At 39.7% G+C, this 144,179-nt stretch overlaps 1 protein-coding gene across 6 annotated transcripts; it reads right to left on the bottom strand.

Moving 5' to 3' along the window:
* Positions 1 to 30,177: 30,177 nt before the first annotated feature.
* On the bottom strand, positions 30,178 to 99,505 carry LOC148040932 (uncharacterized). Of its 6 annotated transcripts, XR_015690324.1 has the most exons (5): positions 97,951 to 99,505; positions 97,574 to 97,717; positions 95,861 to 96,576; positions 85,907 to 86,074; positions 80,851 to 81,799 (listed from the first exon to the last, which is right to left on the bottom strand). XR_015690324.1 is itself a non-coding variant. In XM_087674709.1 (3 exons), the coding sequence occupies exons 1-3, from the start codon at positions 99,093 to 99,095 to the stop codon at positions 95,934 to 95,936; spliced, it is 1,932 nt and encodes a 643-aa protein (XP_087530835.1). In that variant the 5' UTR covers positions 99,096 to 99,505; the 3' UTR covers positions 94,505 to 95,933. The 6 variants fall into 6 exon arrangements, 1 of the variants encoding a protein (XP_087530835.1); XR_015690329.1 differs by lacking the exons at positions 80,851 to 81,799; positions 85,907 to 86,074 and adding an exon at positions 30,178 to 30,264; XR_015690325.1 differs by lacking the exon at positions 85,907 to 86,074.
* Positions 99,506 to 144,179: the final 44,674 nt, after the last annotated feature.

The following is a 144,179-nucleotide window of genomic DNA, read 5'->3' as shown; positions in this document are numbered from 1 at the left end:
GATGCCCTGTTCTCCTTGTGTCACTGCGCTCAGCTCCCTCCTTTTTACATGCCCGAGTATGGGGGAATAAAAACCTAAAAGAAGAAATGTACTAAAAGAAAATACTTCTTGATCAGGCTATAGGAGTCCTCACCTAGTAGGAGCTTTTGGGGTGTGTTGTCCTTAGTTAGGTAGGTAGTTCAGACCACCACTTAGGGCGACCTCTTTGATAGTTCTTTTTAGTTTGGCTGTGTTGGAGCAATCGGTTAGTGACTAGCTTGGGACCTTCTATCAGATTATACTAGGCCTACTCCTTGTGGATTTCATGCCTTGGTTTTGTCAGGGGGTAGGGTGAGCATTGTGCTGTGTTTTAGTATGTATCTATTTTGTATCAGCTTGATGCTTCCTTTGGTTGTTTTATGCAGATCTGTTGTGGGATTCGACGGGCTGAGTCTCCCTATCCCATGGTCGCAAAAGAGAGCATATTTTTGAGCCCGGATTGTGCCTAAAATTTGCCAAAAAATTCAGAATTTAGGGGAAAAATCTTCGACATCAAAGGCGGCGACTGCAGCTAGGACGATTTTAAACACCAAGTGAAAGACGACTTTTAAAAGGCGCTCGAGCGACACTTGTGAATTTTTGATAATTTTCTCGACTGCCGTGCGGGATGCTGGGAGTTGCCAGTCAGTGCGGGATGACGAGACGGATGCGCAGGATTTTTCAGAGGCCGAATCAGAGCTCAGACGCGAAAGTTGCCAAAAATGGGCCAAATTTGAAAAGGTGGACAAAAATTAAGACCAAAAGGGGGTGCCCTTTGGGACAGGGCATCCCCCTCTATATTCTTTTCACGCAGGTGGCAGCACGCCATCTCCATGAACGGCACAAAAAACGCCCCCCCCCCCCCCCCCCCACAAATCGAAATGGAGCATCAAAGCAATCTATCTAATAGATCATGGCCGGAAAATTCTCCTTCTTCCTTGATCCTATCGCTGCCCTTTGCGCGAGATATGGCTGACTGAATGGAGAGATCATAATCTAGTCTTTCTCTCTCCTCCCTCTCTCTCCTCTTTATGGGCTGTTCATGTGCACTATCTTTAAGGAGGAATCGGGAAGGAGATTGAAGGAAACGGTGATGGAGATTGATGGAAATGCTGAAGATTGATGTGTAGCATTGGATTGAGAGTAGTGGAGGCTCTGTCCACTGGTCATGCAGTGAATTAAGGTGTCCCGGGTTTCATAAAAACACGATATGACAATTTTTATGAAAAAAATGAAGGGTTTTTTGTATTTCATGATGGTAATGATGTTCTTATTTGATGAAAATTTGTTTGAGTGCTGGTTGCATCATGAAAATTTTTTGGTTATAAATTTTTTTAAATTTTTCAATGATTTATATGCGCTATTTGATTCCCGTAAAACCCAAAATGCAGTTTTTAAGCGGTAAAATGATAGTTTTGTCGTTTTGGGTGGGTGAAATGTGTTCCTATGGGGAGAAAATGGAAAATAAATTGAATGTTAGTACATTGAAGTGATTGGAACAAGAAAAATTAGAAAATAACATATTTTTAACAAATAAATCAAGAAAATGAAAAAAATAAGGAGAAAAAATAGAAATATGCCTCACAAAAATAAGGAAAAATATAATGAGTGTTTGTGGATGTATGGTAGTGGCAAAGCATGAGGTTTAGCCCCAGCTTGCCCTATCTCCTTGTCAAAGTTTGTGATTTATCACTTTTCATACATCAAAACATGACAAAATAAACCGCTACACCTATGCAACAAAAGCAATACCTAAACGTAGGGGGTGGGATGTTTGAATGGTGCAATTTGTGTGCTAATTGTTGCTTATTTTCTAATGCATATCATGATATAGAGTTTGTTGTATTTTAATTAAGAGGATAGTAGCACGAGTCTTGTCTCGATGCTGTCCTTACATCGCCACAACGAGTTAGTGAATGAGCATTGGAAAGCCTAGTTGTATACAACACGTTTCTGATTGAAAATTATGTTTGAGAACTTTAGGAACATCCACTTTTGCATGTGCATGTCAACCATGGTATCAGAATACAAAGGACTAGATGCATAGCACCTGTTTTCGATTATGATTACCCACGCTTGAGTGTAGAAAGGCAACCTAAGCCGTAGGATAGATGTTCGTTTCTTGGGGGAATTATTTGGTAAGGACACATGGTATCTCCTGGAATACTCTCAAAATGAAAGAGTGGAGTTTGTTCGTTTGTTCTATATGTTGAGCAGTGCATCAAGGGGCCAATCCCTGCAATGTAAGAGAGCTGCAATGGAGCCACGGTGATTCCACCCAGAGGTTGCCTCCCATGTATGTGATTATCGTGGCATTTATTGCCAATGTGTATGGGTTTTCCCTCTGTGGAGTTTATAGAAAGGGAAACGTTGGACTACAAAACTAAAAATGCATAGATTAGGCTTTAGGACAATTCGTCCTTTAGCAGCAGATAGATGCTCCTAGTCTGCGAGGTTGTGTGGGTGTGGTTGTCTGTTATGAGCATCAGGTCCGGCTAGTGCCATAGCCAGTGCCAGCCCATTTGAGGTCCCTTCAAAGACATTGAGCCTCCAAGAAAACAAAGCTACACAGGTGCAGTCTATGGATATATATGCGGATCAGATGAAGATGAAGATCTAGAGTCCACTAAACCTTATTGGGAGGTCTAAAATTCCTAGAAGCTTAATCAACATGTAACACAATTGAGAATAAATCCTACTCTTGTACCTATGGTCAATTCAAATAATATGAGTGTACTACTTCAAACATTAAGAGTACGCAGCGGATGCATGGTGGGTCTTAACCCACAGGTCATAAGCCCCATTAGTGCTTGTCTTCTCTAGTTTCTCTCGAGATGAGGATATCTCGATTCCTCTAAGGGGGAGAGGATATAACATCCCCCCCCCCTCCCCGTGCTTCCCATGAGAATCCCCCTCCCCTAAGAAAAAATTTTCAATTTTTTTTTTACTCCCTCTTTCTTCCCCTGCCGATTGCATGGTAGGGAGAGAGAGAGAGTGAGTGAGAGTAATGAAAAAAGGGGGGCATGCAGTCCCTAGATGGCAGGGAAGCGCTGTCTTTTACCCCCCATACTTCCCACCCTCCTTAAGAGGGCCATCATAGCCCCTCTCCCCCCTTGTCACCTGCATCTGTGCCCCCCTCCAGCTCTTCGTCGGCAGTAGCATCATAGCGTCTCCCTCCCTGCGTCACACACTGCACCCCCTTCTAGCCTCGTCAATCTGCCCAGTGGCCCCCTCCATTAGTGTACTCCTCCCTGTGTCACACAGTGCACCCCCCTCCAGCCTCGTCAATCTACCCAGTGGCACCCTCCATTAGCAGTACGTCCCCCCTCCCTGTGATCAATGAGAAGAGTACCTCTCGAATGACTTCAGTGATTTTTTGAGGTCTCATAGGATAAAGAGATAGTTCACATGCAGATATACCCCACAGCAAAATGGGGTTGCAGAAAGGAAAAACATGCATATTGCAGAAGTTGCACATGCCTTGATGGCTGAAAAGAATATACCTAAGCATTTTTGGTCTGAGGCTGTTCATATTGCTGTTTATATTATGAATAGAACTCCCACAGCTGCAGTTCATGGGATGGCTCCTGAAGGATGCTTTACTGGCAAGAAGCCTAATGTATCACACTTGAAGGTATTTGACTGTGTTGCATACGTTCAAGTGCTAGATGAGCTACGAAAGAAGCTTGATCCAAAGGCAAAAAAATGTATTTTTATTGGATACTCTTTAGAGTAGAAAGGGTATCGTTGTTATAACAAAAAATTCGATCCTAAGAAGGATGAGGAAGTGGTAAGAAAGAAGGCAAGAGCTAAAAAAGAAGTACCAAAGCCGCGGTCCCAAGACCAAAAGAAAGGATGGTTTGGCGAGAAAAGAGAGCTTTGGCTACCTATCATGATTTTGATTTAGCAAGTTCTCTTTGTGAAGTCAAACCTGATGTAAACCTCTTACAGTTGATTAAATTATCTCCAGGAGTACGCAAGGAATTCAGGAAGATCCTGTGTATTGGGTATATTGTAGAACCCTTGGGCATAGCACAAGTAGGGGAAGATTGGTTTGATCATGCTGAAAAGAATTGCCCTAGGATTCTAGAATACGTGGATGGAATATTAGTGGAGCATGCTATCATAGACACTGGGTCCTCCATCAATATCATGAGTTCAGAATTGATGGAGAGGTTGGGTCTAGGCATCCAAAAAGATAGCTCCACCCTTCTTAGAATGGTTGATGATAGTCTAAGACAACCAGAAGGTTGTGTTACTAAAGTCCATGTTACAGTTGCAAGTGTAGAATGCTTCTTGGACTTTAGGGTGATAAGATTTACAGGCTGTCCTAGCTATCGAGTCTTGCTAGGCAGGCCTTGGATCTTACGAATAGACTGTCAAGTCGATATACCCACCAATCGAGTGGTTCTAGGTAGAGGTGCTAATCGAGTAATAGTCGATGCTTAGCTTGAGTCTCCTCAGAGTGAGAGAGCTCCTTTATCCTCTACTAAATTAGAAACAATAGATGATGCATCTGGTAGTGAGACATCATCCAGTGATGAATCTAAAGAGGGGTCCACTGTAGAGGATATTTATCAAATAACTCTAAATGAGCCGATAGAGCCACAAGACAAGATAAGAGACGCGGATGTGATTGAGTTGGACTTTGGCACGCCGAATGATTCACGGCCAATTAAATTAGATTCCATGCTCATTTCAACAAAAAGAGAGGACTATGTGTCCTTGATTCAAGAATTCTACAAATCTTTGCTTGGAGTTATGACGAGTTGAGAGGCTTTCCTCCTAGCCTGGCTGTTCATACTATTTCTGTAAAAGAAGGCAGTCGTCCTGTGCATCAGAAAGTAAGGCGTATGCCTTTTGAGTTGAGGGACGGGTTGTTTGAGGAGTTACAGAAGTTACGAAAAGTTGGTTTAATCTTCCATGTACAGCACACAGAATGGTGTTCACCAGTTGCCATCAGGAAGAAGAAAAACAACCAGATCCGACTATGTGTAGATTTTAGAGAGCTGAATAAGCAGATGGTTAAGGATTACTACCCGTTGCCATTTATTGACTAGATTTTGGATCAATTAGTGGGTAGGAAAATATATTCGTGTATGGATTGCTTTGTAGGATACAACTAGATGGCAATTGCAGAAGAGGACAAGTTGAAAACAACTTTCATTACTGTCTTTGGTACTTTTGCATACCATGTGATGGCCTTTGGATTGTGCAATGCACCTGGATCATGGCAACGAATAGTAGACAAGACCTTTGATGGCATCTCCCTCGATGAGTTGAAAGTATCTATCGATGACTTGGGGGCAGCCACTGTAAGGAAAAGGATGTTGATTATCTTAAGAAAGTGCTTTGAGCACTGTAGACGATTTTGTATCGCTCTTAACCCATGGAAGTGTGACTTTGGAGTGTCTTATGGGCTATTGCTAGGCCATGTGGTTAGCTCAGTAGGTATCACAATCTAACCCTAAAAAGATCAAGGTTATAGTCGCTATGACTCCACCACGCACTCCAAAAGAAGTACATAGCTTTCTATCATTGATAGGGTACTATTAGAGGTTTATAAATGCCTTGGTAGAAAGGATGTTGCCATTAATGAACTTATTATCCTTTAGTTGTCTATTTGTATGGAGCGACCCTTGTGTATCTTTTGAGAATGTGAAATAGGAGCTAGTAAAAGCACTAGTTTTAAAAGCACTTAATAGAGGCGAGGTATTTTACATATTTTCAGCAGCCACCATGCATAGTATCAGCTGCTGCTGTTTAGCCCAAATCTGGGAGGAAAAGTGGTATCATCCGATAGCTTTTGCTAGTTGAAAATTGGGCATATAAGAAATTAACTACACCTAAATGGAGAAGTTGTGCCTTGCGATGGTCTATGCGACTAAAAAATTCAGGCACTACATCCTCTATGAGAAGGTAGTTTTCTATATGAAGGCAGAAGGTCTTAGATTGCTTATGAACAAGCTGCAACCGCCTGATCGTCTGGCAAAGTGGTTAATCACTTTCCAGGAGTTTGATTATGAGATTAAGAGTAAGCCCTCGAGGTTCCAGGGTATTGTGGAATGCCTTGTGGATTTCGGGGAGCCGAAAGAGACTTTGGCTGAAGGGAGTGATATTGAAGAAATGTTTAAAATTGATGCAGCTTCTATCCCATCTTGGTATGCTGCTATCACGCATTATCTATCAACGGGAGAGACTAGAACTGGTTTATCAAAATCTAAAAAGATGAAAATCAGACAACAGGCTTTGAAGTTTTCCTTGATCGCAGGAAGACTATATCAGCACGGTGTTGATGATATCTATCGCCGATGTGTGATGCTTGATGAGGTTCCTTTCAGCTTGGAAGAATGCCATGACTCTGCCTGTGGAGGGCACTTCGCTGGATGGTTGACGGCAGAGAAAGCTTTAAGAGCTGGATACTGGTAACTGCACATCTTCCAAGATTCCTTTGAGTACGTTAAGAGAAGTGATACCTATCAAAGACATGACAGCAGAGAGAATAGGAAATGCCCACTTACGCCTATCATGGCTATCCTTGCATTTGAGAAGTGGGGCATTGACTTTGTGGGTCCTATCACCCCGTCGTCTACTACTCAAAATAGGTACATTATAGTAGCAACTGATTATTTTACAAAATGGTCAGAAGCATAGGTGACGAGGCAGGACAATGCAAAAGAGACTGCAAGTTTCCTCTTAGAGCGGATTATCTGTCGTTTCGGACCATCGAAGGAACTAGTGTCGAAACGTGGAACCCACTTTTTGAATAAAGTGATCAAAAGCTTGATTGAAGCTTGGCAAATCAAGCACAACAAAATGACCCCCTATAATTCTCAAGCCAATGGGCAAGTCGAAAGTACTAATAAGCAGCTTGTGGGTATCTTGTCTAAAATAGTCTCGGAGAAGAAACAAAACTGGGATAGGAAGTTGTATGTCACAGTATGGGCGTACAATACAACGTTCAAGCGAGCTACTGGCCATACTCCATTTAAATTAGTTTATGGGGAAGAATGTGTGTTACCCCTCGAAATTGAGTTGCCAACCATACGGTTTGCAATTAACCACTCTTTGGGAGACGAGGATGCAGTCTTTGAACGTTTCACGGCCATAGCCCACCTAGATGAGCTGAAATTGCAGAGCTTATTAACCACTCTTTGAGAGATGAGGATGCACTCTTTGAATGTTTCACGACCATAGCCCACCTGGATGAGCTAAAATTGCAGAGCTTATTACACCAGGAGGTAGTTAAATGTCAGATGAAGCAGTTGCACGACCTTAAAGCAAAGAAGTATACCTTTAAAAAAGGGCAATTAATTCTGTAGTACGATGCGCGTAGGGAGTTGTTTCCAGGGAAGCTAGAACCTAGATGGAACGGCCCTTATAAGATTGTCAGGATAGGAAAAAATAGGTCTACGGCTCTACTAGCTGATCGCAGGGAGTAGAATTTAAAAATAATGTTAATCTTAATAAGATTAAACCTTATTATTTCTAAGTATGCTAACATGGAGAAATGCATTGCAAGTCCATGATGGGGCTGATTTGAGACCTGCAAAAGAGCTTAAAGCTTGTTGATGGGGCAATTAATTCCTTATTTGGAGCACCCATATCTGGAGCAGAGATACCATCAGGGGAAACTTATCTGGTGGAGCAAAGGATACAAAGTGATTGAGCAAGAAGATGGAACCTTTGTGTGGGAGATCAAAGTCTTCTGCCATCACTGCTTACGAATGTTGACAAGTATGCCTATTGAGTTTAATGAAGAAGGTGGGATGGAGCCATCAGTTCATCCTCTAAACATGCTAAATTTTGACTATCATAATTACGAATAGGGGAGTTCGCGATGACAGACTATGTAAACCCATTGTGGACGTACACATTATATTTTGATGGAGCATCCAGGGGCCCTAAGAAAAAAGGGAGTGTTGGAGTAGTAATCCGAGATCCCCGACCTAGAGTCACAATGAAGTTAGATGCTTATCTCGGGGTAGGATTCACTAACAACATGGCGGAGTATAAAGCCTTGATTATGGGACTGTCAAGATTGTGGGAGAGAAGGAAGGAGTCTCACTTGTAGCTTTCTTGCTTGCACAATGGGGGAATATACATAACGAGGGAGGCTAAAAATAGTTTTTCTCTTCTTAGTTGTGTAAGCCAAAAGAACTCAAGTACATAGAAATAGAAGAACCCTATATATGGGTCTCAAACCAAACTCAACTAACTAAGGTGGCATACTAACTGAGCCACGAACTAGAGTAGATAAGGATAGCTGTCATCTAGCTATTATTCATGGGCGGTGTACCAACCGCATCTGCAACAACTGACAAGTCGGTGACAGAATTGCACAATGGTCACCCTGGCATATCACAAGTGGAGCTCGATATCTCAACACTCCCCCTCGAGCTCAATTCCAATTCCTGCACACCAAGCACGCCTCTGAACTTGCGCAGCTTCTCTACGCCCAATGCCTTCGTAAATATGTTAGCTACCTGATCATCTGTGCTGACATAAACTAGATCAATAAGACCTAGCAAAACCCTCTCCCGCACATAGTGATAATGCACCTCAATGTGCTTTGTTCTAGCATGATAAACTAGGTTATTTTCCAAGTGTATACTACTCATGTTTTCACAATAAATGACAACTGGCCCATCTGTAGGCTGATGCATATCATAAAGTAGCTTATGCAACCAAGCTACCCAACATGCAGCCATTGCTGCGCCCCTATACTCAGCCTCTGTGCTTGACAAGGAAACTGTAGGCTGTTTTTTGCTGCTCCAAGTGACTGCAGCACTCCCAAAAGAGAACACGTATCCACTAGTAGATCGTCTATCAGAAATACTACCAGCCCAATCAACATCAGTGTATCCATGCAACTATATCTGAACCCCAGTCTCATAAAGTAGTCCATACTGCAATGTGGACTTCACATACCTGAGTATGCGTCTAGCCGCATCCAAATGCGATTTCCTTAGAGCCTGCATAAACTGACTTACCAATCCAACACCATAGCTCAAATCTGGCCTGGTAATAGTCATATAAAACAAACTTCCTACTATGCGTGTGTACATAGTAGGGTCTTCCAGAAGCTCACCTGTATCTGCGCTTAGCTTCACATTCTGCTCCAAAGGAACTGAAATAGGCTTACAGCCTATCATGCCATATTTGGATAGCATGTCCAATCCATATTGCCTCTGCAAGAGTCGTATCCCACTTGGTGATCTAATCACCTCAATGCCCAAGAAATAACGTAGCTCTCCCAAATCCTTCATCGCAAAATTCTGCTTCAATAGCATTTTCACATGAAGGATATCTTCATCACTATCACCTGTCATAATCAAATCATCAACATAAATGACAAGTAGCATAATATCTTTCTCTATTTTTCTCACATAAAGTGAAAAATCTGCCTTGGAAATCTGAAAGCCAATAGTGACAAGATACTATCCTATCTTGTCAGACCATGCTCTAGGTGCTTGCTTCAAGCCATACAAGGCTTTCTTTAACCTACAAACAAACTCAGGATGAACAGCATGCACATAACTTGGTGGCTGCTCCATATAGACCTCTTCTTGCAAATCACCATGCAAGAAGGCATTCTTTACATCCATCTGATGTAAGGACCATCCCTTTGATGCAGCCATAGCAATGATTGCTCTTACGGTTGCCATCCTTGCAACCGGACTGAATGTTTCTTCATAATCAATGCCATATGTTTGTGCATACCCCTTGACTACTAATCTTGCCTTGTATCTATTCATAGAACCATCTGCATTGTGTTTCACCTTATAAACCCACTTACAACCAATTGCCTTCTTATCTTTAGGCAAAGGTACCAATTCCCATGTAGCATTTGCTTCCAAGGCATCCATTTCTTCATCCATGGCTTTCTCCCATTTTTCTTTTCCCATGGCTTGCTCAAAAGAAGTGGGTTCTGGTTCCTGTATCATTTTGACCATATATGCATAGTGAATGGCTGTAAATCCATCATATTTTAGCCTATCCACAGGATACCTAGCTCTGGTAGACCTACACAAATTAGGTTCACTGCCAGGGGCTCTCAAAACATCCCTGGTCTTCCTTACTCCAGGTGTAACAATAGAAGGAATACCCAACTCATCATCAATGCTCTGTTCTAAGCCATTGGATTCACCATCCACATAAGAGTGACCTGCATTCACATCAAACATGGGCTGATCTACCTTCTCTTTTCCTTTTCGTGATACCTGCATACCACTATCTGGATTGCTTTGAGAAGATTCTCCTGATCTTACCACGTCCTCCTCCATAGGACTGGTTTTCTTGAGTTTGCTGCATATTTTGATTTCTACCACGGCCTCTAGATTGGCCTCCTCTACCTTTGCCTCTACCTCTTCCAGCATTTGAGTAGAAGACCACTTCTTTTGAAGTTCCTCCTGAAGAAGATGCACCACCATTCCTCTGCTCCTCAGAAATTAGAAGAGCAATCAACTCCTCAAAATCAGGAAATCTTTCAAGGACAGAAATGGATGGTCGGAACTGTGCATAATCCTTTCCTAAACCATTCAAGGTCACAGAAACTAAATCATCATCTTCCACTTGTGACCCAATGGAAGCAAGTGCATTTGCAATCTTCTTCACTTTCATGTGGTAGTCATTGATGCTCATACTTTCTCTTTGCACATTGTGTAACTCTTGCTTGAGCTGCATTTTCCTGGCTTGCATATTTATGCTATACATTTTTGACAAAGTATCCCATGCCTCCTTTGGCGTACTTGCATCTTGAATATGCACAATAATAGAGTCTGAAATGTTGATAGACAGCCAATACATAACTTTCCTGGCTCTCTCATACCATGCTTTAAATGCGTGCATTTGCTGTTGATTGGGAACATCAAGAAGAACTGGTTCTTCTTCATTTCTTGCAACGAATTCCCAATAACCTTTTCCCATAAGGAAATTCGTCATTCTAAACTTCCATGCTTGGAAGTTGTTCTTGTCAATCTTTTCAGTGACAATCTGTGCAAGAGAATCAGATGCCATTACAGAACATTGCAAAAAATTCTGTCACTGCAAAGAACACAACTTTAGCCTCACAAGGGCAAATCTAGAAAACTGACAAAAGTGGTATTTGACCACGCAGTCACTTCCTAGTGACGATTTTGCATCAACAGGCAACAAGGATGATTTTGTAACTCCCAATGTCTCTGCGCACAGGCATACGATGCAATTTCTACAATAACTTTTCACCGACCTGTAGAATAGTGGTCGCATATCATAAAATAGGGCCTTTTCTTGAGTGCGTGCAGAAAACTTCCGCCTCCAAAACAGGCCCCGAAATTGCGTCAAATTAAAAAAACAGAGCAACCAAGGGCTAAAGCCCGGTCCCGCAGCATATACTGCCCTCTTGCTACACCGCGGAGGGCGTCTCAATCTGAGATAATGCACTCTTGCACTTTCCGGCTGTGCTACTTACAGAGACTTGCTTCCAAAATAGAAAAATGAAAGCAACACTGGTCCTCTTACCAAAACACCGCAAACTTGCCTTGCTTTCTTGAGCTCCTTACCACGAACAAGGCTGTGATACCATGTCAAGATTGTGGGAGAGAAGGAAGGAGTCTCACTTGTAGCTTTCTCGCTTGCACAATGGGGGAATTCACACAAAGGTGGAGGCTGAAAACAGTTTTTCTCTTCTTAGTTATGTAAGCCAAAAGAACTCAAGTACATAGAAATAGAAGAACCCTATATATGGGTTTCAAACCAAACTCAACTAACTAAGGTGGCATACTAACTGAGCCATGAACTAGAGTAGACAAGGATAGCTGTCATCTGGCTATTATTCATGGGCGGTGTACCAACCGCATCTGCAACTTGCAAGTCGGTGACATAAATGCACAACGGTCACCCTGGCATATCACGAGTGGACCTCGATATCTCAACAGGGACTACATATTGCCAAGCAAGGTGGTATTCGGTGGTTGTTAGTAAAAGGGGATTCCCAGTTGATCTTGAATCAACTAGATGGGACATACACAGTGTGGAATCCCATCCCTTGTATGTATCATCAATCTACCATGACCCTACTTGAGGAGTTTGAGAGAGTGTCTCTTCAGCTGATTCCATGTTATTGGAATCAGTTTGCGGATTCATTGGCAAACCTTGCTTATGAAGAAGACCTTTTCTTCAACTGTGGTCCTAGTTTGGATATTTCTATCAATAATGAGACAGGACCTGGTCGCTTGTGGGGAATGTTATCAGAGCATGCAATATATAGTAGGCGATGGTTGATATGGGTGATGCAAAGAGTAGGCGAGACCCATCTATCATTGTTATCCTAGACCCATAGGTTGATTACACAACATGCTATGTGTACACCTCTTGCTATATATGTAGGAGGGATGGGTCATAATCTTATGCATTTAGCTTAGGGCTACGAGCCCTATTTTTCCTTCTTGGAAAGGAGCATATTATTGTATATCTGTACTATTTTGGGGAGGGATGTGTAGGTGCTATTCTCTTTGATCTCGTTAGGCCAGGAGGGTCAGTTTTGCGAGCTTTTAAATGTTTTATTTCATTAGGCCAAGAGGGCCGATTAGTTTGTGTAGTGAAATGCTTTATTTCATTAGGCCAAGAGGGCGAGTTGTCTGTTTAGTACGGGTGTGGTTAATGGTTTCTTGTTTTAGTCATGTGCTAGACAGGTCTAAAGAAGAGCTTGGAAGGAGCCTATGTCATGCAAAGACTTCTCGTGGCCCTATCCAGGTGATATCTCTCCTTTACGAGTACTGTGTTTTTATTTTATATGTGTCAATATACTTGTAGGGGATTTTCTTTTCTTGTTGGGGACTGGCGTCCAAGGCAATGAAGTCCCAGGTTTAGGCTAGGTATGTCTGAAGGAGGTCTGAGTAGTCGTTGCCTCTTGTAAAGACATTGCCAGGCATCAGAATACTTGTTTTAGAAGGCAGTTCTAGTGACCTTGTTCTACTAGCTTGCTAGGCAACCGTTCTTAGAGTTCTTGTTAGTTGTGAGGCAGTTGAAGAAGCCTGCCGAAGGAAAAAATGATGATGATAGAGAGGGGGAAAAAAAACCCTTGAATATCTCAACGAAAATAAATATATACAAAGGTGTGTAAAAAGGGGTTCTAACCCCTATAAAAATAGAAAAGAAAAGAAAGGAAAATTTATAAGCAATTGCTCATGGCCTTGTGAAGGCCTGGTGGGTTCCTGGGGACGAGTCAGACCTGGGGCCTATGCCTTGTCTTCCTAGGGGTGGCGTCTCGCTAGAAAAGAAGAAAGTAAGGAAGGTTGGAGTGAAAATAAAAGTGAGCATTAGAAAAGGATTAAGTGTCGCCTCGCAAGGACTTGGTAGGTTCCTGGGTACCGAGATAGGACTCGAGGCTGATGCCCTGTTCTCCTTGGGTCACTACGCTCAACTCCCTCCTTTTTACCTGCCCGAGTATGGGGGAATAAAAACCTAAAAGAAGAAATGTACTAAAAGAAAATACTTCTTGATCAGGCTATAGGAGTCCTCACCTAGTAGGAGCTTTTGGGGTGTGTTGTCCTTAGTTAGGTAGGTAGTTCAGACCACCACTTAGGGCAACCTCTTTGATGGTTCTTTTTAGTTTGGCTGTGTTGGAGCAGTCGGTTAGTGACTAGCTTGGGACCTTCTATCAGATTATACTAGGCCTACTCCTTGTGGATTTTATGCCTTGGTTTTGTCAGGGGGTAGGGTGAGCATTGTGCTGTGTTTTAGTATGTATCTATTTTGTATTAGCTTGCTTTTGTGCAGATCTATTGTGGGATTCGATGGGCTAAGTCGCCCTATCCCATGGTCGCCAATGAGAGTGGATTTTTGAGCCCGGAATGTGCCTAAAATTTGCCAAAAAATCCAGAATTTAGTGGAAAAATCTTCGACATCGAAGGCGGCGACTGCAGCTAGGACGATTTTAAGCAGTAAGTGAAAGACGACTTTTAAAAGGTACCCGAGCAACAATTGTGAATTTTTGATAATTTTCTCGACTGCCATGCGGGATGCTGGGAGCTGCCAGTCAGTGCGGGATGCCGAGACGGATGCACAGGATTTTTCAGAGGTCGAATCAGAGCCCGGACGCGAAAGTTGCCAGAAATGGGCCAATTTTTAAAAGGTGGACAAAAATTAAGACCAAAAGGGGGTGCCCTTTGGGACGGGGCATCCCCCTCCATATTTTTTTCACGTAGGCGGCAGCACGCCATCTCCATGAACGGCACAAAAAACACCCCCCCACAAATTGAAATGGAGCATCAAAGCAACCTATCTAACAGATCATGGCCAGAAAAGTGTCCTTCTTCCTTGATCCTATCGCTGCCCTTCGTGCGAGATATGGGTGACTGAATGGAGAGATCATTATCTAGTCTTTCTCTCTCCTCTCTCTCTCTCCTCTCTATGGGTTGTTCATGTGCACTATCTTGAAGGAGGAATCAGGAAGGAGATTGAAGGAAACGGTGATGGAGATTGATGGAGATGCTGAAGATTGATGTGTAGCATTGGATTGAGAGTAGTGGAGACTCTGTCCACTGGTCACGCAGTCATTTAAGGCGTCTCGGGTTTAATAAAAACACGGTATGACCATTTTTATGAAGAAAATGAAGGGTTTTTGGTATTTCATGATGGTAATGATGTTCTTATTTGATGAAAATTTGTTTGAGTGCTGGTTGCATCATGAATAATTATTGGTTATAATTTTTTTTAAATTTTTCAATGATTTATATGCGCTATTTGATTCTCGTAAAACCCGAAATGTAGTTTTTTAAGCGGTAAAATGATAGTTTTGTCGTTTCGAGTGGGTAAAATGTGTTCCTATGGTGGGGAAATGGAAAATAAATTGAATGTTAGTACATTGAAGTGATTGGAACAAGAAAATTTAGAAAATAGCATATTTATTGACAAATAAATCCAGAAAATGAAAAAAATAAGGAGAAAAATAGAAATACGCCTCACAAAAATAAGGAAAAATATAATGAGTGTTTGTGGATGTATGGTAGTGGCAAAGCATGAGGTTTAGCCCCAGTTTTTCCTATCTCCTGGTCAAAGTTTGTGATTTGTCACTTTTCATACATCAAAACATGACCAAATGAACCTCTACACCTATGCAACAAAAGCAATACCTAAACGTAGGGGGTGGGATGTTTGAATGGTGTGATTTGTGTGCTGATTGTTGCTTATTTTCTAATGCATATCGTGATATAGAGTTTGTTGTATTTTAATTAAGAGGATAGTAGCACGAGTCTTGTCTCGATGCTATCCTTACATCGCCACAATGAGTTAGTGAATGAGCATTGGAAAGCCTAGTTGTATACAACACGTTTCTGATTGAAAATTATGTTTGAACACTTTAGGAACATCCACTTTTGCATGTGCATGCCAACCATGGTATCAGAATACAAAGGACTGGATGCATAGCACCTGTTTTCGATTATGATGACCCACGCTTGAGTGTAGAAAGGCAACCTAAGCCGTAGGATAGATGTTCGTTTCTTGGGGGAATTATTTGGTAAGGACACATGGTATCTCATGGAATACTCTCAAAATGAAAGAGTGGAGTTTGTTCGTTTGTTCTATATGTTGAGCAGTGCATCAAGGGGCCAATCCCTGCAATGTAGGAGAGTTGTAGTGGCGCCGCGGTGATTCCACCCAGAGGTTGCCTCCCATGTATGTGATTATCGTGGCATTTATTGCCAATGTGTATGGGTTTTCCCTCTGTGGAGTTTATAGAAAGGGAAATGTTGGACTACAAAACTAAAAACGCATAGATTAGGCTTTAGCACAATTCATCCTTTAGCAGTAGATAGATGCTCCTGGTCTGCGAGGCCGTGTGGGTGTGGTTGTCTGTTATGAGCATGAGGTACGCTAGTGCCATAGCCAGTGCCAGCCCATTTGAGGTCCCTTCAAAGACATTAAGCCTCCAAGAAAACAAAGCTACACAGGTGCAGTCTATGGATATATATGCGGATCAGATGAAGACGAAGATCTAGAGCCCACTAAACCTTATTGGGAGGTCTAAAATTCCTAGAAGCTTAATCGACATGTAACACAATTGAGAATAAATCCTACTCTTGTACCTATGGTCAATTCAAATAATATGAGTGTACTACTTTAAACATTAAGAGTACGCAGCGGATGCATGGCGAGTCTTAACCCACAGGTCATAAGGCCCATTAGTGCTTGTCTTCTCTAGTTTCTCTCGAGATGATGACGTCTCGATTCCTCTAAGGGGGAGAGGATGTAACATCCCCCACCTCCCTGTGCTTCCCATGAGAATCCCCCTCCCCTAAGAAAAAATTTTCAAATTTTTTTTTACTCCCTCTATCTCCCCCTGCCGATTGCATGGTAGGGAGAGAGAGAGAGAGTGAGAGTAATGAAAAAAGAGGGGCATGCAACCCCCCAGATGGCAGGGAAGCGCTATCGTTTCCCCCCCATACCTCCCACCCTCCTTAAGAGGGCCATCATAGCCCCTCTCCCCCCTTGTCACCTGCATATGCGCCCCCCTCCAGCTCTTCGTTGGCAGTAGCAGCATAGCGTCTCCCTCCCTACGTCACACAGTGCACCCCCTTCCAGCCTCGTCAATCTGCCCAGTGGCCCCCACCATTAGTGTACTCCTCCCTGTGTCACACAGTGCGCCCCCCTCCAGCCTCGTCAATCTACCCAGCAGCCCCCTCCATTAGCAGTACGCCCCCCCTCCCTGTGATTAGTGAGAAGAGGAGAAGAAGAAGGAGAGAGAGAAGAAGAAGAAGAAGGAGAAGAAGAGGGAGAGAGAAGAGAAGAAGAAGAAGGAGAAGAAGAGGGAGGGAGAGGAGAAGAAGAAGGAGAAAAGAAGAGAGAGAGAAGAAGAAGAAGAAGAAGAAGAAGAAGAAGAAGAAGAAGAAGAAGAAGAAGAAGAAGAAGAAGAAGAAGAGGGGGAGAGAGGAGAAGAAGGAGAAGGAGAAGAGGGGGAGAGAGGGGAGAAGAAGAAGAAGGAGAAGAAGAGGGAGAGAGAGAAGAAGAAGAAGAAGAAGGAGAAGAGGGAGAGAGAGGAGAAGAAGAAGAAGGAGAAGAGGGAGAGAGAGAGAGGAGAAGAAGAAGAAGAAGAAGGAGAAGAGGCAGAGAGAGGAGAAGAAGAAGAAGGAGAAGAAGAGGCAGAGAGAGAAGGAGAAGAAGAAGGAGAAGAGGGAGAGAGAGGAGAAGAAGATGCAAGAGAAGAAGAGGGAGAGAGAGGAGAAGAAGAAGAAGGAGAAGAAGAGGGAGAGAGAAGGAGAGAGAGAGAAGAAGAGAAGGAGGAGAAGAGGAAGAGGAAGGGAGAGAAAGAAGGAAAACAAATTGGGAAGAGGGTGAAAGAAGAAGAAAAGTCATGCATGTTGAAGTCACATTGTTTGGCCTTAGATTCCTTGTGATCCCGCGTACCACTTCCTTCCACCAGGGCAAGAGCGATCGATTTACCTCAAGGGTTGCAAGACCGGGAACGCACAAGGATGGCACCCAAGAGACGAGTTACAAGGAGCACAAGTGCTGAAGTTGCAAACGGGGCTAGGAACATATCCAATGCAAGCGGAGACATGAATACCACCAACCCTCTAGCAACTATGGCTCATATCCAGGTTGTACCAAGATTTAGATTCTTCTCACGCATCTTGAATTCTTAAATAGAGGTAGAATTGCATGTATTCACCATTAAAGGGCTTAGGATGGGTTGATCTTCCATCCTAAATAGGTAGCCATGATTAATAAAGGTCAAGGTGAAATCACTTAGCTCATTTAAAGGATCTAGAAGGAATTTGTTAAATCGACCTTGTGAAGCCCTAACCCAAGGGGGAGAGCGAACTTTAGGGTAGTTGATTTATGCTAAGTAGGTTTCTTGGAACTGTTGAAATGCTTTTAACGAAGGTTGATCTTGTTAAAGATGGATTGTTGACCCAAGTTATGCTTGGTTGTTAGAAAAGGGTAACTCCAAGTGAATTTCGACTGGTTGTGTTGGTAAGAGGAGAGAATCTTACTAAGAATAGGTAGATCATAAGCAAGGTGATTGCTTGATGTGGTTTTGGATGCTAATCCAAGTTGTTTGTGATTGATGATTGCATGGCCAAGTCAAAGATGACTGATTACCAAGGAAACAAAAGGGATTTTTTCCCTAGTAAATGTCATTAAGTTGGTTGCTTCAGCTATGGGTGATTTCCTAAAGGGATAATTAAGGAAGGATGGCGCTAGCTACCCCCCGCAAACCGCCAAACCCTAAACAAGGGGGTTATGAATCCGTGCTGAGAATGTGGACCGAACCCGTCGCGAGAGGTCTCTTCGTGGAGATTACTTGGCATAGGATGCTTGGGTGTCAGGGGGCTCTGGCCGTATATCTCAATGCCTCCGGACCCTACACAAGTGTTCTACGTGACTCGAGATGGGATCTTGAGGCCTTCATACTAGTTGCAAGGTAGAATCTTGGTAGGATAAACCTTCGTGTTTTATTGCCAAGAGACAGAAGGATTTTTCTATGGAGGCAGAAAGGAACACTTAATTCTCCTATATGGACAGGAGACAAACATTAATCTGAAGATAAGTTAAGGAAGTGTTTGACCTTGTTTTATCTTGTCTTTGTGTCAGTGCCCTAAATTACGTAAAGGAACCTGTGATTAACGAGTTAATTAAGGAGTGTCAAACATTATGTGGTTAGGTAATTAGATAACTAAAACAACCCCTGAGGGAAGCATGGTGGATGTGACCAATGGGTCTATCCTATGGAAGGGTGGTCTCGGTTAGCCGAGAGCTTTCCTTAAAGGAAATGTTAATGAGAAATGTTGGGAAAAGTCAGACGATGACCTTAGACAATGTTGGTTAGAACCCTGATTCATATCATTTTAGGGGACCAGAATGGGACTATGCCCTATGACAAAGTGGTCGAGCGATGCATCCCTCTTGTTTCCCATTCTCTTTGAACCAAGTGCGGTATGAGTCTGCTTTGGTCCAGTTGTATCTGTGCAAAGTGGAGTAGTTGTAGACCGACGCTAGAAGGCTATTAGGAAGACCCAACTACTAGGAACCTAGACTTCAGGTCGATCCTATTGGGAATGGCCGGATAAGTTCCGTTGCAAGGCTGACTCGGGAGACCCTAATTGGCAAACCTCGTGTCATTGGGAGTGCCGGGCAACGTCTTCTAGATTGATCTCTCGATGGACTACTAAAACATATCCCTCAATTTGAGAGGCGGGCACATTACAACTGGTATCATAGCAAAATTTCATAATGATACATGATTGATTAATGTTCAGTTCATAGACATATCCTAAACAGAAATAACCTAAGTGGTATGGCTTGATTGTCAGGCACCTGCTACACCCACGAATGTTGACATGCAAGACAAGAAGTTCCTTCTCAAACAAATTAAGCCACCCGAGTTTGATGGAAAGGGAATTACTGTTCAAGCCGACGCTGAGATCTAGATTGAGTCCATGGAGGACTATTTTGAGGTAGCAGGAACTACACCTGCTAACCAAGCCATGCTCGCCAAACTTAAGCTAACAGGCGAAGCGATACTTTGGTGGAAATAGTGGTGCAGAGACCAAGTGATCTTAGGGGGGACAGTCACTTGGGATAAGCTTAAGAAAGTTGTGCGAGGGAGGTATCTGCCACTTGCCTACCGCACACAAAAGATGAATGAATTCTATGACTTGAAGCAGCTAGGATTATCCCTTGAAGCATATTATTCAAAGTTTGTTTCACTCCTAAAGTGTGCACCCCCAATGGATGTGACACAACAAGTGTTAAAATTTTGTGTTGGGTTCAATTCACCCATAAACACTCGATTGGAATCAATGCGTCCAACATACTTGCAAGATGCACTACTCCGAGTGAATCCAATCGTCCAAGAACTTAAATTGGGCAATTGTAGCAAAGATGATTATGGAGATCAGGACAAGAGATGCCATACGTGCGGAGAGATAGGGCACATCCGTAGAAGATGTCCCTACCATCAATGCTTCCACTGTAAGGAGCTAGGACACATCCAAGCAGACTGCCTTGATCTAAGTCAGAATACATTGAGCCTCTAAGAAAATGAAGCTACACAGGTGTAGTCTATAGAAATATAGGCGGATCAGATGAAAACGAAGATCTAGAGCCCACTAAACCTTATTGGGAGGACTAAAATTCCTAGACGCTTAATCGACAGTACACAATTGAGAATAAATCCTACTCTTATACCTATGGTTAATTCAAATAATATGAGTGCACTACTTGAAACATTAAGAGTAGCGTAGTAGATGCATGGTGGGCCTTAACCCATAGTTCATAAGCCCCATTAGTGCTTGTCTTCCCCAGTTTCTCTCGAGACGAGGACATCTCGATTCCTCTAAGGGGGAGAGGATGTAACATCCCCCCCCTCGGTGCTTCCCATGAGAAACCCCCTCCCCTCCCCTAAGAAAAGATTTTCAAATTTTTGTTTACTCTCTCTCTCTCCCCCTGTCGACTGCATGGCAGGGCGAGAGAGAGAGAGAGAAGAGTGAGTGAGAGTAATGAAGAAAGGGGGGAATGCAGCCCCCTAGATGGCGGGGAAGTGTCGTCTTCCCCCCCCATACCTCCCTCCCTCCTTAAGAGGGCCATCCTAGCCCCTCTCCCCCCTATCACCTGCATCGGTACCCCCCTCTCCAGCTCTCCGTCGGTAGTAGCAGCATAGCATCTCCCTCCCTGCGTCACACAGTGCACCCACTTCTAGTAGCCTCATCAATCTGCCCAGCGGCCCCTCCATTAGCATACTCCTCCTTGCATCACATAGTGCATCCCCTCCAGCCTCGTCAATCTGCCCAGCAGCCCCCTTCGTTAGCAGTACGCCCCCCCTGTGATCAGTGAGAAGAGGAGAAAAAGAAGAAGAAGGAGAAGAGGGAGAGAGAGAAGGAGAAGAAGAAGGAGAAGAAGAGGGAGAGAGAGGAGAAGAAGAAGAAGGAGAAGAAGAGGGGGGGAGAGGAGAAGAAGAGGGAGAGAGAGGAGAAGAAGAAGAAGGACAAAAGAAGAGAGAGAGAGAAGAAGAGAAGAAGGTGAAGAAGAAGAGGGAGAAGAGGGAGAGAGAGAGGAGAAGAAGAAGAAGGAGGAGAAGAGGGAGAGAGAGGAGAAGAAGAAGGAGAAGAAGAGGGAGGGAGAGAGAGGAGAAGGAGAAGAAGGAGAAGAAGAGGGAGAGAGAGGAGAAGAAGAGAAGGAGAAAAGAAGAGAGAGAGAGAGAGGGAGATAGAGAAGAAGAAGAAGAAAGAGAAGAAAAGGGAGAGAGAGAAGGAGAAGAAGGAGAAGGAGAAGAGGGAGAGAGGGGAGAAGAAGAAGAAGGAGAATAAGAGGGAGAGAGTGGAGAAGAGAAGAAGGAGAATAAGAGGGAGAGAGTGGAGAAGAAGAAGAAGGAGAATAAGAGGGAGAGAGTGGAGAAGAGAAGAAGGAGAAAAGAAGAGAGAGAGAGAAGAAGAGAAGAAGGAGGAGAAGAGGAAGAGGAAGGGAGAGAAAGAAGGAAAAAAAATTGGGGAGAGGGTGAAAGAAGAATAAAAGTCATGCACGTTGAAGTCACATTGTTTGGCTTTAGATTCCTTGTGATCCCGCGTACCACTTCCTTCCACCAAGGCAAGAGCGGTCGATTTACCTCAAGGGTTGCAAGATCGCGAACGCAAAAGGATGGCATCCAAGAGATGAGTACTGAAGTTGCAAATGAGGCTAGGATCATATCCAATGCAAGCGAAGACATGAATACCACCAACCCTCCAACAACTATAGCTCATATCCAGGCTGTACCAAGATTTAGATTCAGCTTGATGTGGTTTTGGATGCTAATCCAAGTTGTTTGTGATTGATGATTGCATGGCCAGGTTTGAGATAACTGATTGCCATGGAAACAAAAGGGATGTTTTCCCTAGTAAATGTTATTAAGCTGGTTGCTTTAGGTGTGGTTGATTTTCTAAAGGGATAATTAGGGAAGGATGGCAATAGCTAACCCCCGTGAACCGCGAAACCCTAACCAAGGGGGTTATGAATCCGCACCAGGAATGTGGAAAGAACTCGCCGTGAGAGGTCTCTCCGTGGACATTACTTGGCGTAGGAGGATGCTTGGGTGCCACGGGGGCTTTGGCCATATATCCCAATGCCTTGAGACCCTACACAAGTGTTCTACGTGACTCGATATGGGATCTCGAGGCCTTAATACTAGTTACAAGGCAGAATCTTGGTAGGATAAACCTTCGAGTTTTATTGCCGGGAGACGAAAGGATTTTTCTGCGGAGGTAGAAAGGAACACTTAATTCTCCTGTATGGGCAGGAGACAAACATTAATCTGAAGATCTGCTTTTATGTGTCAAACATAACATGGTTAGGTAATTAGATAACTAAAACAACCCTCGAGGGAAGCATGGTGTATGTTACCAATGGGTCTATCCTACGGAAGGGTGGTCTCGATTAGCTAAGAGCTCCTCAACGGAAATGTTAATGAGAAATGTTAGGAAAAGTCAGACGATGACCTTAGACAATGTTGGTTACAATCCTGATTCATACCATTTTAGGGGACTAGAATGGGACTATGCCCTACGGGAGAGAGGTTGAGCGATGCATCCCTCTTGTTTCCCATTCTTTTTGATCCAAGTGCGACATGAGTCTGCTTTGGTCCAGTTGTATCTGCACAAAGTGGAGCAATTGTAGACCGATGCTAGAAGACTGTTAGGAAGACCCGACTACTAGGAACTCGGACTTCAGGTCGATCCTAGTGGGAACGATCGAATAAGTTCCGTTGCAAGGCAGACTCGGGAGACCCTAGTTGACAAACCCCATGTCGTTCCTTGGGAGTGCCGGGCGGCATCTTCTAGATTAATCTCTCGATGGACTACTAAGATGTGTCCTGCAATTTGAGGGGCAGGCATGTTACACACTGAGAGGGAAAACTTTTCTAAAGCCAAATCTTCTAGTGCCTTGCTCAATTCACAAGTCAAGGAATCCACCTTGTCTTGCAAAGACGTAGAAACTCTTGTCTAGATAGACTATAGATAGGAAGTCAATGTTTTTTCCATTGTAGCTTGGACATTTGACATTAGCTGGAAAAACAGGGCGCTAGTAATCAATGTTTGGAGGGATGAAGGAATTTGTGAATCCAATGTACATTATCATTGTTTCTGTAATAATTGGGATACATATCGACTAGGGGTTGGACACCCAGTCACACTAACTAGGGTATATAAGGTGTAAGAGTCCCAAATTAGGGCAACCAGTTATTATCAAGAATATACTCTTCACTTTCATCTCCAACTTCTATGGCTTCCTCCTTCCTTCTCTCCTCTTTTCTATTTTTCTCTCTCTTCTAGTCTTCTTTTCTCTTCTTCTTGCTCTCCTTCTCTCTCTCTTCAGCGTTCTTCTCCTCTCTCCTCTCAGCTTCATTCATTACAAGTGGTATCAGAGCTTCACGATTTTGTCCTTTTCTTCTTTCCCCTTTCTTCCTTTTCAAATCCTAATAACCCTAGTTACTCAGCTTACATGTACAGGTACAACAAGAAGGACTATAGTTAACTTTAGCTTTTTGGAGCAAGCAGAAGCTATGGCTAGAGACTCAGACATATTTGGAGGTAAAATGATTAAAATAGCAGGTCATCACTTCTTTTCATGCAAATTTTAGGGGTTCCAAGGCAAGTTGGAGGTTCAGCAGTTTAGAGGAGGGGAAAACCACAGTTACTTTTTCTTCAAGACTTCTCTCTCTTCCCCACCAAGATTTTTTTCCTCAAGCTTCCATGGTGGACTACCCCCAAATCCCTTCTTCTTACTGCAACTATCCCTTAGCCTCAACATTCACTCACCCCACAAGCTCCCCAAGGTGATTCTCCACTAGGAAAATACCCTGTTGGCCAGCAACAACCCACGTGGGACAGCAATCAGTAGCCCGCAAAATGCAATGCATTTTGTGTTGAGCTGCTTGCTCCCCCAGTCCTCAACCATGTCCCTAATTGGGGCCTTGGTCTAGGACCCTTGGGGCATGCAAACCCCCCTTCTTTGGGCAAACTTGGCCTCACCATTCCTACTGACCCACCTCTTGATCAAACAGCCTATTGTATAGTGCCTATGGGTAGCCGTTAAATCCCAAATCAAGCTCTTCACCCAGTCAACATCTGGAACTCAGCTCTCAGGAGATCTTTCAACCCCTTTTTGCCCCTCCCTACCTGGAATGAAGACATGGAGCTCAACATGCATGGGAATTTTGTGGGTAGCCATGAAAGCTTCACTTGAAGCTTCCCATCATTGAAGTTCAAGCTAGGAATAAGCACAAGATCCTCCTCGTCAGTGGAATCATTCAAATGTTGAAGTCTTCTTCCATGGGAATGCTCAACCAATAGGGCTTGATTGATGGAGAAAACGGGCATCATGATGAGCTATGCTTCAACAGTCTCCCCAAGCATTGAAGAGGTATGTCTATCTAATCTTAATTTCTCAAAGTTAGCCATTTGCTAAGCTTAATCCCTTGTTGGAGAGATTCAAGATTGCATAGGCTTAGTAGCTCAATCCCCTTTGTATGTATGCATCATATCTAGTCCTGAAATTCATGTATTGGCTGACATTAACCCCCATCTTGTCTTGTGACTTTGGATAAGCCTCAAAGTGATTAATAACTATTGTAACTGTGTAAGTAGTAGCTAGTGAGTCACTCGACTGCCAAGTAACCCCTATCCCAAAATTTTTTCATTCCTTGCATCTCATGAAAAGGCCCAACGTCTCCTTTCCAATGCATCTCATGTTGATTTCTTAATAAAAATGTCTACCATCTATACTCTAGTTGAGGAAAAAGACCGATGCTAGGTGAGGTGGTAAGACAAAAGAGAGGTGACCCTCCCTTACTACTTAAGACCCTAAAGGGATGCACAACCCTTGGCCCAAGGGGAACTTTTCCCACCTCCCGGTGATCTGGATCCCAATACTTGTATGTAGCTATAGGTAATTTCCCATGATCTCCATCTTCCTTGATGCAATGATCCCCTTTGGACTCCTCTTCAATGCTAATGGCACCCGTATATGACACTTCAAGTGCATGCAGTCAGAAGACATGTATGGTGGTTAATGGGACCAAAAATGGGCTGGCACTGGCTATGGCACTAGACGGACCTCATGCATACAACAGAGACCTCCACCACCACTCAGCCTCATGGTCCATGAGTGCTTGTAATAAATAAATGCACACTAGATACTTCTAATATTGCATTTGAAGCTAGATAAGAGTCCAATGGCACCTTTCCCAAAACCCCTCAAAGGGGTATCCCACACTGTTAACCCCAAATCGAGATGGCCTCAGGTCGAGATGGTGGAAAAAGGAAGAAAAAAGCATTAAAAACATGGAAAAAGAGCAAAGACATGCAGACGACCTCCAAAACCAAGGCAGGGCAAAAAGCGCAATTTTAAATGAAGGGCACCTAAAAAAAACTCAAAAAACTCTTGTAAAAGAGCACCAATCTTGTTGAGATTCAGCAATCACACTCACTAAATAGCCTCTTTGTATGGAGCTTGAGGGCCAAGGACATGCAGGCTTACCTATCCCATATGCACAGTGGTGCCTACTACAGTTTCCTATTTTCCTATAAAGCATTTTACTTGCTTCCTTTTCTTAATGCAATGATAGTACTCTTTTCTTTTTAGTGAAGTGTCAGTGTCATTGTCCACATACACAAGATTGTGTTTATGAGTCCAAGTCTCAATCTTGGAACCTAATTCACTTGTGTAACAAACAGTGTCTTTGTCTTCTCCATCTTGAGTCCACACTTCTCTTTCCATCCACCATAACTCACTGCCATGTCCTAGATCCCATATCTTTAACATGGTATCAGAGCGCAATCGGGCATGGCCTAGCTCATTTCACTCCTCTCTCAGCTTCTCTTCACTCAAGTCAGCTCAAGTCCAGCTCAGTCCCAGCTAATGAGCTCATTTCTGAATTCTATCTCCACTTGACCTGTGGCAGCCATAGCCAAACCTGCACCCTGCCTCAGTGGAGCTTCTTGATCTCCCTCCACAGGCAATATTTCAACACGCCTTCTTCTGGAGAAATGTTCCTTGGCTCAGGGCGCTGCCTCCTATCACTTTAAACACCAACATTAGTGACCTACAGCTCCAGCATTGCGGAAATTCGCCATCGCTGTCCTGATTTGCGCTGCCCTTGTTCAAGCTCTCTTCGTGCACCAAGATGCCCACGATCTGGACGATTTCCATGGGGCTTTGATAGCCCTTGACATAAGCTTCCTAGACATGTAAAAAGTTTTGAAAATGATCAACTACAACTCCTGCAATCTGAAAAAAACCAGGCCTCTGTCTCAGAAACCCTAATTCCACCATAGCCAAAATCTCCCAAGCTCTTTTTTTCTCTCATTTTCTCACTCCTGACACTTTACCAAGCTAAAGCCCACTCTAATCCACTGTCCCAGCACCAAATCAAGGAGGGGAAGGACATGAGAAGATTGAAGAACGACCGAACAATTCTGAACAAGAAGAATCAAGCTCAACATCAACACAGACATAGTGTGTTTTCACATTGTCATTACTTGTGTCTCTTAACACATTGTAATTTGCTCTTCTACTAATAAAATCTCAGAATTTTGGAGTTGATTTGTTGCTGATCGTGCAACCTCAACATGGGAAAAGACTCTCCAAATGCTCGATTCAAAGGAGTCGGGTTTCACACTTGGCAAACCCACATCAAGCTCATTCTGATGAAGAAGGGTCTTTGGGCCATCACAAATGGCAAAGAGAAGAAACCTCGAGATGCGGACCTTGCAGCTACTTGGAAAAAGAATGATGACAAGGCACAAGCCATCATCAAACTGGAATTGGATGACAGCTACATCCATCATGTGGATGCCTGTGACACATCCCATGCTCTAGCAACAAACTTGCTCACAGGTTTAATGGGCCCTATAAGATCTTGAAGTGTATTGGAGACTTGGCATATCAATTGGAACTTCTCTCTTCCACTAGGATTCATAATGTATTCCTTATTAATCATCTCCAACCCTTTTATGATACCTAGGTGGAAAATGTTGATGAGTTGCCTCTTATGGATAAATGACTTATTCAATACATTCCTAAGGAGGTCATAGGTCAGCATGAAAAGAAACTTCACTCTCACTCCATCATCAAGTATTTGATTAAGTGGAAGGGTTTACCACTTGAGGAAGCTTTTTAGAGGCCAGATTCCATCTTGGATGCATTTCTTGGGATGCATTGGTGGCTGAGACATAGTCATATGGAATCTACTTGCACTCCAAATAGGGTCTGGACAACAACCTATTTTAGAACAGATTATATTTTGCCAAATGTCTAGAATTCAACCACATACATAGGGTCAAAGTGCTCTTAAGTAGCTACATTTTGATATGTGGCACACTCTATTTGGATACTTCTATTGGAAGTTGTGGTAGTTTTCTTTAGCATATATTGTTTTATACAACAACTTGTCTACTCTTTACAAATGTTATTTCTTGAATATTTGAAGGCTCCAATTATTTTTAAGACATTTGGATCATGTATATGGTAGAGGCTTTCCTTCATGCCTTCATTTGAATAACTAGCTCTTCACTATTTGATTCCCATAACATCTTTTGTATAACTAAAATCAGAGTAGTGCTCTCTTTTATCCATCCTTATTTGCCATTCTAACTTTTTTTTAATGGGCAAAAACCTTTGGGCAAGGATGGATTGTAAGAAACTAGGAATACATGTGTTAGTGAGAGAGAGAGCTACTAGTAATACCTTGTCACATTCAGATAGGTATAAAAGGTGTGAGACATGTAATTTTTGCCATCTTGGATCATAATACAATTACTATCTCTCATCTCACATGCTTGTACTCAGCTTTCATGGCTTCTCTCTCTTCCTTTCTATCTTTCTAGTCTTTCTCTCTCCTATTTTCTCTCTCTTTTGCTCTTCTTTCTCTCACCTCTCTCCTTAACACTACTATTACTAGGCCAAATTGTAACTATATAGTTGGTTTGACGAGTTAGTTTATGCAAGTGCATCATAAGCCTCATATGGATATGTGAGACATAATTTGATACCTTAAAGACACATTGGACTATGGAATCCTTTATGAGGGTGAGTTTTGGTGCAAGTATTTGGTTACACTAATACAGACTGGGTAGGTAGTGCATTTGATAGAAAGTATACTAATGGTTATGTGTTTTCTTTTGAGAGTGGGACTATGACTTGAAGCAATAAGAAAAATCCCACCATTGTGTTATCAAGTATAGAGTTAGAGTACAAGGGTACCACTACGGCAATAATATTTGAGGTATCTTGGTTTAATAAGCTACTAATGATTTGGGCATAAATGTAGACCAAAAAGTTGTTATTTATTATAACATGAGGTTGGGCAATCACCTAAAAAAATAATTGTATCACATGCGATCAATAGAAGGGTTATTTTATTTATTTAAATTTATATAATTACATTTACAAAAGGGGTTTTCACATTACAATTTGAAAAAAATCCATAAGTTTCTTAAAGGAAAAGGTGTCATTTTGTTACCTTATAGCATGCAAGGAAAATATATTTTCTAATACCTTTTGAATGCAAGTTATTAGAGGGTTTACATATAGTGATCCCCTTAGGTGAGGAGCCCAATGTGAGCCCAATATTTCATGCATGTACAAAACACATCAAGTCTCATCTAGGTGAAAATGTAACTAATAAGGACCTTCAAAAGGGATTGTAATAAAGAGATAAATAATAAACCCAAGTACACCAACCTTGGTTATTTTCTTAAGATGAAAAGGTTTGGAGAGAGAGAGAGAGAGAGAGAGAGAGAGAGAGAGAGAGAGAGAGAGAGAGAGAGAGAGAGAGAGAGAGAGAGAGAGAGAGAGAGAGCTTAAGATTCTACGAGAGATACATAGAACACACAGATAATGCACAAAAAGTTAGGAAGTTAATAGCCTATAATTCTTTCTATCTTTCTTCTCCTTCTTCTTCTTCTACAAAAAATATCTACTAAAGATAAGGGAAAAAACACACTAGATACATAACATTATACAAGAAATATATAATGTGAGCATGCTACCTAGTGGGCTAGCTAGATTGATGTGTCATAACTTGGTAGGTGGAGTAATTGATGTCCAATGGAAATGTATCACTGGAATATGCCAATGCAATTATCAACCATGCATCCCATGATGTGAATGTGCATACAATCATCTAAGTACATGAGTGCTAGCTCATGTTGAGCTTGAAATGTCAATAGTCCCTCTCAAGTTGAACTCCATGTCTTGTACACCAACTTAGCTCGAAATTCATCAATGCTTTTTAGAATGCTGAGACTATTAAGGATAGACAATTTTATAGCTAAGTCAAGTCCCCCAATGAAAGCTAAGTACATACTCATGCATACCTTAATTTCATTCTCTCACACCTAACTATATAGCTTGTAGACCAATTTTAAAGAAACATCCATTCAAAGGCTAGTTTAAGATTTTTGAGAAGGTCAATCACACAAAATACTATGCATGATACCAAATAGCTACCTTGAGAGCATTTGGATTCCAAAATTCCATAGTATTCCTTCCTTTTTATTTAAGGTAGTTGTAGATAATTAGACATAAGCTACTAAGGTTAACAATTTGATTGTGATAGACATACACTTGTTACATTGTACACTCACAAATGTCCGCACCATTAGAGCTGACACTATGAAGAAATATATGTTTCACATGAACAATATGATTGGCCTTTAAGCATGGTCAGTTTCAAACATGTATCACCGCCTATGAACCAATTGCAAATGAATGATCTTCTAAATGAAATTTGAACTCACATCCCACATTTACTAGAGTCATTCTTCAAGTTGCACACAATGAAATATTTAATGCTTAGACCCCGAATATGAAATGTAGGAGCTTGAAAACTCAATTTAATATAAGAAGTTTCTCTTTATTGAGTAACACACTAGTTCACTTGGCCAAATAAGAAACCCTTTAGAAGTTCCAAAAGGGAGCATCTAATTGCAAATTTCCTTTTCTTGACTGCTAGACCTTTGATAGTGTAAGAGATTTTTAGAAGCTTAGGAAAATCTAACAATCTTGAATTTGAAAGTTCTATTGCAGTATTAAGAAAAGAGCATCATGATGTTTTTGACTCGTCTTTCTAGTATGAGACACACATAGATTTATCTATAAGAAGTCCCATGAAGTGGTTAGACATGGTCTCATTGATGACTTAAGGCCCAAATATACAACCTTTCCTTCACTTGATCTTTTGATCACAAAGCACTCTTTCTCGCCATCAACTTTTGTTCTTGAATCCTAAATCAAAAATACAAAAACCAATCTCGAAACTATGATAAACATATCCAACTTTAAAACTAAGGATGATAGAAAATTCTATAATGAAACCGAAAACTATAGCTGATCAAAGAAATAAATTTGTGTTATTAACAAATACTTAATCATTGGGATTTTTCTTTAGTGATCATTAGACCTCACTTATGCAACAAAATTATTTAATAATGGGAGTCCTCTAAAGGCACCTTGAATTGTTGTTAGATTTCTTAGATTTCATATTAAACCACACAAAAAGAAACATCTTTTACACATATGTCCATGTGATTATCGAAAGGGTATTGACACTAGCTAAAATCATGGTTTACCCTTTAATTTTCTTAAAGACTTCCTTGATTCTTAACATGGATTAAAAAGAATGAAATATCTTCATAACAAACAAATGGAATACGCACCATTGGATTATCTTTGTCTAATGATATGGTTTTTCTAGACTTGAAAAAATCTAATTTAATTTTTAGTGAAGTAAAACACTCCTAGAATAGTTGTTTTTTTCTTGAGGACTTGTTTTTCTCATATTGAGACCAACTTAAAATTAATGTGACCTATAACTAATGTCTATTGAGCTTTTGATATGCATGCTTAACCAAAGGTCTATTCACTACTATGGTATTTCAAAACCTATAATGTCTTAGACAAGCATCCCTCAACCCTCTTTCAACAAGTCAAGTGACCAACAACTCATTTTAGTAGTGACATAAGCCTTCATGCAATTGACAGAGATCTAGAGCTCGTAACTACCCAAAGGAAGGGATCCTACCCTCACAACCATATAAGACCTAAGCTAAATAGCTCTTGGAGCACTAATAACTCAAGGACATCCCTTTAGATGCCCTATAATCCAAAATTCTTCTATAACCAAAATATTCAAACCTAGAAGTCACCTTCCAAAGCAAATCTATTAGAAAGTATGCACTTATGAAATGTTCTTTTGCAATATTTCAAAGGTGCTCACGAGCATAAACTCTAATACTACTTCAAATGTACTACAATTGATATTTTTTAGATTCTACAAGAATAGGCATAATTATGTCTTCCATCATCCAGGTCCAAGGCTAATATCTATCTACCATTTTTTGAATAAAGATGAAATTTTAGTAGTAGTGTGTTTTTATTTATCTTTAGACGAGGCCTCGATTTATGAACATAAACACAAATATCATGCATACATCAAGTGGAAAATGTCAATAGGCATAGGAGGAAGAGACATATACTATAGTTAGAGGAAGTTAAATTATGAATTTTCATCTGAGAGATAGTACATGAAACCTTTGAATGAATAAGGTTGTTCTTATTTGATACTAGTTTTGGAGGTTAAAGACCCTACAAATTTGATTTTATTGTTAAGAGAAAGGATGTGTACTACATTCTCTTAGCCATTTTGTTCCTATTTTTATTTTCAATCAAGTAGATCAATAAGAAAAATTATGATTGCTAATGATAGATCAAGATGACTAATCCAATCTCTCTTTCCATGATGTGTAGCCCTCTCCCAAAATATCCAATTAGTTTAGGAAGGCCAAATCAAAATGGAGTTAGTCCATTGGACTATCGTCTTCAAAATTTCACTTGACACCACACAAAGTTCGACATTAGATCCTCTTCCTCTACCTTCAACATTGATATCCATGGTTAAGAGGGGGTTTCTACCCCTCATTAGTATTTAGAATTTTTTTCATTGTCTTTGACATTGGCCTCCCTCCCTTTGCATTGCATGATTATCATCTTGGCAAATGGTTAAGAGGGGGTTTCTACCCCTCATTTGTATTTATAGGTTTTGTCATTGTCTTTGACATTGGCCTCCCTCCATTGTTTTACTAACCCTTTGTGCATGATTATCATCTTGGCAAATGGTTAAGAGGGGGTTTCTACCCCTCATTAGTATTTATAGGTTTGACATTGGCCTCCCTCCATTGTTGTACTAACCCTTTGCATTGCATGATTATCATCTTGGCAAATGGTTAAGAGGGGGTTTCTACCCCTCATTAGTATTTATAGGTTTTGTCATTGTCTTTGACATTGGCCTCCCTCCATTTTTGTATTGACCCTTTTCATTGCATGATTATCATCTTTGTAAATGGATGCTTGGGAAAGTGAGCAATTTCCCCACGAAGGACACCATCAAAGTTGCAACTTGTTGCATGTGTATTCTCACCACATGGCATTCATCTATGCATCACATTCTATACAAAACCATTGAGCACCTTGTTCACACCAAATCCAAGCATATCTTTTTATCATCACCATACCTCTATATCCTTCTTCAGCATTCCTTCAACATCAACACCCTCATGGGTGAATTTGTACATGCCCTCTATTTTGTGATTAGTGAGCCAACTATCCACCTTTTCCCCCATGGGAATTGTTACATCCAAACAAGAAAAAATTCAAATTTGTGAAAACATTACCTTTGTAAGTTTTGATAGGCCACTAGCTAGTTGATGATTAGCATGCGTTGGCCTCATTAGGGTTGCCCTTTGAACTCTCAAGATAAGATAAACATCATCTCTATAGTCTCAATAGCTTATCTAGCAACCAACATTGATTGATCCCCTAGCTACTTTGGGGTGGGATGTCTCAATGTACACATAGGGTGAACTATGCTTGCATTTCTCTTTTGGTTATAGTCTTGGGCATGGAAGGATATTAAGTTTAAAATGTACATGACACATTAAATATTCATTAGCTTATTAAATGTCACCAAAACTCAAATGCACTCATTGTGCTTTAGTGTCCCATAAGCAAAGTCTCCTTTTTTTTGGGTTTCTTTTTATAAATACAGAATGTGCTAGTTTCTTGCATGCCTTGTTTTGGCAGTTATCCTATTCTATCCATAGTTCATCATTGTGTGACTACCAACAACTCCTCTTGCTTCAGCCCATTCATTCTTCATCACCTTTAGCTACTATTGTGATCATGAAAAGGTTTTTGAGACTTGCATTTGGTTTCAACTATTATCACCATCACCCTATCCTCTATTTGACCACTACAACTACTTTTCAAGTGTTTGTGAATGCTATCTTGATCATTATGACCTAGTGGACTACTAAATTTTTGTCCCTATATGGACTCCTTTGCTTTTGTTCATCATCTATAGTAGTTTTCAATATCAATGGAATCTACGTTTGCATTTCCATTGGGTCCTTTTTAAATTTTCAACACTTTTCTTTGTTATCCTCTACTTTGGTGTTTGCTACATTTGGGATCCAAGTTTAGTGCATGAAACACATTGATATTCCCCTTCAAGCCACTCCCACGAGAGTCATCAATTTTTATAGATATGTCCTTGAGGATTCTATATACATTCATTCATTATTCCAATTCTTTCCATTCATTTATTCACTCCTTATTTAGTTATCTTCATTTTTGCATTTTCTTTTGAAAACCCTAGTATATCTTCAAAAAGCTCAAAACCAAGAGTATCAACATCACAATCCTCTTCAACTCCAAGAAAGGTGGGTTGGTAAAATTTCTTTGATCACGCTTGGGGAGGTCTCACTTAAAGAAACTTTTAATTGCATGGACTCATACTCCATGGGTTTCTCTCACAAATACACAAACTTTTGGAATCAATGAGCATTTCATGTTAGCATAGATGGCCTCAGAAACATCATGCCACTAAGCCTCCAATCGTAACTCAAAAGGTATTCTTAGCTTCTTGCAATAGCAACTCTATTGAAGCTCCACCTCTTCAATCTATATCTCCTCTCTCCCTCCTTGAATAAGGAAGTACCAAAGCATTACCTTTTTCAACATAGTTAGTCTGAGAAGCCCTCTACTCATCACCTTCCACCTCCCAATGAACATGCAATAGAGTATGGGAAAGAAAGAAGAAGATTAGCTCCTTCCCTCACTTTATTTCTCCTCCTTCTCCAAAGTCTTTCCGATATTTAAAACTTAGTGGGTTGTTTTTAGTCATGACACCCTTCATGGTGGCCTTCATGGAAGAATACCCTTCATGGTGGCCTTTATGGCAATAAAGTTGCTAATTGCTATGTTGCTTTCCATACCCTCCACATAACGTTGATAGTTTTCATGATTTTTCTTCTATTTCCATTGAAAGATGTGACAATGACATGACCTATGATGTTGTTGTCCATGTCAATGCGTCAAATTCACCTCATCATGCATTCATCAAAGTGGACATACTACATATGATAATGCATCATCTTGGACATGGGTGGGCCCACATCAAGCCACTTCTCATGCCATTCACCACACACCATTGGAAATAGCTTTAAAACCATGTATCTTGGTCATATCCAGTGTCCAAGAAAGGCTCATATCTAGTCATCCATAATATTTCAATCCAAATTGATCTTATAAGTAAGTTATATGGCCCTTCATGCTATCCCATACTTGGTCTTAAGACATTGAAGCCCCAAGAAGGAACCATGGAAATTTTCCCCAACGAAAGAATGTCAAAAGTACAAAACCTATCCTTCATCACTTGTGGTTCCTTATCCATGTGTTAGTCTCCTATCCTTAGTCCCATTTAGAGTCTCATGGAAAAACTCACACTGTTAACTTGGGCACATAATATCTCAATGTCTTGAAAAGCATGAGCAAAGCCAAGACAATGTGCTAGAACAATGATGCCACAAATGTCATGTATCTCACTTTTACATAGATTGCTTAAATGAAGGAAAGATTCCACTAGTAAGGAAGTGTGCCTTCAATATTGATAAGTCACTTTCAAGTTCAAACTTCTAAGAAGGATTTCAATTTCATTCCATTGAATTCATGGCATGAGAATAATCAAAGGTAACATGGCAGAACAAAGGTGCTACAAATGCTACATGTCTCACCTATACACAAATCCTTAAAGATAAAAGCTTCCTCTAGTAAAACAAGCTATGGTAGGGTGGCCTAAGTTAATCAAGCGGTTTTGGATGAGGATGTTAGACTAGGAAGTTTTACAAAGAGTGGAACATCTAATTGTCTTAGAGCATCCTCCTAAAACATATCTTAATGTTTTTTAAAGGAAGGAGAGTGATGCGTTATCCTACGAGTAGAGGGTTCAATGTGCCTAGCTCCCCCTAGTTCATTGCTCTCTTTGGACCAAGTATGATACTAGTCTACTTTGGTCTAGGATGTCTTGCATAGGCACTGCTACTCACAAGACCTTAGAAGTATTTTAGAATCCCTTTTCAAATCTATTCTTGTGGAGATGAGATGGAGCTTCCCTTGTGAGGGTAAGACTCAAGAGATCCTGGCCACAAAGTTTGAATATTCCTTGGTGTTTCTAGATGAAGTCACCTAGATACATCCCTTGATGGACTACCAAAATCATGCTATTAAGGATTCTTTAGATAGGCATGTTACAATTGCCACTGTTAGCAAGTCAAAAGACTGAGGATTGGCATGGTTAAAAGATAAGACTTTAAATAAAGACTTAAATGAGCATAAACATATTGAGAAATTAGAGGTGCTAAACTCAAAAGAGGTGCCAATTCCACTTCTTTTTTAGATATTTGTTAGAGAAACAAAACATCACAAATATTGGCCCAAAAATAATGAATTACTACCACCTTCCTATCTTATGGTCCATCTAATTGCAAAAGGAGAGTGTGCTCTAGATTCACTTATAGATAAAGGCTCCAATGTCAATATATAGACATATGATGATGTGTGAATATCCATAGTTAGTGTCCCAAAAATTACTATCAACCCATTTGGGGGTAAAGCATATTTCTTGCTAGGAAAATGTAAGGTTTTGATAAATATTGAAACTAAAGTGTATTCAATCATGTTTTTTATCGCACCAAATAGAGAGGATGTTGGAAAAGGGACATTACTTGGTAGGTCTTTCAAGTGATAAATCAAATGCAACATTACCTTTTATGGCCAAGGGATTCACCTAAGCTTGCCTAATGTCAAAATCATCACAACTTTTGGTAAGGGAGATCTAGCCTATGACTACAAGGGTTTGAAGACCAACACTTCAAGACCTATCACAAAATCTAGCAAAGGGCTTAAGGATGTGCTTGTAGACCTCATCAAGCCAAGAAAGAGGACCAACTAAGCTTGATGTGCAACAAATTAAGCATAATCATTAATGATTCCCAAGGATGTACAAGAATAAAAGATGAGATAGAGAATCTTCAACAAAAAATCAAAGACATATTCTATAATCTTGGCATAAACATGGCTCTTATGATCCATGAAATAGATCTTATCAAGGAATATGTGTTGGTCTTGGTCAAATCCACATCCCTCAAAATAGTACAGTCTCCTTAATTTAGTGAAAATAGTCATAGAGGATAACGTTGTGGAGAGCCTTAGACCTAAGTTGTAAAGATCTTAGGCAACTCTTGATCATAAATTTGGTACTACATTACCAAGGAAGGACTATAAGTTTTCTATTTGAAAATTACATAAAGCACTTCAAGACTTTAGGCTTCACTTCAGAGGATCTTGGAAGGCTAGGATTCATAGTTCCATTTGAAGCTCTTTGAGAATTCTCCCCCACTACCATCTATGATTACACATGGGAGGTTGAAAAATCCACAAGACATATTACACCATTGAGTAAGTCCCAAATATCCTTTTTGAGATCCCAAGACCACTTGAGCAAGAACTTGGAGGCTCTTGTTGACAACTCATTAGCACAAGTCAAACTAGATTTTTGATCTTGTTCATAGCTTGAAGTTCTAGACAAATTGATCAAAATAGGATCCTCCAAAATGAGTAGATGGATAAATCAAACACATCAAGAGACTTTAAACAATCCATGAGACTCAAGATCTTACAAGAGTAGATATGCTTTAAAGCAAGAGGGGTATATAGAGTGCAATTGACATGGAGACAAAATATCCAAGATGTTGATAAGGATACTTGGTTTTCCTTTTATGAAGCATACAACAAGTAAGGAGAGGATCCGACTTGTTTAGCTCACCCACAAAGGTATAAACATGATTATCATCTAGAAGATCATGGAATCTACAATTTCCCATTAATCTTGAATGTCAAAATCCAATAGGGAGGAAGATGGCCTTAAGTTTTAACCAAGGGATTTGGTACTTTCATTCAAAGATTTTGTATGGGACTTCATCAATTTTGCTAATCTCTCTTTTTTCATGACCTACAATGACATTTAGCTTCCCAATATATTTCTTCTAAATAGTAGATAAGGGTAGATGTGAAATTGGGAGATAGGTTCAATACTAGGCAAGTAAAAGATTCCCATACATGTCCCACACTTGAGGAACTAATTAATGGAGGGTTTTTGTGCTATTTATTGAGTTTTGTTGGGGTAAAAGGCCTCTGGGCCTGCCCATGTACACTATGACCACCCAGGCTTTATTCATATATAATATGATAGTGCAATAAGGCTATTAGTTCAATTGGACAGCACCTACATGGTGTGTGCTCTTCTCTCCCGCATCTTCCACTCTCCTTCTCCATTGCCATTGCATCCCCTTCAATTGGTATTAGAGCTTTGGATAAGAGCTTGATCGTGGAGCTTGGCCTAGTATTACTTCAGCCTGGATTGAAGACCTAGAGCTTGGAGCTTCAATGCCATCCATGGCTTCTTCCCCTCGAGGTAAGATTTCATCTCTTGCCTCTCCCTGGCCCTCATAGGCTCTTTGCATGGCTTCATTGGGTACCTTGTATGCCCCCATTTTCCCCCTTATCCTCAGCATAACCAGCATACCCCACAATAGTAGCTCACGTTTTTTGCACATGTTTCAAAATATGGCTCAAAAATCCCATTTTTTCTCATATCTCGAACATCCGGAACCCGATTTAGGCAAGGTAAGAGTCTAACTTGGGGTTTTGGCATACTGCGGATGCAATGGTGATGTCAAATCTGCCAAATTATGATCACAGAATTTTTGTAATAGATGTGAGTTTATTTACAACAAGACAATGTCATGCTCTTAGCTTATGTGATGCTCCCAAGGCTTGGTATTCCATGCCCAAATGCTTTGGGGACATTTGTTCAATGTTTTGAGATGCTTTGGGACCTAGTTTGAGCTTCCATAGCTCGATTTATGCATGGATTTACTACTGTACATAGGCAGCAAGGTTTTATCAAGGATGGCTTATGCATAATGCTCTTTGTTGACATTCGGGTGTCCTGTTGGATGTATTAATGCTTGGTCATCATGGTTTATGCCTGGATATGCTATTGAGCCTTGATTTGGATGCAGACACTTCATTGTTGGTTGGGATTTATGCTACCTTGGTTGACAGGTTACTTTACCTCCAGTTTGGTTATGCCTATGGTCTACGGGTGCTCTTGACTACTCGGGATGATATGTTGATGTATTTGGATGATGTCACTTTGATGTTTATGCCCATATTCTTCTTGAGCAAAGAGTAGAGCTCAATTCTTGGTTCACTGTCATTTTCTTTGCAGCTGGCATTTCATTTGACAAGGTTTGTGCCTCGTGCTATCCATTATGGGACTGATGTTTGATGTGGATGCTTTTGGGTTTGGCTGTAGTATGGTAGATGTTTGGGCTTGAATCGAATTGCATTTGAGAATTTTGTGGATCAGTTTGCATTTGGTTGGCTTATCACTTATGCAGCTTGGATGCTATTGGCCCTTAATGCCCCGATTATGGATCTTGGATTTACTTGGATGCAAATACATGTTTGAGTAGTGCTTGCTCCATTATCTTGGTAGTTGGTTATTGAGCTTTCATTGCTCATTGATGCTTGGTTCTTTGTGGGTTACTCCTTGTTCAGTGGACTTCTTGATAGTGCTTGGGTTTAGCAGTTATGGCTTTGTTGCTTCTGTGTTGCCTAGCTTCTATGCTAGTTGGGTTGCTTTTGCCCATACAGGTCAGAGAGCAGTTGCTCTTGATGTTTACCCGGCTGCTATGCACTTTGTCTACTATCATGTACTTTATAAAGCCACTTATTTGGATGTTGTTTTATAGGTACTTGGGCTTCTCTTGGAGCTTGACCATTGTAGGATCTTATGCCACTTACCGGTCTTGCATTGACTTGGATGCTACTATGTGGTTTGATGTACTGCAGAGTCATGTTTACCATTATGGTTATGGGCTGATTTCATGGCTGAATACCGTATGCTCTTTTGACATATGTCTTGGCCTTTACATTATTGTGGTTGGTTATGTCATGCACTTAGCTACAATTCTTTTTCATATGGGAGCTTCTACATCCCTAGTGGATGCTTCTATGCTTCCCTCTCTAGTGAGGATGGAAGAGTACTTGCAGCAGCATGCTTCTACCACTTGTGCTTCTACTAACAGTTGTCTTGATGAGCAAGTTCCCTATGTTGGGACAACCCTTGACTCCTTGAGCTCCATGGATGCTATGGATAGCCCTATTGATGATGACTTGGATTACTTGTCATCTTCTACAGATTCTTCTTGTACAGATGTATGCTTCCATTGTGGAAAGCTTGGGCATGTTGAAAGAAAATGTTTCAGATGGATTAGAGAGCAGTGGAGATAGAGATGGACTTGACATGAGCAGAGAGTTAGAGATACAGGAGATGCAACGGGTGTTACCACTGTTACTAGTGGTGAGGTACATGTTGTTACCCATGATGATGTAGTTGAGCATGTACTCCTGTCGTCTAGTTTCCCTACAACTTTCTTGCTCAGTGATACAGCCTACGCCTCAGATTGGCTATTGGATTCTATGGCATCTTGTCATGTTACTCCACATAGAGCATGGTTCTCTACTTACAGGGAGTTTGATGGATGCATATCTTTGGGCCTTGACCAGACTTATGCTATGCTTGGTATAGGGGACATACACCTAGCTTTGCCTAATGGGACTTCTCTTATGCTTAGCGATGTTTTACATGTTTCCATGCTCAGTACGAGCTTGATTTCTGTCAGTCAGTTGCATGATGCAGGTTACTCTGTTTCTCTTCAGGACAGGTCATGAAAGATTTGCCATAGTTGCTTGGTTTTGGCCAAAGGTTCTAGAGTTGGTTCTCATTACCCAGTACATGTCTCTCATGTGGGAGATTCGATGGTTGTAGTTATCTGGATACCACATGCATTGTTATGGGATTATCACCTAGGCCATATGCACCACAGAGAGATGGAGATCTTGTCTCGCTCAAACTCATTGCTACCTCCTATGTCACTTACAGATCTTGATGCTTGCCCTTATTGTACTCTTGGTCCTTACAGAGCCCCCTTGGCTTATGGTGATTGTATGAGGCATGCTCCTCTAGATCTTGTCCATTGTGTAGTATATGGACCTATGCCTTCCCAATCACTTGGTGGAGCGTCATACTTTATGACCTTTGTTGATCATGCTATCCACCATGTTTGGGATTTTCCCTTGGTGCAGATTGAGGATGTTGCGGTTATGCTTGACAGGTTTATGGATTCTGCTAGTAGTAGGCCTAGGTGCTTGCAGATGGATTATGAGAGTCATGTTCTCTCTCCCAGCTTTCAGACCTCTTGTCACTAGTATGGCATTGATTTCTTGTGCCCACGGTGTCAAAGAGTTTTCTCTTCATGATATAAATCATAGAGTTCTTATGTTTGCAGAAGAACTTCATTAGGATTCACATGAGGAACTTTCATACATAATTCAGTCATTGTTACCCAACATCCGACTTAGATATCACTTAATTTCATAAGTTCTTTTGTAACTATCATGCAATTTTCAATTGTACCATGTATATTGACAAAAATTAAGTCTATGGGAACCCACAACTTGATCAACTGGAGGTAATTGACAATCTCATGCTAAGTCACATTGGTTCAAGAGGAAAATTTTCTTGGAAATCATGAGAAGTGCCAAAAGTCCACTAGGTTTGTATGGGACTTGGAATAATGGACTTATATGACTTATAAGTGACCTAAATGGTCAAACTGAAGTGTGGGAGCTGAAGGGAGTGCAGCCGCATTTTTTAGCGTAAAAATTGGGCATGCATACCTGTGGCAGATGGAGGGTGAGCTGAAGGCTATGGTGCATGCTCCAAAGTATGCAAACTCAAGGCAAACTAAAGCTAAAGAAGGAGATACAAACAAAGAAGGTAAGAACTCTTCTTGCCCATCCATTTGGTATGACGAAAATGAATGGTATGACAGTCCATAAAAGGGGAAAACCTGAGAAAAAGTATTCAGCCTGCTCTTATGTACGTCTTCTTTCATTCTTTTACCATATTCATGGTCCAATGAATCCCGTCTTGTACCCAAGTACTTGAGTGACTTTGGGGCAAGCAAAGGGGAGGATTTTGAAGGTGTATGGGCTGTTTTGGACTAAAAAAACTAGTGATAAATAGTGCAGCCCACTGTTCTTGTCCATTTTGATGAGAAAACAAGTGATCTATGTGGTTGTAAGAGAAGGAATTGACCTCTTAACATTAGGGCTTCATTTGTGAATGATTACAGAAGCTTATTCTTGGGATTATGTGCATTTTTGGAGCTTGTTTATGGGCTGGAAATTACTGTTTTAAAATAGGGATGAATTAAATTTTATGCTTTGTCAAAGCATTTCATGAGATTTTGATTTATGTCTTGAATGTAATAGAGTCTACCACCAAAATACTTGTATCTTGGAGTTGTTGTCCATTAATATTCATGAGATAAAAACTGTTTGAGCTTGCATTTGAAGTATGCATTTGGATTAAATATGAGATAATCCCTAAATGTATTGGCTTATTATCTGTTTATGCATTTGATGTAATCAAGTCAAAGTCTTTCATTCCATTCATGTATGCTAAGTAAAAGAAAAAGCTTGAGGTCTTTTTCTTCAACTGAGTCATCTCAAAAACCCAAATCTTATCAAACCCCAATATTTTCTCCCTCTCCTAACCTTGAAGCCCACACTCCTCTTCTGCTCTAAACCCCGGTGGAAGACCTTCAACCCTCAACACGATGACAGTGGTGAACCCGACGTGAAGGTCAGCTGCACAGAAGAGAAAGTACAATGGGAGAATCATCAAGTTTGGGAGGAGATGCCTTGTAGCAATTGGTTCGTCTAATGCAAGAGAGCCAACAACAACAATTGCAATTTTAGCAGTAGTTGCAACTACAACAACAGCGGAGACAAGATGAAGAGCGGAATGATGCCACTGCCATTAAAGCTTTGGAAGCAGTTGGGTAGGAGGGGTAGGAGCTCAAGAAATTTAACGGGAAAAATGTGTCCTCTTGTATTCACCTCTATACTAACAAGATGGTCTTCTTTGGGGTCCCTCATCATGCTTGGAGCCGATACTTTGCCCGTTTGGCCGTGCATGGCCTCCAAGACCGGATTCATGGTCTTTTTCAAAAAGATGTGGGATGGTTTGCATTCAAGAAGGCTCTTCGAAAAGAATTTTTTCTTGAAGATTCTGGCCTCATGACAAAGAAATTCTTCACTGAATGGGTTGAAAGGCCCAATAAGGGACTAACCGCCACTGCTCTTCACTGTGAATTTGAAAGAAAATTTGCTCAACTAGATCTTGACGATCAGCACAGTATGGAAAGCCAGAAGATTGAATTGTTTCTAAAGGCTACGGATCCTTTTGTTCAAGAGAAGATAACTGATCAGCTTGAAGATCCTGACTCTGAGACGGGATTGAAGACTGCTTGGGGTGATGTCATTGAAGCAGTTAATATGATTTCTTGAAGAGAGTGGATGCACCTAAGGTGGGGGTCTACCTCTGCACCAACTAAATCCATGAAGGAGCCTGTTCCTATATCTCGACCTCCTGTCTCTATGGCCAAGCAACCAAGAAATCCTATTGTTCCACCTCCAAAGAAGGATGTTATGGATGAGCTGATCAAGAGCATCCAGGATCTCCATCTTAATCGAACGGAGATTAATTCCAAGGTGGAAAGGCTTGATGTGAAAGTGGAAGAAAGAGGACGAAAAACTGCCCAAAGACCCGTACGAGAAGGATTCAAAAGACAGTGTATTTGGTGTGATAGCCTATAGCATGATAAGAGGGAGTGTAGTGCATTTCGTGAAGCTAAAGTGCAAAAAGTAGTCTTTTGGAAGGACGGTAAAATTCATGCAACCAAAACCGGGCTTCCTCTTGAGCCAAATTTTAGTAACGGTGGCATGAAGAAAATACTGGAGGATTTGGCAACAGGAATAGCCTATGCAGGTATTGATGCAGCTATCTATGGGCTGCAAATTGAGCTAACTAATGAAGTTGCTAAAGCATGTAAAGCAGATGCAAAATATAAAGTGTGGATGCAGGCCTTAGGTCACATGGAGCAAGGCAAGGCAACCAAAGATGATTTAACTATTGCCAGTCAATGCATCCGAGGAAGAACCGGATGGACCGAGCTAGTTGATTCATTTTCAGCTTTCGCTCAGTTGGCTGAAATTAATAATGATGAAGCTATGATAGAAGAAAAGAGAAGAAGATATGAAGATGTTTCTGGTCCCTCCTCTTTGGGGGCCAACCAAATGTGTGACAAGAAGTAAACTGGATCAGTAGAAGGCTGCTGAAAATCCACCACCGCCAAAGTATGATATGGGAAATGCCCAACAAGCAAAGAAGATAGAAGGAAAGAGAAAAGGTAAACATCCCAGATACAAGCTGCAATCTGACATAAAGACTGTGAACGGATCTCAAGCAGATCCTAGAAGAAAGGATTCTAGGAAATAGAATTGAATTTACATCGGTTGAAATTCTCAGAATTGCAAAACGAGGATTTCATGATGTAATAATTGATGTAATTAAATGGAAAAGACAATATCTTGGTGAGGAAACTGAAGAATCTGTGCATGCTTTTTTGCAAGCACTTCATGTGTATTTGCAGGATGAAGAGAAACTGAATACTCAAGGGATTCGATTGGAGGCAATCAAAAAATTGATTGTAGCCATAGAAGCCAAAGATGAAGACATCTATGAAGCATAAATTGAAGAAGCTATTGCAGAGAATGTTATGGTGGGGTCTTCTCAATCTAAAGAGCAACCCATGCGAAGGAAAGAAGCTCGTCTTCACAACATGCAAGAAGAGATTAATGCTCATTTTATTCCTAGTAGTCATTACTCCCGTACCCATTGGGCAAGGGAGACCACTGAAACTGTTGTCAAGATTGAAGAAAGAGAGACTCCATGCATTGCCCTTATAGACCATGGCTCGGAGATCAACGTCATGTCAAGAAGTCTCTACGAGAATGGCGGATGGCCCATAGATATGGACCCGAGATGGTGCATGAAAGCAACCAATAATTCCTCTGGCAATCTCTATGCAGCATGTCCATATGTACAGGTTACTATTGGTAATGTAAAAGATGAAATTCATTTCTTTGTTCAAGATTCCTGCAGCTATCCTATCATTCTTGGTCAACCTTTTATTTCTGAGTCTCGTTTGGAGACAAAGGCCCTTGATGATGGTTCATCCTATGCTCGGGTAAGAAGTAAGGATAATGAAAAAGCTATCCAATTTCTGACTATATGTGTAAATCATCACCGAAATAGAGATCGATTGAGAGATCATCCTGTACCTCCTAATGCCTGAGAATTTAAGGGTTTTTGGGTAGCACTGTTGTAAGTGGAGGGTATGGCGGTGCTTCATGTCATAAAAATTTGCCTCCACATATAAAGGGGGCTATGCGAAAAGCTGACTTGTAGATATTTACGGCCAACAGTGTGGGCTATTATAAATAGTTTTCAGCCATGAATAGGGCTGAAAGAAAGCATTTATGTCATGTGGAATGAGAGCTAAAGCAAGTTTATGTTTTGGCTGAAAATGAAGAAAATTCAGGGCTATTTCATGGGCTGATTTATAATGATACATTGGCTGAAATACATGCAACTGTTCATGTAGAAAATCAGACTGGAAATCAGTCCATACAGGTATGCACTGGATATTTATGACATAATTCAAGAATTTTCAAATCATGAAGCTTTTGGACAGCCAAAAAAGGTTGAGGTAAGAGTAGAGACGAAGTATAAGACAAGAAGGTCAAGCCGGTGGCAGCTCCACTACCTCCTGAAAGTGAAGGACTGGTAGAAAGGGCATCCAAACAGCCAAGCCTTCACGACCCCAAAGATATTGGTCACCAATTTACAGTTGAAAGTTTACAAGAGTTAAAAATTGGTGGACTCTTTTCTCTTGCCAGCTGAAAAGCAAGCCTTCATGCAAATATTAAAGAAACATGGAAGAGCTTTTTCATTTCAGCCTCATGAAATTGGCTGAGTGGATCTAAGTGTTGTGGCACCAATGGTGATTTTCACGGTCCCACATGTTCCTTGGAATCTTAAACCAATTCCGATACCAAGGGCTCATTTTCCTAAGTTACTGGAGCTTTTAAATGAAAAGATAAATATGCAAATATTGGAGCCATCTTTAGCTCCGTATTCCAAGCGATGGTTTACTGTGCCTAAGAAGAATGGATCTTTGTGATTCATTCAAGATTTACAGCCTGTCAATAAAGTCACTATTAGAAATGTTGGTTCAGGGCCAATTGTTGATGAATTTGCTGAGGCTTTTGCAGGTAGAGCAATTTATTCCATGGGTGATTTATATTCGGGTTATGACCAATTTCAGCTTGCTTTGGAGAGCCGAGACATTACCACAATGAAGATGCCTCTTGGTTTAGTTCGCATGTGTACTCTACCTCAAGAAGCTACAAATTCAATAGCTCACATGATGAATGCCATGCATAAAGTATTGAGAGATTATATTCCCCAACTAACCCTTCCTTTCCTTGATGATGTACCGATCAAAGGATGTGAAATTCATGAGAAGAATGAAGAAATCAATGAGCTTGGATGCCACAAATTTGTTTCCGATCATATTAATGATTGTGCTCAAATCTTGTCTAAATTGGAAGAAGTCCATCTTACTCTTTCAGGTGCTAAATCTATTTTTGGAGTTGAAGAAGTTCTTGTGGTAGGGCATATGTGTGGTCCATATGGTCAAAAGCCTTCTCCAACCAAGATTGATGCTATTAGCAAAATGCGGGAAATTTTCACAAATATTTCAGGTGAGAAGATTTCTTGGAGCATGTGTTTTCTATCTTATTTGGATCCCATATTTTGCTCATGTTGCTGAAAATCTTTATCAACTGTTAAGAAAAGGCCAAAGGTTTATATGGGAAAAAGAGCATACTCAAGCTATTCGAAAATTGAAGAAATTGCTGATTTCTGCCCCCACCTTAAAGAGGGCTAACTACTCTAATGGATAGCCTATGATACTCACAGTAGACACAAGTCCTATTGGGATAGGATGGGCAGTCGGTCAAGATGATCTTGAGGGCAACAGATATGCAATCCGCTTTGGAACGAAGGTTCTTAATGAACGTCAAAGAAGGTATGCTCAAATTAAAAGAGAACTTTGGGGAGTTGTAACTGCATTGAAATGTCGCCGGGAGTACTTCATGGGCACACATGTAATAGTTGAAACAGATTGTCTTCCACTCTTGGGCATGATTGCCAACTGCTCCACTCCCGACATAGCAATGCTAAGATGGATAGCCTATATTAAATCCTTAAATCCTGATTTGAAACATATTGTAGGAAGAGATAATCCAATTGCTGACATGCTTTCGCGTGCCAGATATAAGGATGAAGAAGAGATGAAATATGAGGAAGAAACAGAGTCTATATTTGCTAAAAATGATGTTGTAATTGCACGTTCAGATTTGAAAATAGCAAGTATAGTTGTACTTAATGATGGTTCAGTTGTCAAAAATGTAGGTACATCATTAATTACAGCAAGTACAACAAGTTCAGCTACTGTAACAAAATTTACAGTAGCAAAGAAAGAAGAAATAACCATGGAAGGATAGTGGGCAGCTGAAAGACAGCATGCTCAATTTTTGTTTTGGTTTGTTCACACTTTAAAGAAGAATATTATGCAGGTGATTGGCTAAAAATTGGCCAATTTCTAAGTACTATGACAAACAAGGAAGATTGGACTAATGAAGAGTTCAAGAGAATCAGGAGAAAAGCTTATGCCTTCTTTCTCAAAGATGGCTACCTTTGGAGGCATGCGAAAAAGAAAGGAAGAGCGCCTATTCGTGTCTTAGGAGATAAGAAGACTCAAAACAGGTCATGCAAGAATTTCATGAAAGCCTATTGGCTAGCCATAGAGGCATATGGGGCACTTTTGCAAAAATAAAAGAGAAATTTTACTGGCAAAACATGTATAAAGACATTGAGCATTTTGTCGAGACTTGTCATGTTTGTCAAATGTACTCTATGGTTAAGCATAGAGATGGGCTTCAGCCTACCTTTCCTTTATCTTTTCATTACAAATGGGTTTTTGATTTAGTAACCATGCCTATAGGAATTTAGAACATGAGATATCTAGTGCTTGCTAGAGAAGATCTCACAAATCAGGTGGAAGGAAAAGCCTTGACAACAAATCCACTCAAGCCGTTTGTAGATTTTTACTTGAAGAAGTATTTTGCAGGTATGGCTGTGTTGCCAAAGTAACTGCTGATAGAGGAGAATTGGATGCTGATGAGGCTCGTCATTTCTTTCCTGAATTGGGAATCAAGTTATCTCTTACATCAGCCTACAATCCTGAGGGCAATGGTAAGAGTGAAAGAGGTTATCAACCAATTCTCAAAGCATTGGCAAAATCTTGTAGAGGAAAGATGAGACAATGGCCTAGAATGCTTCCATTCGTGTTATGGACTAATAGAACTACCCATAGTGCAGTAACAGGTTATATGCCGGCTGAACTAATATATGGGCAGCCACCTATTATGCCTATTGAGGAGTCTATTATCACATGGAGTATCTTGCCTTGGGATGAAGGCATAAATAGAGAAAAGCTACTGATTTTGCGCATAAGGCAGCTTGAAAGAAGGCCAGAAGATGTCAAGACAGCCATTGAAAGGCTGAAGGTAGAAAGATTGAAGAATAAGAAGAGATTTGACAAGCATCATCGACTCCGTCCAAGAGCTATTCAAGAGAATGATTGGGTACTTGTCTATGACAGCAGCCTAGACAATCAATATAATGCTCATAGGAAGTTAGCCAAGCGATGGTTTGGACCATATGTGGTGAAAGTAGTACATGATAATGCTACTTATACTTTGGTTGAAATGGATGGGACCATGATCAAAGTACCAATAGCTAGTAAACGTATCAAGCTCTTCAAATGAAGAGAGTCTTCTACTTATGAGCTCGATGACTTGGATGTGAGCCATCTACCTGAAGACAAGAAAGATGAAGAAGACTTAGAGGATGAAGATGAGGATATGTCAGAAGAAGAGCCTCCCTAACCTGCAATTTTGTGAAATGACACATGCCGAAGGATGTGCAGGTTAGGAGGGGGCGAATGTCAAAGAGTTTTCTGTTCATGATATAAATCATAGAGTTCTTATGTTTGTAGAAGAACTTCATTAGGATTCACATGAGGAACTTTCATACATAATTCAGTCATTGTTACCCGACATCCGACTTAGATATCACTTAATTTCATAAGTTATTTTGTAACTGTCATGCAATTTTCAGTTTTACCATGTATATTGACAAAAAGTAAGTCTATGGGAACCCACAACTTGATCAACTGGAGGTAATTGACAGTCTGCATGCTAAGTCACATTGGTTCAAGAGGAAAATTTTCCTGGAAATCAAGAGAAGTGCCAAAAGTTCACTAGGTTTGTATGGGACCTAGAATAATGGACTTATATGACTTATAAGTGACCTAAATGGTCAAACTGAAGTGTGGGAGTTGAAGGGAGTGCAGCTCGCATTTTTCGGTGCAAAAATCAAGCTTGCATACCTGTGGCAGATGGAGGGTGAGCTGAAGGCTATGGTGCATGCTCCAAAGCATGCAAACTCAAGGCAAACTAAAGCTAAAGAAGGAGATACAAACAAAGAAGGTGAGAGCTCTTCTTGCCTATCCATTTGGTATGACGAAAATGAATGGTATGACAGTCCATAAAAGGGAAAAGCCTGAGAAAAAGTATTCAGCCTGCTCTTATGTATGACTTCTTTCATTCTTTTACCATATTCATGGTCCAATGAAGCCCTCTTCTTGTACCCAAGTACTTGAGTGGCTTTGGGCAAGCAAAGGGGAGGATTTTGAAGGTCTATGGGCTATTTTGGACTGAAAAAATCAGTGATAAATAGGGCAGCCCATTGTTCTTGTCCATTTTGATGAGAAAACAAGTTATCTATGTGGTTGTTAGAGAAGGAATTGACCTGTTAACATCAGGGCTTCATTTGTAAATGATTAGAGAAGCTTATTCTTGGGATTATGTGCATTTTTGGAGCTTGTTTATGGGCTGGAAATTATTGTTTTAAAACAGCGTTGAAGTAAATTTTATGCTTTGTCAATACATTTCATGAGATTTTGATCTATGTCTTGAATGTAGTAGAGTCTACCACCAAAATACTTGTATCTTGGAGTTGTTTTCCATTAATATTCATGAAATAGAAACCGTTTGAGCTTGCATTTGAAGTATGCATTTGGATTAAATCTGAGATAATCCCTAAATGTATTGGCTTATTATCCGTATATGCATTTGATGTAATCAAGTCAAAGTCTTTCATTCCATTCATGTATGCTAAGTAAAAGAAAAAGCTTGAGGTCTTCTTCTTCAACTGAGTCATCTCAAAAACCCAAATCTTTTCAAACCCCAATCTTTTCTCCCTCTCCTAACCTTGAATCCCATACTCCTCTTCTGCTCTAAATCCCGGTGGAAGACCTTCAACCCCCAACACGATGACAATAATATTATGGGATTGCTCATGGCATGTGCCTGACCTTACAGGGAAAGGTTGCTTCTATGCTTACCACAGTTGGGTTGTCTTATGGCTTTTGGGCTGAGGCCCTTATGACGGAAATCTATTTGGTTAACAAGATGACTTGCTTGACCTTCGATCGTATTACACCCCATGAGGCATGGAGTGGCATGCAGCCCTCCTATGATTACTTGAGGATGTTTGGCTGCCAGGCATTTGTACGTATGCCACTTGAGCCTATGTCATGTAGATGTATCCTCCTTGGTCATGGAGATGGTGACTTTAAGGCCTATAGATTATGGGATTTGGATGCCCAACAGGTCATATGCAGCCATCATGCTATCTTCTATGAGACGCAGGCACCTCTCAAACCTCTTGATGAGCATTCAGTATGCTTTATGGCTGATTTTAGAGTAGCTATAGTGCCATTACAACAAGCTGTCTATGCTGAAAATGAGACACTTATTGGCCCAGATGACATAGCTATGCATAGCAATCAGGATGAGGATATTGGTGGTCAGTTGCTAAACCTCTTGCAGGTTCATGAGAGTCATTTTCTTGTAGTTTTATAGGCTGGACAACCAACCATATGTCAGTCTTCCGCTTCGCTGAGGCCACATGTAGTCTTGAGACCCCATTGGACGAGTGTCCGGGATGTTGGCTCTCTTTCAGTGATTGACTCTAGAGAGTTTGACTGCTCTCCGTTGTCTTATATGTGCCACGTTGATGCTATGCGTGACTCTGATGCTTTATAGCCATGCATTGATGAGTTGTGCTTGCTTCATGAGAAGCTTTCTTGGATTTCTCCATTGTATGGAGCTACGAGATCGCTTATCTCCTAGATGTCATGGACTTGGGAATGCTTGACTCTTCTTCTACAGAGGTTTCCAAAACTTCTTGCAAATCTTGCTTTCCGATTGGGCGTTGGGTGAGATGTCATGATTCCTCACCTTATCCTTTTTTTTTTCTTTGTTTTCACTCCCCAGCCACATTGGCCTTTTAGTGGGAGGTTGTTGGGGTAAAAGGCCTCTGGGCCTACCCATGTACACTGTGACTGCCCATTCTTTATTCATATATAATATGATAGTGCAATAAGGCTGTCAATTCAATTGGACATCACCTACATGGTGTGTGCTCTTCTCTCCTACATCTTCCTCTTCTCCTTCTCCGCTGCCATTGCATCCCCTTCAAGTTTTAGGGTGATAAATTTATCAAGAAACCTTAGAGTGTTTGGCCTTTGATGATATTTAAAAATTAGGTGGGAGAAAGTAGGATGGGGGGGTTTAGATATGGAGCCAAATAACCAATGCCACTTATCACCTCTAACTTGAGAACACATTGTATCTAAATTGGGCCATTTGCTCTCTCCTTTTTATTTTTATGTTGAACTTCCATTAAGGGAAATTTGAGGTTAGCAAATGGCCTTGTAATTAGATATTTTAACCAAAATATTTCCTTAAAAATGGGGGCACTATAAAAAGTTCACAAATGAACTCTAAACTTGTTAGAGATTGCATTTTTAGAGTCTACTCTTCAAGTTCTTTCCATTGATATATGGGTTGCTAGGGTTTGGAAGTGGGAGAATGTAGGTATACTAAAGATTCATTTTTGCCTAGGAAATATAATGAGAAGCCAAAACATCATATTAGATCCAAAGAGTAGATAAGGAGTTGAGAGCCTAAAACATACCATTAATAAATTTCTAATAAATTTAGACCTCAGCATCTCTTTAATTATTCAATTAGTAATTATATTTAAGATCGTGTAAGAATGCAAAGAAATTAATTATAAGATATGAGCACTAAGGTCACTCCCATACAGATAGTAAATTCATTGCCAAGATTATTTAAAACCTAAGAGTCAAAAAATAACATACTAAAATACATAAACATGTTGCAAAAGCCTACTAGTAGAGTAAAAGGACAAATGTTGGATGTGCAAAAGAAATAGGGTTTATGATGCTTACCTATGATACGATCTAATGCATGAAAGCCTAGAAAATAAATAAAAACTAATTCTTATGTGTGGTTAAGCCAAAACATAGTATTTAAACTCTTATTTACCATCCTTGGAGCAAATAATTGATTGTGCTTTTACTTTTTGAAGACAGATGAGAGAGAGAGAGAGAGAGAGAGAGAGAGAGAGAGAGAGAGAGAGAGAGAGTCCTACAGAGATCGTGCATACTAGAGACATATTTGTGGACACTTGTAACATTATTGTTGTCATCTTCTAGTATTTCTATTGTTTTCTTTCTATCTCCACAATCGCCATGCAATAGTTATGTTGCGGAGAGGAAAGATTTTCCAACCATAGTATGTGCTCCTTTTCCTTCTCTTTGTCACCCTCTTGAGAATTTAGTAGAGCTTGGTAAAGTATGGGGAGTAGGAGAATACTTAGAGCTCAAGGTAGCGTCATGGATGCAAAGAGTCAAAGAAAAGCTTTAAGATGTGGAGGCCACACTTAGATTGAAGAATACATCAATACTAAGGTTGGGCCCTACTATACACAACAAGTTAAGGACTAAATCTTACCTTTCTTCCTTCTTGCTTCCTCTACCCAATCTATGCTTTCTTCTTACATGCTTTGCATAGAGCTTAAACTATAAGGAGTTATGAGCATAGACTAGGTAGAGGAAGCAAGTGGGAATTGTTGTGTAAGAGATAATAGGGTAGCGGGCATCCCTTGAAGGAATGCATGTGCTCTCATTTGATGGAGGATCAAGATCCTAAACCTACCACAACACCCAATATCTTATATACCATCGTGAATTGTATGCTCCAATGTTATATGTACTTTTCTTACACACACATAGAGCAAAGTCAGTCCACATAAGTCTAATGCACAAAATGCATTCTCATGGGGATAGAGAATTCTTAAATGTTCGGCTCAAAAGAATGGCTAGAACAAGATAATAGATTTTGGAATGGCATGTTTAGATGCATCAAGTGTATGAATCCACCAAAATAGGGAGGCTACTTAAGAAGTGGATGCATGTTCTTGGCCTCAATTTGGCCTTCTAGATTAATGCCTCTCTAGGATGCTCTTTGAAAACTATTTCTTCTTCAATAGCTTTTAAAACATTTATCCACTACTATAACTTCCACTACATTTGTTAGATATAAATTTATATTATTTAACATGATCAAATTACTAGTAAGTTTTTAATTAAAATTTTAATGTGTCTTCATTGTTCTTGTGAATATCGATGTCAACAAAAAAAAAAGGGTTCTCGTTGTAAATATTACAAGTGTTTTTATGAGGATTTTGTATAAGCTCTTTTTATAAGGAGTCTAGTAATCTTGTATATTAGAATTTTACTTGATAGAAGCTCTTTATGTGAGGAATTTTCTCTATACAATATAATATTCTCCTTGAAATGCCTACTTCTAAATGCAAATTTGTTAAGTTAAAAAATTTCAGCATTTGCAAAGCTGAAGACTTACTTGTACCACATCTGATTGACACAATTGGTATTTTAATTGAAAACTCTTAATAAATTTACAATACTACATTTATAAAAGGGCCCCTTTTATTGGACCTTGAAAAGAACATGCAAGTTTCTTAAGAAAAATAACTCATTTTATGGCCTTGTAATTTGTAAGTAAAAGGGGTCTTTGAACGCACATGATATGGATGGTTTAATGTACTTACATTACCTAAACCTAGGTTCAAATCTATGATGCATTGCTTTTTGATAAAAAAAGGAACTGAAAGCTCTTCTCTCACGAAAAATATTTGAACACTCTTCTAAAAACCATCTAGGAAATAAACAAGGCACTTATTTGGAGATTGAGCTTGTTTTGTCATGGATGCATTCTACTTAAGCCATGCTAGACAAATTCTTATGGAAAAGTCATACAAATATCTTATGCTACATATTAATAACATATTTTATCACTCCAAAAGGATAATAGAATTTTGATAAGCCTCATATGCTCTCATCTATTGATAGATTATTCTTTTGCAAAAGATAATAAATTTGAGAAAGTGTTTTTTACAACATGGCAATACACAATGGTCAAAAGAATAAAACATGGGACTAGTAGTAATGTGGTACTCACAATCCATTAATTAAGCTGCATCTTTTAATGTTAATATAACCTCGACCATACATTATGCATATTTTGTTATATTTATATAAACAATTATTATTCTATGGTCCTAATGCCCTCATTATCAAGTCTTATGTGCATATTTTGGTACTTATATAAATATCTACTATTTTATGGTCCTTATGTCCTCGATTATCAAGTCTTATGTGCATTTGTATTGGAGCATTGCTTGTTCTAACATAATATGTCAAAGGACTAGCCTCTAAGGGGTGAGCATGGCTAGTTCAATCTCACAGAGCATACATGATGACCTATAAAATGACTAGCCTCTAGGACTTGTAAGTCACCACTTCAATAACTTGAGGTCTGTGAAAGTATGATCTAAGTACTTTCTTCTTGAGGTCTCTCAAGTGACTAATTAGCAATATGACATATTAGTTCCATAAGAGTTAGAAGAGAAATTTGTTGTAGCCAAAAAGAGTACTTGGATCCATGTATCATTAATCTTATATGGATTTAAATATAAATTTTTAATCAATATCCATTTTTATATCCAAGGAGTATATTATTAGCCCTTCTTAGAGAAAATAATTTACAAGCTCATGTTTAAACTCTTTTTTTAAAAAAAATTTACTTATAAGTAAAGCAATTCATATGAGCTAGAGTTCCTAGTGCAGCTCATATGCCAAATTCTTCATACTGCAATTCTAGCTCCAAAGCTATCACTGGTTTGACAAATTCATGTGTGGGGTGTGTGTGTGTGTGTGTCTGTAGTTACATTTTCAATAAGATTGATTGGTGTCAATAACTAAAAATGTACAAGCATAATTTTAAACAAAAATAAAAAATTGTAATTATTGGTTACTCCTAGTTGTGTTACTCTTCCGATTCAAGAGCATAATAGTACTTATTCCTAAGAGCTCAAATTTGGATTCTCTCGTATAAAAATTTATTAGTGATTCTAGAATCTCCTTTTGAATGGTTTTCAGCATGTGAGTACAAAATCTATTTGAAAGAATTTCCTTTTCTGTGTAAGAGATTTACTATCTTTACCTCATGTAAAAGTGTCTTAGAAATGGGACAAAATACCACAAATTGACTTTTCTAAATATGAATCCTTGGAAGAACATTATGGAGAAACATAACCTATATGAATATAATAAAATGAATTAAGAAATTCTTCGAAAATCTTGTAGTTAGCCATAAAAGAGGCTTAGAATCTATATGACTTCTTTTTATAAAAATATGCATACAATATCAAAATGTGATGCGACTCATCCAATGTTGTTTGATTGTAGAATCAAATATTTGTAGAAATCTTTTGTATGAAAAAAAATTATTTTAAAATAATAAAAATTTACAAATGTAATAAATATGATCTTCAAACACTTTTCAAAAACTATTTCTTGTTATTACAATTATTGTTGACACTCTCTACACCTACATTTATCTTAAGACAAATATATGGTCTACATGTCAAAATAATTTTCAAGTGTAATAATAATAATTTGAGGTTCTATTCACTAGAAGCATAAAAATGTATTTTTTCCTATGAAAATATTCTTGACTATGGTCATGAAGATAAATGCTTTCCAATTCATTTTGAAACTTCCTATTGTTATTTCAATGACTATCTTATGTTGGTCATGTTGCCCCTAGCATTGTATGTTTCTTATGCTCTTAAAGAGTGCAACTATAAGAAGCCCTACATAACGTATATGTTCAAGGGGTATTTTAATACTAGTATTTGTAGTTAAAAGGCCACTTTTGTGACGATTTGGACCCTCTAAATGAGAAAGACTAAGAAGAAACCATTTCAGGGAAACAAGTTCAACAGAAGGTAGTAAAAAAAAAGTGTCAATCAAAATCTCAAGGGGTCACTTATAAATATATGTATATATCACATGAGTTCAAAATAATGGGTTTTAAAAACACCATTTTTATACATTTTTTGCATATGAAAGGGTGTCATATAAATAGATTGAATAAAAGAGGGTTATGTTTTATTCAAGGCCTATTTATATATATAATGAACCCCCTGAGATCAAAACAATCTATAAAGTGTATGTTTTTATGTCCACCTTTATGACCATTTTCACATAATATTGAATTTTTTTCATGTTTCTAATCAAAACCTTCTCAAAAATTTTTATCAAGCTAAACCTTTCATGAAAATGTAGAAAGTGGAGAAACATAAGGAAAATGCCCAACTACACTAGCAAGGTATAAAAGGCATTAGGGACTTAGTTAGGGACATTCAAAATTTGAATCAACTAATCTCTTCACCTTTCTCATACCTTACGTGGCTTCCCTTCCTACTTTCTCTCTTCTCCTTCTGCATTTCTCCCTCTTTCTATAGTCTTTCTCTCTTCTCTCTCCTCAATCCTCTTCTTTACAATTGGTATCAAAGCTAAAGGTTTTGGTCCTTTCTCTCTTCCTTTTCTTCATATCTAGTTTCCTTTTCAAAGCAAGAAAACCTATTTACTCACAACAATAAGTACAACAACGGAGGACTATAGGAGTTAGTAGTCCCCCATAGGTAGCTCGCAGCTTTCTTGGAATTAGACACACTGTAGCTATGGTAGGAGCTATGGACATATCTGTAGGTAAAAAGGATAAGTTAGCAAGTCATCACTACTTTCATGCAAATATTAGGGGTTCTTAGTAAAGGAGGCCACCATAGAAGTTACAGAAGGGTAAAAACACTACTGCTTTTTATCAAAGACTTTCTTTCTCTTCTTCTAGCCAAGCTGCCATGGATTCTTAGGGAGAAACCTTCATTTCTATTTTGATCTTCACTCCCCATGGATGAGAGACCTCACATGATGCTTTACCCACTAATCTAGAGCAAATTGATCACCATTGAGTAGGGCCTCATTTGTTGTGTCTTCTTTAGCTAGTCATTGTGCATAAGTGTCCTTCAATGCCATAATACACTAGAGTGGTAAGATCACCCACATTGCAAGAGTTTCTAGATGTTGCTACTCTTGCCTTGAGTTAAGGCACCATCACTAGCTTGGCTTTGTCTACCTAGGGGAAAGGGTTCTATGCTTTGGCATCGTTGGATTTGTTGATAATCCTAGGCTTTCATGATCATTAGAAGAGTTTGTGAACATCTAAAATGGTCCTATGATGACTGTGAGATCCATCCCATGGGGAAATGATAATCTATTTTTTGTAAGGAGCCAACAAGCAACCCAATTTGGCTAAAGGTTTAGTGAGCATACAATAGCTATGAAAGAAATAGCTTGGTCTCCTCATCAACATGGCTTGGTAGCTTTTGGTGGTGGTACTACAAATAGATGTATCCAATTATGGATTACAATAAGCAACTCATACTTGAATTGTATAGACATAAGAAGCTAGGTGTGTAATCTTGTATGATCAAAGAATGTAAATGAATTTGCTAGACCCATAGATATTATCAAAATTAGATTATTGTATGGCACTATCCAATAATGTAAAATGAAAGGAGCCTAACCTAGCCAAAATCTAATCACTCAAAATGGAAATGAATTAATCTAACTATTAAAAAATGGCAAGAGGCCATAGCCTATACTATGTCAAACTAAGAAAATTAATAAGAAACTGGAAATTTGAACTAACTCATCAATTTTGACTGATCATAATGAAAAAAAGTCCCTACAATGGTCCTTTCTCCCCTTTTTATAGTTCTCCTCTAAGACTAACTAGTGCCAATTATTTTTACAATGCTTTTTTCCCCCTACATTACAAGCCATCCCAACCTAGAGAAGCTTTTTTCTCAAAGCTTGAAAGATGGAAAAGAAGACAATGGAGAGAATTCGGAAATCATAGAACTCATGTGCTGAAGAAGATGAAAAGTACAAAGAAAATGATTGTATTGAGTTTCCTGCATGCTATCATAACAACACTTTCATGGAAAAAGAGCCATAACTCTTGATATACAACTCCAAATTTAACGATTGAGGTGACATATCAAAGTGTATACTAAAGGGTATCATGTCCAACCATGAAAACTTGACTATGATGACTTAAGGCAATTCATTTATGAGCAGTATTTTAATACATCAAGTTGTATAGTCATAGAGGAAATCCAATCTTCTTCAACCTTCTTCCCATATAAAGCATACATAAACCATGAAAACAAAGTAACACAAAATCTTGGACGTGTAATACCTTGTTGCATGATAAATGCCCATAAAAGAAAACCTCTAGAATCAAAAGATATCCTATCATAATGATCATCAATAATAGGAAAAGTGTCACCAAGGATATGTATTGTACCACTCAGATCAAATGGGCATGAAGAATCATTGCCATAAGCACTTGGATCAAAAGGAAATAATACACCATCATCATATTCATGGGCATCCACATGAGATGCATCACGTGCATCCAAATCATTGGCATTCTCATGGTCATAATACCCTTGATCATGAAACTCACGAGCATATGCATCCACATCATTTACTATAACCTCATTATTATCCTCCTCCTAAACTTCTTGTTTGTCATCATCATCATCATCATCATTATCATCTTCCCCATCTTCTTTTTCTTCTTCTTCTTCTTCATCACCTACATCAGCAACAAGCAAAGTGGCCACTAATATAGAGGTGTATCCCCTAGAAGTATGCTAGCCATACTTGATGGAATGTGGCTCCAAGAAAGTAACATAGTTTCCATTTAATGAAGGCTACCCATAGTAGGAATCATGATTATCAATTAGATGCTAATTTTAAAAAAATGTGTCATCATACACATCACTCCAAGGGAATGGGGGAATAGCAACAGCCATTTGCGACACAAATAAGTGGCGTCGCTATTGGCATCACAAATTCTATTTTCAATGCTAATAGCAAAGCTAATAGCGACTCACATAGCAATGCTAATAGAGACACTAATAGCAATGTCATTCTGAGAAAAAAGTTTCGAAAACCCAAGCATGGCATTTTCCTAGAAAACATTTGCAAGAAAGAATGAAAGAGAGAGCGAGAGAGCTTAAAGCTTTGAGAGGGAGAGGGAGAAGGAGAGGGAGAGCGAGAGCGAGAGGGAGATAGGGGGAGCTCATCACCACCACCAATAGCATGGCCACTTCTATACATGAAGAATAAAGAGAAGTGTGAAAGGGAGAAGGGAGGGAAGGTGTGAAGAGGATGTACAAAGGGTTTCATCTTCAAGACTTTGAGGTAGGTACATTGCCTCTTCTTGATTTATTTTTGTGTTCTCTTATTTTCTTTTTTTGTTTTCCTTTGCAAAGAGATGCATGGAAAGAGAGGGAGGGAGGGAGAGAGAAAAAGGAAGGGAGAGAAAGAGAGAAAGAGGGAGAGAAAGGGGAGAAAGGAAACAAAGAGAAAGAGGAAGATAGAAATGAGAGATGAAGGGAGGGAGAGAGGATGATAAGTGAGAGAAAGAATGAAGGAGAGAGGGGGGAGAAACAAAGAGAGAGGAAACAAAGAAAGGAAAATAGAGAAAGAAAGAGAGGGGGAGAGCAATAGAGAGAGGGAGAGGGAAGGAAGAGAGGAGGAGGAGGTAGAAAAGAATGGTAAGGTAAAGAGAGAAAGGAGAGTGAAAAGAAGAGAGAGAGAGAGACATAGACAGAGAGGGAGAAAGAGAGATAGAGAAAAAATAGAGAGTGAGAGAGAGGGAGAGAGAAATAAGAAAACAATGAGAGAATGAGAGAAAAGAAAAAGAAAGAAAAGTAAAGGGAGAGGGAGAGGGAGGAGAGAGAGATAAAGAGAAATGGGGTGACATTGCTTTTAATATCCTTATTTTTTAAGATTTTTATTTTCTATCTTTGAGTGTGTTTTCAATGAGATGCGTTGAGTGAGAGTGGGGAGGGAAGGAGGGAGAGAAATAGAGAGAATAAGGGAGGGGAAGGAAGAGAGAGACTGAGAAAAAGAAAAAAGGGGAGAGAGAGGGGCTTCATAAAAAAGTGTCAAAAATCGAGCATAGCATTTTACAAGTTTGTAAACGAGAGAGAGAGAGAGAGAGAGAGAGAGAGAGAGAGAGAGAGAGAGAGAGAGAGAAGCCACCGCCGCCACCACCATCCACAAAGAGGGAGGAGACTAGTGTAAAGGAGAAGGAAGGAACTCATGAAGGAGAAAAAGAAGGAGGGAAGTATGAAGGGATTCTTCTTCAAGCTTTGAGATAAGTGCATTATCTCTTCTCTCTTTGTTTTTCTCTTTTCTTTACTTCTCTCTTTATTTTTTTGATGAAGAGATGTATAGAAAGAAGAAGTGAGAGAGATTAGTGCAAGGGATATTGAGAGAGAGTGAGAGAGAATGAGAGAGAGAGGTCGCTGCCATCACCAATCCACCACGAAAAGAGAGGGGACACCTACAAAGGAGAAGGAGGGAACCCGTGAAGGAAGAAGAAGAAGGAGAGAAGTGCGAAAGGATTCTTCTTCAAGCTTTGAGGTAAGTGCATTCTCTCTTCTCTCTTTGTTTTTCTCGTTTCTTTACTTCTCTCTTTCTTTTTGTTGATGAAGAGATATATATAGAGAAGAAGGGAGAGACATCAACCCGAGAGAGAGAGAGAGAGAGGTTGTCATTGCCACCGCCATTGCCATCGCATCCACAAAAAGAGAGGGGACAACTACAAATGAGAAGGAGGGAACCCATGAAGGAGAAGAAGAAGAAGAAGGAGAGAAGCGCGAAAGAATTCTTCTTCGAGCTTTGAGGTAAGTGCATTCTCTCTTCTTCAAGCTTTGAGGTAAGTGCATTTTCTATTCTCTCTTTTTTTTTCTCTTTTTTTTACTTCTCTCTTTCTTTTTGTTGATGAAGAGATGTATAGAGAGAAGAAGGGAGAGAGATCAATCCAAGGGAGATTGAGAGAGAGAGAGAGAGATAGATAGAGAGAGGCTTCCGCTGCCAATGCCATTGCCACTGCATCCACAAAAAGAGAGGGGAATGAAAGGGAGCGAGGGATCGAAGGTTGGACTCGAGAGCTATGGCGGAAGAGTAAGAGCAAGAAAGGGAGAGACTAGAAATGGGAACTCCAACAGTCACAATGTGTGACCCGGCCTTCCTTTATTCAAACTGTCACTAAAAGAATAAAGAATAAAGTGACGGTGACGAGCGCTCGCCACCTGCAATGTGCAGTGGTGGTGATTGTCAGTATAGTAATACACGGGCGGCTAGACGGAGGCGCCTTTACCCCAAACAACCTCCCACTTAAAGGCAAATCTGCCCTAATGAGGAGTGAAAAGAAAAAGAAAAAAGATAGTACAACATGTACACATGTACAATAGGATGAGGAAAGAAGTCATCTCAACCCACTCCCATCAACCTCCCACGCCCATCAACCTCCTGAGGAAGGCAAAGCGCTCTGTAGAGAGGCTTTTTGTGAGCAGATCTGCAGGATTCTAGTCAGCTGAGATCTTGACAAGATCAACAAACTTGTCCTCAACGATCCCACATATGAAGTGATACCTCACCTCAATGTGTTTCGTCTTCACATGGAAGACCGGATTCTTGGCTAACTGAATAGCACTCATAGAATCCGAATGCAGTGTAGGGCTAGCATCAATACCAAGGTCAGCAACTAAACGACCCAACCAAATGGCCTCCTTACAAGCCTCAGTGGTTGCAATATACTCGGCCTCTATAGTAGAAAGGGCTGTGCATTTCTGCACCCTGGACATCCAAGAAACAGCACCTCGAGCATAGGTGAATACATAGTTGGAAGTGGACTTCCTACTATCTGCATGTCCTGCATAATCAGAGTCAGTGTACCCCACGACTCCTGTGTCCTGGCTGCCATAGCATATGCACATATCTGTAGTGCCCTTTAGGTATCTCATGACACCCTTCACGGCATCCCAATGCTTCTTGCCAAGTGTAGCCATATAGTGTGCCACAACACCAACTACAAAGGCAATATCTGGACGAGTGGCTATCATGGCATATATAAGACTGCCCACTGCGGATGCATAGGGAATCTTGGCCATATCGGCCCTCTACTCATCTGTCTGCGGATAATCAGCCTATGATACCTTCACATAAGAAGGCAATGGACAGCCAATAGGCTTTACGTCCTGCATGCAGAAGCGCTCAAGGACTTTATGAATGTACTCCCTCTATGACAAGTAGAGGAGTCCCTGATGCCTATTGCGTCTAATGCACATACCAAGTATGTAAGCAGCCTGTCCCAGATCTTTCATCTCAAAGCTCTTCTTGATCTGAGCCTTAAGAGAATCTAGCTTATCATGAGCATTCCCTGCTATCAGCATATCATCCACATAGAGTACCAAAATTAATAAAGAACCATCACGAGCTTTCTTCGTGTAAAGACATAGATCCATAACACTCCAGCTATATCCCTGTGTGACTGGATAAAGGCATCAAACTTATGATACCACTCCCTAGATGCTTGTTTCAAGCCATAAAGACTTTTCTTCAATTTGCACACTAGGTGCTACCTGCCAAGTTCTGCAAAGCCCTTAGGCTGCTCCATATAAATCTCATCATGCAAGTCCCCACGTAAGAAATCCATCTTGATATCCATCTGGTATAAATCCAAGTCAAGCTGAGCAACCAAAGCCAAGACTAAGCGCAGGGTTGTCATCTTAACCACAGGAGAAAAGACCTCATCAAAGTCCACACCATGCTCCTACTTAAAACCCTTTGCTACCAATCTAGCCTTTTATGCCGGCTTGGGGTGTCCAAGGGTAGTTTTTAGCTTGTACACCCACTTGCATGGCAAACCTTCTTGCCCATAGGCAAGGAAACCAAATCCCAAGTGTCATTCTTATGCCAAGGAGTCTATCTCAGACTGCATAGCCCTCTCCCAAGAGTGACTGTCACCCTTGCGCATAGCCTCATCATAGGTGAAAGGTTCTCTTGCATCTATAACCAAGACATAATGCATCGAGGGCTGAAATCTATCAGGTGGACGTTTGTCTCTAGTAGACCATCTCATGGTAGGCTCTGCTGCTTGCCCAACTGCCTGTCCAACACCCTGACCATGAGCATCTGCTGCAGCTGTAGGCTGTCCAACTGGCTGTGCGGGAGCTCTCGGCTCCTCTTGAAATATGACCCTATGGATCTCAACAACTCTCTTAGGCTGCCTATGCATTTTGTCTTCATGGAAGACTACATCATGACTGCGGATGACTTTTTGCGCCTACGGATCCCAGAGACGGTAACCCATCTCGCCTGCATCCCCATAACCAAGGAAAATGCATTTGACACTCTTGGGATCCAGCTTACTTCTCTTGTCCCTAGGCACATGGCAAAATGCCTCACATCCAAAGACACGGAGATGCACATAAGAGGCGGGTTTTCTAGTCCATACCTCCTCTGCAACCTGGAAATCCAAACCACTAGAAGGTGATTTGTTTATGACATGCACAGCTGTACTAACTGCCTCAGCCCAAAAGCTCTGTGGTAGGCCTGCATGACTAAGCATGCGTACACGCTCCTGGATGGTTCTATTCATCCACTCATCCAAACCATTCTGGGGGGTGTAGGGGGCTCTCAACTGACGCTTAATACCCCTCTCATCACATAACTACTCAAAAGCACGTGAGACATACTCACCCCCATTATCTGTCCTTAGGCATTTTAGTTGGTTCTCAACCAATGCAAGCCATCTCTAAAACACAGCCAAGACATCGAATTTCAGCTTAATGGGATAAGCCCAAACTTTCTGTGAAAAATCATCTATGAATGTAACAAAATACTTTGCACCACCCATAGACTGACAAGGCATGGGTCCACAGACATCCGAATGTACCAATACCAAGGGCTCACTCATGCGTGGCCTACCAAACTTCTAATGCATAGACCTAGTCTACCTGCCATAAATACAATGCTCACATGAATCAAAACATGCATAATTAAGGGATGGTAAGTACTGCAAACCAGAAAGCATTTTCATTCCCTTCAAAGACATATGGCGCAAACGGGGATGCCAAAGAGATACATGTGAAATAGAACCCACAGACAAAATATGATCAAGGGAAGAAGCTGATACAATCAAGAGGTAGAGACTACCAGCCTTGGCACCTCTTGCAATCACAAGTCTGCCACGAGTGATCTTCCATGCAAAGTCTCCAAAAGATACATGATAACCTGCATCATCAAGCTGTCCAGCTGACATGAGACTGTGTGTCAAAGCACGTACATGATGTACATCTTGCATAACAGAACTGTTGCCAGAAGAAAACTGCTGCCTAACATCACCAATGCCCACAATATGAAGAGAGCTGTCATCACCCAAGTGCACAGAACTCGAAACAATACGGTATGAATGAAACCACTCTCAGTAGGGTGTCACATGAAAGGACACACCTGAGTTCGAGATCCAACACTGTGCATACATAGAGTGTATCTCTGTAATCTGCAAAGCACTAGAAGAAGCTGCTAGGATATAATCATCATCATCAACATTCTTAGGCTGCATAACATTGATCTCTTCAATTTTAACACTGGACTTTGCAGGCACTATGCTGCGATCAAAAGACTTATCCTGCACTTTGTCTTTCCCCTTATTTTTGCTCCTTTCATTGCACAATTCATGGCATTGTGGCCTAGTATAGCCCTTTTTCCCACAATGGTGACAGGTAACATTTGCATTCCTGCCACGGGATTTGCTACGTGACTTTCCACGAGACTTGGACCGAGATATTTGAGAATCCTGTCCACGGCCAATGCCACTGCCATGCTTTCCATATCCATCATTTCTGCCTCTAACTATCATAGCATGCGATACACGAGAGGCATCCAAATTCTTACGGTTAACCTCTTCTTGTAGAAGAGCACTCTCAACATCAGATAATTTCAAGGTAGCAGTAGAGGCACATAATGCAGTGCAGAATACATCCCATGACTCATTAAGAGTACCAAGCAAGAAAAAAGGAGTGACATCCTCTACAAAAAGTGATATCCTATGAAGTCAAGTTCTTGAGTATAGCATGGAACTGGCTCAAGTGAGCAGACACATTCTCCTCCATGCGCAGATCCATAAGCTACTTCAATCAATACATCTGACTTGCTAGACTTTTCTTGTCATAGAGATTTTTTATCTTTTCCCACAATTGCCATGCACTCTATTCTTCCTCAAAGACATTATAGCGAACCTATTCTATGAGAGACAATACAATAGTGGACTTGCATAACTCATCAAGCTCAAGCTATTCCTCATCTGGCATAGTTGTAGGCAGATACCCGCTTAACCTCAAAGGTTTGATCTATGATTTCTACACCAACACCTGCCAAATTTGGCTCTTCCAATAAGAGTAATTCATACCATCAAGCTTAGTGATGTTGAAAATAGTATGATCAGTAAACGAACTCGCCATAATGCAGGCTGGAAGATTGTAGACAGTTCAAAACTGCTTGTTATTTACTGTAGAAAATGACCAAAAATCACCAAAATCGAGTAAAAATGGCGAGAAAAGTGGAACCAAAGCTGCTATCCACCAAGTACTAGTGAAAATACATCATTTCAGAGTGTTTCATCATGAAAAATCCATGTCAGTCCATACATATATACTTGCTGTAATAAATTTTAGATTTTAGTAAAAGAGAGCTAACAGTGCCAAAATCGGATCCCAAGGCAATCAGATACTGCCAAGAACAAAGCTGGCATCATGCAGGCATAGCATAAGCATATGACGTCGATAAGCATGAATCCAATATCCAAGTATGTCATACAAACATCTGCCAGTGAGTAGGCACACCCCCTAGTCAATGGGGCAAAGTGTTCCTGCCACTACCAAAACTTGACACAAGTAGGTGTTAGTTCATAAAGATACGGATCCAAAACTAAGACTTTGCTCATAAGCATACAATGAACCAAGACATATGATGTATCATCCCAAAAGGTAAGAAGTCCCAAAGTCTCAAGTGTCTGTAACTGCTCAATGGCATGTAATGGCTCAATGCATAAAAGTACCACCTGCTCAATGTTTGATAAGCATTTAAGAATGCTCCCACTGGCACAAAAGTCGTATGTACGAGCTCAAGAGCTCAAGCCAAGGCAGCAAGACACAGTGCCAATGACATAAGTCCAAGACAATACATCAATAGTACATCCCAAACATGTAGGTAGTAGAGCATTCGTATGTAGCATTCGTAAGCATGTAAGACATCAAATACATCCCAATCCAAACTTTGACAAGCCAAGTAACAACAAGACTACTCCAGATAATCTAAAATGCATCCAAGATGGAGCTTCAATGAGCACTCAAGCTCAACGTATGCATAGGGTAATCAATCGTGACATGAGCATCAAGCCGTAGGCAACGAGTATGCATAAACCCAAGAAGCATCAGTGTCAAAGCATATACCAATGCCAATAAGTGTGGGCTGAAATAACCTCGAGCTTCCAGAAGCATCCGGATTCAATGACAAGCTCAAAGTCATCCCCTGGATGATCAATACATCATAGCATAACCCAAGACATACATCCGGAACCAATAGGCATATGTCAAAGCATGAAAGATAGCTTCAGCCCAAGAGTATTCAACATGAATTTACTGTTATAAACTGTGTATTTCCAGCCCCAAAATTAGGCCAAAATCATAGCATTACATGTAGCTTCATTCTCCCAATCAATCGGGATACAATAGGCATCAAACCGGTTATGTAGTTATGCCCAAACAAGCATAGGCATACAAATACATGCTGTCTCAGACCTGAAATCTGTTGTAGAAGATTTTTTCATCATAATTTGGTAAATCCAACATCACCATTGTGTCCGGAGCATGCCAAAACCCCAACTTACACTCTTACCTTGCCTGAATCCAGTTCCGAATGCCCGAGATATGACAAAAAGAGTGATTTTTGGGCCAGATTTTAAAACAAGCGCAAAAAAAACTTGAGCTAGTTGGGGGGGTCTGCTGTCCCACGTGTCAACAATGGGGCCCAAAGGGGGCACAAATGAGGGCCAAAGAAGGCCTACACCAAGCCTCAACAAGCCTTGATAGGTTGGAAGCAAGATCCAGGTGAAGAAAGCTCCAAGAGGTGTGAGCTATGGCTACCCATAACTTGTTTACAGCCTGTGAGACCTGAGAACTGAAGTAAACCCTGAATAAAATGATCAAATACCTCTGATGTAATGCCCTGAAGGTGCCCAACAATGCTGAGAAGGTGCTCGGGAAGCCGGGGAGTGACGGGAACTCGAAGGAGTCAGATATGGCTCCCAGGAAGGAGACCCAATGTGAGTCAATGGGAAGCTGAGAATGCCGTGAACCAAGCTTAAGAGTCGGAAATCAAAGCTCTGATACCAGTTGAAAGGGAGCAATAGATCGAAGGTTGGACTCAAGAGCTATGGCGGGAGAGCAAGAGCAAGAAAGGGAGAGATTAGAAATGGGAACTCCAACAGTCACAATGTGTGACTGGGCCTTCCTTTATTCAAACTATCACTAAAAGAATAAAGAATAAAGTGACGATGACGAGCGCCCGCTGCCTGCAGTGTGCAGTGGCGGTGACTATCAGTGTAGTAATACACGGGCAGCTAGGCAGAGGTGCCTTTACCCCCAACAGGGAAAACTACAAAGGAGAAGGAGGGAACCCGTGAAGGAGAAGAAGAAGGAGAGAAGCATGAAAGAATTCATCTTTGAGCTTTGAGATAAGTGCATTCTCGCCTCTCTTTGTTTTTCTATTTTCTTTACTTCTCTCTTTCTTTTTGTTGATGAAGAGATGTATAGAGAGAAGAAGGGAGAGATGTCAACGTGAGAGAGAGAGAGAGAGAGAGAGAGAGAGAGAGAGAGAGAGAGAGAGAGAGAGAGTGCTACTAGTGCCATTTCCATCGCCATCCATGAAAAGAGAGCGGATAACTATACCCAAAGGAGGAGGAGGAAAACTGTGAAGGAGAAGAAGAAGAAGGAGAGAAGTGCAAAAGGATTCTTCTTCAAGCTTTGGGGTAAGTGCATTATTTCGTCTCTCTTTTCTGACCATAGCTAACCGGTTGACTACTATTGGATCTCATGTTTCAGAGGATGATATGATTGCAGTGACATTGAATGGTTTAGGCAAGAAGTATAAGGCATTTGATATGTCCATTTCTGTGACAGAAGAACTCCTTGATTGGGATGAGTTACTTGCACTGTTGCTACCTGAAAAAGTAAAGCTTGGCTTGAATACAAGTCCAAGCACATCTCAGGGCAGAGACACTGACTTTTACTCTAATTAGCAAGCTAGAGGTGGTAGAGCTCGTGGAGCTTTTTGGGGTCAAGGAGACACTCAAAACACACATGGACAATAGCAACAAAATGCTTGGCACAGCTCAAATACGTAAGGACAACGAGGATTTGGAGCCTTTAGAGGTAGGAGGAGATCACCTAGAGGAAGAGGTGGCTCCTCGCAGTCGCATGAGCAGTCTAATAGGGATAAAGACTATCATTATTGGGGATGATATGGGCATATTGCGAAGGATTTTCATAAAAAGAAAGATGATATGAAGGAAAAAGGTAGGCAACATGGACATTATGCATCTTCCAGTGGTACTTAGGATGACCAGGGAGAAAGACTATTTACTATGCAACATGTATCAACAAAGAATACACCTGAGCAAGGCAAAGATGAGAAATGGTACATAGACTCAAGAGCATCCAATCATATGAATCCTCATGGCAAATGGTTTGATGAGTTAGTAGCAGGGTCTCATGGATTTGTATGTACTAGTGATAATACATAGCATGATATTCAACATACAGGTATGGTTATGTTGCTCATGCCTGATGTGACAAAAAGAAGAGCCTACATGATGTACTACATGTATATTCTATTGCCAAGAATCTATTGTCGGTTGGACAGATGGCAAAATAGAATCTGCAAGTCAAATTCAATAGGGATGGTTGTTTTATTGAAGAATATGGAAATGGTTGTAAATTGATTGCCAAAGGAAAGAGAGATGGTAGAGTGTTTATCTCGGATGCATTTATCTCGAAATTGAAGGCAATCATGTTTGCCCATGATAATGGAATAGTTCAAATTGTAGAAATCTGGCACAAACGCATCGGTCATGTCAATGTACAGAAGTTAAAAAATATGCAACAGAAATAGGTTGTACTTGTCTTGCCGAAGTTCAAGTACATTGAACTTGGACATGTATGCTCTGCCTGTCAATTTGGGAAACAAGTGAGATTCTCGTTCATGAGACATGACTGAAATAGTTCTCAGTCTTTGTAGTTCATACATTCGAAAGTATGGGGTCCTACCCATAGTGCGTCTTTTGGTGGTGGTAGGTATAATGTGTCTATGGTAGGAGGTCAACTAGTGGTTGTGCTTTTAGTTTGGGCAGCAGTATGATTAGTTGGAGTAGTAAGAAGCAACCCATCGTTGCTTTATCTAGTATAGAGGTAGAATACAGGGGTGCAGCCTTAGTGACATGCAAAGCAGTTTGGCTTGTAAAACTGCTACATGATTTGGATATCTAGTTGGACAGCAAAGTCACATTGCATTGTGATATCTCAGTAGTGTGAAGTTGGCTAGCAGCCCCGTCTATCATGCTAGATCCAAGCACATAGAGGTTCATTACCATTTCATCAAGGAAATGGTAATTGCATGACAGATTGATCTACTTCATGTGAAGATAGAAGACCAAGTAGTAGATATCTTTATCAAATCACTCGATAAAGAGAAATTTGTTTGTTTCAGGGAGCACTTGGAGTACATCAGCTAGTCTGAACTTGAGGGGGAGTATTAAGACTTCAAGCTCAACTCATGTACACCGACTTAGACCTAGTTCTTTATAGTCATTTAGTATGTGTGTGAAGTACATGGAATAATGAGGAATATGGGAGTTCCTTGCTCCCTGTTGCCTCATCTCTCTGTCCCTATCTTTTGACAAAACATGCCAACCTAAAGAAGTCCAAGAAGAGAAAGAAATGATGGAGTATTATGTGAAGAGAGAAGGATGGAGAATGGATGTGTGTTGAAAGGTAGAATCTATTATGATGGAGTTAGGATATAAGAAAGAAGACAAAGATATGTGGATATGTCAGAAGGATAAACCCTTGCACCACATGTTGCAGCTCAAGAAATGGAGTTTGAGAAGGGGGAGGATGAGCTTGATTCTTTTGATTTTGAAACACATCCATCCATTGATATTGAGGATGAGGCCAAGAAAGAAGAGATAGAATATGACTTAGACGTAGGTAAAAACAAGAAGGAAGAAGTAGAGCTCAGAGACACTACTACTCCCTATATAAGTGTTTTTGGCTCCAATGCCATGGTATAACTCTTACAAATGTCCAAATGCTCCCCCAAAAATACTTGAACAAGTTTGGAATAAGCAGGAGTGAGAAGAAGATCAATGGGACTTACTCATACCTCAGGGTCCTAACTACAATGAAAGCTTGAAGTGAAGCTCTTCTTCTTGGACCTAAGCAAGTGATAAAAAAACTCGTTGAGGAATACTTTTTTGAATTGATTATATATAGATTTTGCAATCAGAGGATTCATCTTTAAAAAATATATATAATGCATAATTTTTAGACATAAGGTGTAGGTGACATTGGAAAATGAATTATACAAGAATATTTAGTGCATATAGCTAGAAGGGTGGAAGGGTTGCATGCCTTGCCACCTAAAATTTTTCCCCTCTGTAACTATCACTATTTGCATCAAAAATTTACTCTACAAAATCGTCACTATTTCCATCGCTATCGCAAACAACAACGCTAATAGCAACGAAAATAGCACTACAGATAATGAAGAATTTATCGTGTCGCTAATAGCGATGCGAATAGCGATGATGGGGGTAATTTTTTCCATGAATGATTCCGTCGCTTTAAATGTCGCTATTGGTTCTATATGTTGTAGTGCATGACGACTAGCATGTTGTACATTAGAATCATGTTGTTGAATAAATATATCCTCATAAACATGATCATTAACACAAGGCTCGTAGTAGCTATGCTACTATCTAGATTCACAAGAGTGCTACCCACAATCTTGAGAATGGTCTATAGCATACATTTTTACCAAATCCATAACCATCATGAGCATAATCACCATGTTGCGCGCAAAATAAAATTATGGTTGTCCATACCCACTAGCATAATGTTAGTGTCCATAATACTATTGTCCATGTACATTTGAGTAGTGTAACAAGGCGCATAGCCTACATCTCTCCCAAAACCATGATCATCATATGTACACTCATCATGATGCTATCCATAATGTGAAGGTACACAAGAAAATCCATCATATAATTGCCTATATGATGTACCACTATATTATCATTGCTACCCACAATAGTGTTGTTGAGAGTCATGGGAAAATAGCTCATTAGAAGCTGAATGAAGATCTGAACTTTGAATGGATTGGTCAATAAATGAAGTGACCAAATCAATCAATTTATCAAGATTTGACCCCATGTTATGGAAGGTAGTCAAAACAATAAATTTGTCAAACTTTTACTCCATCTTATGGCCAAAATTATCAATCACTTCCCTCAGTTGCCTTATGTCCCTAACAACACAAACTAGTCAACACAAATCAGTGTGAAATGGAACATAAGGCAACTGAGTGTAAAAATTATCAATCAATTCCCTCAGTTGCCTTGATTTATATTTGAGACTATAATTGTTGGTCATTTAAAAAAACATAAACTATTGTCTAAAAATATGCAACTCACCTACTCACTGAATCAACAAAGATTTCTTGAAACACCTGAAGTAAGGATTCAAGTCTATTTCCAAGCCTTTGTTATCCCATTATGCTATACCAATGTTCAATAGAGAAGCTTCTACCGAGTGCTTACACCATGGATCTATCAGCCACTTACAATACTAGCCTTACAATAATCTTTTGTGGATGCCATCTATCAATTTGAAATGTCTTCCATTAATTTGAGGATAGATTTAACTACTATAATGGAGAAACTCTATCGTAGGTACGCTCTCATGGAAAGCAATGGTTGATATGTCAACAAAATGAGAGCAAGTCCCTATTCTCTATAGCACTCAAGCTTTGATGCTCTTGTGGCTTTCGATGAGTATTATTCTTTGATATTTTTTGTTTCTTTGTTGGGAACTACCACTTCTGATGCATGCCTTCAAGATGAACAAGGGTCACTCCTAAATGATCCAACCATGAGAGCTCGCAAGCACAAGAAAAACATCTCTAGCTAGGTTGACTATAGAAAGGTTCTCTGGAAGATTTGTGGCTCTCTTTTTGGCCCAAGATGGAAACATCAAAGCTCAAGAGATTTTGGATGAGGCAAAGTAAGCCAATAAGTTTGATAATACACTGTGTCTTGTTAATTGAAACTATGAGGAGATGTTCAGCACTTTTCCATCATTATGTTTCATTGGAGTCACAGTACAAGAAGTAATCCTATGGAGTTCAAGCTATGAAGTATGGTCAATCTCGACTTTGCTTGGTCTTCTTTAGTGGAAACTTAGCCTCAAAAAATGTTAGGATTATGGAAAAGACTATGATTTACAAAACTAATTATAATGGATAGCTCTTTGTGATTTGGGCATCTTCTCCACTTTGTATTCCTAGAACAAACTTCTAGATGTCTCTATATTTTTACATTTGTTTAATTTTGCATTAGGAAAAAAACAAACTCACAAATGGACCCTTAAAAATAACATAGTTTAAGATGTGGGCCTTTTGGATTGTCCAATAGGAAGGCTAGATGTTGACATCCATGGAGGGTGAATCTTCTCTCTCCAAATCTTGTGTTTTTTATTTAAAAAAGTTGTAGTGGGGGATTCAAAAAAAGGGAGAATGAATAGTACACAAAATTTGAGTTTCTCTCACCTTGTATTTTCCCCCTTTTTTGGAGAATTTTCAATTTTGGTTTGTTTTCCTCTCACGAAATCAGTTTGACCCAAAAGTTGAGCAACATACCACTTTTCCTCTCTTCTCTATACTCGTGAATTTTCGTCTCTATTGAAGCTCCCTGGTGAGAGTAATTAGGGTTTTGAGCTTTTTGCTTACCTTTGCACTTTCTTCTCCATGCAGGTCCAGATTTTGGGCAAAACACGGGTGCCCATCTCTCTTTGCATTTTCTGTTGTTTGCTATTTTTTCAATAGGGTTTGATGTCGTTTCTTATTGTTATTGTTGTTTTATTGCAGAGGTTATTTTGGCCACTATACCTGGTTTCCACTTGCATTTTTTGTGGGGATGCTAAGGAGGACCCTTGTGAGGGCGGCTTGAGGAGCATCGGTTAGGTTGAGAAGGGGTTGTATCTAAGCTAGTAGATATTCCAAGGGGTTGAATACAATATGGAGCTCTTAGAGAAAGCTTATTTGCAACTATCTTAGGCCTAGCCATGTTTCTTGCACAAGAGATGTAAGAACTCAATGAATAAGATAGAAAGTGAAACCCTTTTTATATAACCCTAAACTGTAAGACTCATTCACATAGATGCACACTCTCTCTTTTCTCTCTTAAACTATGAATTGCATTCACACTGAACACATTATTCGTCTTACTATCTTAACTCTCTTCAAACCCATTTGCTGCCTTGTCAAAGCCTTGTTTCTAGCCACTTGGCATGGTTTTCTTTGGCACTTGAGGCTTCAGAATGCACTCTTTTAGTGACATGACATGATTCCACCATGTTTGCAGCCGATTCATCAACACTTTCATTTGCTCTCTTTTGCGAGAGTTTAGCTTCATCTGCTACTATAATCCTATACCACCAAGATAGCAATTGGATCATTGGATTGCTACCATTCACCCCTCCACTATGATCGGTTTTTCTTTTATATGCACCATGTGCTATCCAATGTGAATTTTCCATCCCTTGTGTGGATCAAACTCCGATGCTTCCCTTTTCTGCAAAGTATGGCCCATGTGCCTCTAGGATTTGCTACAAAGACACATATCACACATGAGTAAAACTATGCTCAATAGTTTATACAATTAATACAATTTTAAAATATTAGCTTAGTATGCACCATGTAATTTCTGATAGAGCTTTAGCCCCATGCTTCCACCATGTTTTCATAGAAGGTATGCACGTCATCGATAAATTCTTGCTTATCTTCATTGTTAAACACCATCTTGCAGGGTAAGGGAGCCAATTTGTTAAGACTTATCCAAACCTTTGCTTTGGCCAACCTTGTTTTTCCTCCATTACTTCGATCAAGAAGAACTGCAAAATGTAACTTTTTCCACCCATCGTAGTCCTACGGCCTACGAATAGTGACATTTCCTTCCTCATTGACGGGTATTGAGAGAAACTACCTAGCCTTTGCTCCTCCAAAGCAAGGCTTTTTTGGCAAGTTACCAGATTTTCCTAATCTCTTCTCATCTTTTTCAATCGTCACTTGATGCTTGTGTAACCCAATTTCTGATAGCACTCACTCCACATTCCTACACATTGCAATAGCTTCTTTTTCTAGTTGTATCCTATAAGCAAAGAAAATGTATTCATATACAAGTTTCTCCATGATTCTGACAAAAGCATGCAATGAAAAAATGTGAATATGATCCAATGGGATTTTGAAGATGGACTTCCAAGTGGGATCTTCTCTATTACGCGTTGGTGAAGCACTTGTCACCCCTTTCCAATTCTTCTTTCCGTCCTTTCCTTCCACCCTCTCTGTCAAGCAATATAGGCATGGATTCTTTGTATTTGCACCATTGGAGATTCCACATATGCATTTTAAAGTTTTCAAGTCTCTTGGAAGGTGCCATTCAACCAACTGTTAACCATACCCTTCAACCAAGAGTATCTCACCATGTTCTTGATGATCGATGATGCTTGGAATGCTTGTGTGCATAAAGAACTACAACACCTCAAATGTTTCCTAAGGAACTTCAAATGCAGCGAGCCACCACACACAGCACTCAAATTGAACACTAAAGTTCCTTGGGTTGTTCTTATCGAATTGTAAAGCTCTATTCATCAAAGTTACACTAACTCTTTCAAGCTTTACTCCTTTGACAACCTCACTTTCATCCAATTTTATAACAAACTACAATTTATCATTACATTCCTCAATAGACATATTGTAGTACATTACCATTGCCTACTGCACCTTATACAAATCTAAATAGTAATTATTGAGTTTGGTGAACTTCACCTCATATGCATTTTTTGTCTCAACCTTTAGTGTTTCCATGCATTGAACATGCATGGGATCTCCTATCAGCTCCAAAACCTTTGTATTAAGTTGCCATCGGGCCTCTATTAACTTTGAATGTTGAGAAAGAGGCACAATTCTATTTCTCTTCAGCACACAACCAAACCTAGCCTTCATACCTTTGAATATCTTTGAGTAAGTCACTATGCTAATACTCGACCTGTCACAAATGGATTGTGCATCCATAGCTAAGAACTCATTTGACACATCGTTTAATGTGCACTCAATCACCTTTTCCTTCATAGCCTTGAACTTAGGATTGCTCAGAGCGTTTTCCAATGTACTTGCCTTCAGTAATCTACTAATACATAATCCAACCTCACCCTCACCTAGCTCCTCATTCTAAGCTACCTTACATGCTTTGATACATCGCTTCCACTAAACACCATATTAGTGAGTTTGGGAATCTCCCAATTCCCATTTTTTGAATACTAAAAAGGTGGCACCCAGATAACATGTCCATAAGTTTCTCAAAATCCTATGATCTGACCTATCATTGGAAAGTGCTTGAAAACTGGAATCTATTGAGCTATAGAGCGCTTGATTTGGAGTTATAGTGTTCAAGTTATGGCAAACCCAAAGATTTGACCATGTGTCCCAAACTTATGGGAAATTCCCATACTCCCCAATATGGTATTACTAGTCACTATTCACAATTAACTCATTGATTGGATTCTTCTTTCATTTGCGTTCCTGTGTTAGCTTGATGTTGATCTTTCTCAGGTCATCCAATTGTGCCTTTGCCTCCTCATATGAGATACCTCCTCATATGAGATACCAGTGTCATGGATACTTTCCTGCATTGAAATAATTTGATTGTTTTTTTGAATTATAGTGTCATTCAACTGTACCACTTGTCTTATGAGTTGTTTTATATGAAGTTGATGTGCAGCGATCACATCATGACAATTTTTTATGGTTGCTTGGCAAGTTGTAAATACTTTGAATGCCTGATCATTGAGTCGCCTAATGTAACTACGCAACCCATTTTCACCCTCACACACATACTTCAGCAAATTTGTGATTCTTGAGAAAGTTGGAGGTCTATTGTTTAAGGGGTCAATTGGGTAGATTCCCCGATCAACCCACAAGTCCACATGTTTCAATCCCATTTGCCTGTAACTCTATAGAACCTGAGGGTTGACACTGGTATGCTCGATTCTTTTGAATAATGGGGCATATTCAATCTCTACCTTAATATGCAGCTCCTTTCCTATATTCATTTTAGTATTAATAGAAATGAGGAGCCTACTTGAATGAAGGTTGCATAAACAGAGAGAAGAGGTCACAATAGAGCCATGAGAGAGTATAGATATGGGGGAAAATAGCTCAAAGTGTAGGGATGTCCAAGACTTTTCGTATTTTAGACATTTCTAGTTTACCTTCAAAAACATTTCCAAAAAACACGAATTTTGACCAGTTGGTTTGTTTTTTGACCAAAAGCTAGAATATAAAAAATCCCAAAATATCTTAAGAGAAACTTCCAAATTTTTCATTTTCCTTGTTCTCGATTTAAAAATCAATTACTTTATATCTACTAATCATTTTGCATTGAAAATGAAGCACCACACTCTCGTAATTAACTCCTTTTTTAATATAAAATTTGGTTGAGAAAGACTTCTTGAATGAGGAGAGAGAAGGAATATGAGCATATATTTGTAGATAATATAAAAAAGGAAAAACAAGATTGTAAAAGTGGAGAGAGAAGAGGATTATTTTACTATTCTTATCTCCTCTTTTCCTTGTTTTAAGGAGGAGAGAGGGGGGACTAAAAGGCCCATTTGTGAGTTCATTTTTTTCCTAATGGCAATCCTAGATGATGGTGGAGATAACTAAGACACTCCATACACTCTAGATGTTAGTTTTTGCCTTGTAACCCTAGGTGGATAGTGGAGAGACCCAAGAAACTCCATGCATTCTAGATGTTTGCTTTGTTTTAGAAAGTCCTAAATGGTGGAGAGAACCAAGGAACTCCATACATCACACAAAAAAACTAAGTCTATACCATAATAAAATATTAATATGAAAGTATCTCAATGTATGTACATGTGACTTAGTGTGAACCTACTAGAAAAGAAGAGGTGGTGCATTCCAAACTTGAATTTCAAAAGTGACTAATCCTCAAAGTGAGAGGCTAATCATAGATGATTATGCTTAATGGTAGGCACCAGAAAGTGACTTGCAATGAAAAGAGAATCAAAGCACATGCTTAAGCAAGTCATTTTTTGAATGACTAGTGGAAAGATCCACTTTTGTAAAGACATCATTTTCCACACTACTATTGCTTTATTGTCTTTGTCTAACTTTCTAAGGCTTTGAGAAAAACCATTGTAACATTTCTCTCTCACAATCAATGTGATAGATGGGAAGGAGGAAATGTAGGAGAGAATATAGGAAAGAAAAACGATATGGGTTAATGAAGAAAAATAGCTATCTAATAATGATGGAATATCTCTCTTACACACTCAATGTGGTATGTGAGATGAAAGAGGAGAGAGTAAGTGAAGAGGGTTAGAGTAGGTAAGTAGCTGGAGATCATTAGGGAGGAATATTAGTGCCTAATAACAATGTTATGGTGAACTAAGTGTGCAGGATCGAGCTCCAAGGATGTTGCCCGCTCTAATTACCATGTTGGATTTTTTCTCAATCATGTTCATGAGCTTGAGAGCTTGGCCATGAAGGATGGTACATTAACAATGTTGCCCACTCTGGTACCATGTTGGACTTTTTCTCAATCATGTTCATGAGCTTGAGAGCTTGGCCATAAAGGGTGGTACATCAAGGTGCTCATTTTGTGTGTGTGTGTGTGTGGGTGGATGGGTGAGAATGTGTGTAGATGAAATGATAGAATAGGATGGACACAAGCTAGATGGAAAATAGAATCGTATTCCTTTTTATCGAGAGACGTAGTCAAAATGTGGGAAAGAGCCTCTTATATAGGCATAAGTTTCGTTCCTTACATCATTGGTGACTTCATAATCACATGGGTTCCAACTCACACATCACATGGGTCTTAAATATATGCCTCATGGGGTTAAGTACATCTCCCCTTTTCTCCACCAAATAGGAGAGGATTCCTATGAGCCTAGTTGAAAAGCCATATTTCAATATCAAGAAATTGTTCATAACTCTTAATTGGAGGTTCTATTTCTAGGAAAACTTTTCCCAGTAATCAATATTCGCATTTTCCTTATTTATAAGAACACAAGGAACCAATTCTAGTATTGAAGAGACAAAACTTGAAATGGGTAACCAAGAACCTAGAAAATATCAACTCTAGGGATGATCTTCCCATTCCTCCAACCTAGACCTTGAACATTCGAATTTGAGACAATAATAAGAGGATTTATGCTAGTCTAGCGTAATACCTAAATAAATAAATAAATCCATAATCTTCATACGACAATAACTAACTTTTCCTTAAAAGCAGGAAGGAGCAAAAAGTCATCAACCATATCTCCTAAACTAGATGTCCAAACCCAACTAAAAAAGTTCTTATATGCAAGGAACATAAGAAGCTATGTATAGTAAGTGCAATTAATAACTTCAAGGGGGTAATCACTATATCATAAGTTTACCTAAGAAATCCCCTCACAACTTGCCATTAAACCCCTTAGACTACATCTTGAGATTAGTATTTCAAAACATATACAAGCATTGGGTGCAAGCTTAAAGGGATACATAATCCCATAGAATCTTATCAAAGGCCTTTTCATGAATCAAGTTGAACCAATACTTTCTCTCAAGTAGGGTGAAATGACACTTGGATATAGCGAGAACCACAATAAAGAATAAATTCGACCTTAAAGGTGATTGGGATGAATAAGTGAACCCACCAAAGGCTTGATCCTTTCTAGAACCATTTTAGTTAGTAGTTTGTAAAACATGCCTATGAGGGATATTGACATCCACTAGCGGATAGAGGTACATATTAACTACCAAAGAAAGACCTTGAGCATTCATTTTTTATATCCTTGGGAAGAAAATATCTAGAGTAGAGAAGTTGCACACAATAAGATACCATCCTCCAAACCCCCTAACAAGGCCCAATGAATTTCTTGGAAGTACCATCTAAACTTAGATATGGCACCTTGGAAAATTAATTTTCTTCGTTATCTTTCAATACAAGAGAATGTATTTTCTAAACCAAGCTTTGACATAATGGACACTTGGAATGAAAACATTTTATGCATTCTCATGTTCATGATGACAATAAGACACATCATTCCAATAGTTTAAACTCAAATCCTATTTAGGAAATATTTCACATTACAAATGAAGAGGGTTGGCATCTAAAGGCCTAGTGGATTATAGATTTCTTTGATATATACTAAACATCTAGACATCCCCATGAATGGCCTATGCAACGACACACGAAAATGGTGCAAATAGGAACAAACAAATCTTCCCCATCAAAGTAGGACATACAAAGTGTCAAAAACACTAGCATAAAAACTTAGCAAAAAAAGGCTCTTCCTAAGATATGTTCCAAAGGACACAAGCTTCATTCTAAATTTCATTTCACAATCACGTGATAGGAAATAACTTTCCAAGAATGGTAGCAATATGAGGCATTAAAGAACAAGGGATAGAGGAAAGATCTTTACATTCAATCTGCACTAGACACCAATCCAAGCAACTTCCATGTGGCATGCTATACTAAGTTGGTACCCTAAAATAATGCACCATTATTAGGCATTTTTAAGCAAGTTCAAGATATGTAGTCTTGACAACTTCACTACAATTACACCCTCTCTATAACATGTGTTCAGAAATCCTATTAAAAACCCATTAGTCATGGTTTTTTCTCCCCTCTTTGCATCTTAACACTTCCTTTTTGTAGAGAACTTTCCTTGAAGGAGAAATGGAGGCTTTGAATAGTGCTCAACATCACCTTGAACTATCCCCAACCCAGAGATTGTAGAAGTCCATTCAGGGAAACATGAAATTCTCTAAGAGACATGGAGCTGCCAAGGCTAGTACTAGAAGAAGGGACTTTATGGATTGCAAGGCTAATTTGTTGAATGTTCTTAATATTTCTCCTACTAATGGCTATCTTGTCTCATTCTAGCAAGGAAGTGAGGATTTCATTAAAATGCAAGAGAAGTTTTGAACTAGCGCTTGCATGATCCAATTAAGAGTGAAGTGGAATGTAGAGGGGGATGTGCCACATCACTATTCTTCTAATCACTAAGGATCAAGTGACAGAAAGAGTGCATCACCATCAATCAAGATGAAAATGGAAACATGCTTTTTGATAACTTCTCAATTGCTAGATGTTTCATCAAGCATCTTGTTGCTATGGTCAATATTGGGCTTGAATTCATAGTTGATCATAGAGTCAAACTGGGATATTTCTTTGCCTCATGCACTTGTTCAGTCCCTCTTGAAACATGCCACTTGATGCCACAATGCTTAACCACAAAGTAATTGCATTTCATCATTCCGAAAATGAGAAGTGTCAAGACTCCTAGCAAAGATGGGCTTCTAACCGAATTCTTCAATGCAACCTGGAAAACTTGTGGCAAGGTTATATGTGACTTCATGAGTGGGTAAGAGCCTCACGTATCATGGTCAAATTTGCCAATGAGGTCATGAATAAAATACACTTTTTCACTATTCAACCCTATTTTAGATAACACCTTTACGTGTAAGGAAGTAAAGTAGAAAACCCTTACATATTTTTTGAGCGACCCCCTCAAAACCTCATTCTTACACTTTTCTCGTGATCATCATCATCATCATCTATTTTGTCTTAAATACAGTCTTCTTGTTGATGCACTTTCATCATTTTGCTAGAGTTGGATGTGCTAAGATTACTCAGGAAAGCATGTATTGCTGATTAAAGCAATAATAGTAATAATAATAATAATAATAATAACAATGGTAACCATTTCCTTCCAAAACAGCTTGCAGCTTACAAACTCTTTGGTTCTGAACACAGACACTAGGCTGCATCGGCTCGAAGCCAAAGGATAATGGCTTGACGCTGAACATGCAGAGCACCGCCGCTTGCATTACCTCTGCTATCTTAGCAGAGGCGCCTGTTATACCACCATATCAGCTTCTAGCTTGCCATCACGATCGGTGCATCAAGATATCTTTGCAGCACGACTTTTAATTGTTGCAGCCTTCGGACGCCTAACTAATATATCCTCCTGCATGTCTTCCACTTCCTGTACTACTACTGTAGCATTCGTAGGCAAGATATCCAGAGTACTGAATCTACTGGTTAGACCTGCATGGCGCATTGACCCGCCTCATGATAGGCGCCCAATTCATCTGATCTCGCCTCTTCATGATCAGGGTTCCTCTCTGTTGTTATTACTGCGTGTATGCGTACGTGTCTGGATTGCCTTAAACGCCGGATGTGTCTGCTTTTACGAAGATAAAACCGTGGGATGGGCAGAGCCTTCAGCTGCTCTATTAACCTCTGTCGGTGAATTATTGTTATTGCGTCACCAGCTCAAGCTTTGCCTTCAGGCTTGCACTGCTGGCGCGCTTAAATAAGACGTACTCTTGATTGGCTCCTGAACCTCCACGTTACTAGCAGCACTCATGGAGGTAGTCTTCAATCTGCAGCTTTAATAATGCATTCCTCTTCTTGATTTGCTGTTTCATCAGACAGCCCTTAACATACAACACCGATGCGCCACATGTGATGGTTCCCTTCATAAGAAGATAAGAGGGATAAAAACTGGATCCTCGCTCTTTGCTTTTCCCCACCCTTTCACTCCTTCGACGCAGTTACTATTTCTAGCTCGAAATTCCTGCAAGCCTTGTTCTCATGGTGGCTTCATGATCCACTACAAGGGTTGAAGGGTGTACAAGAACACATTGTGACGTCCGAAATTCATGAGAAATTTTATAGGTGCCACTTAATGCGTTAGAATAAAATCTTAATTATTGTAAGGGAAAAGTTTATTTTAATTATTGTTGTTGTCCAAGCAACAAAAAATCTATCGCCGCTATTGTCGCATAAAGGACAAGAAAGACTGGCAGTAGTATTGTTAAAAACATATTTATCAATATGTTGCCTTGCAAGTTTATAGTGTTCTCGAGTATATAGACAAGAAATGATTTTGTATTGATTGAATATAGGGGCTTACACTGCTTACTTGTATTTAAGGGGTGCCCAAACCCTTGACCACTATCGACTAGACAACTTGTTGAACAAGTGGTCCCATTACAAGATCCAAGTTATTGACCAAGTGAAACTATCATTGCTTTCTGCATCATGCATCATACAAGGTGCATCATTGCTCATGAGAATGAAACCCATGACCTTGGGTTTAAGGCTCCATTTCAATACCACTTAAGCTAATGTTCCTTGGCTATTCTTGAGCATTTGTAGCATGGGATTTAAAACATGTACACCACATGGGTGTAGAGGTTACGAGCTTCGCTCTACTTGTTTAAGCTCATGACTATGTGCATTCAATTCCTAGCTCCCATTTGGGTTGTCCTTATCTATTGAAAGGGGAAAAAACACATTTTTTATTTTAAAAAGAGTAGAGCATGTAGTTTGAACAAGCACTGCATTAGTTTCAAAATATGGAAGTAATAATCAACATGTAAGTATGAATAAAATAGAAAAAACTAATAAAAGTATATTGAACGAAAAAGGAGATGTACAAGAGTATTCAATATCAGACCTTTAATGTAAAAGTAATAATCTCTAATCTCTAATCTCTATTATATATATATTAACAAAAGGTTCTAGGAAGCTGCCACATGACATACATATAGCCCCGAAACCTCTTCTCTTTTGGGCTACCATATGTGGTGTGCATGGAGTTTAGTATAAACAACAATGCAGCAAAATCTTTCATGTCTTTATGTCGCAACGTTGTGATTTTTCCAATACTACAGCTTTTCTATGACCTAATGCATGATCACACAACACCGAAATAGCATGTGAGAGTGGGTGCAAGCACTATAGGGGAGGGTAGAGAAGATGGAAAGAAAGGCTACAAGGCTAGTAGGTCACACAAGGACATGGTAGAGTTTTGGCTAGAGGAGAGGAGGCACATTGAACCTATTGGTCTTTCCAGGGCCAATCTCTGGTAAGCAATTGCTATGCCTACTAGGGAAGGACATGTTAGAGAGATGCACAATTTGTACGAACTACCTCACCACATGGTAGGCTACCAGGCCAAGTCCTTGCTCTTGACTAGGAGCATGCTATTATGAACAATGACTAGCATGTTGTGAACAGTGCCACATCAGATGTCAAGCAATTCCTGACTTGACGTTCTTCCATGATTGTGCATCCTCTTGCATTTGGGTGGTTGGAATATGATGTCCTCTAGGATATCGGCATGTGAGAGTCCAAAACACCATTCTTAGTTGCCAGAACCTCATCAACCCTACTTACCCTAAGTTTCTTGAGCATCAGCTTCAAGGATCCCATTGGATCTATGTGTGGCACAAGGTCTACAACCCACATGCCAAAATGTTTGCATGTCCAATCTTTGGTGCAAAGCGCTAGCATGGTGGTACTATTTAATGTTTGGAAAAATGACCAAAAATTCACCAAAACCCACAATTTAAAGAGATATGAAAATCTTAGCAAATTTTGATAGTTTCCTAAAAAACAACTAGCTATTGCAATGTACACATGATTTAAAGAATACTCTCTATTACTATTTGTCTTTGGCTCAATAGGGACATGATGTGCCTATGTCTTGTTTTTTCGGTGCAACCAACAAAATAGCATACACTACTATTTGTACACCATATAACAGATTTTGAGGCTATGAATAAACTTGTGCATGCGTGTTGGTAACTATGGACTTGAAAGTCTTATATGGATGAAAATGTATAAGGGCCCCTATCAAGGGCATTAATCTTGCCCCTTGCAAGCTCCTCATACAACTTTGTAGAAAAGAACCCACACATTTGGATCATTAACCTTCACTCTTGCCCTTGTGCCCTCATGACATCTAGAGACCACTTTTCCTAGATAAATTAAGATCTTCTATTTGAGAATCTAGCACTTCCACATGGTCAAACAATCAATGTTGGTTGGCATGAGTAGCACGTATGGAGCCATGGTAGGCCCCATACAAACAGTTATAGTCCTATGCCAAGATTGTGAATTTAGCATTAACACTATGGCTCTTGCAAATGTTCCCAATGTTGGGTAGTAATGTTTGAAGTGATAGATTATCCCATGTTTGATGTAACAAAAAATCATATGAATTTCCATTTGGTCCATTGGGTTGTGTAGACCATGACCTTCGAAGAAATTTTGGCATTGTAGCAAGAAATGTTCATTGCATTACCCTTCCAAAACCTATAAATTGTCACACTTAACCAAATGTGCCACTCCAAAATCACCCTTCAAAATGAAATTATACATGAAATTCCTAAGAGTGATTAAGCTAATCCCTAAACACCGAGGTGAACTATGCAGAATTTCCACAAGAAAAGTGGTCATGATTTTTTCATAGTCCAACTAGTTCGTAGAATGTAGGCATAGTCCATTAAGTCATTAGATGTAATGTGAATCTTCCCAAATGGGACTCTATGGCTTATAGCCAATCATCAAAGTCAATCCCTATTAGTCATATTAGCATAATGCTTTGAAACATTAGCCGCAAAAATTTCCCAAAAGGAGCAATACTAATAGGGCCAAGGGGCTAGCAAGGATCTCTAAATGACATAATCCTACATATGTAAGGAGGAGCTCCAAATACTATTGCTAAATTATATACACCTAAATATATAAGGAGAAGCTTCAAATACTATTGCACACATTCTCCCGATATGGCACACACTAACAAAATAGAGATAATTCTCTCTTCCCAATATTATGAGTTTGTCTCCCCCAACAATTTTATCAAAGTGGGATGATCTTTCTCACAAATTAAGACTATTTCTAACCTTCATGAGCATCTTGATAGAATCCACTAAAATTAACTTCTCCTTTCATTTGTTTTGCCATCATAATCCCTATGTTTAGTATCATTTGTTTTAACAATCATGATAAATTGCTATTTCCAACTCTCATATCATGTTTTTGAGAAGAAACAATTCTTGTAGAGTTCAACTTTTTTCCTTCTTCATGTCTTTAGATTGGTTAGAATGTCACAATATTGATAGAATTTGATAAGGAACTTGATTTGTGCTTCAACTCAGGAAGATTGCAAACCTGTAGTTAATGCATCACATCTTATGCTAAAAGTTAAAATATCCTTAGTTAAGTGCCCTCCTATTGATAACCAAGCACCATCTTACTTTTACATGATGACAGCTACTTGATTAGGCAATTACATGTCCCTTTTGTATATAGTATGCTAACCTTGTCTCTTTTGTGTGCCAAATATAGCCTATGTGAAATACTATACTATCAATTGGTAAGGCTCCAATCATTCATGCATGCATACCCTCCCCGTTAAGAAACTTATGGTTTTTTTTCAAAGTTGCTTTGTGCTTCAACTCAGGAAGAAGGCAAACCTCTGGCTAATGCATCATATCTTATGCTAAAGGTTAAAACATCCTTAGTTAGGTACCTTCTTATTGATAATCAAGCACCATCTGACTTTTACATGATGAGAGCTACTTGATTAGGCAATTACATCCCCTTTTTTTTGTATAGCAAGCTAACCTTGTCTCTTTTGTGTGCCAAATATGATGAGAGCTACTTGATTAGGCAATTACATCCCCTTTTTTTTGTATAGCAAGCTAACCTTGTCTCTTTTGTGTGCCAAATATAGCCTATGTGAAATACTATGTTATCACTTGGTAAAGTTGTAATCATCAATGCATTCATACGCTCCTCCTTAAGAAACTTATGGTTTGTTTTCAAAGTTGAACAAAAACCCTCTTCTATAAGTTTAGTCCTATAAATTCTCCTAAATTTTATCAATTTAAACACCCTATTTGGTGAAGTCAAATAATATACTTACATTTTTGGAGATGTACCACTTGAGCATATGACAATATATACTTGTGAGAAAATGTAATTCATGATGGTAGCTCAAAAACTTAGGCCACCAGTTGCAGTGATCTTGAACCATAAAATGTGTCTCTAGAAATAGTAATCCTTTTAAATGATAAATAAAGATGTAACCACCCTGCAAGAAAAATGGTACTAGTACCTTTAATATGAAAACTAATGACTAGCATCTCAAGAGAAACTTATCCATTTTTCTTTACTAACTTAGAATGGAGTAATTGAAGACAAAGCCACATGACTCCTACACAAATCAGAGAACAATACACCCATCACATATCTAGTGTTTCACTTGGGACCTACAAGTTATTCACTCCTGGAATCTAACTACATCTCTTGGAAGGTTAAATTTGGGGAGGGGTAGTAGTTAATCAAACTCAAATAAGCATACTTTCTCCTTAGAACATAGGTCCCCATCTTATCACTCAACTTGTTCTATTGAACCCTTATGCCAATCATGCAATTTTAAGCCAATTCCACCACACATGGGTACACCAATCTTTATGTGTTTGTATGAAAAAAGTAAAAAACGAGCTTAGAAAACCAAGACACATTGAGATCAAACTTGCAAAATTGGGTTCTTCATTGAGGGATTCATTCTTAACTTCAATATGCCAATTATAAAACTAACATATAAAGTCTCAACACTAGTTATATTTAATAAATATGTTTATAGCAAAGAGATGACTTTATGACAAGAATCTCTAACTTGCTATGGAACATGCTCTTATGTTATTTAGAACATAAACATCAATTAGGTTCTTCAATAAGTAAATCTCATGAAATTTAAAGTAATAAGAGTGTATCGAAGGGTGTTTCTTAATCCACCTTACATGTCCAATCCTATTGAATAGTATATTGAACCAAATTAAATGGACTTAGATGTGTAATCAATAGTCAATTAGCACTTTTTTTTACTATCTTAATTTGTTCATGGTGTAGAATAAGATATGTATGTAACTTCAAATGTTAGCATGCACATTGTTGTTGTGATCCCATCCTCTTCTTGCCTCTATTTTAAAGTGATATGAGTGTGTGAGTTAGCAAAACTTGTTTAAACTATAGTGGTCATTAGGATCAAGGGAAGAACTTTGCATATGGTGTTGATTGCAAGCTCTTTTAAATTCCCAGTACCTATTCATGCTAAGTACTTATGCTTGTAATCAACTTCCACTTCTGATTGAAAAAGTGATTTGGTTTATAGCTAATGAAATCAAAGTCTACACATAATCAAGTGATTTTTTTCATAAGTGAACTTCAATTTCCTTCATTAGAGGAAATTCTTGATACATATATATATTAGTTCCCCATTTGAGAGCAAGTATCCACATAAAACCATAGTTAAATATTACCATGGCATTTGATCATTATAGTTTATTAGCAAGTTATACTCTAGTTTGATATAAAGCTAGATATTAGTTGATTTGATAGTTGAAAAACTAGCATGAGGAAGTAATTTTTTGAAGAATTAACACATAATAAGAGAATCTCTTGCATATTCGAACATACAAAAATCCATATAAGCTTGTTATTTTCACATTCATGCTTAGGCACATACCTTGACCACCTTAGATATAGAAGGGTCCCCTCATGCACATATCCTCATCATAAGATCTATCCCTTTCTTTCACATGTATATGGGGCCTCATCATTTTATTGTTAGTTCCCATGCACATGGGGATGCTAGAGTGACGTGTGGTAGAGGGTATCCACAATGTGCATGATGTGGACACATGATCCTAACATGTTGATTGAGGAGGGTATTACACCACAACCATTGCATTAACCTAACTTTATATGAATCAAGCAAAAAAAAAGATTGTAATGAAATAAATGTTTGAGCCAACCAAAATTATTAAATAAATTCCCAATGAAAAGAAAAACCATTCAAGCCAATTAAATAATCAATTTACATTCAAACAATCCCATTGAAAATGGTAGACAAAGAGATTAACAAAATTCCAAGAAGTTAAAAAATTAAAACTGAGGGAAATTTGAGCTAATGCCACATGCTAATAAGCCAAGAAGAAATGAGTTCTCATGTGTATATCTCTTGAATTTAACTACTCTCCTTTAAAAGAACCTACAAGTAGACTCCAAAACTAATTTACTAAAGAGATGATGTTGGCTTCCCATTTGGACTCATATGAGATGTAGTAGACTCAACAACTACTATACTCAAGAGATGATGTTGGGTTATCATTTTGACTCATATGAGATGTACTTTTGTCTATCAAAAGCATCCTAAATAATACACAAGTATTGCATGCTTTTTATCATCTCCCTTCCTCTCTCATATTCTCTCATGGCTCTTCTCATCTATTATCCTAGCCACTTTCTTCAAAATGCAATTAAAAACCCTACAAAAGCCTTTTGGCATTGTTATTCAAAAGCTCATACCACAAAAGATTCCCTTGCTAGCACAAATTTCGCCAATCAATCAAGCCATACAATGGCTTTTTTCCTACATGTGATGAGTTGGTTCAAGCTATCAATTATGCATCGTATGGTAGGCTATCCTCTAATGAAGTTTGAGCCCTTGAAATGAAACACAAGGTTAACAATATTTCCTCAATTGAGTGGTGATCTGTTAATTGGAAAGCTTGAGATTCCATACTAAAAGGAAGGTTTCAAACCCTAGGTAACTTTTTCATATGCTATATTATGATCTCTGATGAAATGGTGATTCAAAATGATCTTTGAGATGCTATTCAGTTCATAAACCAAAAAAAAATTATTTGAAAGTCCAATTCCTTGTGAGAATGGTCATTACATTATATCCTGAGCAACTTTAAATGAGACCAAGATTCAATCTGAAGCCTTATATGAGTCAATTCATGTTAGCATTAACCAAGGATGCATGCAAAAGTTGTGGTATTATGAAATAATCTATGTAATATATCAATTACATGCATAGAAGCCATTGAGCCAAAACAATGCATCTCTGAAAAGCTATATAAAGATCATAAGGGTCAAGACAAAGAAAAAACAATATGCATGCATATCAATCATCATAGCTTATGCCTAGTATAAAAGTGCTTATGAAGAACAAGAATTGAAGTATGGAGTTTGAGCAAAAGTGAGCCAAGAGGAAGAGACAAGAAGGACCCAAGGGCCAAGATATAAGATTCAAAAGACCAATGAGTCAAAGAAACTCTAGGTCACATGTTTGGAATTCAAATAGCAGAAAGACTTAGTTACTTTCATCTACAAGGGCTTTAATGATTTACCTATTAAGCAAGAGGCAAACTTTAAAGCAAAGATACATGAAGGCTTTGTTGACTAATACATAACATATGAAATATCTTGTTCCAATGTATTTGAGAAAAATTAGAAATTAAAACATGATAGGTGGTTAAATCTACTTTGCTTGGTTGTGGCAAAACACTCACAAACAAAGTGCACAAATATATAAATTTCTTGATCATTGGTATAAAGATTGTGCCAAGTTTAAGTAACATGAAAGCTAAAATTGGTGGAAAAAGAGATATCAAGGACTCTCTTTTTTCAACATCCTATTTAGAATGCTTGAATACTACATAAGTACAACATTTCTTGATGGAAAGATGCTAGATGATATGATCAAAGCACTCATCTCAAAGTTATGCTTAAATTGTTGCCCCAAAGGTAATGGGCTAGAAATTGGCACTTGGCCTCACAATTATCATAAGGTTGTGCACTCAAGTCTCAATGGGTGCATCACTTGGTTGGACACCAATGCCCACATAATGTAGTTTTGTATGTCTAGGCTCTTTCCTAGTTGATCACTTGATGGTTCTCCTCCTTTCGCAAGGTCATCGAGGAGGGTATCAATGTGATCAAGCTTTGTTGTTTGATTGGCTTACAAGCTATTCATTCAAAGCATAAGAAAAATGCTAGTGTGGCTCTTGCTCACCTTCTTGGGTAATATTTGGAGGGAAGGCACCGCCCTTGTGGACGTGTGTGTGTGTGTGTGTGTGTGTGCACGCGCGTGCGTGCGTGCGAGCGATTTTAGGAAAAGAAAAGTTATGGTTAAATTGTTGAATGCCATTTTAGCAATGCCTTTTGCAATGAAGGTCAAGGACTTTTGAAGGTTTACAAGCAAGGAAGGCACTATTTGAGTGCCTTGACTCCAATTGATTGGGCGTAAGTGGAAGCAAAACTTATCAAGCCTTAAGAATGCTTTGATTTAGCAAGAAATCATGTAATCTTATTTGATTTCTTCCCAATTGGATCAATGGCCCATTTTATGTGAATCATAATATCTTGAATGATTTATTTTTGGCTCATTAGTGAATAAGGTAGGGCTGATCCTTCTTTTTGTTTTCAATGCCCACATTTTCTTAGGAAGGCTACAAAATTCATACTAATGATAGGCTTTTGCATACAACTCTTTTCTTATGCTAGCACCTACCACAAAGTAAAATTATGGAGATTTTTTATGAAATTATGGAGGGTACAAAAGAGAGCCATAATAAGAATGTATAGAAGGAAGATGATTGATTTATAGTTGAGAAAGTACATGAATTTATAGCTTTTTGAGCTTGAGATTCTCACTTCTCTTTGCTTTTGGGATACATTGCATAAATTTTTATGTGATCTATTTAGCTACCACCTTATCCATCCACTCATAGACCTTATTCATATACCTACATATATAATATGCTAACAACCCCCCCTTGATGTGTGGTCGGTCGTCTATTTCCACTCTCATCATGGATGTGATTATAAATTAAGATTGTCCCCCTAAGTCTCCTATTATACTCATAAGTATGTGGTGTGACTAAAATCAGATGTAAGTAAATGGCATTGCATTGAATAGGAGTTTGTACCCTTGGCTACATCATTGGTGCTAACATTGGACATTACAATTGTGGGATTGTCAATCTAGAATAGGTGTCCATTGGATGGAGATACATCATTGGGTTCATTTGATTTAGATAGATCATGATTTATAGCGGCTTTCTTGCATTGTTTACTTGATTGGAATAGCATTCTCTCTCAAAATGACCAAAGTGTCTACTGGTTGTACATCAATGTTTGCCTTTGTTTTTCCAATTCTTTTCATCATGATTAGTGAATCCACATTGATTGCCTTTTAGGCTTGAATTTCTTGTAGTAATGAAGACATTATCATGAGTACTTGCTAGGTTTAATCTCTCTCTCTCTCTCTCTCTCTCTCTCTCTCTCTCTCTCTCTCTCTCTCTCTCTCTCTCTCTCTCTCTCTCTCTCTCTCTCTCTCTCTCTCTCTCTCTCTCTCTCTCTCTCTCTCTCTCTCTCTCTCTAGTAAGGATGCCCCAATATTGTGCAGCTTTAAATCATCCATATTAGATCATGTTTCAACTAAATTCTAATAGCCATCAACATCACAACTTGCTAATAAAATAGCTTTGGCCTCATCATCATCAAGTGTTATTTTTAGGATATTAGCCAATTTTTGTTTAATACTCTTCTACTTGTTCAAGTGACTTGTGAGATCTTCTTTTGGTTTAAAATTCAAAGTTAAAAAGTTGCATTATAAGTTTCATCTTAGAGTGCTTGGATTTGGAGCTGAAAACTTTGTTGAGCTCCTCCCATGCTAACTTTTCAATTAGAATACCATCAATGTGATGTATGCATTCATCACCCAAGCCTATTGCTATGTACCCCAACACTTTCTTATTGCTTACTTCATATTCTTCTCCTAGGCTTGTTGTTGTGTATCTCCCAATGATGATGCCCAATAAGCTCTTTTGCATAAGAAGATACATAATTTTGGATTGCCAAGTGTGGAATCCGAACCCCATAAATTTATCAACTACATCTTAAGTTGACATTATACTCTATGGTAGTGTCTAACTCCAATCACAATATCGGATTTTCCAGAGACTAGATACGCATGAATAAGAATTAATTTTTAGATGAACCAATTTCATATCATTGTAGTGTGAACATAACTTACAAAATGCAAACTGGTTAGCTAATATGAAAACATGTTAAAAGGTCAACTAGTTTAGTGAATGGATGTGTGAACAAGGGCTTTAGGCTAACTAGTTTAAGGACATAATGTGAAAATGACTTCATTAATAACCTTAGTGACAAGAGAAGCCCTATCTCTTTTAGCAATAGCCAGCCATTTTGCAAATGGCACTAATTTTGTTAGGCCTTCTACATGCCCCAAACCGATCAATTTTTTGTATAATGTCCTTGATGAGCAAAGCTTATGAAGATTGTTGAGCACTTGAGCAATGATGAAGCATGATTGACCTCTTCTTTATCTTATCTATCTCTATCAGAAGTTTTCCCCTACTTGACTTCACAAGCTGGCCCCTAGGTTCTGATGGACTCATGCCCTAAGCTTGACTCAAGCACACCCCTTAAGCTGCCCCCTTAAGGGCGTGTGCTTGTTGCAATTAGCCCCCTTGCTTCAAGAACCATAAATGCTTTGAGCAAAAAGCTAAATAAAGAGATGATTAAACAGAAACAATATACCTTGAGAAAATGCTTAAATGTTGAACTTGAGCTTCTTTGACCTCATAAGCGGCTATGGATGCCCCATCCTCATAGGCCTCAAGGATGTGGCTCTAATACCACATGATGAAATTATGGAGGGTATGGGAGAGAGGCTTTTATAATAAGAATGTATGCAAGCAAGATGATGATCTATGGTTGAGCAAGTATGTCTCGAGGAAGTTACTATATGTATATCCTCTACATCACATGCATTCAAGGCATATTTATAAATATCCTATCTATGATTTTTTTCTGAATAAAACATAACCCTTTTTTATTCAATCTATAAATAACCCCTTTATATTACACCCTTCAGTATGTAAACAAATATATACAATTTGTATTTTAAAATTACCTTATTTTGAATCCACGTGATGCACACATATTTATGAGTAACTTACCCGAGAAGTACGTGAAGGTATAGTTTTTCTAGCTTGAGACACTCACTTCTCTTTGCTTATGGGATACATTGCATACATTTTCATGTGACCTATTCAGCTACCACCTCATCCATCCTTATCCATGCACTCTCATAAACCTTATTCATATGCCTATGCATCAAATATGCTAACATAGTAATGAGGTTTTCCATGATAGCTATCTAGAAAATTATCTTCCTTAAATATTGTTGATAAATCTATTATATGGAGTTTGCTCTTTTTCCAAATTAGATATGTGTGTGACCTATATAGTATCTTTAGGTTCCTCACTATTAATGAAGCTAGACAATACATCCAATGTTGTAAGTTTGAACCTCCCTAGAGTCATTTCATACATATGTAAACCTATGATGTGGGTTCAAAAGAATGACAATTTTTAATGCCTTGTTTATACCCTTTTTTTATACATGTAGAAGGGTGCCATCTAAAGGGGTTATCCCGCAATTGAGTAGAAAAGAGATGTGTCTAATTTATGGAAGCATCATAGATAATGGTATTTTTAAATATGCCTTAAATGCACAAGATACACAGTGTTTACATCTAGTGAATCCATGAGGTTTGAGGTTTGAATGCATGTAAAGGAATAGTGCAAGATAGGCTCATTTCGAGTTTCTCAATAGAAGATATTAATAAGATGGTTGGCTTGCATAGGGTTCACATAGTTAAGGGTACACATCTATCAAGATTCTAATGGTCAAGAATTCTTGTTCTTATGGACAAGTCTAATATTTGGAGGGCAAGCATCATTGTAGTTTTAAAAAAATTCTACTCGCTAATTGACATGAGATTATTCCTTTGGAATGTGATAAAATCAAAGTTGGAAAAATTAAATGGTTTCAAGAATGGAATTAGCCAATTATATGACATGGTCAAAGTGTCACCTCCATACACATTTTGGAATTGTTAAGAATCTAGTTCGAGATGGATGATCTTAATATCTTCTCATGTTTACAACATATTAGGGAGTCTTCACATTCGAAACAAATGAATTAGAAGATATGCCACATATTTTGATGTATATGCATTACATTATGTTGTAAGTAATGAATCTTTTGAAAAAGTAGGAATCCTACAGAAACCTTTCTAGCAAACCTTGATGAAATTCTAGCAATCCTTCTCTTTAGAAGTCTTAAATGATCCTACTTAGTTTTCACTTGTGAAGAATTAACCATTTCGTGAATGTGAGCTACTAACATGCACCTCTACTTCAAAGCTAGGAATGTGTTAGACAAAACCCTCAATATTTGTCACTCCAAAGGAAATGGCATTAGGACTATTTCTTTTGGTAGTTAGAGGTGAATCCTACACAAGTTTTTCAATAGTAAACCTTGATTAAAGCATTTTAAGCCTTCTCTCAATGAGTCTACTCAATTTTCAAAGCCCTAATATTGATTTTATGAATAAATAACGAGTTGGTGAATATGAGCCACATTGAAATCACCCTAGTTCAATGCTATGAAAATTATTAGATAAAGCCCTTAACATTTGTCACTCCAAATTAGAATATTTTTTAAAGTAATATTTGCTCATCCAATTAAATATCTTCATAGGTTTTTCATGCTACATCATTTGAACTTCCAAAAACTTATGAGCAATTTCTAATTATTCTTATAGGCTAACTTGGGTTGAGGCCAAATGACAACTATGGTGGCTTTTTTCTTTGGCTAAGTCTATAAGTGTAGTCCAAATCATGCTATTATAGCCTACCTAAGTCATCCTAATTGTATATGGTATTTAGAGTCCTTTATAACATGTTTATATTTTAATTCTAATACACTAGCTTGGTTTTTAATAGAAGAAGTAACTAGGTTTAGGGGGCACTTGAGGTTGCTAATAAAATCACTATTCCATAGAACTAATCCCATGAACCATGAACTAGGATAAGGGGGCACTTGAGGTTGCTAATAAAATCACTATTCCATAGAACTAATCCCATGAACCATGAACTAGGATAAGGGGGCACTTGAGGTTGCTAATAAAATCACTATTCCATAGAACTAATCCCATGAACCTAAACTAATGAAGCCCATAAGCAAATCCAAGCAAAGTAGCTACATTTTTTGAATTCAAATGCATCAATACGCTCTTGGAAAACAATATCCACTTGATCCAACACTTGATATTCATCTCACCCATCACCTAACACATTGTACGAGAGATTAAATTCAAAGCCTTTGTATATAGCTTTTTAATCCGTTCCAAATCGTCCTAATGGTTCCATACAACCCCAAAAGGCATTATTAGCAGCTCCCACTTTGAATTGCACCCATAATACGTTCTACAAGTGGGTATCTAAGGAGTTTCCTTTTGGCAATGAGAACCCCTATTGGTGAAGAGTCTCAATCAATGTCCTTCAGATAAAGGTCTAATTTACTTTGTTTCTCTAAATGGAATACGAAATTTTGCCAATTCTGTATTTGCAAGTTTCCACCACCCTTCTTCCTAGATGAAAAACATTGTTCCCCTAAGTAACTACCCAAGGGAAGGGCAGGGCAAGAAAAGCCTTGAACTATCACACAAGGATTGTTATCTAGTTGGGTTTTCTAGCAACATCTTTACTGGTCGAAATAAGGGAACGCGTCTACACCTATATAGTTTTGAAGAGATTTCGAACGCCCTTAATATTACGAGTCTCCCTCATAAGATGAAGTGGCTCAAGGATGATGAGACCCTTTTTCTTTTTTCAGACACAGGTGAATTAAGATTCTTGGTTACACTGGTTGGGAACTCGATATCCACTTGCCTGTGGTGGGATGAAGTATACTATGCAGTGCCATCTCTCTCTCTCTCTCTCTCTCTCTCTCTCTCTCTCTCTCTCTCTCTCTCTCTCTCTCTCTCTCTCTCTCTCTCTCTCTCTCTCTCTCTCTCATGCAATTTAAACTCAATTTAGCAAAAATGTGTGTACATAGATATAAAATATCAAGTAGACATCAGACTGCATGTTCGTAGGATACCACAATCATGTTTGTGCTCAGTTATACAGGATCGGCGGTTACCTGCGTCATGGCTAAGCATGTAACTGATCTTGATAACTCCATGCACTAATTCAGCCAACCGCCGGAAGCAGCCTCATGGCGCAGACGATGTCGATGGTGGAGGTTGACGCGATGCAGAAGGCAGCATATCATCGAGCAAGCCCTTGTCGACGGGTGGATCAGGAGCTGATGGGAAGGCAGCTGGTCTTATGTGAGACGGCGGTCCGGTACTACTGAGAGGTGGTGGATTGATATTGAAGTTATGAGGATTAGGAGGACGGATGGCATGTAGTAAGCGAGGATTATGGATATGATCAGAAGGATTAGGAGGTGATGGCCGGGCATGATGACGTGTGGTCAACAGTGGGGCACGTTGACCGGTCAGCAGTGGGGCTTGTTGACTGGTAGACTGTGTTGAGAGATGTTGCAGGTGGGGCTGGCTTAGGGTGAGGTTAGCGGGGCCGAGAGGGTTAAGCTGGGCAGCACTGATTAGGGGCTGCTGCATGCTGCTCATGAGACGTGAGGTGGCAAAGGGGTTGTGTTCTGCAAAGAGCAAGCTGCTGGGAAGAGAGGGATGGGGGTCCATCAGAGAGGATGCCCCTGATGACCTGAGAAGGGCAGGGCTATGGTGGGTGTGCTGCCCCTCGTATGTTGTCACCACCAATGAAGGATCCTCGCAGCACCGCTCCACCCTCTTCTTCACTGTGCACTTGCTATTCGTACACCTGTAGTAGCTCCTGCATATTTCAGCTCCCATTATAAGCTCTCCCGCCTATTTATCAATCAAGACTTAACGAAACCTAATTGGCTTCAGAAATCAAGGTTCAAAAACACAAACATGAGCTTCACGATTTGATAGATTCACAATTAAACTAACCATAGGCTTAATCATCGCATAGTTTTCAAATTATTAGCCATACGCTTAAATTAAATAATCTCATGGTTACAGGCCTAGGCTTAGCTAGCTAAATTACTTGTCGAGTGGTCCAAACATCTGCCTCGCATGATAATTGAGAACTAGGCCCAAGATATTCTGCCTGTGGCAGCTCAATCATCTTAACTAGAAAAAGGGAGTCTGGTCTGCCTTTCCCTAGAAGTCATGTGTCAAATGCATGCTGGAATCATGGCCGTCAAATGAGTGTGTGTGACTCGCGTGTATGGCCACATCAACGCGCACAATCATACATACGACATCCCCAATATTGGCTCTGTACGTGCATGATTGATATACATACATACATAATATATTGCTGCTAACTAAAAAAGAGTTGCGAAAATATACAATAATTGGATTGTAGTATCAGGGTTGGAATCTGTAGACTGTATCTGCGTGGACTCCTAGGAAATCCACGACATGAATCATTGGACCTCGGTTCAAGTACGAATTGATGAGCACAAATTGATGAGAAGAGGGGCATTACTGTTTATGAGAATAATTTGTTTGCTAAGCTTAGGATGACGATGATAGCGTCCTCTAATTGATGAGATGAGAAGAGGGGCATACTGTTTATGAGAATAATCTGTTTGTTAAGCTTAGGATGACGATAAAAGCATCCTCTGATTGATGAGAAGAGGGGCATACTGTTTATCAGAGTAATTCGTTTGTTAAGCTTGGATGACGATGTTAGCGTCCTCTAATTGATAAGAAGAGGGACAGACTGTCAATCAGTAGATAATCTTATTTGTTCAGTTCAGGATGACGATGATAATTTGGTATGAGATGGTGTGAATTACCTTGGATGGGGGCTGTTCTTGACTGCTTTCTGGCCATACTTCCTCCATCTGTATCCGTCTTCCAGATGCTCCACCTCACTCTTCGTCACAAGAGCCACCCGTGGCTCCCTTATTCTCTTCTGCCCTTTCTTCCTGGGCTTTGCACTGTAACACATTCATGACGAGTAGCTTGCTTACCAGGTGATGATGCTGGATTACGTAATACGGTACAGAAATAATTGGCATCAATTATCAGGAATAGGGACGATCATCACCACCGACATCACAACATTTCTACAGACAGCTGTACCTTAGCCTTACTGCTGCCTCTGGTAAATCCGCAGCTACGAATAACAAGAGAATGTAACACAAGGAATTAGGGTTTGGCAGGTGCTTACGGCTTTTTCATAGCTGCAGCCTTCTGGGGATCTGCGCCTTCCTCGCCGTGAGGCTTCTTATCCATGGATTCGTCATGATCCACGCTTAATGTAGCGCCGCCGCCATGGCTCTCTTGCAGTGCCTCGATAGTACTAGTAAGCGAGGTCGAAAGGCCGGAAGCAGCAGGTGCGAGCTGCTCCTGATTAAACTCATCAGAAGAGGAGGCCGACATAGAGTCGTCCTCGACGAGGATACCAGCTTCCGCGAGGGGAGAATCGTGAGACGAAGGCCCGGATGGCGGCGCTGCGCCAGCCTGCAAGCGATGGTGATGATGATCGGAGCTGGGAGCCGCCGCAGGATCAATGGCGGCGGGGGCCGTATGGGAACTAGCCGCGCCGGAGAAGAAGGCCAGGCCGGCCGCGGACTGATGATCGGACTGGCTGTTGGTGCTGGTGCTGGTGCCACTGCCGGTGGCTGACGTTGATGACGATCGAAGAAGCAGAAACTCGGATTCGAACTCGGGCGCGTCCAAATCCGGGAGCGCAGGCGTGAAGAGGCTCGATTTGGAGGCGGGCAGGTACGTGTCGCCCGCGGCCATGGCCGGCGGCAGCCACGCCTGATGATCGGCGAACAGCATAAGCGGCGAGCCATGGTCATGATACAGCAGCCGGCTCATCGACTGCTGCTGCTGCTGCTGATGATGATGATGATGATGATGCTCATAATCATCGCCATAGGCGCGCATCATTATACTAGAATTACTGCTTCCAAAACCCTGATCCTCCATAGCTGCCTGAGCTGCTGCTGCCGCGCCTGCTTGAGGATAGACACTATCGTACTGCGGCCAGATTAGGGGTGGCGTGCTTGCCATCATTGTTCGATGATACTGATGCTGATGATGAGTAGTATATTGAGGATTAGTATTGTCGTATTCCTGATCAGTGGTCCTATTCAAGCCCTCCGTGATGGGGCTGTCGCGTGTACTACCATGGCGATGACTACTTCTACTGCTGTACTGCGAATCAGAAGCAGTCAATGGCGCGTCGTCGTCTCCTGCTCGGTCCTCATGCGCGACGACTGATTCGTCTGCTTTGCTCGGTCTGATCGCGTCCACTCTCCTTAGATAATTTGACACGGCCCGCCCTTCTAGCTGCTCATCTGCCATAACCAGCAGCTGTGCCGTATATCTAGGTCTACATAAGATCACCCTCCGCTGCGCCTCTGCTTTTATAAACCCGCATGCGATGCAGAGTCATACGGTGAGATGATCTAATCGTTGACGCCCTCCTTCTCATCGTCTCATCTGTGCTATTATCGACTCCGTAAAGATATGTCTGTGTATAGCCCCCCCCCTTCCCGCCTTTTGTCTGATCAATTTCCTGTTGCGCAGAGATGGCGGTGATGGACGAGTGCGTGTGTGATCGACGTTGTGTCTGGATGTGTGAGGGAACCGACAGACAGGAAGAATATGTGAGGGGTATACAGAAGCGATAGAAGAGAAAGAGAGAGAAGAAAAGCTAGTAGCGAGGTACAGTGAGCGTGCAAAGCAGAAGATGGGCGGGACACGAGCAGCAGGGAGAAGGAAAGGAAAAGGAAGACGACTGTTGTGATGTGGGGGGGGGGGGGGAGAGAGAGAGAGAGAGAGAGAGAGAAGACGGTGATGGAGGAGAAGAACTAGAAAATAACAGCAGCAGCGTGAGAGAGACGTCTCTCTCTCTCTCTCTCTCTCGCTCTACCTCTCGACCGTGTTAATCTTCTGTTTAGGGCCTGTTCACGCTAAATGGTTTCTTGCTAGGACTCCACTCTCAGCTATTGGTACAATTGACATCCGATTCATTTTTCACAACACAATTGCTAATTTGCCAATCAAATCGGAGCAACCATTCCTACGCAGCTATTGGTACAATTGACATCCGATTCATTTCGCACAACACAATTGCTAATTTGCCAATCAAATCGGAGCAACCATTCCTACGCAGCTATTGGTACAATTGACATCCGATTCATTTCGAACAACACAATTGCTAATTTGCCAATCAAATCGAAGCAACCATTCCTACGCAGCTATTGGTACAATTGACATCCGATTCATTTCTCACAACACAATTGCTAATTTCCCAATCAAATCGGAGCAACCATTCCTACGCAGCTATTGGTACAATTGACATCCGATTCATTTCTCACAACACAATTGCTAATTTGCCAATCAAATCGGAGCAACCATTCCTACGCACACACTTGACATGCCCATTACAAGCTTGTCAGAAGTATAATTGTGTAGGTGTGTGGAACCATCACACCTACAACTTGAATCCCTCAATCGATGGCTTTGCAACATCTTATTATCCTTCAAGATGTCTAATCTTGAAGGTAGTGTGGAACTCATCGGGCCTACAACTCAAATCCCTCACTAGATGGCTTTGCAACATCTTATTATCCTTCAAGATGTCTAATCTTGAAGGTGTGCGAGAACTCATTAGGCCTACAACTCGAATCCCTCAGTCGATGGCTTTGCAACATCTTATTATCCTTCAATTAGATGTCTAATCTTTCAGCACAAACAACTTTAAGTGTATGCTGAATTAATAAACCTTCAACAATACATCATGCACACTTTTTAGAAAATGTGACCAAGAACCAATTTCAAACTTATGCCAACAAACAAGCAATGAAATTAATCTAGGCCTAACATCCAACATAAAAAACGCATCAACCTGTCATTTCATATGCACTTATTAGGACCCTCACTAATGTATGTCCCTTTACCACATGCTTGTAAAAACACTACTACTCAATTTTATGATGTTTTAGGTACAAATCAAGCCTATTTGCTAATATTGTATACTAAGTGTAGAATATGTTTATCACATAAAAACATGTTGCTAGTTTATTGCTAAACCAAAACATATCTTGGCTTACCAAGAGTAGAGAACCTGATTTAACTTCAAAATTGTTTTGTCTAATGTAACGCTAAAGCTAAGAATAAATCTATATGATCAATTTTAATTAGCAAAGTGAGTGTGGTTGAAAATAGGTATCCTTGTTTTGCTTTCAATGACAAAAACGCTTCTTAAGTATGGAGGAGTATCACAAGTGGGTAGGGTCATAGGCAATGCTAGTGGATGTACATAGTTATCAGTCTAGGCTAGGATTAAGGTAGTCTTGAGTGTCTAGTGGATGTACATAGTTATTGGTCTAGGCTAGGACTAAGCTAGGTTTAAGGGAGTCTTGAGTGACCAGTGCCATTACTTATGGAAAACCTACGTAAACCATGTTGTTATCTAAATCCATTAACTTATAAGCCACTAATCCAATCTTCAACACCTTAGGGATCATAGTTCAAGGCTCTTTTTATTAGTAAATTGTGGGTCATTTATGGGGCCTACGAGAACTAATATCGAACATTGAGTTAGGACTAGTCGGAGACTAATAGTGGCATTGAACAGTTATAGTAGAATGAGTTGTTTTAGCCACACATTAATGAAGGGAGCATCACTTTCATTTTAGTAACGTATATGAATGTTGTCATATTGCCCCACAAACATTGAGCTAGGACTAGTCGGAGACTAATAGTGGCATTGAGCAGTTGTAGTAGAATGAGCTGTTTTAGCCACACATTAATGAAGGGAGCATCACTTTCATTTTAGTAACATACATGAATGTTGTCATATTGCCCCACGAACATTGAGTTAGGACTAGTCGGAGACTAATAGTGGCATTGAATAGTTATAGTAGAATGAGCTATTTTAGCCACACATTAATGAAGGGAGCATCACTTTCATTTTAGTAACATATATGAATGTTGTCATATTGGCCCACGAACATTGAGTTAGGACTAGTCGGAGACTAATAGTGGTATTGAACAGTTATAGTAGAATGAGTTGTTTTAGCCACAGATTAATGAAGGGAGCATCACTTTCATTTTAGTAACATATATGAATGTTGTCATATTGCCCCATGAATGTCAAAATCGACACCTAATATAATTACTTTATGGTACCTTATGGAGTAGGAGCAATAATTTGATGGATTGTTTGTATGACTTGGCTACACCCAATCTACATGGTACCTTAAGCGTTGGAACTCTAATTTGAGGATGAATTGTTCCTCCAAATAGACTCCAAATAATTTAAACTGATCATTTTTTTGTCCAAAAATATAGTCCTACCCTCTCTAGGTTGGCTTGTGTAGGTTGTATAATGTTGTCCTTCCTCAGAACAAACCATTCAACATAGTGAGGAGGCCCCATGATGGGGGACTGCTCATGACCATGTGAGGCCATTTGATGCATGAGATGGAGGCAACATGGTGCACCGTAACACGATTATCCCCATTACGCTGAGATGTGGATTCTATCGCCAAAAGATAATGAAGAATGGGCTGCAACAAAAGGTACCTTGTAATAAGTGGGCTATACTGGAGCAATCATGTGTAACATGGTGCATGAAAGCGTGCCAAGGAAAGGTGCATGTGCATGGGCTCTAACAGGTAATGAGTCGGTTCCTATGTTTGACGGTGTGAAAGGGGCGGGCGTTTAAAAAATCTGGGAAATCAAAATTTTGAAAAAGGGAGTCGCCATTTTGTAATTCCGCTTTTTGGTGAGAGAAAAGATACGGCGCCTTTTCAACAATCGGGCCATCCATTTCCCAGTCAAACTCTCTCTCTCTCTCTCTCTCTCTCTCGCTCGCTCGCTGGCTCTCTGAGTCGGGTCGGTAGGTACCGCCGTTGTATTATGGATCCCCGTTCATACTTCCTCCCTTGCCTTTTCTCATCCAAGCACTAGCCCAGTTAGAGCATTTTCACACGCAACTTCATGCTTCATTCACCGTGCTGAGTTCCCCCCCCCCCCCCTTTAGGCCCTTCACACCCAACATCACCCCTTGCCACTTCACTCTCTCTCAAAAGAAACAACAAGTGCTTCATCTTTTTCAAAACATACGATTTGCTAGTAGAATGTTGGCCTCTTATGTGAACAACGTGACATTTATACCAACTTTAATCGCGATATTTCGACAATGGCATACCATTAGAACAATTAAAAGCTTAAAGTAGAAATTCCCCGATTAGATTATTCACTTGCACTGTTAAAGTGAGATGACGTGTCCTGATGCAGATAAACTACTTTTGTCCCCTAAACTATTATGAAAATAAAGGTAACCTTGTTTTGAAACTTTTTCAACATGCTCTCTTACTCCTGACACTTACCCTATTAAAAAAAACCCCATGCTTCTCAACCCCATTTGAATTTTCTACTACTAGCATCACAAATATCCAAACATAGTGAAAAAGAGCAAGCATTTTGAAAGTACACTTGTTTCACCAATGCAAGCTTCCGTGACAATGTATACTTTAGCAAAGTATCACATTTCCATAATAACACAATTGTGTATAGTTCAAATGTGTCTTTCACACAATCACAATTGGTTCCTCACACCATCATCTAAGAAAGATGATCCTGAGCATCTCACTAATCACAATGTATTAGCAAGTGATAGGATCTCAAGAACTAAATAAAAGACCTCATGAGATACTTAGTTTTGTACACATGCCTCAAATTTGTTGAGTAGGATTCCAACTTCTAAGCTTGCCTTACTTTGGTGAAGTGTTTGAATACTATTATTTGTGAGTCTATAGATGTGCTATCTTAGTTGCTCCTATATTTTTAGCTTATGAAACATGAAAAGAACATGACTATGTAATTTTTGGTGAGATATCACTTTTGTGATGAGAGTCAAATGTCCATGAAAAATAAAGGTGGTTAAACACAAGTCTTAAACAATAGCTCATATTGTCTTCAAACCCCCTTCATCTCCCCATGTAGTGCATTAAAACATGAAAAAGATACATCATTTTATATAGTGGGCAATCTAACCACCCATCATTATCACCTCATCTTCCATGGACATATAGCCTTCCTTCCCAACCCTTCTATTAATTTGTTCAGCCACCATTATCCCCCATCTGTTCTTACTCATTCAATGAGCTTCTTCCCTATCATTCTACCCTCTCAACTTACCCCAATCATGAAGCCTCTATAATAAATCCTTTCGCGATCACATCAATGCAAAGCATTATGTCCACCATGGATGAAAAGTGAACAATAGCTTGAAGCATGCGTAGTTATACTCTATGAATAACATGGAAACATTCATAGCCCTTTTTGTTAAAAGAAACCTTTTAACATCGAAATCTTAGACGACGCATGTATCAAACTCAATAGTGTATGTGCGATTTGAAGCAATAAGCGTACCTATTTTAGCTAGAATTGACATAGATTAATACATCATATTTGTTAAACTTCCCTTTAAATTAAGCAAATAGACGATAGTGCACATTACACCATTCAATTGTATTTTTTAATATGATAGTTGAAACTTATACGAGATGCACAATCCGATCGTTGCTTATATTTTGTGAGACTAGATTCAATACACATAAATCATGAAGTAAAGATTAAGGGGTGGGTTGTGTAGAGTTGAACCCAACTCTTGGCTCAATAATTTCTATCAAATGTGCTCTTGTTGGATGTCTTTTAACTATGTAGCCAATATTTTACAATCCTTTTTGTTGATATGTCGACTAACTTTATCATGCCATTTGAGAGATCTTATCAAAGATATTTTCATGTTGCTTCTTTTTCACCTTTATATAGTTAGTGATCTTACTTTCACACACAAATTAGGTTGTATGCCAGGATTTTTCATCTCATGTGATCTATTGCTAAGCTTTTATTATTTACTCCATCATGCCTATGACTTTACTTGGAAAGACTAATGACAATAATGTATACAAAATATGCCTAAAATTTTACTTGAGGCCAAGCTATCAATCCCCTCTTATGTACTATAATGAATTAAACCATACATCGAGAATTCATTGATTATTCTTAACGTAGATTATAAGACATAATATCCATGTCTATGTGCAAGTTCTTTGGAAACTTGAGTGTTTATGTAACTATTACAAAAATGATAAATATAAGGAAACATGCCCAAAAAAGAGCTTCAATTGCAAAAGCACTATGACTACCACCACCAATAGTGAGTGTAATATGTACTATCTATTTAAGTTTTGTTATGCTACCACCTCATTCTAGTACTATAGGAAATTGAAATATCCCTAATTTTTTTGGAAAAATGATTTCTTCCCTTGCATATACCCTATTAAGGGTTCAAGAAAGAAAATCATAATACATATGAGTGTTCTTTTGTTTAATCTTTGCTCATAAAAGTTTCAAACAATATATTGTTGTTCTTAATTAGATATGGAGCTTTGCATGATTTAATTTGGGCGTAGATTATTTGTTTAACAAGAGAATGTAACTCAATAAAACATGTATTTGGTTCAACTTCCTTGGGCCTTCCTCAACTTTTATAACACATCCTATGATTATCATAAGCCTTGGCACATTATTGTATCTATTAAAAGTATGGGTGATTGGAGAAATGTTGCATGCTTGCACTTCTTCATTAAAATAGTTCAAACCTTCAAAAACATGGCATGATTATAAGAACATACAACCTTAAAAGAAAAGCAATCTATATAACATTGTGTGTGTGTGTGTGTGTGTGTGTGTGTGTGCGTGCATGCACGCACACATGCACACATGCACCTACGTGCACACATGCATGCATGTGTGTGTGCTTTTTTTAAAAAAAAATATTGGATACTTTGGATGTGTGCCCATAGCATTGACTAGTAGATAGGTCACATAACATAAATAGCATTAAGTAGAACTTAAGAGATCATTTATGGGAACTCTATTATGATCACCATACTTGGACTCTAAACTCTATGGTGCTGTCACCCGCCATCGAGATGCTATGAATTGGTGATATATGTTGATAGATATCTGCAATTTTGGCCATTAGACCACTTAATAAAACAAAAAAAGAAGTCTTATAGAAGGACTTAGGGGCTCATTTTGTGGGACATCTCAAGTGATTACACCACACTTGAATTCTAGGCCTTCAACACTCTCAGGATTAGGTGAAAGTGAAATGAAAAAGGGCCATTTACATGAGGAGTTAATGACTTTCCTAAATATAAGAGGTAGATCAATGAGATAAGGGGTAATGTGCACATTTTATTCGATTCATTTTCCCCCTTGGACCCACAAGTTGTAGGCTTGTCCCCCCACCTCTACTTTACCACCCCCCCCGGCCTTTCATTTTACCACTTGTATCATCGCCCCTTATATCAAGTGGGTCCCATTAGGTAGGGCATCCAAAAAGTAAGGGGAAATTTTGAATTTCCCCTTTCCAAAAAGGTCCTTTCCTCCTTGAAGTTCAATGCATGTCATGTATAGTGTCTTTTCTCGATCATAATTTCTCTTTTGAACATTCTCCCATCTCCATTCCACAAACATTGTCATCAAATCACAACTCCCATAACCATAAACATGGTAGCACATCCACCTTTGTATTAGGTTCTTCCAAAGCTCAAGAAGTCCACCTTATAGAACATGTAAGATACCACATGACTTCAGAGGAAAGAGTATTTTATTTAGTAATTTGAAAAAAACCCATAAGTTTAGTAAAGTAAAAGGGGTCATTTTATAGCCTTATAGCATGTAAAGAAAGGGTATTTCTTAATACCCTTCGAATGCACATTATATAGATGATTTCTTATAGGTGCGCCCCCGAGTCCCATAGCCACCAATTATCCATTTCTTGTCATCCAATCTCTACTTCCACACTCCCAAAAGATCTAGACATTGTTAGATTATTTATCTTCTTTTGAAGTTCTTTTGAATGGCATCTAGATACCAGCAAAGACATCCTCATGATTCCATCTTTGTTATACACATGCAGCACACAAGAAGGACAAGCATGGAAATACTAACATAAAAAACAAGTCATATGTCTACATATAACTACTAGCAATTAAGCATCACCATTTGAGGCATCATGATGTCCTGGAAAATCATTAGAAAGGTAGACTAATTGGGTTAAGGAAGGTTCAAGATGGTGATCTTAGCATATTAATACAACATATAATCTATATTGTAAATGATTTTGAAACTTGCACCCAACAATATACAATCTTTATTTCCTTCAAATTGTAAGTCATTATTTGGGTATCTCTATTTCATTTTTTCTTTATCCTCATTCATTTGTTTAACCATTTACCACACATCTTGATCATAACAAACATTTTGCCATTAAATTTTATTGAGAATTGGACTTAAAAGTTTTAAATAGGACAAATAAATCTCTACATGTTGTGGGTGTGACCATCATGGTTGGAACATAATTGGAAAGACTTCTCAACACACACACACACACACACACACACACGCATTACCCATATCTACAAATATGTATGGTATGGCCATTGGTTTTCCACCATTTGATTATGTTCTATGGCCCATCCATATTTGCTGGTCTCATCACAATTGGCTATAAAGATCATGAATAACATTCATAATTCTTTAAAGTTCTCAAAAGCTTCATGATTTATGGATCTTTCATTGTTTGCACCAATTCATGTCCTTGTGTATTGTACTTTCAAGTAAGCTAATCCACATTGGTCTTCCAATATGCTCATTTGTAAGGATGCATGCGATATTTTCTTCACATGTATTTTCAAAGAAGGGAGTATGGAAAATAATGTGCACAAAGTTAATTTTGTTCTTAAACGTATATCCATGTACTTCTATTATCAACTGTTGATGAAGAAGGCATGCAACCATGTTTATTTGGAGTCGAATGAATATATGGAACTAACCTATGACATCAAACTTCATATAGTGAAAGAATTTGTTGTTTTGAGAAAGTTTCTTTGAATCATTATTGGAGCCTCCTCAATGTATATGAACATGTGATATTAATAGCTACCACAATCATAGATATCTTTAGCTTCTTAATTAGTGGTAGGGAGGTGAACTAGGCTTATTCGTTCTCTTGAAAAGAGCTATATTGGAGTTTAAAATTTTGTAAGAAAGTAAAAGAATGGGAAAGGTTTTTATGGTGTTGATAGCTTTGCACAAAGAGGATTTTTATGTTCAATTTTATGATGCATCTCAAATTGAAGATCAATAGGTTGTTTTTCCTATCAATTAAAATTAGTATTTGAATTGCATGTGAATGTATCATTATATCTACCTATATATACAACAAGATGCCTATAGCTTTCATACTTCCACTCACTCTTTGCTCTCCTTTTGCTACCTTAGCTATTTTCCTATGATTATCTAGTTACCACCTTTCTTAGCCATCTTGCATAGTCTCTAGCATGGATTCTTCTACCTACTAGAGATATATGCACTTCCTTGTAATGGCAAAGTTTGCAAGCATGTCACACTTGTTTCAAATGGTTAATCTACATACAACTTCCGTAATACCATGAATTTTACTAGATTTTGGTAGTGAACTGTGTGAAGATTGAACTCACTTAGCATAGCTAGGGCACTTTCTTCCCTCACTAAGAGGTTATTTTCTATGTCCATTTACTTAGGGTAAACCAAGTCTCATAAATCTTTATATTGATACTCTACCCACTTTGTGTTGTGCTCTCAAGCTTCTTCTTCTCCAAATTGTGTGTATGCATGCTCTTGACCCTAAATCTAACATTTGTATTCGAGCAAGCATCAACATCTTAGGAAGATTCATTTCATTGAATTTCCTTCGAATAGGATGAGATCTGAGGAGCATTTGCAAGTCACTTTTTCTTTATAAAGTATACTTTTGCATCGAGTGTAATCAACGGCCATGTGTTGGGAACTTTTGATGGACTCTTATTCAGTCACACGAGCTTCTCCTCTTCTATGTTTTTAGACTCTCTCTCATGTAGCTAGCTTGTACTCTAGCTCTAAATCATCTATGTTTTCTCCTCTCAAACCCATGAAATTAAGAAAGTAATAGAGACTTAAGAGTTTGCATTCCTTGATGTTGTGACCATTAGCAACCACAAATGGACATGCCAAGGGACTACCACTCATTTAGAGAGGGGGATAATGTTAACTCCAAATAGAGAAGGCTATAAAAAGGGCATAAACTTTTGGAAAACTTACTCAAAACTGAAAGTTAAGCTAGTCAAATCAATCAAAGAATAATCAAGAATTCAAAGAAGATTAGTCATTTGATCAAAACAAGGAACCAAGGTTGATTACACATAAATAGTGTGCCAGATATATATGTTGAATACTTTATGAAAAACATTAAAGATACTAGAGAGGTTCTTAAATTTTGCAAGTAGTGGGAATTTAAACCTAATAGCTAGTCATGATTTTAAATAGTTGCTATGCAATTTAAATCAAAATTGAGAGCTAGGCTCACTCCCATGCAAATTATAAAATCTCTTGTAGTTACACTTTGTATTTCATTTTTTGTAATCATTGTACATATGCACAAGTGCAAGACTTGCAATAGGAAAAAGAAGATACATGGGTAAGCCTATCTAGAAAATGAGTCACATGCATGTAAAAAATGAAGTGACAAAATATGGAAAAGAGACTAAGGTCTGAGGCCACATGCCTAGAAAATGCTATGTATATAATGTGTAAAATGAACAGAATCTCTCATTCTTGTACATGTAATTTGAGTGTTTAAGATTTCTCCTTGCCTTCTTGCTTCCACCATAGCTTGTGCTTGAGAGAGAGAGAGAGAGAGAGAGAGAGAGAGAGAGAGAGAGAGAGAGAGAGAGAGAGAGAGAGAGAGAGAGAGAGAGAGAGAGAGAGAGAGAGAGAGAGAGAGAGAGAGAGAGAGAGAGAGAGAGAGAGAGAGAGAGTGTGTGTGTGTGTGTGTGTGTGTGTGAGGGAATTAGAGAGTGAAGTTCTCTCTTGCTTCCATTAATCTCCTTCCCTCCTTCTCACCTTCTTCTACACCACATGGCATTTTCTTACCTCCATGTCTATTCTTGAGAGTGAAAGAGACTAAAAGAGTGAGGGAGTGAAAGAGATTGAGAGAGTGAGAGAGTAAGGAACTAGGAAGGAGAAGCCTTCTTCTCCTCTTTTCTTATCTATCTCTTCTTGGTAGGATGGAGTGGAGTAGAGTGGTAAATCAAGAGCTTGGTGCATTAGAGGCATTCACTTCACTATGCTAACTAATTGCCTAATTAACAAAGCATGTATTTTCCATGCATAGAACCCCCACTAGAAAAGAAAAATTTTTCATATAGTAGGTTATGTACCTTCTATGGTTGAGAACCAAGAATTCAAATATAAAACTTCTCTTAATATGCATACCTACAATTCCAAAGTGACTAACTAGTCACACCCACATCTATCTAGTCTAATATGAAATCTATTGAATACATATGCTTGTCCCAAGATACCACAAAATTTCAAAAATGAGAGAATTTCCAATTAAAAGAAATTAAATTTCAGCAATTATTAAACCCAATTTAATTTACACAAGATAACAATTGTTGCATCTAATCACCATAGGTTATGACTACTTAGTAAAAGCATTGACTAGCTAGTCATGGGCTAATGCGTTGCACATAGTAGTCCATAATTGTATTTTAAAAATTATTCATTTTCAATAAGTGAATATTTAAAAACAATATATTTATTGATTCTTGACTTTCATCATAACACATGAGGAATTGATTCCTCTCGCCATCCCTTAGCAAATGCATGTATTTCAATGATCGTTCGCAAGTGATGAGTCTCTTTTAAAAATGTTTACATTTTTTTCTTGAAAGAAAGAATAAATCCTAATATAAGCATAATTTTAGGAAATTGATCTAATCTATTCTAAGCTATGATGATTTTAGAATTGGTTATCTCTAAATCCATTATTTTTACTCCGTGTCACACAAGCTTTCCACAAGCATGCATATCCCAATGAGAATGCCCATCTCACTAATACATGGTGTAGTCTAATTATGGATGGAAAGGATTTAAATTAATCAAGGATCCATCACGCCTTGACAATGGAATAAAAATGTACCTTTCAAACTATGCTTTATTGGACTTAGATGGATTTACACATGCTATACCTTGCACTCTCAATCTATTGATTCTTCATGGCCTCTCACACTGCAAAGTATTTGTGCCTTGATCATATCACTAACCTAGGCTAACCAAAGACTCTACTTGATAGTCTCAACATTGGCTCTTGAAAAAAAAAAAAAGGTAGATGGGTACAACAAAATTCATATATTATAGTCTAGCTGTTTGCTATCGAAACTTCAAATATCTAGCTAATTTTGATGGTATGCCTCTTCATAGTTTCATGATCCTCAATCCCACAAGATTCATACACAATATTTGATTAATTTACTATCTTATATATGCTATTTATAGCTTTTTGCAATTTAAAGTGATTTTTCACTTTTAGCTTCAATTCTCAGCACCTCAATGTAGTCATTGTTCTTTGAGACCCCTCCATGTTGCATTTTGACCTTGCTTTTCTTTCAGGTGCCTCCGTATTGTGTTTTTATCTTGAATTGATTTCTAATAATTTTATTTGTGACTTCTTTTTTTAATATTGAGGTTTCTTTTTTGTAGCTTCTTACGCTGAAGTATCCTTAGTCACTTCGTATTCATTGTTTCCAATTATGTTTTGCATGCCATGATTTTTACTTTTTGAAGTGCACTAGAAAAAGTAGCTCTCATTTGGCCAACGTTGTTGACAAAATCTAGGATTCAAAGAGTCATGTTGAGTGAGAAATTATGTGACCAACAAAATCTAGGATCCAAAGAGTCATGTCGAGTGAGAAATTATGTGACCATGTTGCATTAGTCTTTAGAATAAATGTTCTTTGTTTTTTTGGATTGAACCATTTTTAGTTATATCGGTAGCAATGGAAAACTCTTTCAAAGGCTCTAGGAGATCCCTACAAAGATAGTTGAAACTATTAGTAGCATAGTTTGGTCGTCTTTGGGAATTCCATCATGCATAAAGCCTTTGCATCTAAACTTGAAAAATCTCAGGATGAAAATTAGTGTTTGGACCAAAATTGACCTTGGGCCATGCATGGCCTTGATCAGATGCCATTAGCAAACTAGAAGTGCATTTAGAGGATCTAGTTTGTAGATTGCATCTTTTGATGCACTAGGCTATGTTGATTGCAAAAACACAAAGTTTTGCAAGTTTTTGTTGAAATTTATGAGCTTTTTATTTTGATCTTCATCTCTAATCACCTATTTATGGTGAGATTTGTGCCATTACCACTACTAGCTACACATCTACTAACTCTACTCATCCACTCTAATCTTACCTTGAATCAATTTGGCCTCAACTCATCTTGAGTGGTTTATACCACTTACCTCAAGTGCATAACTAGCATATATCTCAAGTTGCTACATATTTGAGTTGATCCATTGAAATGTCATGAGGAATACCATTCTTCTCACTCACATAGAGTAGATTTACCTCAAGTGACTTTAGATCCAAAATCCCCTTGAGGTGCACTCACCTCAAAATGGATTCAAGACTTACCTAGACTTCATATTAATACCCACCTTGAGTTGAGTTTGAAAGGTGAGCACAAGGTGGAAGCATAAGTGGAAGCAAGGAGAGAGTAAGAGATATGGAGGTTCAAGCAAGAAGAGAGAGACTAGTGTGTGGGAACTTCAAAAGTCATGATGTATGGCCTAGCTTTCGTTATTCTACTGTCACTAAAAGAATAAAGAATAAACTGTAGTGATTGGTGCCTATTGCCTATAGTGTATAGGTGTTTGGATTTGTAAGCAGTGTAGGTAGTTAGACACAAGCACCCTTTAACCCTAACAACCTCCAACTTAAAGGTGAATGTACCTCAGTGAGAAGTAAAAGAAAAGGAGAAAAGTACAACATGTACATAGAGTATAACAAGATGAGAAAAGACATCATCTCATCTATGCCCATCATCTTCATAAGGAAGGAATATTATTCCACTCGAAGACTTTTCGTGAGAAAATCTTCAAGATTTATACCCATCGGGATCTTCATAAGTTCAATCGACTTGTCCTCTACCATCCATATGATGAAGTAATAGCGCACCTCAATGTGCTCTATCTTCACATGGAAGATTAGATTATAAGCCAACTAAATAGCACTCATCAAATTCAAATGTGGTGTAGAAGTCATGATCATACCTGTCAAGATTGTGGGAGAGAAGGAAGGAGTCTCACTTGTAGCTTTCTTGCTTGCACAATGGGGGAATACACACAAGGGTGGAGGCTGAAAACAGTTTTCCTCTTCTTAGTTGTGTAAGCCAAAAGAACTCTAATACAAAGAAATAGAAGAACCCTATATATGGGTTTCAAACCAAACTCAAATAACTAAGGTGGCATACTAACTGAGCCACGAACTAGAGTAGATAAGGATAGCTATCATCTAGCTATTATTCATGGGCAGTATACCAACCGCATCTGCACAACTGACAAGTGGTGACATAAATGCACAACGGTCACCCTGACATATCACGAGTGAAGCTCGATATCTCAATACTCCCCCTCGAGCTCAATCCCAATTCCTGCATACCAAGCAGGTCTCTGAACTTGCGTAGCTTCTCTGCGCCCAATGCCTTCGTAAATATGTCAGCTACTTGATCCTCTGTGCTGACATAAACTAGATCAATAAGACCTAGTAAAACCCTCTCCCGCATAGTGATAATGCACCTCAATGTGCTTTGTTCTAACATGATAGACTGGGTTATTTGCCAAGTGTACACTACTCATGTTGTCACAATAAATGACAACTGGCCCATCTGTAGGCTGATGCATATCATAAAGTAGCTTATGCAACCAAGCTACCTCACATGCAGCCATTGCTGCGCCCCTGTACTCAGCCTCTGTGCTTGACAAGGCAAATGTAGGCTGTTTCTTGCTGCTCCAAGTGACTGCAGCACTCCCAAAAGAGAACACATATCCACTGGTAGATCGTCTATCAGAAATACTACCAGCCCAATCAACATTAGTGTATCCATGCAACTGTATCTGAACCCTAGTCTCATAAAGTAGTCCATACTGCAATGTGGACTTCACATACCTGAGTATGCATCTAGCCGCATCCAAATGCGATTTCCTTGGAGCCTGCATAAACTGACTTACCAATCCAACAGCATAGCTCAAATCTGGCCTGGTAATAGTCATATAAATCAAACTTCCTACTATGCGTCTATACATAGTAGGGTCTTCCAGAAGCTCACCTGCATCTGCGCTCAGCTTCACATTCTGCTCCAAAGGAACTGAAATAGGCTTACAGCCTGTCATCCCATATTTGGATAGCATGTCCAATCCATACTGCCTCTACAAGAGCTGTATCCCACTTGGTGATCTAATCACCTCAATGCCTAAGAAATAACGCAGCTCTCCCAAATCCTTCATCTCAAACTTCTGCTTCAATAGCATTTTCACATGAAGGATATCTTCATCACTGTCACCTGTCATAATCAAATCATCAACATAAATGACAAGTAGCATAATACCTTTCTCTGTTTTTCTCACATAAAGTGAGAAGTTTGCCTTGGAAATCTGAAAGCCAATAGTGACAAGATATTGACCTATCTTGTCAGACCATGCTCTAGGTGCTTGCTTCAAGCCATACAATGCTTTCTTCAACCTGCAAACAAACTCAGGATGAACAGCATGCACATAACCTAGTTGCTGCTCCATATAGACCTCTTCTTGCAAATCACCATGCAAGAAGGCATTCTTTACATCCATCTGATGCAAAGACCATTCCTTTGATGCAGCCATAGCATTGACTACTCTTACGGTTGCCATCCTTGCAACCGGACTGAATGTTTCTTCATAGTCAATCCCATATATTTGTGCATACCCCTTGACTACTAATCTTGCCTTGTATTTGTTCACAGAACCATCTGCATTGTGCTTCACCTTATAAACCCACTTACAGCCAATTGCATTCTTACCTTTAGGCAAAGGTACCAATTCCCATGTAGCATTTGCTTCCAGGGCATCCATTTCTTCATCCATGGCTTTCTCCCATTTTTCTTTTTCCATGGCTTGCTCAAAAGAAGTGGGTTCTGGTTCTTGTATCACTTTGACCATATAGGCATTGTGAATGGCTGTAAATCCATCATATTTCAGCCTATCCACAGGATACCTAGCTCTGGTAGACCTGCGCAAAGTAGGTTCACTCCCAGGTGCTCTCAAAACATCCCTGGTCTTCCTTACTCCAGGTGTAACAATAGAAGGAATACCCAACTCATCATCAATGCTCTGTTCTGAGCCACTGGATTCACCATCCACATAAGAGTGACCTGTATTCACATCAAACATGGGCTGATCTACCTTCTCTTTTCCTTTTCGTGATACCTGCATGCCACTATCTACATTGCTTTGAGAAGATTCTCTTGATCTCAATCTTCCTGTCCATGGTGAAGAATGTGAACCACTGCTAGAGGACGCTCCAGGTCCACTAATATTTTGTGACTGCTGCTGTGAATTCTGTGCAGCATTACCACTTTGTGCATCTACATCATCAATCACATTTACTAGTTTATACCAGCTACTCATCTCATTAAAAAAAACATCTTTTCTCATTGTAAACTTACGAGTAGAAGGGTTATAGCATCTATACCCTTTCTGCTGTAGAGAGTAACCAATAAAGATGTACTTCTTAGCTTTGGATCCAACTTGGATCTCAACTCATCTGGCACATGAACATAGGCAATGCAACAAAAAAATTTCAAATGAGAAATATCTGGTTTCCTACCAGTATACCTCTCCTCTGGAGTCATCCCATGTATTATTGCAGTGGGAGTCCTGTTCATTATGTAGACTGCTGTAGCAACTGCTTCAGCCTAGTAAAAATCTGGCAAGTCTTTTTCGTTGAGAATGGCACGAGATACCTCTCCAATATGCCTGTTTTTCCTTTCTGCAATTCCATTTTGCTGTGAGGTATAACTACATGAATATTGCTGCTTTATGCCATGCTCTTGCAGGAACCTTGCAAACTCATTTGAGAGGTACTCTCCCCCTCCATCTGACCTTAGGTATTTTATTTGCAGGTCTGTTTCTTTTTCAACCATAGCTTTAAGAGTTTTGAAATGCCCAAAAACTTCACTTTTCTTTTTCATAAAATACACCCAAACTTTTCTGCTATAGTCATCAATAAAAGTGACAAAATAATGACAGCCTCCAAGAGATGCAGCTTTAGTAGTCCACACATCAGAGTGGATTAATTCCAATGGCTTCTTACTCTCTTGAACATGTCTAGGAAATGGTTTCCTTGCCTATTTTCCAAACTGACAGGCTTCACATACCTTATGCATTTCTGCAACCTTGAATTTAGGCAATCCTGCAACAATATTTTGGGCCTACATTGATTTAAGTCGACGTACATTAACATGACCAATGCATTTATGCCAGATATCAATATTTGCAACTACACCTGTCCCATGTGCAAACATTACTGTACTCAATTCAGACATGTCTGCATCCAATGTAAACATTCTGCCCTTCTTCTTTCCTTTTGCTATCAAGGAACCTTTATTTTTCATATCCTCGACAAAGCATCCATGAGGATTAAATCTGACCTGCAAGCCCTGCTCAACCATTTGACCAACAGAAACCAAATTCTTGGTGATATTTGGGACATGAAATACATCGGACAAGTATTTCTTTTTCCCATCCTGCATAGACAAAGGAATTTTTCCAATCTGCACAATAGGATGTGCAGTATCATCACCAGTCTCCACAAATCCTGGTTTTTTCATTTTCCTTGCATCCTCCATCCATTCTGCATGACTTGTCATGTGGTTTGATGCACTTGAGTCAACATACCACACATCGTTGCTTTCTTCTGCACTTGTCACAGAATTGTTTATGTGCTGCACCATAAACAAATGCTCATTTTTGTCATCACCCTATCTACTAGAAGATGCATAATTCCCTTGTTGCAATTTCCCATCCATGATGTCATTCTGCTTTTTATAGCAGTCTTTAGCCATATGACCCATTTTACCACAGTAGTAGCATTCAACATTGCTGTTTGCATTTTGGCCTCTTTGCCATCCACCACGACCTCTTTGGCTCCCCCTGCCTCTAGAGTTACCACGTCCTCCTCCATAGAACTGGTTTTCTTGAGTTTGCTGCATATTCTGATTTCTACCACGGCCTCCAGATCGCCCTCCTCTACCTCTGCCTCTACCTCTTCCAGCATTTGAGTAGAAGACAACTTCTTTTGAAGTTCCTCCTGAAAAAGATGCACCACCATTTCTCTGCTCCTCAGAAATTAGAAGAGCAATCAACTCCTCAAAATCAGGAAATCTTTCACGGATGGAAATGGATGTTCGGAACTGTGCATAATCCTTTCCTAGACCATTCAAGGTCACAGAAACTAAATCATCATCTTCCACTAGCGACCCAATGGAAGCAAGTGCATCTGCAATCTTCTTCACCTTCATGTGGTAGTCATTGATGCTCATATTTTCTCTTTGCACATTATGCAACTCTTGCTTGAGCTGCATTTTCCTGGCTTGCGTATTTGTGCTATACATTTTTAACAAAGTATCCCATGCCTCCTTTGGCGTACTTGCATCCTGAATATGCACAATCATAGAGTCTGAAATGCTGATAGATAGTCAATACATAACTTTCCTGGCTCTCTCATGCCATGCTTTAAATGCTTGCATTTGCTGTTGATTGGGAACATCAGGAAGAACTGGTTCTTCTTCATTTCCTGCAACAAATTCCCAATATCGTTTTCCCATAAGGAAATTCGTCATTCTAAACTTCCATGCTTGAAAGTTGTTATTGTCAAGCTTTTCAGTGACAATTTGTGAGAGAGAATCAGACGCCATTACAGAACACTGCAAAAATTCTGTCACTGCAAAGAACACAGCTCAGCCTCACAAAGGCAAATCTGCAAAACTAACGAAAGTGGTATTTGACCACATAGTCACTTCCTAGTGACGATTTTGCATCAATAGGCAACAAGGATGATTCTATAACTCCCAATGTCTTTGCGCACAGGCATACAATGCAATTTCTATAGTAACTTTTCATTGACCTGTAGAACAGTGGCTGCATAGCATAAAACTGGGCCTTTTCCTGAGTGCGTACAGAAAACTTCCGCCTCCAAAACAAGCCCCAAAATGGCCTCAAATCAAAAAAACAGGGTCACCATGGGCTAAAGCCCTGTCCCGTAGCATATACTGTCCTCTTGCTTCATCGCGAAGGGCGTCTCAACCTGAGACAATGCACTCTTGCAATTTCTGGCTGTGCTACTTGCAGAGATCTGCTCCCAAAATAGAAAATGAAAGCAACACTGCTCCTCTTACCAGAACACCGCGAGCTTGGCTTGCTTTCTTGAGCTCCTTACCATGAACAAGGCTCTGATACCATGTCAAGATTGTGGGAGAGAAGGAAGGAGTCTCACTTGTAGCTTTCTTGCTTGCACAATGGGGGAATACACACAAGGGTGGAGGCTGAAAACGGTTTTCCTCTTCTTAGTTGTGTAAGCCAAAAGAACTCTAATACAAAGAAATAGAAGAACCCTATATATGGGTTTCAAACCAAACTCAACTAACTAAGGTGGCATACTAACTGAGCCACAAACTAGAGTAGATAAGGATAGCTATCATCTAGCTATTATTCATGGGCGGTATACCAACCGCATTTGCACAACTGACAAGTGGTGACATAAATGCACAACGGTCACCGTGGCATATCACGAGTGGAGCTCGATATCTCAACAATACCAAGATTTGTAATTAGATGAGCCAATCATAGGGCCTCCTTATGTAAGCCTCAATTCGGCTGCGATGTACTCATCCTTGGTAATAGATAATGTGGTGTATTTTCGCACCCTAGACATTTAAGGGATATCACCTCCAAAATAAGTAAAGACATATCTAGAGAGGTGAACTTTCTACTATCTACATATCCTATATAATTCGAGATAGTGTTGTTGAGAAATGTACAATCACACCCACTCTATAGCCCCTTTGTAATGGACAACAAGGCAAAGGATCACATTGCAAATAAAGCCTTATGCATGATTTATTAAAACCACAATTGGTGAATACCATGGTCCGTTTCCACCTTTTTCCACCTACCAATACCACCTATTGTAAGCCTATAAAAGGAACTCATCCCCACACTCATTCTCATTCAATGGTACTTGCATTATGCTTGAACAGTATCAGTTGTTCTTCTTTTTCATTACTTATGTCGCATTATGATTGTCTACTTGCTCATCAGTGATCCACCTTAGCATGCATCCTCAATATTTTAATATGGTATCAGAGCAGGTTTCAATACTAATGAGTCATTAGGCCACTAATTAGGTCATTTCAGTTTGAATTTTTGGCTTCCTCGACTTTCCCATGAATCTCTCACCTACCTCCATAGCCACCCACCTTGATTGGAGGGCTTGATTCTCTCCTCTGAGGCATTTTAGCCCTTTCTCTCTTCTGGACAACTCTTCCTTTGCTCCAAGCGCTCCTACCTATCACTTCACAGTGTGACATTGCCCAACATATGCTCCAACATTGCGCTTTTTCTCTATCGCTATCCAGATTTGGACCATCTTTGTTCATACTGCATGTTTAGCTTGCACATGCAATGATATTGAAAATTTTCATAGGGCTTTAGAAGCCTACTATCTAAGCTACCTCCCCATCAAATCTTATGCCAGATAATCACCTGTACGAGTTGCAATATGCAAAAAACTAGATCCCTATCTACAAACCCTAAAGGGTAGCCATAGCCTTTGAGCTCAAGCTCAAATATATCTTCTCTTTCTCACTCCCATTGGGCTCAATCATGCCATTGACTCTCTGATGTGCTACCATACTTAGTTTCTAGCAGAGCTACCACTACAAATCGGCAAGCAAGTGCTCCAAACTCAAGGTCAACATCAAGTGATTCAACTACGTAGTATCTCTTGATACTACCTAGTGTTGGTTAACACTAATCTTCTTGTGTCCTTTGACACACTTAAATTCAACTCTCTTGCTATTCTATTCTCAATTAATAGCTACTCCCCCTGCCAACAAAATAGGCAAAGATTCACCCTTATGATGATTCAATGGTGTTAGATTCCACACGTGGCAAACTAGGATCAAATTGATCCTCATGAAGAAAGGCTTGTGGTCAATCACAAGTGGTCAAGAGAAGAAACCAAGGGAAGGTGCATTCTCAATAATATGAGATAAAAATGATGATAAGGCTCAAGCTATTATCAAGCTCGAACTTGATGACAGCTACATTCATCATGTTGATGATTGTGAAACCTCTCAAGCAACATGGGATTGGTTAGAAACCTTGTTTGGAGCTCACTCAAAATCCTCTAAATATGGCTTACTAATTGAATTTTTTAGGCTTGACATGAAAATTAATACCTCACTTGCAACTCATTTGGATTATATGGAAAGCCCTGTTGACACAACTTGCAGGAATCAACTTGAAGATGGATGAAGACATTTGCATTGGAGTACTTCTCAAAAGTCTTCCACTTGAGTATAATAATGTGTCTACCATATTAATCAACATGCCAAAGTCGAAGGTTGTGGATATCAAAGCTTCTCTCCTTGAAGAGGAAAAGAAGATCAAGAGTAAAGGAGAAGCAAGCAACCCAAGAGGAGACCAACAACTTCTCTATGTGAAGGACAAAGGGAAGAAGAGCATAGATTGTGATTTTTGTAAGAGAACTAGGCATATTGAGAAGTTTTGTCATGCTAGGAAAAGTTCTCAAAGAGCATATCTTGCAACAGTCAAAGAAGATGAAGACAACAATGGAGAAGAAGAAGAAGAAGACATCCAAGAAAAAAAGGATAGGACTCACCAGTCCCTCCTTTGTAGCTCATTTTTTGATAGAATTTTTTAGGTTTTAAATGTGTACTTACCTAATGTTCTTACCATAAGCTCTTGTACTCCTCATGTAAACTTTGCACACTACAACCTCTACACACTTAGTGAGGCCTTGTGACAGCCTTTAGATTTATATGGTTGTTTCTTTCCATGTCTACACTTAGCAAGGTTCTACTCATGACAACCTCTATATACTCAATGTCTTTCTTAGTTGTGATTGATGAGGGTGTTGAGAATCGTGCAACCACACCCACTCTATAGCCCCTTTATAATGAATAACAAGGCAAAGGATTACATTGCAAATAGATCCTCATGCATGATTTGTTAAAACCATAGTTGGTGAATACCATGGTCCCTTTCTACCGTTTTCCACCTACCAATACCACTTATTGTAAGCCTATAAAGGGTACTCATCCCCACACTCATTCTATCAACATTCTCATTCAATTGTACTTGCATTATGCTTGAATAATATCAGTTGTTCTTCTTTGTCATTACTTATGTCTCATCATGATTGTCTACTTTCTCATCAATGATCCACCCTAGTATGCATCCTCAATATTTTAACAAGTGTAACCCTTGACTCTTGTATCCTTGCTACCATATCAAATTCATATATCTACAATGCCTTTAAGGTATCTCATAATATCCTTCACAACATCCTAAAGTTGCGTGCCAAGTGTAGCCATGTAAACGAGCCACAACTCCCATTCTAAATGCTATGTCGGGACAAGTGGCCATTGTAGCATACATCAAACTACCCACTATGGATGTATATGGAACATTGGAAATCTCAACCCTCTCATAATTTAACAGTGGATAGTTAGCCTAGATAACCTTCACATGAGACAATAAAGGATAGCAAATAGGCTTTCCATTCTGCATATGGAATTGCTCAAGTACTCTCTAAATGTACTCCTTCTGAGACAAATAGAGTAGTCCCTTAGGAAAATTACATGTAATACATATATCAAGTATGTATGAAGCATGTCCCAAGTTTTTCATCTCCAAGCTCTTCTTGAACTCAATCTTTAAGGAATCTAGCTCAACATGAGCACTCCCAGTAGTAATAAGCATATCATCAATATAAATTAGCAAAGGCTACTATCATAGGCCTTCTTTCTATATAGACATAGATCCATATCATTGTAGGAATGCCCTTGTAAATGCATGAAAGCATACAACTCATGGTGCCACTCCCTAGACGCATGTTTAAGACTATAAAGAATATTATTCTTCAACTTATACACTAGGTATTCTCTACCTTTTTTCACAAAATCCTTAGGCTACTGCAAATAAATATTCTCATGGAGGTCCCTATGTAAAAAATCCATCTTAACATCCATCTAATAAAGATCCAAATCCAACTAAGCAACCAAGGCCAAGACCAAGCATAGGATATTTATCTTGGCCACATGAGAGAAGATCTCATCAAAATCAACTCCCTTTTTGTACTTAAATCCATTAGCAACCAATTTGGCCTTCTATGCTAGCTTTGGGTGACCATGGGTACTCTTCAACTTGTACACCCACTTGCATGGCAATGCACACTTTCCATCAAGCAAGGAAACTAGGTCCCATGCATAGTTCTTTTGTAGCAAATCGAAATTAGATTTCATAGCCCTCTCCCAAGAATGAGAATAATATCTATGCATAGCCACTTCATAGATAAGTAGCTCAACAAAGTCTATCACCATGATCTGATCCATAGAGGGCTCATAGCGATGACAAGAGGATATGAAACTCTTACAGAGCATCTCAAAACTAGCTATGGGGCTTGTATGGCTTGTTCTCTCTATCCAACATCATGATCATGCATAATAGGCAAATTATGGGCCACTACATTATTAACAACTGTAACAAGTTGTCTCATTGGGGCTATTATATTATAACATGAGGCTCCTCTTGAAAGATCACCATGTGTACCTTAATCACATATTCTAGTCTCATATGCATCTTGTCCTCATGGAAGATAACATCATGGCTATAAATAACCTTTCAAGCCTATGAATCCCAAAGAAAATTTCCCATTTCAATTACATCCCCATATCCAAGAAACATGCATTTGATAGACTTGGGATGAAACTTATTGTACTTGTTTTTGGAAACACAACAGAAAGCCTCACATCCAAATACTCACAAGTGTGCATATGACGGAGCTTTACCAAAATATACCTCCTTTGTAACTCTACCACCAAGAGCAGTGCATGGGGATCTATTAATGAGATGCATGGCAAAAGTAACTGCCTCCACCCAAAAGTGTTACTATAAGTCTTCTTGAGTAAGCATATTGTGGACTCTTTTCTAAATAGTCCTACTCATGTGCTCTACAATACCATTCTGGGGGTCAAATTTTTTTTAATATCCCTCTCATCACATACTTGCTCAAAATCCTTAGATACATATTTACCCCCATTACCAAACCATAGGTATTTTAGTCTATACCCAGATTGTTCTCAACTAGTCTCCACGAGGAGAAAGCACTGGAATGTAAATAAAACATATGATTTCTACTTAATGGGATAGGTCTAAATCTTATGCAAAAGATCATGTATGAATATAACAAAATACTTTCCACCACCCAAGGTTTGACAAGGCATGGGGCCATAAACATCTAAAAACACTATATTAGGGAACTTGGAAATTCTCATATACTTTGGGAATTCTCAATGTAGTTAATATTTGGCCACATGATCAAATCTTGTCCCCTTGCTTGCAAGTAGAGTCTACCCTAACTTCTATATAGGTTATCTTTCCAAGTCCTACTTTGAAGCATGGGCTAAGATTTAGCCACATGGACAAATCTTTATCCCTTATTTGAATGTGAAAATTGGGAGATTCCCAAATTCTCTAATATGGTGTTTAAATGCATAAGAGACATACTTCTTATATGCAGATTATGAGTCTACCTATCATAAAAACAATGATCACATGAATCAAAATGAGAATGATCCAAGGGTGATAGATATCGCAAATGGGTTAATATTTTCATTTGTTTCAAAGACATGTACCCAAGGCAATGATGCCACAAAGATATATGTGAAAAATTGGTCACAACCCATACATGGTCACAACAGATCTAGAAACAAACAAAGGGTAGAGGCTGCCAACCTTGGCACTATGCCACATGTGATCTTCCATGAAGAATTACCAAAAGATACATGGTACTTTTCATCATTCAACTCTCCAACTAAAATAAGGCTTTTTATCAAAGCCAGAAAATGATGTATATTATGATGCAAAAATGGAGTATCAATATAAAACTATAGTCTAATATTACCTATGCTAATGATATCCAATGAGTGTGATTTTTCAGTCTAACAAAACCCATAATAGTATGGTTGCTATGAAACCAATGGTGATGCAAGCTAACATAAAAAGAAGTCCCTAAATAAAAAAGCTAATACTGAGACTAAGTGGATGGTGCATCATCTAGTCAACTAAGTAGCATCAAAAGATGAAGTTGCAATAATGTAATCATTAAAAATTGTACTCCTAGGTATTTATGTCCTCTATCTTCACATTAGGCTTAGGTACAATCTCAATGGATTTTTCATTTTCCTATAATTTCCCCTTTCCTTTCTCATTGCACCTATCATTGCATATTTTATGGCCCTATGACCTAATGTGACCCCACTACCCACAATATGACACGTCAAATATGACTTACGACTATGGGACTTACTACGAGATTTCCTAGGAGACTGAGATTTGTTGCCTTTGTTTGACTATGAGTCTCTACCGTGATTATTATTACCATTGCCCCCATTTTTGCCTCTAATGGTAAGTGCATGAGAGCTGTGGGTTGCATTAGTATTCTTCATGTTTACTTTCTCTGTCAATAAAGCACTCTCTACATCATTGTATTAAAAATCCATTGTTTGGAGCCTATTGCTACTGGAGCTGTGGGTTACATTATTTGGAGCCTATTGCTACTGGAGCTCGGTCTTGGCTGACCTTGGATTCTCAAAGCTTACCCTCACGAGGGTTAGCATTCATAGGAGTACAAAATGTATCCCATGAATTTGTGGTGGTGTAACAAGCAAGATCAAATACTTTATGGTATCCTCAAACAACTTGATGTCCTACAAGACAAGCTAGCTAAAAATAGAGTGGAACTCATTCAAATGAGTAGACATAGAGATTCGCTTCTTCATGCAAAGGTACATAGGCTTCTTCAACCAATATAACTAAGATTCATAACTTTGATTGTCATAAAGATTAAATATATTATTCTATAAATCATATGTATCACTCTTAGTGGAGATAACATTGAAATACACCTGCTTAGATAAAGATAGTATGATAATGGATTTTCATAACTCATCAAGCTCATCCTAATCATGTCTATTCTAATATTTTGGTTTTATACCCTTTGTTTTCAATGGCCTAGTATGCTTCTTCTATAAGACCTACCATATTTTCATCATCTCTAGTATTGGAACCCATTCCCATCAAGCTTTTGAAGGTTGAAAATAGCACTATCGGCTAATGCATGAGAAGTATCTCTCATCATGATTGCAAAATGCAAGAGTATGGGCTACTGTAATGACAGCAAAACAACCCCAAAATTGAGCCACATAGGCAAGAAAAAGGGTAAGAACAAAAGAGGGTATAGCTATCCATAAATTGCAATCAAGAAAGTGCAAATTAAAGGGTCTATTCTCCAATAGAATGCTAAAAACAATAATTGCATCACTATTTTAGTAAATGCAATAGTATATGTCAATAAAATTGCAAGTAAATAGAAAAAATAGCAAGATACCACTACTACTACCAGGAATATCAAATAGCAATTGGGATATAAAGACAGCAATTAGTAGTGAATAGACATAGACCATCAGTACCAAATACTCTATCAAGAACTCAAAGTGTCAATAAGCCATACATCCCACATGCATGTACATCATGCATGTAACATACATTAGGAGAAGCTGTAAAGATCTCCAGAATGCACAAAAAATGGGTGAAAGAGAAATGATGCTCACATTACATAATCAATGTGCATGTATACATAACTGACACATACTATTGAAAAAGCTTATTGTGAATGTTCAAAGCATATGAAGTCAAATCAGCCCACAAGAAGAAGTGATTGCATCAAGTAGCATACATGAGAGCATAAACATAAGTCAAAAGAGTCCCACTATCCCAAAGAACCAAAGTGCAGCCACCAAAGCAAATCCAAAATGGTAAGTGAGAAAGCCAAGATTAATGTATATACATCAAAGTATTCGGGAAGCCGAAGTGCAAGCATCTAGTAAGTCTTCAATAACTATGAGTGGGATCACTCAAGTGAGTGACCAAAGCTCAAATGTATCAAGTATAGCTCAAATCCAAGACTCCAAGCATGCCATTAGCATATTTGGGCATGTAGATCAATGTTAAGCATCACTGTAGCCAAGTAGCATACCCAAAGAATATGTAAACATAGTAGGCATAAAACTTTCAGTAAAGTACTTGCTATCCACGTGTTTATAGTAGTAAAAAAATCTATAGATATTGAGGTATTATAGCTCAAAACATTGCAAGAAACTCCTCAATACATTACCGTGGCATCCCAGTATCAATACATGAAGTGTATGAGCACCAAAGAATCTCAAATATTGAAGAGTATGCTACCTCAGGACTATATACAATAGGTTTTCTATGCTTATATAACAATAACAGATATTTTAACACTCCAAATGATGATTGAATGTAAGCCAATGATGCAAGGACAATATCTAGTGTCGAAGAGTTGAAAATACCTCAAATGAATTAGCAATGGTTCCCATGAAAATAAGAAATGAAGCTTCTTCATAGGTTGAAGTAAATGGTCAATGATGCCCCTTGAATGCCCACTCTGATACCAGTTGAAAGGTGAGAGAAAAGGTGAAAGCATGAGTAGAAGCAAGAAGAGAGCAAGAGATATGGAGGTTCAAGAAAGAAGAGAGAGACTGTTGTGTGAAGACTCCAATAGTCATGATGTGTGACCTACCTTACCTTATTCAATTGTCACTAAAAGAATAAAGAATAACGTGATAGTTTTGGGCACCTGCCACCTACAATGTATGGGTGTGTGGGGTTTGTGTACAAGTAAATGTAGGTGACTAGGCATAGGTGGCATTTAAACCCCAACAGATTTTACCCACTTCTCTTACTTTGACCTCAGATCCTGTAACACTACCTTGAGGGCCACCACAAGTGGAACTCATTAATCACTCCAAGCTCATACCTATACTCACTTGAGTTGGATACTTATCATTCTATCGTGAGCCATCTACCTATCCTACCCCAAGTTGCAGGTAGGTCTACCCTACCTTGAGCCCCGTTCATCTAACCCATCCTTAGCTACGCTACCTCAATCATGACCTATTTGCTACCTTACCTACCCTAGCTCCACTATCCTATCTACTCCCACTAACCCTCACCTACATTGAGTTCCTATGCCCTTTTACCTCGAGTTGACTACCCCTCTTACCTCGAGCTACACCCTTGAGTGACCCTCCTCCAATAGCCTTGAGTTTCACTACACCAATCACCTTGAGCTCTCACACTCACCTTACCTTGAGCTCTCTTATTGACCTTATGTTGAGCTCCCTCTACCTAAAGTCTAAGTACAACCTATGGTGTTGGCAAGCCACCCTAGTGAAAAACAACCTCAAGCCTCACTATGTCAGTTGTGTCACATGTTCAACTTACCATGAGTTTTCCAACATTACTCCAAGTTTCCAACCAAGCTACCATGAGTGTTTTCTATCACCAACCCAACCTTGAATAATGTTGTACCACCTCGAACCCTTGCCTCAAGTAACACAATGTGGTGTGTTAAATTGACTCGATTTTTAGATCTTTTTAAAAAAAAATTAGAGCTAAATGGATGATTTGATCTTGGATTGGATAAGATTGATTGTATTTGAGATTTTTTAGGTGTGTGTGTTTATGTGAGTATGTTCTAATAGCTCATTGAAGATTTGGTTTTGTGTAGAGAGTTTTGATATTTTTCTACACTAATGAGTGGTTGTTTGGTTATGATATGTTCTATTAGTCTCTATTGAGTCTATTTTGGTTATTTTGAGAGGTTGTGATTGTGAATAATTAGTTTGATATTTGATTGAAGATGTATGGGATGGTTTTTTATAAGTTTGAGTGGTTTTTGTTTGACCTATATGGTTTTGTTGTTTTCTATTTGAGTTTTATTAGCTTCTGTTGAGCTTTTGTATGTCATATGTTTTGTTGGACGGATTCTTAACTTGGGAAAATTTCTTACCTTTGAAAGAGGAGAGTACAAGCTCAAAGTCACTAGCTCAAATAAAGAAGTAGCAATTGAAGACTAAAGCTAAAGACTAAGTATGACACTATCATTAGTCTATTGAGAGAAGAGTCACTATAGTGGCTCTAGTGGCCATTTAGATCTATCATAACTATTGGAGGGTGTCTCCATGACCAAAGGTGGAACATGGCATTCACTTTATTACATTCACTTATGAGTGATAGATGGTATGTGTGAGAGATATATTGTGAGAGAGATAGTCATTTTTATGTAAAAAAACATTGTATTTGAGAGTCAAATTGTGAGATATTGAGATGAAGACTTTGGATTATTGTGGAAGAGATGAATGATTTTTATGTGATGATATTCATTCAATCATGAGCACTCCTTTTTGTTCATTTTTTTCTTGTTTTCTTTCTTGTCAAGAATCGCGTGGTGGAGGGGATTGCTCAAGATGCTGCGCCGAACACACACAGAATGCACAAGGAGAAGCTCACTCAAGAGACAAGAAGAGAGATGGAGGCCAAAACGTTTTCTTGCTGATTTTTTTTTCTTCTTCTTCCACACTCTTTACAATGTACCCAAAGTATAGATAAGATACAACATAAAAGGAAAGTGGCCTACTAAGTCAAACAATGCATAACCGACTACACTAGTCGACTGGCGCTATAACTATGCCAGCTGTAAATAGGTGTAACAACCTGAATATAATAAGTAATGAGTCAGTGGCCATGTGAGAGTCATAATGACCACCGACGTGCTAAGTGTAGACGTGTGGACCCATCTAATCAGGCGGTCCATCATCCATGTCTACATGTGTTGAGCTTGCCATCTCAACACTCCCCCTCAAGCTCAACTGTATCTCTGCAACTCCAAGTAAGCTTCGAAACTTTTGAAGCTTCTCTGTACCCAATGCCTTCGTGAAGATATCAGCTATCTGATCCTGTGTGCTGACATACACCAAGTCAATCTCACCTGCTAGTACCTTCTCTCTCACAAAGTGGTAGTGTACCTCAATATGTTTTGTCCTGGCATGGAACACAGGGTTCCTAGCCAACTGTATACTGCTCATGTTGTCACAATAAATGACAACTGGACCTTCCACCTGCACATCCAAATCAGCCAATAACTTTTGCAGCCATACTACCTCACATGCTGCAACAGCAGCACCTCTATACTCAGCCTCTGTACTTGACGAAGCAACTGTAGATTGCTTTTTGCTGCTCCAAGCAACTGCTGCACTACCAAGAGAGAACATGTATCCGCTGGTAGATCGTCTATCAGACATACTACCAGCCCAATCTGCATCTGTGTATCCAAACACCTGTACGTTTGTACCTGCCTCATAGAAAAGCCCATAATGTAATGTGGACTTCACATATCTCAATATGCGTCTCACTGCATCCAAATGTGGCTTTCTAGGTACTTGCATAAACTGACTCACAAGACCAACAGCATAGCTCAAGTCTGGTCTTGTAATGGTCATGTAGATCAAACTCCCCACTATCCTCCTGAACATAGTAGGGTCTTCTATCTCATCCCCAACATCAGCACTCAGCTTTACATTCTGCTCCAACGGGACTGAAAGTGGTTTGCATGCAGTCATACCATACTTGGACAGCATATCCAAGCCATACTGTCTTTGGGACAGCCATATACCATCATCACATCTGATCACCTCAATGCCAAGAAAGTACCTTAGCTCACCTAAATCCTTCATCTCAAACTTCATTTTCAAATAGCCCTTGACTTCAGCAATCCCACTATCACTATCACCTGTAATAATCAAGTCATCCACATAGATGACTATGATGACCAAACCTGTATCTCCCTTTCTCACATAAAGTGAGTGATCAGCATCAGAAACATAAAAGCCAATATTGACAAGATACTCTCTGATCTTGTCAGACCATGCTCTAGGTGCTTGCTTGAGTCCATAGAGTGCCTTCTTCAACCTGCACACATACGTGGGATGCTCTAAATCTTCATAACCTGCTGGCTGATCCATATACACTTCTTCCTGCAAATCACCATGCAAGAAGGCATTCTTTACATCCATTTGCTGCAACCTCCAACCTTTGGCTGCTGCCAAAGCAATCACACATCTGACAGTTGCCATCCTAGCAACTGGACTGAAGGTTTCATCATAATCTATGCCATATGTCTGGGCATAGCCTTTTGCAACCAGCCTAGCTTTGTACCTGCTAATAGAACCATCTGCATTGTGCTTAATCTTATAAACCCACTTACATCCAATAGCTTTCTTTCCCTTTGGCAATGATACTAGATCCCAAGTGTTATTGGCCTCTAGTGCAGCCATCTCCTCATCCATTGCTGCATCCCAATGAGCATGACCAACAGCCTCCTCAAAACATGTGGGCTCAACATCCTCAACTAGTTTCACCATATAAGCATAATGGTGAGCTGCATAACCCTCAAAACCAAATCTTTTAACAGGGTATCTCACCCTGCTAGACCTGCGTACCACTGGATCACTCAATGGAGTCTTTGCATTAACACGTGCTCTCTGCACACCTGGAGTCCTCACTGAAGGAATGCCAAGCTCATCATCCAAGCTCATCATCCAAGCTCTCTGAGCCACTGGAGTCTCCATCAAGAACTGCATCAATGCCTTCTGACACCTTATTCTTTCCTTTGTCTTTACCTGTAGTGCTACTAGATGCACCCGAAGATGTAGAGGTACTCCTTAGTCTCCCAGACCAAGGACTACCAGATGATGTCTCTGGTCCACTAAGAGTCTGTGATTCTTGCTTTTCAGCCTGCACATGAGTATCATGATCATCATCAACATCCAATGCATCACCACTAGGTGCATACCAACTGCTCATTTCATCAAAGATGACATCCCTGCTCACTCTGAACTTACATGTGACAGGGTTGTAACAACGATACCCTTTCTGCTCTAAAGAGTATCCAATAAAGATACACTTTTCAGCCTTTGGATCCAGTTTCTTCCTCAACTCATCTGGCACATGAACATACGCAATGCAGCCAAATACTTTCAAGTGTGAAACATCAGGCTTCTTACCTGTAAAACATTCTTCGGGGGTCATACCATGAACTGCAGCTGTGGGAGTTCTGTTCATAATATAAACAGCAGTATGAACAGCCTCAGACCAAAAATGCTTAGGCATATTCTTTTCAGCCATCAAGGCGCGTGCAACTTCTGCAATATGCCTGTTTTTCCTTTCTGCAACCCCATTTTGCTGTGGGGTATACCTGCATGTGAACTGTCTCTTTATCCCATGAGACCTCAGAAAATCACTGAACTCATTTGAGAGGTACTCTCCCCCTCCATCTGACCTCAGGCACTTTACTTTCAAGCCTGTTTCTCTTTCAACTGCAGCCTTGAAAGTTCTAAAGTGCTCAAAAGCTTCACTCTTTTCCTTCATAAAATATACCCACAGCTTTCTAGAGCAATCATCAATGAATGTGACAAAGTATGAACTGCCTCCAAGAGATACATTTTGTGTAGGCCCCCAAATGTCTGTATGCACAACATCAAGGATATTTCTGCTTACATCTCTGTCATGTGAAAAGGGTTGTCTTGCCTGCTTACCAAACTGACATGCTTCACATACCTTCTGAAATTCTGCAACTTTAAATGTAGGCAAACCTGTAACCAACCCTTTGGACTGCATTAATTTCAGCCTTTGTACATTTGCATGTCCAATGCGTTTGTGCCAAATTTCAATGTCTGCAACAACACCTTTTCCTTTGGCATACATAGCCGCATTCATAGTAGGAATTCCAGCATCTAGAGTGAACATACGTTCAACTCTACTTCCCTTTGCTACCAACCTGCACTTGTCATTGAAGTCTTCTACAAAGCAGCCCTTTGCATTAAATCTGACTTGCAGCCCTTGCTCTACCATTTGACCGACTGACACCAAGTTCTTTGTAATAGATGGTACATGTAATACATCTGAAAGACTCTTTGTCTTACCATCATGCAAGGACAAGGGAACTTTTCCAATGTGTGAAATTGGGTGGCATGAGTCATCACCCGTCTGCACATAACCTGCATTATGCAAATCCTGCATCTCTCCAAACCATTCTGCATGGCTGGTCATATGATTGGATGCACCTGAATCAACATACCAAACATCTTCATGTGTTCCCTTTCCTGTAACAGCATTCAGTATATGCTGCATAACGAACAACCGTTCATTTTTGTCTTCATTCTGTCGTGAAGACGATGCATAGTTTCCTTGCTGCAACTTACCATTGCGGATATCATCTCTCTTAGCATAACATTGGGCTGCAATATGACCTGTTTTACCACAGTAGTGGCACACAATACCAGAGTTGTTAGAACCTCTGTTCTGCCATCCACCTCTTCCTCTAAAGCTCCCCCTGCCTCTAAAGTTACCACGACCTCCTGAAACCTGCATATCGCCAAATTGCTGATTCAATCTGTTTTGCTGGTTGTCACTACCACGTCCTGTACCACGGCCTCTTGAAGAGAACCTGCCACGTCCCCTTCCAGAACTGGAGTAGAAAGCCTGGACCTGTTCACCACTTCTTTCAGATGTCTCACTCTGCATGTTGATCTCTTCAGTGATCATAAGGGAGACCAACTCATCGAAATCTGGAAATGGCTTTCTGACATATACAGAAGTTACAAAAGACTTCCAAGTCTTTTCATTGTTAAGTCCACCCAAGGTAGACGACACCAAATCATCATCATCGGGCATTGCATCAATCGCTGCCAATGCATCTGCAATGCTTCTTACTTTCAATGCATACTCATTGATAGACATCTTCCCTTTCTTCAATGTATTCAACTCTTGCTTGAGTTGAATCTTTCGTGCCTTTGTATTTACAGAAAACATACTTTCAAGTATGGTCCAAGCTGCATATGCATTCTCTGCATTTCTAATGTGTCCCAGCATGTTATTGTCAATTACTGCAGACAACCAATACATGACCTTCTTGTCTTTTGCATTCCATTCCTTTCGTGCCTTTGTCTCTTCTACAGTTGGAGGATCACTCACCTCCGGCTCCTTTTCTTCACCTGAAACGAACTCGTAGAGGCCTTTTCCAATAAGGAAGTTCGTGACACGAAACTTCCATGATGGGTAGTTGTTCTTGTCGAGCTTCTCAATGATGGGGCTTCCACTATTCTCTGCCATTATCACAAAACTAATACCAAACAGCAAGCAAATCTTCTGCAACCCTTGACCTGTAGTGCACAGCAATACACCAGACAGCCTTTTTTACTGTCTGCTCAACAATACATGCAATCTGCAACCAGTTTGCAGATAAACCTTGTGTTTACTCACTGATAAACACCTTTGAACTTACAGATCTGAAATCTGTAACCTGCGCACCCACGTTCGGTCAATACAGTCGAAGTCACAGTGTACCCCGAAACTGCTGTCCGCAACCTTGCGGCTCTAAAACGGGCCCTGAAACGGCCTCAAATGCCCAAAATCTCTGCGGGACAGCCCTAAAGGGCTAATCTGCAGAATATACAGCGCTCTTCGCGCACACCAAATCTCACTGCAATCTGAGATTTTTGCTCTGCCCTGCTTCCGGTGCCTCCACAGGCACTATCCAAGAGAAGGAGTGGAAGAATGGGATAGATTCTTACCCGTAGCTTGCTTGCTCGAACCTTGCTTCTTCTCCTTCACTTCAACCTTCGAAATCAGCCTCTCTCAATGGCGCGGCTCTGATACCATGTCAAGAATCGCGTGGTGGAGGGGATTGCTCAAGATGCTGCGCCGAACACACACAGAATGCACAAGGAGAAGCTCACTCAAGAGACAAGAAGAGAGATGGAGGCCAAAACGTTTTCTTGCTGATTTTTTTTTCTTCTTCTTCCACACTCTTTACAATGTACCCAAAGTATAGATAAGATACAACATAAAAGGAAAGTGGCCTACTAAGTCAAACAATGCATAACCGACTACACTAGTCGACTGGCGCTATAACTATGCCAGCTGTAAATAGGTGTAACAACCTGAATATAATAAGTAATGAGTCAGTGGCCATGTGAGAGTCATAATGACCACCGACGTGCTAAGTGTAGACGTGTGGACCCATCTAATCAGGCGGTCCATCATCCATGTCTACATGTGTTGAGCTTGCCATCTCAACATTTCTATATGAAGATGTGATGTGTTAAATTGAAAATAAATCAGTGGGAGATATTGTATAGGATGCAATGTGAAGATCTTATTGTTATTCATGCTATTTTCTTCTTGTGTTTTCATAAAGGAATGAATAACATGCTTGTTGTGAGGCAAGATATATGTTCGTGCCATTCTTTCCTTGTGTTCTCTCAAGAGCTTCATGTTCTAGTACCCTCGTTTCTCAATCAAAATTGTGTTCTCACTTGATAGTCCTATGTGTTGCCTCTAACCTGGTATTTTTCCTTCTTATTGCCTTCTGCTCTGGTAGAAAAATTTTCCATTATTAAATTGTGTTTTAATGTACATTTTTTGGTACTTTTCCATGTGAGCGCTTCCTTTTGCTACCGAAAGCATCAATTGAGTTGGGCACTCTATCCCCTAGTCATCTTGCCCAATTTTCCTCTTTTTGCTTCTTCATTCGAGATCTAGTTAGTCTCCAATTAAATTTTTCGTGCTTTTTTGACTATCGACTCCCTACATGCTGCATGCACTCTAGGTTCTCGTCTCCTGATGTGTACCATTGGGTCCGCCATGGTGCATCCAACCGCTCATGTTCTCCTCACTCCTGCTTGATTTAGAAAGTTCAAAACTTTTTTACCCCTCCTACATTTGTGTGTCAGACAGGGGGTGCCTATAATTCATCTTTCAATTTACCTAAAAAACAAAAAAAGACCCCTCTCCCCTGATGGTTTGTTCTCCTCCTCCTCCTCCTCCTCCTCCTCCTCCTCCTGCTTCTTCATCATCATCATCATCATCATCATCATCATCATCATCATCATCATCATCATCTTCTTCTTCTTCTTCTTCTTCTTCTTCTTCTTCTTCTTCTTCTTCTTCTTCTTCTTCTTCTTCTTCTTCTTCTTCTTCTTCTTCCTCCTCCTCCTCCTCCTCCCTCTTCTTCTTCATCTTCTCCCCTTCTCCACTTCTTCCTCGTCTTCTCCTCCTCTTCTCTCCTTCTCCCTCCTCTACTGCCCTCTGCCTGTGGCTGTGGTTGCGTCCCTACTGTGGCCTATCCATCAGCATATCGTCATCACTGTCATCACTGCCACCTCTAGCGTAATCACCTCTACCTTTGTCTTTGCCCGATCGCCCACTTCATCCTCTCCTCCTTTCCCTCCCCCCCCCTCCTCCTCCTCCTCCTCCTCCTCCTTTTCTTGTTGTTTTTGTTGTTGTTGTTGTTATTATTATTATTATTCTTCTTCTTCTCTTCTTCCTCTTCTTCCCCCATTCTCCTCCCCACCACCACCTCCGCCTCGTCCACACTTCCATTCACCATCCCCCCTAAACCCCATTCCCACCCCCATAAAATTTTCCCTTCCTCCCCCTTGGTTTTTTTCCACCAGACCCTATAAATCCCATTGCCACCCCCCATAAATTCGCCCCTTCCCTCCACCCTATTCTTTCTCCCAAACCCCCTCCCCACCTGCCCATAAACCCCATTCCCACCCCCCATAAAATTCCCCTCCCCTCGCAGTTTTTCCCCACCATCCCTCCCATAAACCCCATTCCCACACTTCCCCCACCATTTGCATCAAAACTCACACTATCCAACACACAAATTCACGCCTTCAACAATCCCATCCCTATGCTCTCTTCCCCTCATGGCACCGTCTTTTTGATAGGTGATTATGTGCCAGCTTCCGCATCGATTTTTGCAAGTCCATGGTTTGTGTGTGCATGTTCGTAGTTCTTTACTACCATTTATATGAGAGGATGTGTGTGGGGCTTTGTCTATGCTACGGGGCTCATTGTTGATGTTCAAGTATAGCATGGTGAATCATGACCGGCTAGATCACATTTTGGTTTCATTCATGGATGTGTCCCTTCCCTTTTAGTGTGTACATTCTGATTAGGGTGCATACATATACCCTACATGTTTTTACAATGAATCAATGAATGTGGATTTGTTTGCACTAGATTTGATGATTGAATATGGTTATTTTAGAGCATTTATTCTCTTTTCCCAAGGTTGTGAGGATACTCCCTGATTAAGTGCGGGGATATATTGAGTGCTGAAATGACTATTTTTAAAACTAGTTTTTGTTAGATTATTTATTTATTTTTTTAAATTTTGTGGTTCATTGATTGGTTTTTGGATGGTTTTGAAGTTTTTTGGAATGGATTGAGTAGTTTTAAGAAGCTCATGATGGCTTTTAGTTGAGTTATAATGTTTTGATTGGTTCTATGTGGTGTGTCTATTTGGTTATGATGGGTCTATTTTGGTTTTTTTTAGTATATTTTCTTTCTGTTTGAGAGGTTGTGATTGTAAATGAATGGTTTGAGGAATTATTGAGAGTGTGTTGGATGGTTTTGGATGATTTGAGTTGGTTTTGGTTTGAGCTATATGGTTTTTATGCCTTCTGTAGACCTTCTGTAATGTACTATTGAGCTTCTGTGCCTTTTGGTGTCTTTTGTATACTTCTATAAGTGTTCAGATGGATGGATGTTTAGCTTGGGTATGTTTTATAATCTTGGGAAAGAAAGAAATGAAAGCTATTAATATCTCAAAGAAGTAAAAGAACTAGCTGATGAAGACTTGAACTGAAGACTAAAGTAATAGTGACACTAATGAGCCCCTAAGGGACAATGTAGTGGCTTTGGTTCCCCTTCATATCAGGCATACCTCTTAGGAGGGGTATCCATAACCAAGAGAGTATTACTACATATCATTCTTTGTCATTCTCATGTAGTATTGAGAGAGAGCATATGTGTGAGAGAGTGTGTATGAGAGATAGCAAATTTCTATGAAGAAACATTGTATCTACATGAGACAAATTGAGAGAAAGACTATGAAGATAATGAAATATAAATACTATATGATGAATTCCATTCAAATTTGAGAATTTCTTTTTATTCTTTTGGTTCTTTGGTGGTAAGTCTCGGTGTCTTTCCTCATTATATAAACGCTAGCATGGAAATCATGAAAAGAATTGTTTCGCACGATGCACAATGCTGATTTTCTTATGTTTGTGCACTAAACCATTCACATTATGCACTATGCATAGTTCATGGTATCAACGGAAAAGCTCTTAGACTGCATAGCAATTTTTTTCTTAGGAATTTGACCCACGATTGAGAGCGTAAGGTTCTACCTTGCTGTAGGATAGAGGGTCGGTTTCCTAAGGGACTGTTAAGTAGGGACACATGGTATATCCCCTGGAAATATGAGAAATATGAAAGAGAGGAGTTTGTGTTCGGTTGTTTTATATGTCGAGCAGCACATCAAGGCCAATCCCTGCGATGTAGGAGAGCTATAGTGGGGCCGCAGTGTTTCTACCGAGAGGTTGCCTCCATGTATGTGTCGTGGCATTGTCAATGGGTATGGGTTCTCCCTCTAAGGAGTTTATAGAAAGGGAAACGTTGGAATACAAAACGATGAAACTATAGACGCATAGATTAGGCTTTAGGGAAATTTTTCCTTTAGCATTAGATAGATGCTCCTGGTCCGCGAGGCCATGAGGGTGTGTTTGTCTATGAGGTCCGGCTAGTGCCATAGCCAGTGCTGGCCCATTTCAGATCCCATCACAAACTCCTAATTGGATGAAGGAGTTCCATGTGCACATTAATGCATTTGTTGAAGGATCAAGTGCAGCCTTATGTCAAAAAGGCTCCTCAAAGCTAGATTAACCTATCTACTATGCAAGTCGTAAGGCTCATCAAGAATGAAACTACATAGTTGACAGAGTTAAAGTGCCTTACAATGGTGTTTTCCTTGAAGAAGTTGTGAAACTACCTATTGTCGACGCATTTCAAATTTTATGTGGATCATGAGGCACTGTTCTTCTTTATAAATAAGGCAAATGTGAAAGGCAGAATGATGAGATGGCTACTCCTCTTCCAAGATTTTGATTTTGAGGTAATCATTAAACCCAGTCACTCCCATATCCTGGCTAATCATCTGTCGCAAATCCCTTAGCCTAGACCAAGAGGAGCAAGATGATCCAAACCTCCTAGATGCTTTCCTATTTTTGGTAGAAAGTGACTCCCTAGTATGTATGTAAAATATTACACGGCGCAGCGAACAGAATCTGAGAAAGAGATAGAGAGTGCACAACAGATAAGAGGAGAATCAGTAAATTATTTAACTCCAAACAACTGATACAAAGATGGCTCTGTCCACCCGTGCGCTTCCACTGTGTGAAGCTTAGATGGCGATCTAGACAGAAGATAGGTGAAGAGCTTAAGGCTAGCTGGAATAACAACTCTGACTGGGTGAAAGATGAGTGTAAGATGGCTGCGAAAGGGTTTAGCTTTTATAGCCCGCGAAGGTCGTTAGGTCGGCCTGCTGACCGACCTACCATATGAGCCTCCACTAGTCGGCCAAGGAATATTCCAGGGAATATTCCCTTTACCATCGGGCTGGGGGCAATGCCCCCGGACCCCCGCCAGGGGGGCCCCTGGCCCCCTTGGGACCCCCCAGCCAGGGGCCACTTCCGCGGCCCCCGGACCCCACAATAGGGGCCCCTTTTAACTCCCTCACACCGCAACTCGATGCAATGCGCCTCGAGTTTCTACCAACTTAACCACTCCGTCTAACCCAAAGATTAGACCCACAACAGTCACCTTTTTGCCATCCGGTCACATAGACCTCATTTGATATACAAGTCACGACTCAACCAATGTCCAGGCTCACACTTGGTTCTCCTCATAATGGGGGCCTTACAACTTTGAGCACCATGGATCATTGGTAGCACCTAATGAGGGTGGGGCATTGATCATATCTAACACCCCCCCTCAATGTCCACCCATAGGTGAACTATCTCCTCGGCCCAATGCCGAGTCTCTGAAGATGAACTTGAAACAGATCCTTCGTAAGTGCTTTGGTGAAGATATCTGCTCCATTCTCCTCTGTTGGACAGTAGACCAATTCCACTATCCCATCCTCCATCAAATCACGCACATAGTGATACTGGATCTCTATATGTTTGGTGCGTGCATGAAACACTGGATTTTTGGCAATGGCGATGCAACTCTGATTGTCACATCTCAGCACAGTTGGTTCTTCATCCTGCACTCCCATATGCCATAGAATCCTTCTCAACCATACGGCCTCACATGCAGCAAAACAAGCTGCCTTGTACTTTGCTTTGGTAGAAGACAATGCCACTGTTGGTTGCTTCTTACTAATCCAAGAGAAAATTCCTAAACCCAAAGAGAAACAATAACCAAAAACTGACTTCCTGGAATCAATGTCTCCTGCCCAATCTGAGTCACAGTTCCCCACAAGAGAAGTTTGAAACTGTATGTGATACCATAGTCAAGAGTTTTCTTCAAGTATTTGAGCACCCGCATCCCAGCCTTCCAAATGACTCTCGTGAGGTTTGTTTGAGAACCTGCTCAAAACACCAACAACAAAACTGATATCTGGTCTGGTGTTACACAAGTAGATCAGACTGCCGACCAACCTCCTATACCTCCCAATGTCTGCTAGTGCTGATGTATCCTCGACGGATAACTTTGCATTCACCTCCATAGGTGTAGCTATCTCCTTGCACTCGGTCATGCCAAATGCCTTCAAGATCTCCCATGCATACTTCTTCTGAGAGATGAAGAACTTTCCTGGCTCTTGCCAGACTTCAAACCCCAAACAATAGTGCAGCAAGCCCAAGTCTGTCATTTCAAACTCAGAACTCAAAGCCTTTCGAGTTTGGTTGATCATATCTTCATAGTCACCTGTAATAAGAAGGTCGTCCACATATAGGACAATCACTACAGACTTTTTACCATCCCTGTAAACATACAAGTTAGCATCTGAGGCATCTTTTGAAGTTTAGGTTTAAAAAGAACCTATCTATCCACTGGTACCATGCTCTGGGGGCTTGTTTCAGCCCATACAATGCCTTCTTCAGTTTACACACTTTGTTCTTAGAATGGGGGGCCTCAAACCTTGGTGGCTGAGCCACGTATACCTCCTCCTTGAGGTCACCATTTAAGAATGCTGACTTAACATCCATTTCGTACACTGGCCACTTCTTGTGGGCAGCCACTGCAAGTACCGTGCGAATAGTGGTCATTCTGGCAGTTGGGGCAAATGACTCTTGAAAATCAAACCCTTCAACTTGTGAAAATCCTTGGGCAACGAGTCTAGCTTTGTACTTTTCTAAGGTACCATCAGCCTTATACTTTACCTTCCAGATCCACTTGGTGCCAATAACCTTCCGCTTTGCTGGTCGATCCACTAGCTCCCAAGTGTCATTCTTCAGTATGCTGTCATACTCTACCTGCATAGCAGCCTTCCATGATGGATCTGCAAGTGCTTCTTCTAAGTCAGTTGGCTCCTTTACTTCTCTCATAATCTCAACCATCAAGGCCATATTGACTATGTGAGCAGAAGCCCTCCTTTGCTCCTCTATTCTCTGAGACCTCCTTGGTTCGTCTGCCTTCTCCTCAATAGATGCAGGCATAGGATTATTGTGGTCATAGAGCTGCTTCACCTAGCGCGGCAATGGCTTTTCCGGTGGGGTGATGTCAGGTTGGTGAACTTTTTCCTCATCATCTGAAGATGATGCTTCCTCCTCCTTAAGGATAGGGATAGCTCTCGGGACAGGTTCATAGTGGACTACTTCTTCGCTTGATAATAAAGTGGAAGAACTTGCCTTCTCCTCCTCCACTGTATGCGGCTCCTCCTTGAACACCACATCACGGCTCGCGATGATCTTCTTTGCCTCTTGGTCATATAATTTGTAAGCCTTCTGCTCATCACTATAACCCAAGAAGATACATTTTCTGCTTTTTGGTTGTAACTTGTTTCTCTTCTCATCTGGAACATGTGCATAACATTCACATCCAAAAATTCTGAAATGTGAGACAGATGGTTTCTTACCAGTGTAAGCCTCATGAGGTGTTTTTCCCTTGAGAGCCTTTGTATAGCTCCGATTTAGTAGACTGCAGTATTAACAGCTTCAGCCCAAAAATGGTTAGGCAATCCCTTACCCTTTAGCATGCATCTTGCCATCTCCACAATGGTGCGATTCCTGCGTTCCACAACACCGTTCTGCTGAGGTGTGTGAGGCGTCGTCAATTGACACTTGATCCCTTTGCTCTTGCAAAAGCCTTCAAACTCCTTTGAGTTGAACTCACCACCACCATCTGTTCTAAATTTCTTCACACTTTTCCCTGTTTCATTCTCAACAAGTATTAGCCATTCTTTAAACTTACCAAAATCTTGAGCCTTATCACGAAGGAAGTACACCCACATCTTCCTACTGTAGTCATCGACAATCAACATAAAATAAGAAGATCCCCCCAAGGCCTGTGTAGGCATCTTACCACACAAGTCAGCATGCACCAACTCTAGAGGAGCCTGTGCTCTATTCTTGCTTTCTTGTGGAAATGCCTTTCTCTGTTGCTTGCCCATCATACAAGCTTCACATGGTTCCTTCAATTCAGTTATTGTAGGTAGGTGAGCAACCATACCTTGCTTTTGCATCTCCTTCAATACTGCAAATCCGATGTGTCCAAACCTTTCATGCCAAAGCTTACTTGTGCCCACTCCAGCGGTGCCTGTAAGAGCACTTAGCTCATACAGGTTGTTCCTTCTTTCTCCTTTGCCAACAATTGTGCCAACACTATCAATAATTTCTGCACCTGTCTTCTTGAACCTCACTTCATGACCAAGATCAGTTATGGCAGCAACTGATAAGAGATTTCTCCTGATTTCGGGAACATACAACACATTTGAAAGCTTTTTGACTTCACCATTTGCAGCAACAAAAGAAATAGTACCTGTGCCCGCAGCAGGGCATTTAGCATCATTTCCAACCGTCACAGTGATGGATTCTTGTAGAGGCTGCATAGAACTGTATAGACCTTTCTTGTTGGTCATGTGACGGGAGGCCCCACTATCCAACACCCATGAGTCAGTGGTAGATTCTTCTTGCGCTGAGGAGCACACTTCCTCAATGGTCGCCATGAATAATTCCAACTCTGCTTCAGCCATATTGGCTGTCTGTTTCCCTTTACTTTTAAGGGTACCATTCTTTTCATCTGCCTTCTTGACACGACAATCTGCAATTGCATGTCCTTTCTTCTTACAGTAGAAGCACTCTCCTTGAAACTTCTTCTTGCTGCCCTTCTTCTTTTTGTCACCATCATTTTTGGTGGAGAAAACACCTTTGCCTTTTGCATTGGCAGAGAATGCAGCATATCCATTGTTGCTTCCTTCTCGGGCTTTCAGCCTCAACTCCTCCTCCATTAATAATGCACAAAACTCCTCAAAAGTCAAAGCTTGAGGTCTCACCTGAGTATTAAGGGCAGTTACTAGTCCATCAAACTTTTGTGGACAAATTCGAAGACACCTCCGAGCTAGCTCTTCACTAGTCTTTTGTATCCCAGCGCCAGCCATCTGGTCGCGCAGATTCTTAATCCGAGTGATGAATGCTTCAACCGTCTCTCCTTCAGCAAACTTCTCCGCTGCTAGTTGATTCTCCAAGTTTTGAATCCTTGTTTGGTTTCATGTTTCATACTGACTCCTTAGTACATTCCAAGCATTTGATGCTTTGGTTGTATGCTGAATCAGAGTCAAAACACTGTCAGAACAGCTTGTAACTAAGGCACACAATGCATCTGCATTCCTTCGTTTTCAAGCTCATAGAAGATCTATATTCGGAGGAATCATCACACTAGGATTTGATGGGTCGGGGGTAGGCTGTGGTTTTGCGTCAGTCCCGAGCACAGTCTCCAGAAGCTCATAAGAATCAAGGATAGTTGTAATTTTGAACTTCCACAAGGTGTAGTTTGTACCATCTAACTTGCCTTCGCTGAAGGTTGGTGGACGAATCCTCAGTGTTAGAATAACTGGTACAGCAGCACCACCTCCTGCACCGCTTCCTGATGCGCCAGAACTGCTTCCCGGAGTCGACATAGTTTCTCTTTGCTATTGAAGCCTTTGCCTCTTGCACACTCTCCGATCTCTAGAGCCCCCTGGGCTCTGATACCATGTAAAATATTACACGGCGCAGCGAACAGAATCTGAGAAAGAGATAGAGAGTACACAACAGATAAGAGGAGAATCAGTAAATTCTTTAACTCCAAACAACTGATACAAAGATGGCTCTGTCCACCCGTGCGCTTCCACTGTGTGAAGCTTAGATGGCGATCTAGACAGAAGATAGGTGAAGAGCTTAAGGCTAGCTAGAATAACAACTCTGACTGGGTGAAAGATGAGTGTAAGATGGCTGCGAAAGGGTTTAGCTTTTATAGCCCGCGAAGGTCGTTAGGTCGGCCTGCTGACCGACCTACCATATAAGCCTCCACTAGTCGGCCAAGGAATATTCCAGGGAATATTCCCTTTACCATCGGGCCGGGGGCAGCGCCCCCGGACCCCCGGCCCCCCAGCCAGGGGCCGCTTTCGCGGCCCCCGGACCCCACAATAGGGGCCCCTTTTAACTCCCTTACACCGCAACTCGATGCAATGCGCCTCGAGTTGCTACCAGCTTAACCACTCTGTCTAACCCAAAGATTAGATCCACAACAGTCACCTTTTTGCCATCCGGTCACATAGACCTCATTTGATATACAAGTCACGACTCAACCAATGTCCGGGCTCACACTTGGCTTCTCCTCATAATGGGGGCCTTACAACTTTGAGCACCATGGATCATTGGTAGCACCTAATGAGGGTGGGACATTGATCATATCTAACAATGTAGACATTGGCAATCTCTTTGGAACCCAACAATATCCTCCTAGCATCTCCAGTAGAGAGAAGAAGAAGCATCTGTTCCTACTAGGTGGTGCTTTGTACAAGAGAGACAAAGACAAAGTGCTGCGAAGACGTGTTGTAGAAGATGAGATTGAGATAGTACTGAAAGCATGCCATGGCTAGCTCTATGGTATGAAAAAATTTTACAAAAGAAGTGACAGCCAAAAAGGCATTGCTCACAAGTTATTGGTGGCCTACACTACATATAGATGCCTATGACTACTACAAATGATGTGATACTTGTTAATGGATGGGAAAGCCTACTAAATCTAGTGCTATTTCACTACAACCCATCCTTCCTCTATATCCATTCAAGAAGTGGAGTATCAAATTTGTCAGCCAGTATGTACATGCTATGTGACGAAGTGGTGTGAAGCCGAAGCTCTCAAATGAGATGATGGCAACAACACGGCCTT

The sequence above is a fragment of the Lygodium microphyllum genome, chromosome 1 (genome assembly GCF_053477565.2).
Source record: "Lygodium microphyllum isolate KBCC chromosome 1, Lygodium_microphyllum_v1.1.10, whole genome shotgun sequence".
In the NCBI taxonomy this organism is placed as follows: domain Eukaryota; kingdom Viridiplantae; phylum Streptophyta; class Polypodiopsida; order Schizaeales; family Lygodiaceae; genus Lygodium; species Lygodium microphyllum.
The sequence above is the reverse complement of the archived record's forward strand: the minus strand, read 5'-3'. Positions and strand labels throughout refer to the sequence as shown.

Excerpts from the sequence above, each read along its gene's own strand:
- LOC148040932 (XM_087674709.1), bottom strand. The coding sequence starts at position 99,095 with ATGGCAGATGAGCAGCTAGAAGGGCGGGCCGTGTCAAATTATCTAAGG. Across the intron at positions 97,718-97,950 it reads GCTGCAGCTATGAAAAAGCC|TGCAAAGCCCAGGAAGAAAG; the intron begins GTAAGCACCTGC and ends AATGTGTTACAG. Across the intron at positions 96,577-97,573 it reads AAGAACAGCCCCCATCCAAG|GAGCTACTACAGGTGTACGA; the intron begins GTAATTCACACC and ends TGAAATATGCAG.